Raw genomic sequence first — 116389 nt, forward strand, 5'->3', positions numbered from 1 at the left:
GATGGATCGAAAACATATTTAACCATGTTTTTCGTCTTCCATAATACTAATTTCGTCTTAGAGAATTGTTTCCCGCAGTCCCTCAATTTTCAACACACACCTTATAAAAATGTGATAAAAATGTGAAATGTCCAAATTAACCTCATGGAAACTTTAAATCTAAAACCTAGTCCTCCTTTTCTTCAGCTGTGACAATTCTTCTGGAACCCAGAGCACATCATTCCGGAACGTCCACATTCACTAATACAGTAAAGAGTTCATTTTCGAAGTCATGGTTAACTCAACTACTTCCAGATTAATCTTTCTGGAATAATATTATACTTTTCTGAAAACTATTTTTTGCCTCTTACATCTATTCCGAATCAGATCTTGGAAAGTCTGTTTCCGGATAAAATTATACGAAAAACCTATTTTTGAATCAAAATTTAATTTCGAATTCCGATTTATAAGAACCTTATCTTTAACATTTTACATGAAAGATGTTTTTCATACCTCAAACCTACAGGAAAACTTGTTGGATAACACAACATTCCATTGTCACCAACTTTCATATAAAACAATCAGAGATTGAAGAAAGGGGTGCAGGTAGTAATTGATGAGGTGCAGGAAGTAATTTCTTTTTATTATATCTTCATCGAGTTCATTCTAATCTCTAATCCAATTGCATATAATCTGTTTGCTGAAATTATTCATAAGAATGAGAACTATGATTGGTTTATGAGTTGAACAAAACCAGAATAACGCTGTTTATGGAAATGGTGCCTGTGGACAGGAAAATTTGTTTATGTCTATGTGCATTGATCTATGATTTATTGTATCTGTATAAATTTACTTATGATTGAGGCTAGTACGAAGATTTTTCATGCAAAGTGACAAATTAATTCCTTGGCTAGGAGAACTTTAATTCTTTGTTGTTGAACACATTATATGCAGAACTTCATAACAAAACAATTATTTACTTTGGATTCTTTTTTGTATTTATGTAACTTTATTTATTTTTTATTTCTGTTTTTCTTTTCTTTGGTTGCACATACTCTCCAGAGGAAATTTTAGATTGACTTTACCTAACCTGTCTCTTTAAAGTGGACTTAAGACAGATAGTACTGTACATATAAGTGTGAACAATATTGGAAAACAAGAAATTTGCCCACTTTTTTATGATATCCTTAGTGCTTAAATTAAAACATTATACCATATATTTATATATGGTAATTAAATTTTATCAAAATGGTAATAAATATTCTAGTTATAATTTTTTTAAAATTATATGTTGGTAATCAGTTAAATTATTATAGAAATGGACACGCATTTTGTAAATACAAACTTATAATTGATGATTTTGCTAATAAATTTGACATTTCTTTACAATAAATATCTTTGTGAATTTTTGTTTGCAAAACATAAAGAATTTGTATTTTACTTTTGCTTAATCCTTAATTTTTCAAACGTGAATAATGAAAGTAAAAGGTGGACAATTCAAGACGGGTCAAACTCTTAAATGAAATATGATTGTAGTAACAATAGGTGAACTAAATGAATAAATACCTATTAAATTGCTAAAACTTAATCTACACAAGATATTAATATTATTCTTAATATGAAATCTTAAGACGATGGATTTATGGGCTTTCATCTTATATGGTGCCTAACTTTCTCATTTGTACTCAATGTGAGACTTAGACTTACATTTGAATCCTTATATGGATGTTATCGAGGTATTGTCCGCTTTAGAGTGTGGAGTTCTATCATGATTTTGTTCTTAAAAGGTGTCTCACTCAAAGGATAGAGTGAAGGGAGAAAGAAGTATTTAAATTGCACTTGACCTCGACTCCTAGACGATGTGAGACTTATTAGGTGTCTCGGAACAATAATTACAATAGTAGTTTTAAGGTTAAATTATTCATTTGGTCCCAATTTTTGTATGTAAATTTAAATTTGATACCTCAATTTTTAAAAGTGTTAACTAGGTTCCTAATTTTGATAATTTGTTTCAATGAAGCCCCTTCCGTTAAAATGGTAGAAACGACGTTAAGAGCACAACGACGTGGGAATGTTAGACTGAAATGTGTCATCATGTCATTTATATTTAAATGCATTGAAAAACAGTTAAGAATTGCAATATATAAGTGATTTACTTTTTCTCCGTGATGACAGTGTGTTTGGGGACTCTCATTCCACTACAACCTTTAGGTCACTGCATTAAATTCAAACCTGCTCAATTCAATTTCAATGCAAACAAAACTTTTGAAACAAAAGATTATTGTGCATTTATATATTGAAATTAGTTAGGTTAAGAAATTAACCCGTAGAGAAAGGCATGGCTGACCTAGAAGGAGGAGGTGAGGAACCAAGTGCTTCAAGTGGTTTCTTTTGGGTAGCAGTAGACTTTTTAAGGGATGGCCTTGCAGCAATTCCAGAAGCATTTGATGGAATATGAGAGCTTAGCTGATTAATTTCAGAAGCAGACTTAAGAAATTAAACCGAGATCGCAATTCCACTAAGAACACTATTATTTCAGCTGTTCGAACGCCAACTTTCCAGCAATGTGATCCCACACCCTCACGATTCTTCTGCAAACCCCTCCTTCCTCCAATTTCGGCCACGAACACAAACCCTAGAATAAACCCCAATTTGAAGCCTAACAGAGACGCTCATTATGTTTTCTTACATATTAAATGCACACCATTTTTCGTTTTTTCGAAATTAATTATTTATTACAGTATTTAAAATTCCATGTGTACCACATTTAATGTGCCACTTCACTGTTCAGTTCCGTTTAACATCTCCACGTCACTGTGCTTTTAACGCCGTTTCTGCCATTTTAACGGAAGGGGCTTCATAAATTGGGACCAAATGAATAATTTAACCTAGTTTTAATTATACTTGTCAAAATGAGTCACTCAACCGACCTACACAAGTTGATGGATTTAACGAGTTGACTCAATTAAATTACAACTTTTTTTTTCAATCTAACATTTTTTTATATGTAACCAAAATTAAAAAAGTCCAAACCTATTTATTATTTCTCATATTAGACAATAAATAAATCATTCATCCCAAAAACTAAATCATAATTTTAAATAAAATCAAAATAATCTCAAAAGTTAATCCAACATATTCGTCTTAAAGCTTAAATTAAAAAAAAATAAAAATTAAGTGTCATGGACAAGGGTATTTCTCCCACAAAATTAAAAAAAAAGAAAAAGAAAAATGTTTGCTTATGTTTTGGGTTGGACAATTAGGTTAAGGGTAAGATACCCTTTTTTTTTTATATTATTTGTGTTGGGTTGGTGAGCCTGGTTTGATTGACCACGGGTTCAATCTAGATAAGCAGAGTTCTTAGTAGATCAGGTGTTTTCTAGTCCGTACTGCGAAAACAATTTTAACCAACCCGAGATTCTATCTCGTTGTGGGTGGAGTTGGCTCTTAGATTTTAATCCATCTTGATTGCTTTCGTTTTAATTAAATTTACCTTTTACTTTGACATATAATATTTGTATAAAAATTATTGATATATAATATTATATAAATATTTAAAATATAAATTTATCAATCTATATATTAAAAATTTTAAAATAAAATTTAATGTAAAATATAAATTTAAATAGACTTAATATTTCTAATAATATGTATTAGAAATATTACTTTTAATAAAAATATCATTATAATATTTATATCAAAGTCTAATTTAGTCATGGGTTTAAAAAATTGAAATTAAGATGAAATAAAAAAAACAAAAATATGGACTAAATATATGTCATCATACTAAATTGTATACATGTGACATAAAACTCTCACACTAACATTATATATGTAATTTTAACTTGAGACGGATATATGTTTGAGAATGGAAGAAAATACTATACTACAGAGATGATAATATAAGTAACTTAATTAAGTACTTAGGCTATGAACAAATAATCAAATTAAATATTGATTCAATAAAAATCTCTATGCATGCGAATTTATTGAAGAACTTGGCCTTGAAAGTTTAAGAAAAATCTAAAAAGTTGTCTATTAATTTGATAATTTAGTAAAATTATTGAAAAGTTATAAAAGGAAATGACCGGTGTGGAGAACGCCGCTAACGGTGGCTGGCACGGGTGCAGCGTGCACGTGTTTACATAGAATAAACAAATAGCCACCTACCCGTTGCTCGCGTCTTCAGAATTGTATTCCACTCAGACAAAGTAACTAACCGGAGAAGAGTTTCAATTTGGTGGCGTCACCATTCTCTCTTCTCTTTTCTTCTCTTCTGAATCGAATCGAATCGATCGGCGCATATGGCACTCTCGCGCCTTCGCCACCCTCTCTTCTCTCGCTCCCTTCGCATCCTCTCTTCTTCCACCAGATCCCTCTCTCGGTACGCTATTTTCTGTAATTCCGATTTCGTGTTTTTCTTTTCATCATCTTATAATGCTGCTTCTAACTTTCAATTTCGGTTTGTATTTTTCCCCATAGAACTTCTAATTCAACGATTTTTGCTGCGACAGCTCAATCGAATATAAGGTTTGCATCCATTGGCAGCTTCCCTGTTTTTCTTTTCCATTTTCAATATGTGTGAAGTTAGATTGGTTTTAATCTGCTTTGCATTTTTTCTTACGGCATTAGTTTGAACTTCTAAGATGAGGAGTGTTAGTTTAAACAAAAAGATAGAGAATATCTTATTATGTTGGAGATCCCCAATAAACTAGTGACATGGCAAAAATGTTGTATGTAAGTGGGAAAACCTTATTCTCTTGAGTTGAGCTAGATTTTGAGACTTACGCACAACAAATTCTCAAACCACAGCCTATCATAATGATCGTTATTGAGATTATTAGACTACTTGCAAATGTCTAGTCATGTTAATGTAAATTTTATGTGAGATGTAATCGATCGATGTTAGGAGTGTATGTAGGATCTCCCACATATGACCAAAGTGATATGTATAACATAAGGGTAACCCTCACCTTAACATAATAAGTATTAGTACCAAGTGGCCCATTTGAACTTCATAGGTTAGCCAGACAGTCTCTCCAGCACGTGGGTGGTGGATTGACATTCTCTTTGTTAGACATGGCATACATATAGCACATCATTCAGTCTTCTGTATTTTAATATATCATGTTGGTTTACTGATGGTGATGTTTATCAGACCCGCATCTTGCTCAGGGATTACTGGAATCAATGATAAATTTTTGAAGTCAAAGGTTAGCATTTAAATGGATGAAAATTCCAATCATTACTATGATATTCTCTGACAACTTTAAACTTTTTTTGGCAGTGGAATGATGTCAAATACTTTTCATCTTCAGGTACCCAATGTTTCATTTTCCAACTTTAGTGTTTTACTTTTTGCTTCATTCAACCTCTTGTATACTTCTCTTATATGATTATTTTTTCTACAGCTGAATATAGACGCTCCTATTTCGGAGATCTCATGTGAATTTCTGCTATGCTGTGTTAGCCTTTTAAGTTGAAAGAGTATGGCATATGTGTGTTAGATGTCTATTTGTTTTTTAGAGGTCACATAATGGTTTGCAACTTTTGGCCTTCGAATTCATACTTAAATTTCTTATAAAACTAAATATTAGAGAACCTTTAAAGATAGAAGGTTAAGAGACTATGGTAATATGTCCAGATACAGGAAGATACGGGCGGGAGAGGGCTGAGAAGAAGGATGATGCAGCGTTATTGCAAAATAGTGATCCAAGAAAATGACTGAAATGAAAGGAAAGTCTTAGATGATTATGTGATGCGAACTTGCTATACAGAGAAGAGAGATTACGAAAGTGAGTCTTCAGTATACAGTTGGCTATTCATAAAAGACCTAATAGGTTGTAGTTAGACTATCTGTAATTTCTTTCTCTGCAGTTTGAAGTGTATGCTGGCAGCGAGTCTGTTACAATAGACTTAAAAGCCCAACTTGCATTCTAAACTTAAGCGAACATTACAACAGAAGCTGAATTCTGTAATAAAACTAAGCTAACACATGCATTACAAACTTAATCATATTTTTATATATTCTAACATCCCCACGTCAAACTCATAGTGGAATTAAACACCCTGAGGTTGTCACAATAGTGAATCCTTTAGAAGATGTAGCTTTAGTGGGAATATCTACATTGTAGTCTTGACATGTGATATTATGCACCATAAGTATGTTGATTAGGACCTTCTCCCTTACAAAGAAAATATCTATTGAATATAGAGAAGATAGGATTGAGATTAATCTCCCTTGTGTAGAAAATACACATAGGGGCTGTATTTATAATAAAGAACATATGGGCTAAGCCCAAAATACATGTGAAGAATAATAACAATAGAAACAGAACATAAGATATTAAAGATATCTTAACAATATCCAACGCCATTTGTTTTGAACATGTTTGGATGTGATTATTTTTACTAACATAATCTGATTTATAGAAGAAAAGTTGTTTGTGTTAGTAGTTAAATCAAATGAGTTTAATCCAAGTATAATCTTGACAAATAAAATAGCTTTGTGCTGAAGAGCGAAATTGTATAGATTATGATTAAAGACTATTTTCTTGCTAACTTTTTCCATTTTATCCCCCACAATTGATTAATTTAAATACAAAACCTGCAACTACAAATAACTTTGTACTCTATTTTGTAATCTTACGATAATCCAAGTGAAATAGATTATCTTAAGAAACACTTTTTACCAAGCACATCCAAACATAAAACTTATTACATATTTTTTATTATAAAAATAATCTACTGTGCCCTATTTTTCACAACTAATTCAAACACAGACCTAGTTCTCAAGTGGAAACCTGGATTGCATTGCGGGGAGACAGTTCAAAGATTTTCACGCTATTCTTGTACTTTTAATTGGAAATCCAAATGCTACTCAACAAGTAAGGGCTGGACCCTTATAATTCCAGCTGCTGCCCATAAATGTTAGCTAAGTTTTGCATTTTGCTTCAGTACTAGACGTAGCAACCAGGGGTTGCTTCTTGGATTGCCAGTAAGTTAGTTGAATCCTGGGGAGATAAAGTATTCGGATGTTATTCTCATCATTTGGGTCAAACAATAGGTGAATAGAGGATTAACTGGTAATGACTGAAGAAGATGAGCATGGTTTATAGACCCTTCAGGTATCTAAGAATTCTCTCAAGTCTCAACCCCTTCCTATGCTCTTCGTGTTTATGTGAGAGAAATTGGCAGACTTTAGATGAGGCTGGGGGAGGAGGATACATCATGTGTTTGGGAGTTGAACGAACTGTTCATGTATGTTCCTTCAAGAATTTTTCTCTTAGGTGTTTGCTCATGGTTGCTAATAGGAACTGAGACCTCACTTTAAATGCAAAAGTGATTAAGCAGCCTTGCTGTATTAGTTACCAAGAAGCCAAGAGAAGCTCATAGAAAGTAAGGGAAAAGAGAGAATGGAGAGTTGAAAGCTTGTTCATGAATCTAATTGCCACCACTCCACTGAGTTTATAAATAATATATATATATATATATATATATATATATAACTGAACAGCAGCATAATTGAATGTAATTGTCACTGACACGGAGTTTAAGTCATGTCCAACCCCAGACCATTTGTGGGACCAGAGCAGAACTGTTGGGATAATTAAAATTTTGTGGGATGAGCGAATCTTTCTGAGCCCATGAACTTATGGGTCATGCTGTGCGAACAGAAAGAAAAAAGTCACTGTTGTGTATATTTTGACCTTATTTCTCTCTCTCTCTCTCATGTGTGTACATGTGTGTACTTGCGCAAGACTTTCTTATCCCATTTCTGTTTTTTCTTTTCTCTATTTTTGTTAAAGATCCTCATCATCGGTGTATTCTCTTGATCTCAATAGTTTTCTTTCATCAATTTTTTATCCTTAGTTTTGTTGCTTTAGTTATTAAAGAGGGTAGTCTGCATATTTATGTCCTAATAACTTCTCCCTTCATAGATTCTTCGCACGAGGTCCTCGGGATGCCAGCTTTATCTCCTACAATGGTATGCTTGGGAACATTTTTTTCTCTGTTTTATTTGTTCTGTTTTGGGCTTCCATGGACGACTGTTGCTGACCTCACCTTTTGGTTTTAGACGCAAGGTAATATTGCAAAATGGAGGAAGAAAGAAGGAGAAAAGGTCAGTTTGTATTTAGTTCTTATATTTTTATGGTTATAGATCACTATTCTGGTTCTGTGGTGCTTTATTTGGAGATTGAACTCTTTGAATTAATTAATCATTTTCACATTACTATTGATTAATCTAACAGATAGAAGTGGGGGACGTACTATGTGAAATTGAAACTGACAAAGCTACACTAGAATTTGAAAGTCTTGAAGAGGGGTAATTTCTTTTTCTTCCTTTAAATATTTTTCTTCCCATGTTTTGGATGACCTGTGATTTACGCTGTATGCACTTGAGTTTTTTCATCTAGAAAAGTAGTATGTTTTTTCCACTTCTTTCTGAGCGGTAATTAACAAATCCGAAGCATTGTTGGTCAATAATTTTGGAGAGACCAGCCGGAAAGGATCTCCATGTTAAAGGTCTTTAGGAAGTTATGTGAGTTGTTCTGTTTGAATTTAAATGGGGCCTGATAATGTCTTTAATAATTTTAGTATAATCCTTCACTTGAAACCTAATGGAGTATAAACACAGCGTGAGCTCTTCCCTACTTACTGTTGATCACATGCACCCTACAAGAAAATGCCAAAGATCAAAGCTTAAAAAGATTAATTGGTGCTCTGAAACTAGTTTCAGAAAACGTTGTCTTTTATTGGAGAAAGAAAAGAAGAGGTAGCTGTCAAGCACAATACTCATTTAATCCTTAACGAAAAATATGTAGAAAACCGCTCATGACTCATGAGTAGTTCTAGTTACTAATTGTTTTTCTACTTAGTCGTCTTCTGTCTTTTTGTGCATGTCTTATGCATAAATGTCTATTTTAGGCTAAGACGTATAAGAATTGATTATCTTTGTTTCTCATTTTTTTTATATATTTAATATATGAGGGTTCTATATACTTCACTGACGAGTGTAGATCATGAGAGATGCAAATTTCAGTACACCAATATAATATATCTGTTGTGATAATTGACTGATTCCTGCAGATTTCTGGCTAAGATATTGGTACCTGAAGGTTCAAAGGATGTGCCTGTTGGACAACCAATTGCTATAACAGTAAGTCATTACTAAATTCCAATTCTTGCATTATTAAGGTTATATGAAACTTTCATTTTGCTAAAGAAAGTAACTTTTACAGACAAACTAATTTATATAATTGTTTTTCCTTCAAGATTTTTTGTTCGCATTGGATATATTTCATCACTTTTCATAAAATTGGGTTTCACAGTCGTTTTCCTTGCATGTCTCAATTTGTGCTTTCTGGTTTCTAAGGTTCTCATAGAACTTGTCAATTTTTTGCCTCACATTATCTAAAACTTTTCTTTTAGCTTTTGGCACCAATTTAATAAAAAAATATCACACGCACACACACAATATTAATGGCTTAAAGAACATTGAAATTTACACGCAAATTGGAAGTTCGTAAGAAGTTAATTTCATTTTTCAGTTTCTACCATCCATTTGACAAATATGTGGTTATTTCAGATTTTGGTAAATCATAAATCTAATAACTAGTCCTTAATATATTCATCATTAATTCAGTTGATTTCAAACTAATAGTTTGTGGGGTTTAATCAATTTCTGAATTTTAAGTATCTGATTAATGTAAGCTCTAACTATGGACATTGCAAGGTTGAGGATGAAAAGGACATCCAAAATGTTCCTGCTTCTGTGGGGGGTAGGGTTGAAGAGACAAAACCAGCACAGCAGGATGTTACAGATGAGAGGAAGCCAGAATCAACTTCTACTATGATTAATGCATCAGAACTTCCTCCTCATTCCGTTCTTGGAATGCCAGCTTTGTCTCCGACAATGGTGAGAAAATTTTGATGCTATTTGTTGTAACTATGGTTTGAGGACATTAATTTTCTTTACTTCCATGGAGCCAATATTCTTCATTTTCTTTTCTTTTTGCTGTACAGAACCAAGGTAACATTGCTAAATGGAGGAAACAAGAAGGAGACAAGGTTAGTTATGTTTTAACCTAATGTTCTAGTACAGGTCCTATTTTGCATAAATTTTTTAATATTTTAAAAATTGAAAAATGTGAGTCATTAATGCCTTTTTTTGTTGTGTGGTATGCAATAACATTTAATTTATCTAACAGATTGAAGTGGGTGATATATTATGTGAGATAGAGACAGACAAAGCTACACTTGAATTTGAAACTCTTGAAGAGGGGTAATAATCTTTCCCTATACTGCAAGCTGTTCATTGTATATGTTCTGTCTGCTTGGTATGGTTGTTTACAGTCTGTACTGCAACACAATGAATTATTGTAAGATAGAGTTATTTGGCAATGATGTTTCATCCTAACCATTTTTTTATTGTGATAAAGACTTGGGTTGGGCCATATCATATGGATAGTAAGTATAATCATTATATCTCTTATGTCTAACCAAAGTGTTTACAGACAAGACTTGTACTGATTAGTTTCCATCATGCAAAAAATTAAAGTTCTGCTGAAAGTAACACCTTAGAATGGTCTCTCATTGTCTCAATTCATGGTAGATTGCAATCTCTTTTGTTCATAATCTAGCTAATTTTTTGTCTCAAATTTCTGACAATTTTTTAGCACAATGCATCCATTTTAGTTGATTATTTTACAGATGAGCTTTATTTCTACTACTCCTTCCTTCCTGGTAAAGTTTCACTTTCTAGCCAACTAATTTATATCTGCATGGTGGCGGTGGGTACTAGGTACCTGGCTAAGATACTTGCTCCAGAAGGCTCGAAAGAAGTGGCAGTTGGGCAACCTATTGCAATAACAGTAAGTGTGTGAAAGCAATTTTGTAATTTTCTTCCAGTGGAATATGAAATGAGCCTGGGTGAGGATTGAGGTCCAACAATTTTTTCATCTTTTGAAATGGAAACTAAGAAAACCTGACAATATCATAGAAATTTTTTGGTTTGTTTACCAAATTGCTGGCCCTTGGTTTTTTTATGAAGAGCAATGTAGTACACGAAAAATACTTACCCTACTTGCTCTTCTATAAGGTTGAAGAGGCAAGCGACATTGAAGCCATAAAGAATTCTGTTAACAGCAGTTCAACAAACCAACAGAAGGCCCCCCAACATGACGCTAAAAGTGAGGTCAAAGCTCAAAAAAACAAAATAGCACGCATCAGCCCAGCTGCAAAGTTGCTAATTGCAGAGTATGGATTGGATGCATCAACATTGACTGCAACTGGTCATTACAGCACCCTGCTGAAAGGGGATGTTCTTTCTGAAATTAAGTCAGGAAAATTGTCTCCTAAACCTGCTTCACCTAAAGAAAAGGTGCTGTCATCTCAAAGTCATCAACAAGTGGCAGCTTCTCGAGAATCAAAGTCTGACTTAGGGCAGTCAGATTCTTATGAAGATTTTCCTAATAGTCAAATTCGCAAGGTAGGTCCATCAAATAATTCATGCTTATGAATAATGTTCTTTAATTCTTTTAGTGCATATTACATGGTTATGAGCTATCTTGTCGAAAAAGGACTCTGAGCAGCCATTGTCTGGTGTCTGGCTGAGAGTTGATTACTGAAATACCTAATAGGGATCTGAAGATTCAACTGTTTTGTGTCCTTAGCTATTGGTATACATGTAGAGATGCAGATCTCATTTTGATGTTTTGTATTGTTTCAGGATACCCTATCTTTTCTGTTATAATCTCTCAATTACACGAATACCTGTCCCCTCAATATATGATGAGTTGCCTTAAAATACTTTTTAATGTTTTTTAGGTGATTGCCAAGAGGTTATTGGAATCAAAACAAAATACACCACACTTGTATTTGTCATCAGGTTTTGATTCCCGATGTCTTACATACTATTGCAAATTAATTTATTTGGGACTGACTAATTAATATATATTTTGATTGCCATGTGTCAGATGTCATACTGGATCCTCTTCTTTCCCTTCGGAAGGATCTTAAAGGTATATACCACTAATAAATTTTAGTGGGCATGTGAGATATTATCCTCACATAGTGAGATAAAGCTTTTGTTGTGGTTGTTATTGATGTGTCAAATGATACACACTTGGTCATGGTTTGTTTTATCAATGTCATATATTCTTTGTTTGTTCCTTGATTGCAGAGCAGTATGATGTTAAAGTTTCTGTGAATGATATTATTATCAAAGTTGTAGCTGCTGCTCTCAGAAATGTACCTGAAGCAAATGGTAAATATTTTATTGTATTACTCAATCCATTTTTTATTGTCTAATTATCTAGGGGTAGTGGGGATTACAATCACAAAATATTTATTGAATAGCTTTGAATTTGTTTTCCCTGTTTATTGTTGATCAATTCTTAAGTAATGACATTATTTTGTTTTTGCAGTATGGAAAAAATAGAAAATTTTTAATTTGTTAAAATTTGCTTTAGGGGAATGTACTTGGGGTTCTAGTTCTTGTTACAGAACGAGTCTTCGTTTTCTAGTTCTGCTATGATAATATCAATTGGGTAGAAGCTCTCATGTGAATAATGGCATTGGAAAAACAAGTGACCAGCCCAACTTCTGAAGTAACCATGTTGAACCTCTCAAACCATGCTTACAAAGGCTGTTTGAAGCTAAGTGAATTAATGTAAACTAACATATAGTGCCCGAGAAACAAAACAAGTTTCATATCATGTAGGGGTGTAAGTAGTCTGACTTGAGTCAAGTTTAAAAAATATATGATGCACAAACTCCGCTCTTATATTTAAACGAGCCAAGTTTAAAGCTTAGGTTTGGCTTGATTACTCATGTGAAGCTTTACTTTGATTGTTTGCTTGTTTATTTTACAATTATATTTCCCTTTTTATGAAATCTCTTGAAGTATTTTTGGAGTTTTTTTAATTTATTGTGCAATCGACATTTTCATGCAAGATGGAGTAAAAATAAAAACGGATAGTAAAAACATCCTAGACTATGATAATTTTCTAGATACAATTACAACTTACCTTGTATACTCCATTTCTTTTATAAAATCAACACTTTTTTATGATTATAGTTAGCAAACATAAAAAGGCTATTCTGGATTTTTAAATATCAATCCTTGACTTGAAGAAAGGAGGTGGGGAGCCTTGACCTTACCTGAAATGAGTGAGTAGACCTGCCTTGTAAAAGAAAAGGGACAGACTGTTGGACATGTCATCATGTGCCCAAAGGGTTGTTGGAGAGAGGTGGCTTGTATTAGTACATGGAGAGGCTAATTGACCTGATATGAAGTGCATGGATACACAAATTTGGGAATATTAACTTACTTTCCTTGCTTATGATATACTCCCTCCATCCGTAATTATATGACATTGTTTTGAAATTTCTTTGTCCCTTTTATAAGACTCTTTCCCCTTTGTTCCTTGCATTAATTATATTTTGACTTAAATACCCTTAATTAGTTTGTTTATAAACTTTATAATAAAAGCTGTGAATTATCTTCCTCTCTCTTATGAAGATTTGAGATTTGAAGTGTTTAGTTTTAAAAATTAAAACTTCGCTCCTACTATTCTCTCATCACACATTAGTTATATAATGATAATTATTGAAAAATATAATCTCAGACAAACTTAATGCTACATTAACAAACTTTTTAGTATCGTATATATATAAGGATGGAGGGAGTATCGTTCTATATTTGGATTCCCTTACATTCCTGGTGTATTGATCAGTGTCAACATTCCTGCCATTCCTCTTTAATTTTTGTCCATCTCTTGGATTGTATACCAAACATGCCATGCCAATTTGGAGTGGCGTGAACCTAAATTAGTAACTAAATACTTAAATACAATACTAATTTTATGTTACATTCATGGTTTGTGATATCTTTCTCGTTACGTTTTTCCCATTTGCTTACTCTATTAAAGAGTTATTGTCATGTGAGTTTCTAGTACTGAAATCCAATATTCATTATGACAGCATACTGGAATGTTGAGAAGGGCGAGGTCGTTTTAAATGATTCTGTTGATATATCAATAGCAGTTGCCACGGATAAGGTAATTGACGGTTTTTAATTGTCAATGTGATAGTATAATTATAGGAAGTACTCGAATCTTTTGTTGGACTGCAGGGCTTGATGACTCCAATAATAAAAAACGCTGATCAGAAGACTATATCTGCCATCTCCTCAGAGGTAATTCGGTCTTATATATGTAGGTTTTTGGTTTATGACTTTAGATAGAAACTAGAATATATGGAATGCTATACTGACAAATTAAGGAGCAATACTCATGGCTGAGTAAGATTCCTCCGATAACTAAATACTCAACAAAAAAAAAAGAAGAGAAAAGATGACTGTTGCTGGTGTGGTAGCCAACCCTCCAAGACCTTCACCAATAGTTTTCGTCCACTTTCTCATATATAAATTTCTTCAACTTCATATGTCTTATATATGTTTGCGTTAATTTAGGCATTCACATTTTTCCTAAGCAAATTTAAATTTTGGAAAGTCAGGAAAGTAAGGTTTTTGTTTCCATCTCAATCAACTTTGATAGTTTATTGGCATTTTAGGTCAAGGAACTAGCTGCAAAGGCACGTGATGGCAAGTTGAAGCCACAGGAATTCCAAGGCGGGACGTTTAGGTGATTTTACTAATATTATCATACAACCTTGGAGATTCCCCATTTATTAAGCAATATTTACTGCGCCAAATGTAATAATTCTGAGTTTTGCACAATGTCTTATGCAGCATTTCAAACTTAGGAATGTTTCCTGTGGATAGATTTTGTGCTATTATAAACCCTCCTCAGGTTCTGTCTCTCTCTCTCTCCCCCTCTGTGACATGCACACGTGCACTCACAATATCTAATTTACGAGTCTTGTGTATTTGCAAAATTGCTTGCCAAATCTATTTAAATTTTACTGAGTATAGGGGTGGATGTAGCCAAGTGGATAGTGAATCTAGCATGTGCGGGTCCAATCCCAGTTACCTGTAAATAGATTGATAAAGATATGTAATTACTAATGTGACTTGTGATCACAGTTAATTACTAATGTTCCTCAACTTACTCCCAGTATGTTACTTCTTTGTAAGGATGAAAAACCCATCGTATACTTTTTCTAGTATGCTATTACTATATCAACAAAGAAGCAAACTACATGGTGAACCTAACATAATTTTTCCCAAATTTGATTTTCTAGAAGAAAGAGAAAAGTAAATGAGAACTATTTCAGGTTTATACATATTCATGTTCTTAATTCTCCCTCTAGACTATGTCTGAGTTGGAGATTTAGGATGGAATGGACTGGAAGGAAAAGTTGTTCCAATATTTGGCCTTTTTCAAAATAAGAACTGAAAATGTAAGAATGGATTATGTTCCATTCCATTGTTTATTTTCAATTTTTTTTCTCCTCCAATTTAGGGTGCTCTTGATGAAACAAAGCTTCTAGTTCATAAAATGGCTGTTTTATATTTGTAAAATAATGTCTTAAGGATAATATGGGAATTAAAAGTTACAACTTGTTTCATTCTATCCTTTTTTCAATAAATAGAATGACATTTTTGTTTCATTCCATTATAAAATATACAAACAATGAGATGACATTTTTATTCTTGTCCATTTCATTTCATTTCATTCTCTAACTCCAATCCAGACATACCGATAGCAGCAGACCCTTCATAGAATTATTCCTATTCTTTGAATCCCATATTTTGCTCGTTTGGTAAAAGACAAAGAAAAATCTATTTTATGTACTCTACTTTATAGTTTATACTGTGGCAATGAAAAATCAAACCATCACAATGAAATAAATTTAAGGTTGAGCAAGCCTAGATTTCAGAACATACATTTTATGACAACATGCTATTTTGAAAGAGTTTTCAGATTGTCTGGTTTATTAGTCTGAAGACACAAGTTATCAAGACTTAAGGGAAGGACTGTAGCGTGGAAAGATTTTGTTTTTTTTTTTTGCTTATATATGTATATATATTGTCATTTACTTCAGGCCTGCATTCTTGCTGTTGGGAGAGGCAACAAAGTTGTGGAACCTGTACTTGGAGATGATGGTATAAATTTTAGGATTGTTTTCTCTGTGCCTCAATGCTAAAATGTTAAGTTTTGTTAACATTGATATTTGTTTTCTGTAGGAGTTGAGAAGCCATCGATTGCCACTAAGTTGAGCTTAACGTTGTCTGCTGATCATCGTGTTTTTGAAGGCAAGGTTGGAGGTACGTGTTACTGGAACACTTAATTACCCGAGGGAAACTAGGAAGAGATTTGATTACAGTTACATTCATGCCTTCTAGTTTGCGTAGTTGCAATGCAAATTAGGTACGAAGCAGCTAAAAATATCACAAAATCAAACCGCCTTGGTACTCTATACAAAAAACAGAGTTTTCGCATATATGATTGCATCATGCATGTTTGTTGGTGTGTGATAGTAAATCCCCTCTTTTTGGATTTTCGTGTATGGTTAAATCGTTTCTTGGTTGATAATGAAAATATGACTCAAAAAACACAGTTAACTACTGATAAAGAAGTTTCCATTTCAATTCATGTACTGACTAACCAAGTATCAAATTATTTAACCTGGAAGCTAACCAATAATATGCTTACATTATTAATTGTAGTAAGTTATTTTTTTAAATCCACTTTTTATGTGATTAATTAATCTACACGAACTGAAATGTCATTTTGCCATTAATTATTAATAATTGACTTAGATCCTAGGTGTGAAACCTATGCACCTAAGAACCATTTTTGCAGCAATCCACCGAGTTGGCTAATGTTGATGTTTTAACTCTTTCACAGGTGCATTTCTCTCTGCGTTGCAATCAAACTTCAGTGATATAAGACGACTTCTTTTATAATGACGCAAACCAATTTTCATGTTATTTATTGAACTTACGACCAATCATGTGGATTCACCACAACCTGGATCAAACTACCATACCATCCCCATTTTTGTCCTTTTCTCATTTATCCCTTCATCTGAAACAGTTTTGGACTGTTGCGCCTCATTAGTTTTTGTATAATAATATCTTGGGTCTAATTATCAAATACCCTGAGAAACGACCCACCAAGGTACCATCTAACATTAGGTTTCCAACAATCAAGATTCATGCAAGTTGGAAATTTTGCTCATTAGGCACTTTGCTGCTCTTTTATGTGAAATTTTGTATGAAGATCTCTGTATAGACAGCCATATGGATGAATAAATATTCTTTTCGTGTGCTGCATCTGTCATCCGACTTAAGTGATGGCATGATTTGGCACAATGGTACTCTGCTGACTCCTTGTCCTCAGCATTTTCATCTTTAATTTTTGTTCCAGGATTTGGCCTAGTGGTTGGTTCAATAATGGGAAATTCGGCTAAATCTCCCCGTCTAACTTAATATTTGTATTGTACATGTTGATGATGGTGGTTATGCAATTTAAGGTAACACCTTAAGTTTTATTGTTGAATAGCCACTAGTGAAGCTGAAATCTTTGAAATTTGATTCATTATTAATAGCTGCTCTGCTGCTCGAACATTGCAGATATTGTGGCCTTAGATTTTATTTCAATTTAGCTCATCCGATGCGTAAGAATAGAATAGACGGACTCTAATTTTTAGTTATTCTAAAATTAGGCCATGCACGATGAGTGAAAAATCAACCGTTTTAATTGTAGTTAATTTTATATTTTTATTCAAATTTAAATTATTAAGTACAGTCATAACAGTTACTTTTCACATGGTTATTATTCCCTTTTACTTTTAAATTACATTCTTTACACTTTAGATTCAAATTCCTTATTTTTGAAAATGGAGACGATTTTAGATGAGTTTTACACCTTTATTTCATATTCATATGAATTACACTTCGCACTTTTCTTATTTTAAGGCAAGTAATCGCGTTTTCTTTTCAAAATGAGGCTTGTGCTTCTTGCACTCCCACGATTTTTAAAATGATTATTCTGCCTTTATGTTATATTATAATGGTGACTTTCTTATTATTTATTCCAATTTTTTTCTGGAACATTACTTTTATAAGGTTTCTAGAAAACATGAATTGTTTTTAAGAACAAACTTTCAAAATATTCTTAGAATCTTGTATAAAAACATCCCTTTTTCCTCTTCGGGTCGAACAATTTGCAAACATTACAAATTAAACAATCTTTAGATTAGGCCATCTGAAAGGAAAACGAAGTACGTTTTGTTTAGATTGGTCACTTATTACACGATACAAATTACAAATATCATAATCGAAATAGAGATCCATAAACTCCTTTAAGATTACAAAGATAAAATGTGATAATAATCTCTCCATGTTAGTTTACGACCAGACGTTTCTTCTCCCCAACTCAGCAGAATGTTTTTTTGCTAGAACGCGCTATTTCATGGTGAATTTCCACCCGAACAAATCTTGAAGTAGTATTGCAAAGGTCGATACCTGCTGAATAACCAACGAGCATCCCCCACCAAGCTAGCTTGGAGGAACTCCTAATGTCAGATTAACATCATTGCTCAATTCACATAATAGCTTTCTGATCCATCATACTTTTCCCTCTTAGCTCGACCTAAATCTTAGAAGGGCACCTCGGTCCATTGTAGATCTCTTATAAAACTCGTTGTTTTATGATAAGTCTTCATTGAGTCTTGATCAAAATGACTATGTTGGGATCTATCCTTCCTTAGACAGTACAAGAAGATATCTCGTAAATCAGGGTTGTCACTCTCTCGCAAACAAGTAGATATGAACATCATGCACACCTATAAATCCATCCCAACAAATCCATCCATTTAGTAAATCGACACTCGAGAACATAGTCTAAAGGTTTTTAGTGACATCCTTACTAATGTCATCAGTCATAATGATATTTAGTAGCAAGGCTATAGTACACACAAGCAAAACCTAGAATAATAAGACATGGTGGCAATGATGATTGTAATGGCAACAATGTGGCTCAAGAAGGAAGGATATTTTAGTTTTTCTTTTGCTAACATGGAGGTTTAGTTAGTAAGCATGAAGGTGTAGGAAGAAAAGCCTAAAGAAATTCATTAAAAGATAGACGTATTCCTTTTCAAAATACTAGCGAAAACACAAGTATGACGTTATTGCGCTTGTGTGTTCGCATTTTTTTAATTTTTATAGAAATTTGAGTTGAGATGAATAAGAAATGTATAATTTTAAAAATAGTTGTTAAATGTAAAATTAGAAAAATAAAATATTTATACAAAAAGAAGTTTTTAAAATAATGGTTAAAGACAAAATATGTTTTTAGGATAATGGTTAAAGATAAATGGTTTATAAAATATTTTTTTAAAATAATAATTAAGGGTAAAATTGAAATAGCGAAATGTGGACACAAAAGAGGGTATCTCTTTATTTATGCATTGTTGTAGATGAATGGAAAATACTTTTTCTTCTTGCACTCCTATGATTTCTAACAATAGTCCCATATTTTTAAAGAACCTTCTACCCTTCCTAAAGGTACTTCAAGATTACCTATTCAACAAGATTTTTGGAACAAGTTTTATGAAATTCTAAGAACGTGATTTCCAAAAAAGGGGTTTTGGAAGAAGAATTTTGAAAAAGAATTTTTGAAACATATGAAATACATTTTGTAAAGAGCTTTCTAGACCAGAATTTTCAAAATAAGCTTTCTAGAACATATGAGATACTTTGTTAGATGAACTTTTCAGAACAAACTTTTCAAAACTTATAAGATGCATTCTGAATAGGATTCCAAGTACAAGATTTCTGAAACAAATTTTTTAGAACGAGTTTTCTTGAACAAGCTTCCGACCAAATCACCGTTTTACACTCTTTTATTGCTTCCTCTCGAAAGGACTGCAGCAACAATGGAGAATAGAGGTACAATGACAATGGCAACAGATGCAGAGGTGATGGTAGCCGCAACATGGTTCAATGAGGAAATGTATTTTTATATTTTTGCTTTTAGTATGGGAGTGCAACTAGTAATCATGGGGTGCAAAAAGAAAATGTCATAAAATTTTCCAAATTTGAAAGGCTAGCCCACTATTAAACAATACAACTAATCTCCGTGAGTGGTTAAAAGATCAAACTGCTCCTAAGGGTGTCAAAGGGAGGCCAGGTAGGGTACCCTACCCGTTGGATAAATATCTGTCTTGTATCTGTACTCATATTTGTGCAGGTATCTGTTATGCGGGTAACCGTATATTTTTTTAATATCCACGGGTACCCGCGAGTATTTACAAAAGAAAATTTTAATATTTAATAACAAATTTTAACCATAAATTCAAATAAAAATACAATACATAACATTTATAAATTTCAAACAAAGTGGAAATGAATAACATTGAATGACAATTTACAAAAAAATAGAGATTTTTTTAAAATCAATTGATAAAAAATAACCCCTTCAAAATTAATGTGTTAATATTTTAATAATTTTTTTTAATTTAAATTAGAGTATAGCAGGTACAAGTATCCACGGGTACAAATATTATGATATCCGTACTCGCTCCGTTAACTAACGGTATAAAAAATACCCGTACTCGTGACCCGCGAATATCTATTTTCAATATCTATTTCCTACCCATCACGGATTTTATCCGTAGATACCCGCAAATACAAATTTTGTTGACATCCCTAATTACTCCTCGTCATTGTCACTGTCCCTGAATTGCACATCAGAAAATTATTTTTCATAAAAAAATAATTTTAAAATTATATAATCCAAAAATGAAAAATATTTATGGATTAAAAAATCACACAATTAAAAAATAATTTTTTAAATATAAAATCAGCGAAAGGAAAATATCAGGTGCAAAAAAGAAATCCCCTACAACTAACCGAGATATCAATGAACAAGCCCATTTCGAACAAACAAATGGAACAAATTTGGGAAATAATTATGTAAGGTTTTTGGTGTTCATACCATTAATAACTCAAAACTGTGCTTTCCTATTAAAACAACCGATCAACAAAGTATCATTCCCACTCTATATATCACTCAGCAATGAACTGGATTACACGACTCAGTTCAGCAACAAAATGAGTGTAGCAACCTCTACAATATGATCTCATTTGTCTATTATTTTTCTTTAACGAAACATAAATGCTAAAATGAAGAGGTTCAGAAGAAGTTTTATTCTCCATCTGTGAAATCAAAATATGCATAAGTTGTAATCAATCTTCGAGCTCAATAATCTTCACAACTGAAGAGTCACCCAATTTCTGGCAAACAACAACTCGGTCATGTGGCTTTACGATGCCAAAAGCCTTCCCATGGTCTAAAGCAACCTTCAAAATTGATTCATTTGTCCCTGATTTAGACTCAGCCTGCACACAAACCACAAAACTCACTAACCTTAATCACTTTTAAAAGTAGTTTAAGGATTGGCGTTCCAATTCTTGGCTTAGCCTTACTGTATTTCCTATTTCAATTTGGATTTACTCAATATTTCTTATTGTACAAATGTAAAATATATAATTAATTAAATATCTTCTGAGTTTTTTGAAATATTGAATTTTGTACAATAAGAAAAAAAAAATTGAGTGGTTTTGAATAGTTCTTTGGTTACATCATTATCTTGATGGACTTTGAACAATTCTTACCGGGTGGCTTGGATCTGCAAGCATAGGGAAAAGACCTCTCACAATAAGTGATTGCCTAGCCTGCCATAGGGTCACCGAAAGGAAACAGTTAGAAAAAAGTAATTAGTCTCAATCCAAAAAGCTATTACAATAGCAAATAGTTTCTTTGAAAAGTTTGAGTTGGTCAAGTAGGATTTATTTATTTATTTATAGCATTATGTGAATTTGCCTCACATCAGTTTCAAAAGCCATGTAAAAGCATATTTAATTTGACACTTATATGGGATAAATGTCATAAAAAAGTAAATTTTTGTATTTGTAAAGAAAAAGAGAAAGTGAAAAGTGGTGAAGTTTACTGTCAAATGTATTAATTATATACCTCAAAAGCACCGGTGAAAGTCCATTTGAGTTGATTTGTCTTCAACTGGGGAATCACAACAGATATCACAGGCATGGTTGGTCTGTACTTAGCAATCAATCTACATAGATACAAAATAAACAAATAATTTATTATGTCAGCTACACATATAATTGCAAATAACTTAATCCAAAGTCTGAAAAAGAAAAATAAACAATCTCAGAAATGAGATGTCCTTTTAATAAAGGGAAATTATAAAAGGAGACAAAGTGAAACCTTGCAGCTCTTCCAGATGAAGTGAAGCAAATAATAATAGATGCCCTAACCTTGATAGCTGCTCGAACCTGCATGTTTCAGCAAAAATGAAATTTACTTGTCAATATGTATTACTGCTACACTACAAGTACATAATCCTTTGAATAAGCTAACAGAAGAACGTTGGTGAAAAAACCATAAAACAGTAATTAATGGTACCGCTGAGGAAGCAATTGATTCCAAGTGGCTCATTGGCTCTCCCACATGTTTTACAGCCTTCTTAAAATACAAATCTTGATTATGAACTTTCTCTGCCTGCACACACAGTAGCCATTATATAAGTAATGGAATTAAATTTATCATAGTGAGAAAATCATAATGTCATTCATTTAACCGGCAAAATTTCAAAGAATGGCATAAGAGGGAAACTTTCAAAGAATAACAAGAAATGAATTCAAAAGCATAAGAGGATGAGATGGTGGACACTGGAAAGATTTTAATAATTACCTCAGCACATATTTTTCCAACTGTTGTAATGGTCTCTACAGGGTATAGTCCTCGAAGGGTTTCAGCCCCAAGGAGAATTGCATCGCTTCCTGATCATGAAGAAAGAGGAAAACAAAATTAGACATCAAAGGGGCAAGGCATACTTGTGCATAATGTGATGAACACAATAAATGAAGACAAGAACATGCAAATGTACTAAATGCAGGAGTTCATACAATTCTCTGTTGCAATCTTTATAGAAAAATGAAACAGGATTCACCAGTTATGACAAAAGGAATTTACCATCCAACACTGCATTGGCAACATCGGTTGCTTCAGCACGAGTAGGTCTTAGATTATCAGTCATAGAATCCACAACACGTGTAACAACAACTGGTTTTCCAGCCATGTTACATTTGTAAATAGCAGCTTTTTGGAATAAGAAAACCTGTCATATCCAAAGATGTCATACATAGTTTTATTCTGGAGAGAGCAAGGAATGCTGTAAAAAATCACAAGTAGACACAGATCTTCGTTCATACTGAAAATTATTACCACACAAAAATGGAAATATCTCATATATATAACATTGGAATTTTCTGTCCAGAAGTAAACACTGACCTTCTCAGGTGGTAGTTCTATCCCTAAATTTCCACGGGCGAGGATGATGCCATCTGCTTCTTTCAATATCTCATCAAAATTTGTCAGTCCCTGTTATAATTTTACGGAAGAAATATGCATTTTAGAATCACATTTAAGAACTCTACAACATGGCTTTTTAGTTAACTATTCTAAAGATCTTGAAGTTTCTTACTTCTATGTTTTCAATCTTCGCAAAAATATGCGTCTGCTTAATGTCACCCAAATTAGAGAGAAATTCACGCGCCTGCAAAATGAAAAATGATGGCATTTTATTTTTTCCAAAATACTAAGGAAAACTAAACGAAAATTAATCACTGAATCAGAAACGATACAAAAACAAAGCAAATTCAGAAGTTGAAAATAGAGTCAAGAAGAATGTTAGGGAAAATAGAAAGAGATATGATAAAATTGATAGGATAAAAATTTATCAGGAATATTCCTTACATGGGAAATATCTTGAGCGTGCCTGGTATATAATGAAAGGATGTCTACATTGTTTCGAGCACCCCATGTACTTATCACCTGGATTAGTACGTAAAATGAAAAGGGAACATTTAGATTAACAAAGATAATAAGAAAAAAAGTATTTCCTTCATGAATGTAAAAGGGGGGGAAAATCAAGGATTTGTATTTTCTGCTGAGTTTTTCTGTATTGTTCATCTGCTGTGTCTTCAAAATATATTGATGACCACTGATGTTGAAGTTTTAAAATATATTAAAAAGACTTTTAAAATACTAATATAATGTATTTTTAATACACAGTAAAGGGCAACATTAAAATTCAGTAGAGAATCTGGACTCGAAAATCAAACCAGATATACTCTCTTGTCAGTACAGATAAATTATGGATTTTTCATTGACAAAATAACAGAAACATAAGCCATTGTACAACAGCATTAAGTAATTTCTGCCATTGATCAACTAAAGCTAATATTTCAACCACAAAATACAGTTTAGTCCTCTCCCTAAACAAGATAAAAAGTGAAGCATTCATTCTCAAAAATCTAAAGCATATTTGCTACTCAACTAAATTATATCAGCCTCAGTAATTTTACTCAAGATTCTAGTTACGTACCTCCTTATCCTTATCAGTAAGACTAGGAAGATCAATATGAATCTGAGAGACATGGACAGTAAACAATGGTCCCGAGAGTGTGGCACTGTTTTTTACGAGACAGGAGATCTCATCACCGTTTACCTCACTGACCTGCATTTTAAAACCAGGACTACTTGATTGACAGTAATAAAACACAATAATTCTGACTCTGTATAGCAATATTCTACTTTCTGCACTCTTTAATATAATGCTACCTACAAAGCTAACTGCACAAAACCAGCATACATGTGGCAAGTTTGTTGTTAATGGATGATGAAAAAACCTTCTATTTTACTGCATTATTATGGACTAATAGAACAGATAAAGATAGAAAAACGAAAAAAAGAGGTTAGACAAGAAATGAGGAAGATGGAAAGAAATATATGTCTGCTTGAAATGATAAATCATTTCAAAATATATACCAAATGCTTTTACATATATTAAGAATGTAACAATAAAACCTAGATTGCATTACCTCCAGCCATACTGAAGCTGTTTCACTTCCAGTGAAGAGGTATTTTCCAATAAAAATTGGATGACCCTTCTTAACAGCCTGCGAAATTATGAACATGTTAGTTAAGGAGACACAACACAATATTTGCGAATCTTTACATGATCCTTGCCAATCAATGCAAAGTGGTTTACACGAGTCAAGAAACGCAGGAACTCGAGTGTTTGAACAATTTCAAAGTGCAATGATGAAAATGTAGAATTAACAATTATGGAATAAAAATTCATTATCCATTCTGAACGATATTAAATGTGGACTGAAACAAAACACATGAATGAAAAAATATTCTAGAAAATGATTAGACCAGACCAGTAATTCCTCAAACCACCGTTAAGAATCACAAAATCTATCAGAGTTAAGAATCACAAAATCTAGATTTAAGAATCACAAAATCTATCATAGAGTTAAGAATCTCAAAATCTAGATTTAAGAATCACAAAAATCTATCATCGAGTACATATAGGATGGTATACAAAGATGCAACAAGAAAACAACTCACACGATCAGGAACAATCTCAAAAGTTCAAGATGATTACATAACATGCATGTAGCAATATCAGAAGATTATATGCAAAAAATTGGCAGAACCAGCGGCTATACAACAGAATAATATTGCAAAGTGCAAACCCCGAAAACTACATAGTATATGGAAATGACACACTGACCTTCGACAACCCACTAAAATTTATTGGCAATAGTTTTGAACTAGCTTCTTTCTTTAGATCTGGAGTAATGACAACTAATGTGTCTGCTTCAAGGGTGATTGGCTGTTCAGTCTTATTCAGAATCTGTAATTCTGGACCCATAGTATCTAGCATAACCTGCATTGAACCAAAATGCACACGTAAATTTTTTACATCAATAACCCTCCAGAAGATATTTGCATATAGGGTGATAGACGCCATTGTTTTGTAAATAAATAAAATAGTAAACACATGACAAGTATACCGCACAGAGTTTCTTGGTTTTTCTGATAGCAGCTCTCAAATTTTCCAATGTCTCCTGATGGTATTCTGGATCACCCCATGAGAAATCTAACCTCGCCACTAGCACATGGGAAGAAAAGAAGAATGAGATAACAAAACAGAAAACTCAAGAAGATTATAGACACGAACAAAATATATTTTTTTAATTTATTCGCAATGTGTATTTTCCCAAAGGTGAGAATGAAAACTGCTACAAGCTAGATTGCAATAGTTTTTGTTGTATTTCTTGCACTTTTGGGAAACTACAAGGGCCATCCAACACAGATAATTCTTGACAGAACTGTTCTGTTTTTCTGACAACATAGCAAGAAACAAAAAATCAAATGTCACATCTTATTATCCACTGCTGAAAGAGGACAAAAGATGAGATCCATGTGGACAAAATGTAACGCATTCAGTTTTAAAACAAGGACCACAAGTAATAAAAACTGTGACAGGAGAATACCAGACATTCCTGCATCAAGGCAACGGGCAATTATTTCAACTGATCGTGACCTTGGACCAAGTGTGCCAACAATTTTTGTCATCGCTGGAAAGAAAGACTGCATGATGGCATTAAAAAAAAACTTCAATCAAAATCCAAATTGACAACACTGAAATTCCTCATTGAATATGACTAAAAATTTTTCAGGAAATTGCATGCAATCCATGACCCTTTTAAGATCTCAAAACTTTGTACTTAAAATCCATAGCTTAAAAGACTAGCATATTTTTCTTTTGTTTTCTTGGAATGGATTTGGTAGATGATGCTACATTCCATAAATAAATAAATTAGTTATCCATTTAGCATGAGTTTTCAAGTTCCTTTTCTCAAAATTTGAAAAAACAGCACCGTATCCTTGCCACAGAAACAAGCATGCATAATTAATATATCAAACCACACGATCGCTTTAACTCTAAATCAATATGACTGGCTAGTTCAAACTCAATGTCATTGTCAGAGCGACTTTCAATTCATCAATGACAGTCATTTTGCATCTCGATCTGTTAAATTCCTTAGCAACGATCTTAAAGCTCATTAGTTTCTCATAATCACAGTGGTTAAAAGAGGGTAACTTCAGAGAAATCAGCACAACCCTTATCAACAGAAACATAGTCAGAGTAGAAATGTCATTCATTTCATCAATTATTCAACTTGATCCGCCAAACCCTCAGCATTTAGCAGTCAAAAGCAACATCACCAATCCCACACATATCAAAAGCATCATCACCAGAGCCACACACACATTCACTCCAAATATCAACACCACAAATGGGTCACCAAAAGTTTATAGCTTTTAACACAGTCCTTGCATGTTACAACAAGAGCATGGTGATTAGCACAAAATGGAAATCAAAATGAGAGAGGAAGAACGGAAAATGCTAACCGGCTTGGATGGCTCAAGCACGGATACCATCCGAATTGGTTCCTCGAGAAGTAAAGGACTTGAATGCATTTTGGATCAGCAAACAACACCTTACCACTGATCACTGAATCAAATCGATCAAAGCAGAAAGCAATTGGGGAATAGAGAGAGAATGAACAAGAATTATAGAAAGTGTGTGTGTAGCATGTATTTCTGTTCTTCAAATCTCAAAGAGAACGATTAAAGCGCCAGGTGCAGCAATCATGCAACACGCGTCCTTCAATTGCATTTACCAAAGTCTTCACGTGGGGACAGAAAGCCACAGGTATAAGAACAGAACAACTACTATCAATTATCAAACAGACAAATGTTAAATGGTATTCTAAGTTGAACACTAAGAATAGTGATTTACCATTGTTTTAACATTCAACTGTTTTAAGAAACTTGTGGTGGGTTTCACTTTAATTGTTTACTATACTTAGATTGTTACAACTTGATGATTTTGAGGTCAATTCATGAAATCTAAGGTGCATAATGATTTTCTTTAATTAAAGTAATTACACTTTTAAGTTTAAAACCCCTTGTTACATTAAATATGGAGAGAGAGAAAAAGTTTTGTTATTATTGTACTCTTATATAATTGTTTTCTATTTCCAATATATATGGTCTAGGAAATTCTAGATTAAAAAATTAAAAATGTTCATCATATTACAAATGGAGTTGTATCATATAGCATAAAAAACCAAGGGTTGAAGGGTTGAAACCATCAAATCAATATTTAGAGTGGTATTGTGTACTTTGTTTTTTAGGTAACTTATGAAAGGTGGAGAAAGAAAAAAATGGTTACTAAGAGCAATAGAAAAAGATTCCAGAGTGAAGTCAGATTGTATAATAAAAGATAAAAAATAATGTATTTAGAAAAATATTAAAGTAAATTTACATTCAAAATGATATATAATTAAATATTAAAAAGTATTATTTATAAAATAATCTCTGATTATATCATTCATATTAGAAATTCTAATTTTGTAAAATATTTTAACATGTAAAAATATTATAAATATAAATAAAAAATAGTTATTATAAATTTGTAATAAAAAATATTTTTTACAATAAAAAAATAAAATTATTTCACAAAAATACCAAAATTAAATTATATTATTAATTTAATATTTTAATTATTTATTTTATTATAATACATTAGTAAAATATTAAAAAATTATAAAGTATGCATGTTGATTTCAAAACAATGGCTGCATTGCCGATTGTATTTCTCAGATATTTTTAAATAGAGATTAATAAAAATGATAACTAATTAAAGTACATGATCATTAAAACTTCTAATTAAAACATTTAATATTGAATGAGTTTGTTTATAAAGTATATTGTTTTAATCTTATTTTAGTGATATAAAAGGAATATTAAAAGCATGTTGGATATAACTTCAGCCGTGCTCAAGTAAGAAAAAAAGTTATTTTTACTTAATTTGAATATAAATAATTTCAATCACCTCCCTCCTATTTAATCTCATGATTTTAGTGATATTTTTGCTTTAAAAAATTCTCAATAAATATAACTTAGAGTAATTTATAAAAATAAAAACATTAAACATAGTTTTGTAGTAGTACTAGTTTATATAATTTATAAACAAATGTGACAGTGAAGCTTGGTTTCATGTTTGACTCATTCCACTAAACAACGGCTGCCTCTGAAAAAACCAGTAGCCACTTCTTGCTTACACAGGAAAAGGCTGCTAAACTCTCTTTTTTTGTTCCTTTCTTTTCTTTTCTTTTTTAATCTAACTTTTTGCATACTTTTTGTTAGGTCAGACCAGAGAAAAAAAAAAAAACCAACATGCGACCCGATTCAAAAGAAATTCAAGGTAAATTTGAATATATGGTTGGATCGAGTCATATAAATAAATTATATTAGATAAATACATTTAAGTAAATTAATTAGATAATTATATTTGGATGAATTAGAATTTTTAGGTGTTAAATTTATATTTTAATATTTATAAATTTATATTTTAAATTTATTTCAAGATATATTTTATTAAAATTTAATAGTAAATAATATAAAATTATAGTTTACTATAACAATTATTGTTAAAATCACAAGTGTAATTTTTTGGATTAGAAATTTATTATATTTATTTTATATATTTAATAAAAATATAACTTCATTTTAATTTCCAATTTGAATAATTCATCCAAATCAGTTTGTAATATGAATAATTTGTATCCGACTAATTTAGTAAATTAAATGATAGGATATAAATTTAAAAGTGTTAGTTTTGAGTTATACTGAATCGATCAGATTCGAATTTGATCCAACCGTATAGACCTGGTTTTTGTATCATTCAAATTATACTCTTTTGAAGTTAAAATATCTATCTAGAGTATTTTGAATAATTATTTTATTTTCTTATTATTCTTAATTCATACAAATTTATATATATATATATATATATATATATATATATATATATATATATGTATACGATATAGACAAGTTATTATAAATTGATATAAGAGTTAAATACAATTTTGGTACCTATTTTTAGTTTGTTCAATTTAGTTTTTTTTGTTATTTTCGCGTTTAATTAAGTCTATTTTTTTAAATTTTGTTCAGTTTGGTTATTTTTCATGACTTCGATTAAATTGATGACGATAGAGTGTACAGGGTGTCACTGTCATGAACTGTCTTAATTGTTATGGACTATCTTAATTATGATTGTTTATGTTTTGTTCAAATAAGTACTTATTTTAATTAAATATTATCAATTTAGTTTTATTCTTCTCTTCATTACTTTCAACCTCAACTTGTCGTCAAACTCCATTTCATCATATCTCTCACCATCCATTTCATTATCCTCAAACACCTTTGTTATTTTTGTTATTGTTACATACTTATAAAGTCAATCCATAATTGGTATGTGCCCTAATGATAACACATTATTCGATGTGTTAACCACCTCACTAGTCATAACTGGAGTTGTTAGTCTTCTTGTATCCTGAAAAAAAAAATCTTAAATAATAATCAATCTTAGAGAAAAAAAATAGTTAATCGTAACCAATTTAAATATCAATTTATAAACTAAAAACTATTGATTTTTAAAATAATTTATTATAAATAAAAAATTATAATTAGTTTGTAAATTGATTATTAAATTAATTTTTTAACATTAAGTATGTAACATCCCATTTAATAGTTTTTATGCTACTAAATAAAATATTCACATCATGATCCAACAAAGCAGGTAGTATGGATAAATAGTTAAAAAGTGATGATACAATCATCCAAAATAATCATATAATTCCCTAAGGAAGTGATACGGTCTATACAAAGTAGAGTCAGTTCATACAATTAAAAACTCCAAGGATCTAACTCAAAAAGGTTACTACTAAAAGTTCCAAGCCAAGATCAGCTCCTGTCTAGGAGAAGGGTTTCTTCATCTGGATTCGGCTTTGCTCACACCAACAGTAAGTGATCATTGCAAAGGAGAACACATAAGGAAATAAACATAAAACAAGAAAGGTAAGCTAACTGAAATGAAAGAAAATCATATAGTCTACAGTATAAAATCATTCATAACACATAACTCAATTATATAATTCTAGACTTGATATCCGGATTGTGTAGGTGACATTGGAGCTCTCGGTGGCTTGCGCCTGTGAAGGTTCCCAAACTCTGCAGAGTTTGAGCACAAGGGGTTATCACCCAACCACTCACAGGGTAAGTCCCCTTCGCATCTAAGACTTAATCAAGTCCAGAGACTAGGACCTCCTGCTACTCCTCACGACATAATTCATTCTACTCTATCTGAGCGTGAATGATTATTGGAGTTTCAGGATACCAACCAATACGGATTCCTCATGTCCTTACACACACTAACATTCTCTTCTGAATTTCCCTTGAAATTCTATCTCAACCACATCTCACAGTTCATATTCATCAAGTTTCACCATACATAGCATTGGCAACACATTCCATTCACAAGGGAGACTAATTGCACAAAATCACTTTCAAACATATAATTTCACCCTTTAAAACAGAACATCAAGTGTCCCACTGCAGTAGCTTTCGCTCAAGCTAAACAATCTAGCCTAGGCGAGAGGTCGTCTCGCTTAGGCGAGTCAATCTCGCCTGAGCGAGGCTCTAACAGTGGCAAAATTAAAAAAACTTGGGCGAACTCTCGCTCAGGCTAAGCTAGTTCGCTTAGACGATGATGTCTCTCGCTTAAGCGACCTCAGCTCGCCTAGGCGAGGCTTCGCGCATGAACATTGGTGGGTTTCCTGGTATTTTCACTCAGGCGAGAGCCACTCGCCCAAGCAAAAATACCAGGTTACGAACATGTTCCTACGTGCAGAAGCCCATATTTTTCCACACAATCTAACACACATTCAATTATACGGTTCAAACATCAATTCATCACTTAAACATGCAATCTAAAGTCATCAGAACAGATTTCTCTACGAATTATAAGATAATGGTTAGTTTCCCTTACCTTTTTATGATGTTTGAGCTTGGTAAGATACCTCCTAAACAATGAGGGCTTAGGATTTCAGTTCAACCTAGAGAATTTAGTCATTACAACACAGGAAGAGGAGGACGCCTGATTAATTCCAGAATAGAGGCAGAATTTCGAATTCAGAGTAAAACAGGATCAGACTTTGAAGAATTGACTTACTGTGAGGGAGGGAGTTGGAAGCAAGGTCAACTGGGAGCTCTGTAAAGATTTCTCTTCCAGGAACTGAATTTGCAGAAGAAGAATTAGAATTGTGAAGAGTATGGAGTTAAGAGGAAAAGAATTTGAGAGAACGATGGAGAGTATTTCTGTTCGGTGTGGGTGAGTTGGTGCACTTAAGTTTAGTAAGAAAGAGATAATTCAGAGAAATAAAAAAGTAAGGGGCTTCACAAAGTACCAAACGAATTATTATTTAAATTGATTTGTAATTAATGATAAATTTGCATAGTACTCGTATCGATAAACACATAATAAATTTTGGACAGAAGCAAATTCACATCATGCGGGTTATGCGAGTCAACCCGTTATCATTGGCTCACACACACTATGTCGCGTAACTGTCTCACATTACCGTCTCTGATCAAATAGTATTCCTCTCGGTTTTTCTTCACCTCTTATTTATTATAGTGGTATATCATTTAATTTCCAACATTTCTAGATTACTCATTCCAATGTATCTGGATTGATCAATTCATTATACAATTTTTAATTGTTCAATTTATAATACTACATCAAATAAACCAAATTGAAAATGCATTTTATATTACCTAATTCACAATACTACCCAGAAAAAATAATCAGCTTGGAAAAAAGACTACTTTAAAATATGTGTAGGAATTACCAAATTTGTTAGACATTTTTTAATAGTTTTATGCATAACCTTTCATCTTTATTTTTACCCTGTAAACATTACTCATTCATATATATATATATATATATATAGAATAATTTCAGAGAACCCTTTTAAAACTTAAATTTATCCTTAAAAAACATTTAGAGTATGTTCTCATGCGAAGAAAGACTGTAGAAGCAAAATGGAGAGCGATGAATAAGAAGAGAAACAGTTGTTCTTTTTTGGGAAAAGACAGCGATGAAAAGACGAATAATTACGGGATTATTACATAAATCGATCTCTCTTTTTTGAAGAGATTTGAGTGATAAATATGACAAAATACCGCAATATCCTTGTTGTTCATGTTATTATATGTGAACAAAATCACGTCACTGTTGCACTCATAGCCATGGGCTCGAGGTCTGCGAACAAGATTCCTGATGCACACATTTGTATCCGGTTCCAGCTTTTCACTTACCACATTTGTATTTAATTACAAATGGTTCAGGATCCGGATACATGTTACTTGTATCCGATTCCACACTACATTTGTATTCAATGTTTATTTATTTTTTAATTAAATATTAAATTTTATAAATCAAATATATTTTAATAATATTTTTTTTCAATTCATAAATATTTATAATATTTTTATTTATGATAATAATATATGAACAACTAATTACAAATTATCTAAATATCATTTAATCATACTTTTTTAACACCAAGGACAATTAAGTCATTCTACATTTTTATCTATTAAATTTAAATTTTTTTAGTTACATCAGTCAAATCCTTCACATACTTTCACAAAAATTACTCTTAAATCCACTTCACTATCACTCCGAAATCCATAAAAAAGAACAACATAAATATCACATTCTAATAAACCTAAATCAATCATCTTCCTCTCCCTCAAATCATCACTCCATAAGAACACACCCTTAGACTGTGTTTTTTTGGGGTGAATCCACTATTCAAGAGGATTGAAAAACAAGTATTAGATGGTGATTGCCTTATTTTTTTTCAGGGTGATAGAAAGAGATAGGAATGGAGGATTAGAATGATTCATAGTAAATACCATTTCTTTGATATGTGACATTAGAGGATGATGAATGATAAATAACTAATTTATCTTCTTTATATTTATTTTTTCTCATGTTACCCTCCTCGTAATACTTACTTATTTTTTACCTTACATATTAAATTTATTTTCATACAAAAATATTGTAATATTAATTTGTTTCTTAAATATTTATTTGTAATTTCAATCATTGAATAAAATTTATAAAAACAATTCTAAATCATGTATATATAATTTTATATGATCTATAACAATAAAAAATTTTGTTAATTTAACTATTTTATCTATTATTTTTTTTAATATGTCACACTAGTCAATTTAATCACAAATTTCACTTTATAATCTATTTTAAAATTATCTTTAAATCTCTTTAAAAAAATAACACTAATTTAACTCTCTTATCCTTTCTATCTATTTTTCTCTCTCTTAAATTCTCTCCAAAAGAAGATAACTTCAAATTACCGGAAATGTGCAAGTAGCGGTTAGTGAAGCAGGTAGACAGCACAAAGACTTGTCAGAGGGAAAGTGTGGAGTTGTCATTGCACAATTTTAAATGATGAATGAGAATAAAACTTGTTTCCTAAATATCCCTTAAAAATATTTTAGTCATTAAATAGGATACGTGGGTGTATATAAAAACTATGAGGTACAAATAGATTTTAGGAGTATGGTTTGTTGAAGATTCATTAATCTATTAATTTATATTTTGGAGTTTTAGTTTACAAATAGACTCTTTAAAATATATTTTTTTAATTAAAAATAATAAATCATTATATTTTCCAGAATTCAAACACGTTTAATCGATTGAAAACACACAGTAACACAAGTCATACTTAAACAGAGATTTAATAACATTGAAATTCTATGATAATTTTCAAGAAATATAAAATTATAGCGGGTCATTTACACCATGACTTGAAAAGAAGACTGATTATAAGTTGTTTACGAAGTGAATTGGTTTGTAAATGGAAGTCAATGTTTTCTAATGAGATTAAAAAAATAAAAATGGAATGGATAATATAAAATTTTGTTGGCTCAATAAATCAAAGCAAAGTAAGCAGAAAAAGAGAAATCAAAGCAAAATGATTGATTAAAAATATATTTTAATGCAACCATTGTGGGTCCATTTTTTAATATGTGGGCCCCTCCGAGGACTACGTGGAGGCCATATTGGTAAAAGGTCACAATTCCGCGTAATTGCCACTCATGGCTGATTGTGATCGATTCATATTCATTACTCTTACCTTCCAATTTTATCACTTCACTTCCAAATTTTTATATATAGATTTATGTGCTTTCATATTCAATTTTAGTAACACATTTTTTTTCTCTAAAATTTATCTAATAGGTATTCACTATAAATATGAAAAATAAATTTCTCAAAATATTTCATTGAATTTTAAATTTATTGTAAAAGTATTACTTAATTAATTATGTAATATAAAGATAAAGAGTCTATATATTGCAACCTCTACTTTTAAAAATCTCAAAATTAGCTTCACCAATGAAATATCGTTCTAGCTATAATTTATAGGTATTAAAATCATGTTCAATATTTATTTACAAAATTTAAAACAATTCAGATTTTAAATTATTAATTAAATAAATATTTAGAGACAAAATACTTTAAATTAACTTAATATAAAATAAAAACACATCCCACGATAAAAACGGCGAGTGGCTGCATAAATATAATACTATAGACAAACATTATCTTATTTTTACACATAAAAGATCTATATTATTTGTATAAAAGCCATTTTTCACGTTAGACATTATTATATATATATATATATATATATATATATATATATATATATATATACTTTTATAACCCACTTAATCAACATTTATTTATATAATTTTATTTATTATTTTTTTCTTTTTAAGTACATGACGAATGTTTCTAATAGTGTTATCGAGATGAACTAACATGGTTCATATAAATTAGTTTATGTTGAGCTAAAAAATATCAGTTTAATCTGACTAATTTCTTAATGAGTTATAAATTTTACAATACGGTTTGATTTATTATGGATTGGTGAGTTAGTGGATTGACTCACCTACGAATGATTTTCTTTTCAATTATTTGATATATTTATTACATTACAATGAGAATGATTGACTTAATTTATATTTTATAATAATGAAATCAAAATATTCACCTGAATACGTTATTGTAAAAATAATAATTAAAGAAGAAAATATTAATGTATATAACTTGATAAATAAATTAATTAAACATTTAAATTATTTAAATATTATTAAAATATATTCTATTATCAAATTGTAAATTTATATAATTAAAAGTAGAAAATAATTATAAAATAATTATAAAATAATGTCGATGGATTAATTAATCTAGGTTTAGTTTAATCTACTATTGAATAAAATTAATTTTTTTTCAATCAACTTGACTCGAACATTTAATAAACCAGGTTAACTCATAAATAAACCAGGTTAACTCATAGTTTAAAACTTATTTTCACATATCTAAATTTTAGATTATGTTGGATATCCATTTATATTTATTCGTAAAACCAAAAACATTATGTTATGATAAAAGAAATTATCTAAAATTATGTCAGCTTTCACTCGTATATGGCGAGCAGAAAGTTCAAACTATCTTTCTAAAAGAATGATATGCGCTAATTTGTTTTTAGTTTTTATTTGCTCTATTTACTTGCTGTCGCTGAGTTAGATCGTGTGATGATGAGATATTAATTAATTAAGTTAATTTTTCTATCTTCATCTTAATATTAAAATTTTGTCTGATTAATTAAATTAATTTGTCTACCTTTCAGACACTTACACTATATTTTCTTTTAGTTTTATTTACATGATCAATACTTTTTATATGAATTAATTTATATTTATGTGTGTATATTGTTCTCATATATATATATATATATATATATATATATATATATATATATATATATATATATGTGTGTGTGTGTGTGTGACCATTCCAATCTCCAGATAGAGATATAATTGATATGTTATTGACCAACTAAAACAATTTCTTAACTCGTGCATTACGTCTTCTGTTTTTTTTTTTCACTCTTTAAGATTAACTATTTATTTTTTTATAAACAATTTGCTTTGATAGTTATTTGTAATAAAACTATAATATATAACAGAGCTAAATAATACATTAAAACTTTAAAATATTTCTTATAAAAACAAGAACATTAACTATTTCCAACATACAAATTAAAAAAAGTTAGACGCAACAACACGAGAAATTAAGTTACTTATCATAACTATTAAACTAAAATTAATTATTTATATTAGTGAAAATACACGCATTACGTTGTGTGTTTATTTTTTTTCCGATAACAAAATATAATAAAATTGTAATTATTAAAAAATATAAATATTTTGTATAATTTTATTGCAGATAATTTTGTTTGTAATGTTTTATCATAAATAGTTATTTTAGTTTAAAAATGATTAAATTTTAAACAACAACCATTTAAAAAGTGAAATTGATAAATGATTACTTAACAAATATTAGACTTGAAAAAAAATGTACACAATAAAATGAGGAATCATCTTTATACAATAGTATACATATCATATGTTTAATTACAATTTTTATTAATAATTAACACAAAGTTTAAAATTAATTAGACATTATTCATAGTTGGTTTTAATTTAAAAATATAATTATGTTTTTATTTTTTAATATAACTTAAAGTTTTCACTCAATAAACTATATAGAGAAAACATTTAACTTCCATAGTTAGTAAGATCAAACTGTCTACACTGTTGTCTTAAATACATCATTTAAGATAGTTTTACAAAAATCAGTAAAATTAATTGAATAATAATATAAACATTATTAATGTATTATAACTCATTATTGAAATTCCAATTTTTTGACATAAATACCATTTTCTACATATTTTTAATTTGAAAAAGAATTGTAAAAATCTGAGTAAAACAATAATGAATATTTATAACATTAAATAAATAAATAACTAAAAATGTAATTTTACACAATAAATTATTTAAACAGTATATATATCAATATAGCGTGTTAAATGTTATTGCTGTAATAAATAAATTTAAATAAGAATAACGCTCTGATTTTAATGTAAAAATTTAGATTCATAATAGTATACACGTAAATGTAGGAACAAGCGTGCGCGCTAGATTCCAATTAATGAATTAACAAATAGTAGACCAAAGTTTACTAGTCAAAGTCAAAATTGCAAAAATAGGACTCGGTATCCTAAAGTATAAAATTGTAATTTACAAGTAGTTAAAAAAGAGCTTAAGAAAAGAAATCCAATAAATACAATTTAACAATTTTTTGAATAAAAATAAACATCAATAAAATTTTAAAGGTATTTAAATAATTTTATATAATAAAAAGGTATTTAAATATTTTAATTTCACATTCAAGTAATCTTCTTAAACTCAAACCACTTTAAGGTTAAGTGGCATTTTAATTACTGCTTTAATTTTAAAGAAGATTTCAACCAAGACAAAAAGTTTCAATAGCATGTCAAGTGTTTTTTAAACTACTTTCTGCATATGAGTTGGGGTAAATAATTACTGTGGAGGGTGTGAAGGGGGAATAGAAAAATAACCGAGAAAATGTGTCTTTAATTCCATTCATTCATACACATACATACACTCGCTTTCTCTGCAATTTCGTCTTATTTTCCTTTCACTGCACAACTTCCATATACTTCCATTTCTCTCTCTTTCTTCCTCTCTCTCTCTCTCAGCTCAACTATTTCTCTCCAAGCCCAAGTCTTCCTTTTTTTTGATCGGTGAGTTTCTGGGTCTCCCACTGTCACTTTTAATTTCTGTGTATATTAGATGCTTTAGAACTTGCAAACTCATTATTAATTGTGATTTTTATCTTCTTTTATTTCATGGTTTCTGCGGTTTTCCTTTGTAGTTGCAGTGAGGATTGTTGTGGAACCATTTCCACCCTAAAGTATATTCTTTTCAGCTTGTGATTCTAGTACTCTTTGTAAATAAAAAGCAAGTAAACAGAAAAGGAGGGGTGGGGATAGATAAACAATAGAATCTCCAGATTTTGGTTTATATTCTCCTCCTTTACAAAAAAAAAAAAGGTAGTAAATATTCTTGAGCAGTAATTGCTAGAATGAAACTATGGAGTTGATTTCAGAGCTTATTTCCCCCTTATAATTATACGCTTGGGCAAAATCATGTAAATGAAAGAATCTTCTTTTTCTCTCTTTGGTTGGGGCCTATTTCCTCTTTTTATTTATTTTCCTTCTTTTTGTTGAAAATTCATGCAATCTCGCTTTTTTTTTTTTTTTTTTTTTTTTTCTATCGCTGTGGGTTACACTAAGGTTGTATCTATACAAGATTGTGACTGATGTCTGGTCAACTTGAACATTTTTTGCTACAATTTGAAGTCAAAATTAAGAACTTACCGAGACTTATACCCATTTTGTTTAAACCACAGTATAATTGCTGTTTTTATACATCAATTTAATCTGCACAAGATATAGATATCCATTTCACATGCTTCGTAGTTTGTGTCTGCTAGATTTTGCCATATATTCCAAGACATTGGAAAATTGGTAATTATATCATGAAGCTATAATATGATGAATTGATTTATCTTAGGCCCATCTATTTGCATCAAAATACTATATATGACCGGATAAAGGTAAAGAGGATCATCCAATAGGTTGTTTCATGAGTTAGGTAAAATTCTAATAAAGCAGTCGGCAAAGATAGCTTGGTTTCCAAGGGAAAAAGATGCCTTTTAATTCACAAATAATCCATTGTTGTACTTGAAACACGTAGAATTTTCACAGTTGCAGAAGATGATATAATAAACTATAAAATCTAAGCACTTGGAATAGTTTGCCATGGTTGAAAGATGTTAGGATAGTCCACTTCATGCCGCATGCAGTAAGTAATAGGGAAAAACCATTTTTCATTTGGCCAAATTTAATAACCTCAAGCATAATCTTCCGTGCCCCTTCCTTACCCTGCCATGGGCCAGAATAGCAAAAAGAGCCTTTTAGAAAGACCAAGTTCGTATTTTGTTATATTGTGCTGAGCATCATAAAGTATTTGATTCAGATTGAAATTTATCTGGATACTTAAAACCCATTTTGACAATCTTATTTTGTGTTATTTATGGAGTACTACAGAGCTATGACCAAGGACTTGTCTTAAAGAGCATTTTTTTACAATTCATAGGTAAGCAATGGTTGGTGCATCATGGTTTCGAACTCTATGGAAGAATCAACGGAAGGACGATGCTCATTCTGAGAAGGCCGTGCTTGGAGTATTAGCATTTGAAGTCGCAAGCTTAATGTCCAAGCTTGTTAACTTGTGGCAGTCTTTGAGTGATAAACAGGTTGCTAAGTTGAGAGAAGAGATAACAAATTCAGTGGGTATCAGAAAGCTTGTTTCGGAAGATGAGAATTTCATTGTACGTTTAATCAGTCTGGAGATGCTTGAGAATATGGCACATGTAGCTGAATCTGTGGCTAGGCTAGGGAGAAAGTGTAGTGATCAAAGTTTGAAAGGTTTTGAGAATGCCTTTGATGAATTTATCACTTTTGGTTTTGATCCATATCGGTGGGAGTTCAGTTCCAAAAAAATGGAAAAAAAGGTAAGAAGGATGGAAAAGTTCATATCAACTAATGCAACTTTGTACCAAGAGATGGAACTGCTAGCTGATCTCGAGCAAACTCTTGGAAGAATGAAGGCTTACACCGAGTCAGATGGACCAAATTTAATTGACTATCAAAAGAAGGTTGCCTGGAAGAGGCTCGAGGTGAAGAACTTAAAGGCTAGTTCTCTGTGGAACAGAACATATGATTACACGGTGAACATTTTAGCAAGATCTTTATTTACAATATTCAGAAGGATCAACAATGTATTTGGCATTCAAGAGATAATAGATGTTGGTAAAATCAAGAATCGAAGTGCTTTGAATTCTGATCACGCTGATGGTAGTCGATCAGTGTCTGAATTATTGCAACCTTCAGTCCAACCCTCTAGCAAAGCTCGGGCCACATTTGCTTCAGGACCTCTTGGTGCTTTTGCTGCTACATCTCGTCCAAATGTTCGAACAAATAAAGCTAGCATGTTTCCTTTAGATGCTGGAGACTCGTCCACAAAGCCAGGCCTAAGTTCAGTAAAGAATAGAAGTGTCAGATTTTTCTCAGGTCCTCTTGGAAAAAATTCAAAAAAGCCCGTCCCAGATAATGGAACAAATAAAAGCAGCAAGATTTGGAACTTAAATGGCCACTCATCTGCTGTAAGTGGGAAGGAAATTAATGCAAGACATAGTCGATTGACTCAAGTAGAACCTTTCAAAGGATCTATACTGACCAACAGTTCTTTGGTCACTGATAGCCGCTCAAGCCCAAATGATGTTCATTTAGCATCACAGAATCCCAATGACCCTAAGGCAAACCTTGTTACTCCTAGAAAAGAGGTTCATAGCCCTCAATCAACTTTCCATTACCTGTGCAGGTTAAAGCCTCCATCTGAATCCCTTGGTGCTGCTTCTTTAGCCCTGCACTATGCAAATGTAATCATCATGATTGAGAAGCTGGCAACATCTCCTTACTTGATTGGTCTTGATGCAAGAGATGATCTGTACAACATGTTACCGAGACGTGTAAGAGTTTCTATTAGCATCAAACTGAAGCCATATTCCAAGGCCATGGCTTCAGCAGTGTATGATGCAGGTCTAGCAGAAGAATGGACCGAAGCAATGACGGGTATATTAGAATGGTTAGCCCCGCTTGCCCACAACATGCTAAGATGGCAATCTGAGAGAAGTTATGAGCAACATTGCTTTGTTTCCCGAACAAATGTGCTGCTGGTACAAACCCTTTACTTTGCAAATCAAGAAAAAACAGAAGCAATAATTACTGAGCTTCTTGTGGGTCTGAATTATGTGTGGAGATATGCAAGGGAGCTAAATAAAAAAGCTCTGCTAGACTGTGGCCATGGTGGGGTAGATAATGGATATTCCCAACTGAATGTATAAGCACTTTTAAGTCAAGTTCATGGCAGGATTCATTTTTCAACAAAAGTGCAGTCCCTGCAATTGATTTGGATGAATCTTTTCAGGGAGACAAATCTTCTGGCTTCTTAGATCTCAGTGAATGTGAAATAGGTGCCCTGGAGCATGAGAGAAATACCCACATACACTGGTTTATTGTGTCAGAAATGCATTCTTGGTGAGAAATGTTCATTTTAAATATTCAGTATTATTTTTCTTGAGGAGATCTTGCTGATTTAACTTGGATCGCATATCTCATCTTTGAATAGTAGTCCTATGGGTGCATATTTATGAGCTTTATATGTATTAAATGTATAGTTTTTATCAGCCGGGATATTTCTATATTGATATCTGTTGAATTCTATAAATTTCTACGTCGGTATCTTTTGAATGGTGAGACACAAAGATTTCAAATGCTTTATATTTATGGTATGTAAAGATATTTTCTGTTTTTTTTTAATTAGTATTTAAACAATTTAATAATGTTTTCATTTTATTTCTTGTTTTTTAGACTGTTTGTTACTGACAGTAATTAAAATGATATTTTTATGATCAGTGACAGATCCAAGGGGCAAGGAGGGGCCCCTTGCTCCCGCTATAGTTCAATCAACATTAAATTGTTAGAAATATTGCGATTACTTGAAACATAGATTTTGAACTTACTATTTGATTTTTATGTGGAGAGAATTATCGAAGTATCATACTCATTCTATTCTTGATTTAAAACAATCACACCCAGAACTTATCTTTTGCCTTCATATTTTTTCTCTCCCTGTGATGCATTATTTAAGTCATGGTGGTGGGTATCACTTCATAATCTTCTGCCATATCATTCCACAAATCTAATATTACAAAACTCACAGTTCTTCCCAACAAACTCAGTAGGAGTAAATTGCAAGAAACTTTTTATTCAATATCCATTTCACAGTTCCTTCAACAGCAAAACTTGGATACCAATGGTTAGTTTTAAATCATAAAAAAAATAAAAAATAAAGAGAAAGATGCAGTGTAAATATTTGTCTTACTTAAGAAATGTTGAACCATTTATTCTGTTGAGTCTATCAATATCTTTAAACAGAATACTACTGACAGATGAAAGATTTTGTTCCTTGATACTGGGAGTTGTTAATGGAGAAAAAGAAGAAGAAGAAACAGCCTTAAAAACCAAAATATCATTTGACCAGTTCAAACTAAATTATAACTGGTCTAACAACAAATAAGACTTTTTCGCAGTGAACATAGACACATTTTTTACTTTCGAACAAAACATCGATCAATATATTTAACCACTCAATTGTTGAAACTTAGAACACCAAAGGGAGATTTATACCGTGTGAGTTATGTATTTCGAAGCGCACGTCATACGTTGATAGCGCACGATTTGGTTTAGATACTTCATATTCCCCTTTAATTATTTTTTAAACGAGTCTATTTACCTCGATCTAAAATTAGTTAATATTTAAAGTAAATTTTTAATTTAAAAGGACAACATAATACAAAACAGTTTATATTAATTTTAGCACGTTATCTAATAAAAAATATTATACTTTTTTCATACTTTCAAGTAACATTTTATTTTATTGTAATGATGATGCCATTATAATAGTTTTTTGAATTTTTTTTGTTAAATTTTATAATCTAAAAAAAATTCTTTAGAATAACTTTTTTTTTGTAAAATAGACTATGTTTTTAATATTTAAATAATCAAATAATTTAATAAAATAAAATAACGAACTATATTCAATAATAATATTAGTATATTATTAATTTTAATATTATTTAATAATTTTAATAAGGTTAAATTTGAGGCTCACCGTAAAGAACCTATCACCTAATCTACAAGAAACTAAGTTAAATTGGATGGAATTGAATTTGATACAATTAAGAAAACAGCATACTTAAAAAAAAATAAAAATCAAACACTCCTAATTTAATTCTATGACTATTCACATTTTTTTTTCCAACATTTAAGACTAAATCTCTCATCATAAACTTTATTTAACAATTAATGAGAGTATATCAAATGCGTGTCATGACATTGATTATATGGATTGATAACGAGGAAAATGTATAAGATATTTTAACAGGAAATAGAAATAAAACATTGTTAAGTTGTATTTTAATTCAAATATCTTACACGTCATTCATTGCCAATGAATGCATTGAAAGCGATGTCACCTTATTAATACGTTAAATTTCTATTAATTGTCGAATATTTTTCTTTTCCGACAAAAGGAAAGAAAACGAATGAAACTTGGAACGTGAATCTAAATTTTAAAAGTTTAGATACTATAAAAGCTAATAAGAGCAAAATATTTATATACGTGCGTACTAAAGTATGGTACCATAATCTAATTATGCACTAAAGTTTTTATTTGAGTCCATTAAAAGTAAATAATTTATTTATTTTAAAAAGATGCATAAACAAAAAAGCTTTCTTGTTCAAACACAAATAATTATCTTATATTAATTGCCAAATTCGTTTAAAATGTAAAGACTTAAATATTGGTTTTAATTTTCGTTCAGATATTTTTATTTGGTTTAATATATATTTTTTTAATTTCGTTTTAATATTCATTAATTTTGTTTAATCTGATTTTGTTTTCTAACATTGATTAAATAATTAATGTATGGTGAGCAACATGTTATCACATAGTTTTTTTTTGTTTATAATTTTTTAAAAATAAAAAAAAATAAACGGTTAAGTTAATATCGTGTCATGTGTTTGATAAATTTTTTATATTAAATTTGGTTATATATTTTTTTTCAATTTAATTATAATTTCTTTATTTTTAAATTATGCAATTTTGTCTCTTGATTAAATTATAAAATCTTAGAAAATGAGATTTTAGAAGTGTTAATAATTTAAAAATAATGAGATTTAATTATTTTAATGTTAAAATTTTTTAGTATAAATAAAATTGTTGAAACGAGTTTTATTATTTTTTTAGAATTTCCAAACTTTTTTTAACAGGAACGTAATTTTTTTTTTTAAATAAAAAAGTTATAAAAAACTAATGATTTAAATATTGTTACTAAACATGATTAAATTGAACAAAATAAATAAATTAAAAAAATGGAGGAAATGAAAAAAAATCAGAAAGCAAACCGATGTTTAAGCAAAAAAAGAAATCGTGGACGGTGAAGAAACCGAATCAGTTTGTTTAAAATGAAAACAGAAAAAGTTTTTTTTTTTAAAAAAGGAGAAGTTGATTCAAGTTTTTTTACAACAAAAAAATATATTTTTGAAAAGTATTTGATTTGAAGAGAAACTGTTCTGAACAAACCCAACATCTAATTAGATTTTTAATTATTTTGAAAATTCGTAAAAAATGCACAGAAAAGAAAACAATATTTTAAAGAGAATTATTTGATAAAAAAATTAGAAAAAACAGGGTTGTAAAACTAATAGTGGAGATGGAAATATTAAAGGATGTTTACGAAGAGAAAGATAACGATAGCTTGGCTTGGAACACCGGGACGGTAGAAGCATCACTACAAACAAACACCTACAAGTTTTGTTTGGCACAATATAACTTAATAATGTGACGCGGGAGCACGAAACTTACCATACCGTACCATAACCCGCTTGAACGTTTGGTACTCTTCGATTTGACGCAACCCTTTCTCTCTCTTCTCCTCTTACATCACTCGCCGGAGTCCAACCTCCTCCGCCGTTTCCGGCATGGATGTGCCCAAGCACCGTGCCACTCGAACAACCTCTCTCCGGGATGTCTCCGACTTCTCCAAGATGGAAGTAACCGGAAGCTGGGACGCCCTCGAATGGACCAAAATTGAGGTTTCTTTATTCTTTCTTTCTTTTCTTTTTCTTTTATTCAACCTTCTTCATTTCTCGATTCAATCTGTTATTCACCTCTCTACGTAATTTATATGCAGCCAATTACGCACTTCGTTTCGAATGCGAATTTCGATTTCTTGATCGAGGCGGAGCAAGTTGTCGCCGAAGTACGCAACAATTCCTTAAACTCTCTCTCTCTGTTGTTTCATTTGTTTCCAAGATTTTTGAGAAATCGCCGTTTGTCTTTTTTGTTTTGGTAATCTAGGTTGTTTCTAGTGTTATTTGCGGAGAGGTTGTGGTTTTGTTGTTTAGAAGTTTTGTTTTGGAATGAATTAGCCTGGTTTTGATCGTGTGTGTTTAGTCTGCGAAATTGTACAGAATGTGGGGAATGAAGATAGGACTGAGAATGGTAAGGGTGATTGGGGATTTGCCAGAAGTACATGCAGGTTTGGTAGCTCATCAAAGATTCGTTTCAGAAACTTAAGTTGTATTGAACTCATCACGTTCCTTACCCAACTATATAGCTTATAGAATTTCTTGAAAACTTTATTGGGTCAGTGGCTCTGTTGTCTTGGTTACCGTTGTATGAATACCAACGAAATAGCTTGCAGAATTTCTTGAAAACTTTATCAGGTTTAGTAGTCCTGTTGTTTTTGTTACCTCCGTGTGAATGTGCACAATACATTGTGGAATCACTGCATACTGAGTTTGACGCATGTGACCTGCAAACAATCATCCAATTTAATATCCATATAAAAATTCTTTCCTGCAACTGATTGGCTCTGAATCATTACTGTCATACACTCAAACAACATGATGGTGTAGATATTGATTGTTATGTTGTGTGATACATCCGGTTTCTGTTTTGATTGGAAAATGTGCATTGTAGTCTCCTCTGTTTACGTTTTTGATTATCATTGGTGCACAACACTCAGCAACTTGAGCATCAACTTCTTCTTTATAGCCTTTTTTTATCATTTGATTTTATAGTCACTTTAACTCCCCCCTACTACAACCAACTCTTTCTTTTCCTCTAAAAGAAACCATACTTTGTCTTTCTTCAACCTCCATACTTTTTTCACGGTCTTTATCAATTATATTCAACCTTTTCTTTAGTGAAGCTTCCTTCGCTTCTGCAACAACTTCTATAATATGAAAATAAAATTCAGTGGTTGAAACTTGATTTTCAAGTATGTGTTTTTGTTGTGTTGTGGTAGTCTATAGAACCCAATATTGTGGGTTCTATTAGAACTTTAAGACTTGTTCTTTTCAAAAGATGGCCAGGAGTATTTTGGCTAACGTCTATACGATGCAGTAGTTGAAGATGTTTCTTGAAGCTGATTCATTGGTAGGAATGAAGTAAAAGCACGATCAGTTGAATGTTATTTTTATTCTATGGGCTATGAATACATACTTCTCTGTGTCTGGCCATGAGATGCCTTCAATGGAAATTTTAGTTACATGTCTTCTCCATGTCTCTACTCTTAAAAAGAGCGAAAAATTGCATGTGGAGGCAGAAATGGTTTACCTCAGTGTTCTTATTGTAAGAAGATGGGACACACTCAAGAAACATGTTATTCCTTGCGTGGTTTTCATGTGAAAACAACCAATGCATCCAAGTCAGAAAAAATTGAGCATAACCTTTCTTAGTACCAAGAATATCTTGGACTTATATCCAATAGCCAAGCTCCATGACTAATTGATTTAGGTGCTTTTGATCACATTTTTAGTAATGGCTCCATATACATCTCAATATCTTTTCCAAAATTTCCCCATCTAATTGATCTAGCAAATGATTCTAAGGTTCCTCCCCTATTCTATATTGTAGCCCTCTTTTTTGTCAATTTACTCATTGCTGCTTTTATTGACCCATACTTGCACATATAATACACACACACACACATAATATACAGCTGAGTGCCAAAGTGAGCAACTCAGTCTTTTCTTCTCAATATTTCAAGTCATTATGGAGCCAAACAGGGTGGAGGATAGTTCCCGGGGGGAGTGGGGAGTGGGGACTGGTGGATAGGACTTTGTGTGCAGAGTGTGGGTCAGTGTTCTGTTCCTTACTTCACATTATCTCACTGCAAGCTCAATTTGGTAGATGACATTGCTTCCGAAAACAAACATATAGTCAGAGTTGAAGATATTTGACCTAGATATGACATGTTAAACACTGGAGTAGAGGGTTGATTTTTTTTTTTTTTTTTTTTAATGTAAATATGAACTAATATATATAAACATCTTATAAATGGGTTCCAGCTATTGGACTGTCTAATTATGACTTTTGCAGTGATATAATAAAAGTTAAATATTTAGTTTAGTATATGCATTTTCCTGTTACTTTCCCTTGAATTTATTTTGAGTTCATCTCTCTTGGTTTAATTTAGTGGCAATTTTTTTGCTTTGAAATCATGTTTAGCTTGAGATGCAAAAATAATGCTCGACATATTAACTAGAATTACAAAGGATTTTTGAAAATATGTGATGCATAGAAAATGGTGCAATACTTGGAAAAGAAAAAGAGGAAGAGAGAATCAAAGCATTTGTGAACTGATAACTAAAATATACTAGAATGTGAACCTGGCTATTGGATTTTAAAATAAGCATTTGTTTTTAGAAATCCTGGCTTGCATGTACTAGAACAAAGTATACCCAAGAAAGCAACTGATTTCTCTTCAATGTGAACCTTCAACAATGAAAGAGGACGATTTTTTTTTTTTTGGATGGGGGAAAGAGGATGATAATATACCTGGAAAGCAAATGTTCCTAGAAATTTGTCTTTAGTGTGAACCTTTTGCTAACTTTTAATACAGGCTTTAATATTTTAAATTCACATTTATCATGATTGAATATATCGAATGAAACTAAGTTGGTGTTGGTGTTTATTTTCAGGGACATGGTGTTGTTCTTGTTAATACAGATGATGCTGGCACATTGATGGTAACAAATTTCCGTCTTATTTTTCTGGTAAGTTCAGTTTTGTAGTACTTTCTACATAACTCCTGGATAATTCTTTACGAGGTAGTATGATGCCATAGAAGTCTTGAATTTATGATTTGGGAATGCCTGCAACCTAGAAAGGCAATTAATACCCATAGAAAAGATAATATTAAATATATATTGGTGTGATAATTAAGAATTTTGGTTGACAAAATAATGGCATGCTGCTGCTGTAGAATTTTTGAATTTTTATTCGGCCAGACCACTTGATAAGGAGGAAGTTTTGGAGACACTATTACCTCTTTAGAAAAAAGTTGCATTTTAATTTCCACGTTACCCAAACCTATTGCTTTGCTGTCATAAAAAATGCACCTTACCATTGTTTTTCTGTTGATAAATTCTTCTTTCTTCCCAATCTTTCGAGCTTCAAATATGTATGTTGTTGGTACTCTTCATAGCACCCGACCTGACCCGATCATCATGCTTGAAACTATTTAATGATTAACTCTTTAGATATATTAGAAAAAGGTGCATTTTAATTTCCACGTTACTCAAACCTGTTGTTTTGTTGTATCAAACATTCACCTTACCATGGTTTTTTGTTGTTCAATTCTTCCTTTTCCAAATCTTTCGAGCCTTAAATTTCTATGCTGTTGGTACTGTTCATAGCACCTGACCTGACCATCAAGCTTGAAACTGTAGCTAATGCATGTGTGTGAGCCTAGACATAATTCGTGATTTACCTTTCTAGCCATGGTTGATTCCAATCTTCAGTACACCAACTTCAATTTTTACTGGTGTTAGGCTTAGATATGTTCTGACAAGGTCAGTGAGTGCCTGCTAAATCAAATTTTAAAAGGGAAAAAGTGTGGTTTGAGTCCTTGCACTTTTGGACAAATCTGATTTTGGACCCAAATTAAATTTGACCAAAAGTACAGTGACCAAAAACATTTTTTCCACAAAAAGAACTATAAAATACAATATAAATTGGGTGAAAATATGTAAAATGATTAGAAAAAGAAGACTGAAGAGGGGCAGTGGAATTGGAAGCATGCTGAGTTCAGTAGGGTAAGGGAGGGGAGATTTGACAAAAGAAAGGATCCTGGTTTTTTGGGGTATTGGCGCTAAAGGCGGATGAAAAAAATGAGAAACTGCCACTAAAAAACTGCTCTATCTAAAAGAAACTGGTTTGGAGTGTTGCATTTAATGGAGAGAGGAGAAAAAAATAAAGTCACCGACTGAAAGAGGAAGAGTTTATTTTTTATTGTGTGCTGGTTGATGTCCCTTGATTGCTTAGGTGTTTATCTTCTTTTGTAAGTCACTTATGTATTACACTTGCAGAGTCTAACTTTTGATTCATATGCTGAACATTAGCATCTGTTGTATGGAATGTGAATTATATAATTAGTTTATGGAACATTATTTTCTTATGCCAAATTCTGTTTCTTTTATTGGATACAGTTGGTGGCAATTATTTGCCTCACCTTCATCCAATGTCAGGCTTATTAAGCTCCTGAGTTCTGTTGCGGATTGGTGTGCCTTTTTTGTTACCTGCCTAGTTATTTGTAAATAACCTGTATTGACTTTATTCTTTGATTTCCTTGCATTTTCTAGAGTGAGGGAACTAGAAAAGTCATTTCCCTTGGAACGATACCACTGGCAACCATTGAGAAGTTTAACAAGATAGTAAGTTCATGCAATATTTTCTGCCAACTATTTTCTTTTGTGTGTATATTGTTATCTACTTTAGTTATGCTGCATTAGATTGATCCAAACTTTCTCTTTGTCTGCTTCACATATATGTTGACATACTAGTATATACTATAATCGGACATGTGAAATGAAATTTGAATAATAATTTTGATTGACCATGCATATCCCTTTTGCATGCATTTTTCAGCCTCCATTTTAGTCCCATCTATTTCTTCACTTATTTTTGTTTTATTCTTTTCTTCGCCTTTCAGTGTACAAATGTTCACGTGGACACACTTTCATATTATTTTACATTAGAATTTAGCAATTGGTTGTAGAATACATGAAGTCTTGAATTTATTACTAATTGTTTTATGTACCACAAATACCCAAAGTATACTTAGACTGATTCATTAATGGAAATTAGAACTTTGATATTTTAAATGGTTAGTTCTATAAAACAATTTTTTTGAATGATTCTGGACTTTTTTATTTGATTGACTTGTCAATGAGATGGATTTGTGTCATTAGGTGATATGCTCATATGAGCTCAGCAACAGGAACTATTATCTGTACTCTTTCTCATTCTATTAATGTTGTGAAAATAATTATATTTATGTGGTGTTATGACTTATGAACATATGAGTGTACTTTTTGTGGCTTGATTCTGGTACCTTCTTTTGTTGCAATTATCTGGAATCTCATACAATGCTCTCTTATAAATCCAGGTTGTAAAGGTTCAGTCAAATAATCGTTATGTAGACAAGACACCAGCTCAGAGACTGCTCCAGGTGATTGGTATGCAAAAGCTTCTCTAAGTCAATATTTTCTTTTAAATATGTAATTAATGAAATAACTATACAAGATTTGTACATAAATTATTAATTATTAAATAGGAGATAAATCTTGCAATTGATTGGAAACCTAAGTTCCCTTCACGGTTGACTCTTTACATTCAATAATAGGTCAAATGAAACAATGTGTTAACGTAGCCTAAAACGCATTTACAATATTGGTTATAGACCTCTGTATCATACCCCCTTACTCAAGATTCCTTCAGCCTTAAAGCATGGACAGTAGACATGCTTGTTCTTCTTTTTCTTAAATTCAACATATTTTAGAAGAATGGGGTTGACAAAGATTGCAATCATGTCGTGCCCCACTTAACCATATATGCTTTGATACCATGTCAAACACCAACTTTCCTAGAAATTTTAGTTGTTAGGGAAGGCACACAGAGTCGGTTTTATATTTCTGAGAACTATTAATATGTTGCAAATTTATGGGCACCTTAAATTGCTTGCTCTTTTGGTATATTCATTAAGTGTACTATGGTTTTAAACGTTCTATTGTAATCTGTGATGACAACTTTTATTTGGAACAATGTTATTTTGAGTTTGGGCTAAAACTGGGTAGAACTTTAAATTTTGATGTCTTGATGGCTAGCTAGTTAGTTCTTTCTGTCTGTGTATTTATTTTTTAATTAATATTAATAAATACTAGCATACATTGTGTGCTGCTTCTGTTGGGTGTAAAGTGCATGGCGTAAAGGATTTACTTTATGATATAAATTGAGCAGCTTTCTGCAATAATATTTTTTGCGTTACTTTTTTCCTTTTTTATTAAGGGGGGATTCTTTATACTCCACATTTGTAGTGTGTTAAATCTAAATAGCCCTTTTTTAATAGAGGAATAATAATATTCTTGATTTACTTATGCAGGAAAAGATATGAGAATTTTGGTCTTCAGTTTCAGACCACGTACAAAACAGGTAATTCTACCAAGAAAGTAGCTGTGTGACCTTGTAAAAGGGTGTAAGTTTCACTTTTATCGTGGTTTTATTTACACTTTTGAAGTTCATCTTTATAAATGGTCAAAATGTCATTAACATCTTTCAAATGAAAGGCTGTTGTGAATACTTCTAATGTATCAATTTAGTTCCCCTTTTTCCCTTCATTCCTTCACCGGGAACTGCAACCAAACCCAGAAAAGTTTTTCACATGGATCCTATGTGATCACCATGAACGACTCTAAGACACATGTAATTGCAGCGAACAGGGGTACAATGAAATACAAACCTGTGTTTTCTTTTCAGCAGGCCTTTGTAGATGATCCTTGGACAGGATAGATGTGGCTTGATTTTTTTTGCAAGTTCTCTTCAAGATATATGCTTCTACTAATGAATTAATTGATTTTTTCATTAATATGCTTTTAACCTTATAAATTTTGGGGGCCCCAACATTTAAGGTTAGTTTTTGGTTTACGTATGTGATTATGGGATTGTTTTAAAATACATAATCCTAGTTTTAATATACACTTGTAATAAAGATTAAAAATATAGAATGTATCAAATAAAAAACTTCCTAAAATACATAATGAGCAGCATGGTTTTGACAAATATAGAGCAAGTTTATCTTCTTACTGACTGTATTCGGGTTTCTATAACCTCTCATTGAGTTTTTTTACAAAAGTCGAGGAGGTGCTTAAGTTGTTTCACAACGAAGGTAAAGTGCACAACAATTAGGGGATGCCTACTGATAGCGGATCATTAGCAAGAATCAGATCCAAGACCTTTACATTGGTTCAGCTTAAATCATGACCGTCCCAATTGAGCCAACTTTCATTGGCAGGAAAAAGCAAGAAATTTAAGTGAAAATGCGGAAATTTAATTATATTATATACTAGTTGGAATTCTTGGTGCTCTATTAATCATTTTATTATACTTGATGACATAGAAAATATCTGAAGTAGTTGTTGGTACACTTAACTTTAAAAGTGTTGTAGGCCAGTGAGGATGTCAGTGGTTGCTTTTTATTTTCTTATAACATGTTTGGGATCTAATGATAATTGTGAAAATTTTACAGAGACGTGTGGTGTTTGATGCGCTACTGAGGTGTACAAAGCCAACAAGATTGTGGGATCTTTATGCTTTTGCTTCAGGACCTTCCAGGTTTAAGAACGCTACTCCACTGGTCCGTTTACTAGATGAATATTGTCGGCTTCTTTGCCTTGGTTCTTATCATGCATCAATGGATATAATTGAAAATGGGTCGTTCACCTGGTCAAATGAACTATGGAGAATAAGTAGCGTGAATTCCAATTATACAATGTGCCAGAGTTATCCATTTGCTTTGGTTGTTCCAAAGATCATTAGGTAATTTATTGAGGCCAAACTTTCTACTTTTTCACTAGTTGTGATTTTTGTCTATATTGACAAGCTTGAGACCCCTGAACCACTATTTGTTTACCACGAATTGTCTCAATGCTAGTGATGATGAAGTGCTCCAGGCATCCAGCTTCCGTGCAAGAGGTCGGCTACCTGTAGTTTCATGGTGCCATCCACGTAAGTGCAGAATCTAGGTTTCATTTATGTTTCTTATTTTTCCATTCTTTTCTTCTTTGTACTTTTGCCATTTGTTATTGTAATTAGAGGATGGCCTTCTAACTCTATGGAATTACTGATGACAGTGACTGGAGCAGTTGTTGCACGATCTTCTCAACCCTTAGTTGGTATTATGATGAACATGAGGAGGTAATGCTTTCTATTTTATCAAATATGCCCTCTTAAAGGCAAAAGAAACATATTGTTTGTTCCAGGTGCATTGTCAAATGGCATTCTGGTGTAATGCTGTTGTAAATTTTGTGTAAACATCATGATTAGTGCGGTATTGTGTTCGTTTAATGTGGTATATTGTGAATGGAGTGAACTGTGATTTCTTTACATCTTATGGTGTAGTGATTTCATTTATTTGTTTTATGGGGGAGAGGGGACTGTTTAGATCTTTTCTTTTCTTTTTTTCTGAATGATGCTTTCTTTAAATAAGTTCTTTTATAATAAATGAAATGAACAGAACACTGACAAGCTTTTTCATGTTTTTTCCTCCAGCAACATGGATGAAAAACTTGTGGCCGCACTCTGTGGCAAGCTAGATAGTGGCTCAAGGAGGTAAGATGTATATTAATATCATACTCTTTCACCGTGTTATGCAGGCAATGTACATCCCCATTTTACCTTGTTGAATCTTCATTATAAAGAATGACGGTGAGCATAGTTATCAAAATTGTGACTCAACTTGTAAACTCGAGTTTACGTTTCCACTAGCTTAAACTTGTTTAACTCGCTAGAATCGTTTTTAAGTAGGCTCATGGAAACTTGAACAAACTTGGTTAAACTCGTGTGAAATTGTGAGTTTAGAGGCAACTTACTGAGCTCAGTTGGACACTAGAAATTAGCCAAAAATGACACTAGCTTTGTTTGTTTCTAGGTCAAGATATATGCAAAATGCACCTAGGAAATGATTTCATGGGTTCATTGGTTCTCTTGCAATAATCTGGCTATTTTGGGTGTTGATGTTGCAATCGCCTATTGCACCAGTAGATCTCTCTTGGTGTCTTTTCTGCTCCGCTCTGTTTTTGTGTTTTTGATTCTCCTCCACACTTTGCCATCTCACTACTCCCATTTATTTTCTCCACCTCAGTTTTAGGGTTGCAGGCTCACCATATTAGGGTTTTATCTCTTTCGATTTCAATCCGCTCTAACAATGCTGGACCACTGGGCCTCCTTCTTACTATGTTGAACTGTTGGGCCAACATTTAAGTTCAATATTTTTTCTAAGTATAATATATCATATAATCAATTAGAATAATGATAGAAGAAGAATAATATTAGAAAAAGATATTTAAAAATATATATATAATACGACAAACTAATAATAATAATAGATATAAAAATTGTTATGTTATTATGTTATTTATTGTATTTTAAAATAGTCTCTCTCTCTCTCTCTCTCTCTCTATATATATATATATATATATATATACACACACACTCAATTGAGTCCCAATATTTGTTAAATAGAGTCAATTTGGTACCTTTGGTTAATTTGGTGTTAACACCGTTGGAAAGTATCATGTGTCAAAATTTGGTTTGTTTTCTACTTTAGAACCCCTTTGTTTTTTTTCTACTTTTTCTACAGGTCAAGATTTTTTAACTGCTTGGCTATGGCTGACCAGCCTGCTCTGCACTGTTTTTTTGTGGGCGAACAATGACCTTTGCCACCCCTAGGGTCAGTAGGTGATAGACGCCCCACTCCGGGGTATTGTATTCTTGTTGAAGGTATTTAATATCATGAAGTAAGAAACAAAAATGTTGTGGCAAAGTTAGGGGCAGAAGCAAAATATAGGGCAATGACATTAGTTACTCGTGAGTTCATACGGCTGAAAACTCCTCAAAGGACTTAAATTCGGAGAAACTTCTCAAATGTATCTTATATGTGACAACTGGGCATCGTTACTCATTACCTCTAATCCTGTCTTTCATTAGAGGATCAAACATATTGATGTGGATTCTCATTTAATAAGAGAAAAATTGGAGCATGGAGACATCACCATTACATTTGTCAATTCTAACAAACAACTGATTGACACATTCACTAATCTCTAAGAAGAGGACTGATGGTTTATTATATTTGCATCAAACTAGGTACATAAGACCATATGATCTAGCTTGAGGAGAAGTTCTGTAATTGTAGGAATAAGTAGTAGATCTTATAATCACAGTAATAAATAAGGAGCTGATCCAGTATAGTGAGGAATATCTAAATTATACATGTATTATTAGGAACCTTTTTTATTTCTTCCCATATTATATCTTTTTTGCAATTAGAGAGGATATCAAATCCCTCTATTTATTGCCTTGGTTTCTTTTTCTCCATATAAAGAAGGTATACACCCTGTCTTAGAAACACAGTTCCATATTAGTGTTTCTCTCTTCCCTATAGTTTAACACTATAAAAGGGGTTTAATGGGATACTGTAGGGGGACATCTTTGAATTATAAACTTGTGAAGAGTTTCTCAGACCTCTTGAAATATCTAGCGCTTGTGTCATTCTCATAGGGAGATATTCTCTATTAGTCAATTAAAAATTACATTTCCTTTTATCTCTGTAAGAGTTCTATCAATTTCCTTCCCCATCCTTGTTGGAAAAAACCATCTGAACTTTTTGGCCTTAACTGATTTCCATAAGTAATTATAACTGACATTTAAATATTCTATTGACAGAGTATGTGATTATATCTTCAGGTAGTTATGTGTCTTCTTTGTGTTTGTGAGGGAGTGTGGTGGTTGTGGTGTGATTTGGTCCAATTTTCTGCATTTTTTGAAACTTCTGTCCAAATTATATTTCAGAAAGTTATATATTGTTGATGCACGGCCAAGAAAAAATGCATTGGCTAATGGAGCCATGGGAGGTGGTTCAGAATCATCATCAAACTATTTTCAATCTGAGGTTGTGATAGGCTTGAACTGACCAATTGTGATTTTTTGTTTTATCCGGTCAGAATTATAAATTTCAGTTTACTTCCGAAGTACCTGAATTCTTATTTTATGTTACCAGGTAGTCTTCTTGGGGATAGACAACATCCATGCGATGAGAGACAGCTTTGTTCGGCTCCGAGAATACATGGATACCCATGGCAGAGCGTCATCAGATGGAATGTCCTCTTTCTTGGTTAGTCTGTGAATGTTTGAACATTTTACCTGTTGCGGCATTAGATGAATTGACTGGGCTATTGGAATAACACACTTTGGAGCTGTTAGAGTAAACTGTTTTTAAAATTTTTGCTTTGATGAAAACTTTAGATGCATGCACAAAAGTATTTCTCTTATACCTCTTCAAATAATCCAGTATGGTTAAACAATTTAAGAATTCATACTGATGGCATGACATTTCTCATACTTTTCTACTGAACTGTTTTATGTATGGTTCATAAAAACCAGTGCAAAAAACTGAAAAAAAAAAACTATCTTTTGTATTGAAGTTTGGATTTGATTTCAAAAATCAATCTAATCCAAACCAAACTTATAAGTATGCTGATGATTTTATTTATAAATTTACGAGATCTCTTGTATATTACCTTTATTATATAAAAGTATATAAACATAATTATCATTTTTCAAGTTGTGAATTTAATAGTATAGATTTGAAAAGTTATACAGCTATTAGCTCTATAATGACTTGTAGATTAGATACTTCATGTTTTTAAAAAAAAAAATTAGATTAATTACATATCTTGGTAATTTTTTTAATACTCCAAAGAAAAATGAAAGACTGAAATTGAAAACTGATCCAATCCCAAATGCTTTTAACTCAAGTCAATTGAATTGGATTTAAATTTTAAACTAAACTATTTTTATGGTGAATTAATGATTGATTGGGTCTGATGATTTTTCTTTTCCAAACTGATTTAATCTAATATTAAATATCCTCAGTTTATGATTGGCTGGGTTAACTATGCTGGGGATCAATTAACAGTCTGTTTCTATTTTTTTCCGAATTTTATTCTCGAATTTTATTCTCACTGTTTACGAGTTTATTTAGAGACAAGGTGGGTCAACGTGGGGTGGTGGCAATCTAAGTAGTATGTCTGCTTCGGTATCAACCCTTGGGGACAGTGGATGGTTACTGCATGTTCAGAATGTGTTGGCCGGAGCAGCTTGGATTGCTGCTCGTGTTGCAATGGAAAACTCTTCTGTTCTTGTGCATTGCAGGTGCTAGTTTAAAACTGTGAAATCTAGATTGAGAATTAACAATCTATTCCTTCTGATGATATTTAACTTTGTTTGGTATCTAGCAGCCTTTCACCCCCCCTCTACTCCCTTTTTTTTAATGCAGTGATGGATGGGATAGGACAAGCCAGTTGGTTTCACTAGCTAATTTGTTGCTTGATCCGTATTATCGCACATTCACAGGGTTTCAGGTAAGGCTGGCATTACTCAACTGTTGAATATAATTCTATTTCAATGTCACCATAGGAAGATTAACAAGTTTAACTATTTGACATTCCATAGTCAAACTATCACATTTTTTTAACATTTTGGAAAATGAATCAATACATGTGCTATTTAATTTTTCTTCACATTTTTCTTCCTTATGCAGGCACTTGTTGAAAAAGACTGGCTTGCTTTTGGTCATCCATTTTCTGATCGGGTGGGAATGCCAGGAACTGGCAACATGCCTTTCGAGTTATCTAGGCAGCCTTCAACTGGAAATTTCGCACCGTCACCCGTGCGCCAGTCAACAGGAACATTTTCATCACAACCTCCAGCTTCATCCCACTCACATAACTCCAACAACTATTCTCCTATTTTTTTGCAGGTTGGTTTCTTATTTTAGATATGGATTAAATGGTTTAGGCATTAGCCCACCACACCCAGTGTGGGAAGAAGGGTTCTGTTGTCTGTGGGCTTCATTTAATCAACTATGTAGTTTATAATAATTAGCTGGGTTATGTTTTCTCGATTTTTCCATAGAAATTTCATTCAAATAAAGACTGCAGTAAATGCTTCATTTTCCTTCTTTTATGGCTTAAGCTAATCCTTTCAAGGTTGATATCACTACGAAGTACATACATTTGCCTTGCTTCAAGAATTGATTTGTGGGACCTGTGTCCTACACCTATTCCTGTATCTGTATGACACGTGCTGGACAATCTTTACTAAACTTTATTTTGGTTTTCCATGTTTTTAAAATTGTATTTAACACCAAGGGTGCTCTTCATTTTTAAATCATTTTAAGGATGATTTTGTATTATTCTCTTGAAATGATGGTTGGATAATTTGCTTATAGTGTTACACTGGTGAGTTAGCTTGTACACAAATTCACTTAATGGCATTATTGTTATACTAGCATAAAATATAATTTTCTACCAGTTTCAGCTTGGCTTTAATTATGAGCAGAGTTGCATGTTTAGATTTGGAGTTTGGATGGCTATTTTGTTCTTTCTTTGCCTTTTATATTTGGTGCTTTACTTCGATTTGAATCTACGTTTTGTATAACAGTTATCTTCAGTGTTTTTCTATTATGAGCTTACTTTCTTGTATTTGTTTCAGTGGGTTGATTGTGTTTCACAATTATTGCGGATGTATCCTTTTGCTTTTCAATTCTCTGCGGTATGCACCCTTGAATGTTTACCTATTTGTTTTCGTTGCATGGTTTTCTTTCTAGTATCTTTTCTTTTAGTAACTTGTATTTTATTTTCAATGACCCAGGCTTTCCTGGTGGACTTCATAGACTGCATGCTTTCTTGTCGTTTTGGAAACTTCTTATGTAACAGGTACTTTGTTTGCAACTTGTCTTCTCCATGGAATGGTTGTGGTCATTGACACCCTTTTTTCTAACTCTAATGCAGTGAAAGGTAACAACGTAGTGAGTAGGTTTCACTAGCAAGACATAGTATAGGATTTAAGAATTATAATTTCGTAGCAATATGGACTTTTTGCTCATAGGCTGACATATAGTAAACAATTGTGAAATGTTACGCTTTATTTTTTGCAGCAGTTATGTTTCATTTATCCCTCAAATTTTGTTATTTTTACTTGGACAAAAGTATTTCCCTCAAACTTATGGTTCACTCTAATTTTAAATTTATAAATTCTTTAATTTTTTTACAATTTTAATATGTAATTTTCCTACTTTTTATTTGTTTTTTAGTAAAGGTTATATTTAAATAAAATAAGGCAAGTGTCACTTTATTAAAAAAACATAAGGGTGATGAATGTCATTTAATTTATTAAAACTATAAGGGAGGTGGATGTCTATTTTGTTATTTTGTTAAAAACCTTAGTAGTTGTATGTTTATTTTAAAACTAGAGGACGTAAATGTCATGATGCAGTATTGGACAAATTGCAGTTGTCCTGATGCTGGTTATTGTATTTGTTCTGATTACAATTCTTTTAGTGAGAAGGAGAGGCAGAAATGCAATGTTTTTGAGGCATGTGGATGTCTGTGGGCTTATTTAGCTGATTTAAGGACATCAGAAGGAGGTTCTCATGTGCATTACAATCCCTTCTATGATTCACTCAAGCATAATGGTCCTCTTCTGCCCCCAGCAGCAGCATTGGCCCCTACGTTGTGGCCTCAATTCCACCTTCGTTGGGCATGCCCAGAAGAAGCACAAGCCGGGGAGATTGAAGCACAATGCAGGAAGATAGTTATGAAATGCTCTGAGATGCAGAAGGTTGTTATTTTCCTCTATTTTCTTATTTTGGTTATGATCCATTTAAAAGCAATCGTCTTCCATCTTTCTGGGAAGTCACTACTGATTAATACATGGTTGTAGCTCCTTAGAATGCCCTTTGTGGAACTAATGATCTTGTTGGGATTGTAACAGGCTAAAGAAATGGCAGAAAGAAAAGTTAAAGAAGTTACAAATTCCATGGAGTCACTGAATGCTGAATTACGACGTGAGAAGCAGCTAAACAGCTCAGCTATGAACATGGCAAAGAGTGTGAGCAAAGAAAATATGGCTATAAAGCGTGCAATTCAGTCAATGGGGTGCAAGGTTCATGTGTCTGGTAGTGGTGAATGCACTGTTGACATTGAAAGCAACCCAGACATTGTGTGTTGTTCCTCAAGAAAAGAATCAAATAGTAATGTGCGTGATGAGAAAACGGAGGCACCTGTTTCAGTACTAGTCACAACAGAAGATGATGATGGAAACAATGGGATTGTTCGGGTATGTGAAACTCTATGCCCATTTGGCTCTGCAGCTGGAGGCTGTAGGTGGCCGAAGGGTGGTTGTGCTCAACTAGGTAGTCAGTATGTTGGCCTCAAGGCAAACTTTGATGCATTTGACCAGCTGTCAATTGATGATACTTATTTCAAGTCTGAGTAACCAATTTTGGTTTCTTTAAACATTCAGAATGGTCGTTGATTCTTTTTAGCACTCCTCAAGTAGAGGACCCTCTCATTTTTATAGGGTCTCCCAAATTGTACAGGTTATCGGAGTTGGCTGGAGATCATCATCATGGTGGTCCACATTCATATCTAGAATAGTCGCTCAATCATTGTTCTTCAATAAGATCAATTTTGTACAGATGATCATTTTATATCTAGAGGGATCAATGTATATAGCAACTATAATTCGCAGCTCATTCTTGCAGAACACGGTGACTTGGTATTTATTATATTTCACTAAAATAAGACAGGAAAAGGTTTTAGAGGTTCAATAGGTTAGTTATGACAAATAATTTTAAGTGTGTGGATATAACTGTCAACCATATCAGTACAATAGTGAAGCGAGTTAAGTCATACGTACGTTGGAGTTCCAATACACGGATAGTGTAGGATTTTGAAAAAGACAAGGATACGTGTGTGAAAATTAATATATTAAGATTGGTCAAAAGTACAAAAATTTCAATAATTAATCTGAATATAACCACCATTCCTTTCTAAAAGCACCTAACGATGGAAGGAAGCAGTTGAATTGAATCAAATCATCCCTCAACAACCAACGTCCAAAGCACCTTGCGGTCAATATTTTTTAGTTAATTTTTATGTACACACCTTTTTCGTAATTATATTATAGTTTTGATAACTATTAATTATCACGCTAAATGCTATATAGTTTGGATACGTTCTAAATGTAAGTTTATTGTGATAACATTCCTTTATAATGTAGATGCGGATACACAAACGTGTTATTTATATCGTTATATACTTTTCTAAAATTTCTGTGCTGCACTATTTTTTCAACAATAATAAAAGTCTTACTTTCTAATAATAATAATGATATAATTATTATGTTCGTGTAGGATCTACTACCTTCAAAATTACTCCAATCAAATGATGTATCGACAAAAGTATTTTCATTAAACTTTAATTTCAAAACAAAATTTCAATATTTCTAGTGCTACCACAAACAAATCACTCCTCCAAACACCTATCCATATTCATTTAATTTGATACACATTACCCATCTATAGATGTCTGTTATTGTTAATAATATAAGACTAGAATTAATATAAGTATTGAATTTTAATTCAACAAAAGAAGATAATAAGGTTAAAATGACTAATATTTCAGTAAGATAAAGTAATAAAATCCGGAAGGACATTTAAAGGGAAAGGGAGCAATTTAGTATTTGTTTTGCGTATTTCATTATTACTAAAGCTTATTTTGAAAATAAATTACAAGATTGAGAGTATGAATAAAAGGATCTTATACACCAACGATTAAACACATGTCAATTTCAGAAATGGAATTTTATAAAACCAAATTATGTCTGATTGGACAAATTTAAAAATTTAGTAGCAAAGTATGTTACAATAATATATATACCTTAGTTAAGTTTCCTTTAAACTTTTCTGGATGAATTTTAAATATAAAATAAATTTAAATTCTATTTTATTTTATTTTAATTCAAAAATAAAAATTTGCGGGAGATCGCACATACTACCTACTAAGTTTTATCCGCGTATCGGAATTAAAAAACCCACATGGATTTTGAGAACAGAAACGAGGAAGAATGGATGCTATTATTTGAAATGAAAGAAAATATATACTAATTCAGAAAGTAATGAACGGAATCTAATGCGAATTTCTGTTCATCGCTTGAACAAAGCTCAGTGATTACCATCATCAGAATGCCTTCTCTCATCATTGGGAGACCCTCCTCGACCCTTCCTCTCATTCCACCTCGCCCACACCCATGTTGAAATCGCGATCGTTCCTAATGCGTAAATCTACCAATCAAATCAACTAAACTTGTCAGAAAACGCAAATGGACTTAACATCATACTCAACAAATACAACATTACACAAACTCTTCCAGAATCATATTCAGATTCAACAAACCTCAGGAATGAGAAGTATAAGAATAATATAAGAAAATGAGAAAAAAAAGAGCTAACAAAATAGACAAGACGCGTAGAGAATGCCACTTGAGCAATTCTGGCTTGAGGGAGCAGGGAAAACTGTCGTCAAACCATTTGCAGAGACTTCTTTCTTTCAAACTTCACCATAACACCACACTGTCAAAGGGAAAGGTCTCAATCTGATAAGTCTAACCCGATAACCCTTTCCCATGGGGTACATGCTACATCTCTCTAGACTTAGAAACCGATGGCCTCTTATTCCAACACTTTTTGGCTGCCTGTCAGTCTTCTGGGAAATATCTAAGTGAGTTTATCTAAGCTGTAACAGGTACATATACACACAAGTGACCACAGATGTGAAGATCCTAGAATCAAAGGATATTTAAAATACATAGATCAGTTGCGATATGATGATCCAATACTAGATGATTTTTTATTACAATATTACCAAGTACAACGGGACTATTTGATCGGACATCAGAACAGAATGTCAGCCTCTTAACAGAAGCTTGTGCGACCATTCCTTAACTATGCTGGAAGTTAAACCTAATTGGGTGGAAAGGGATAGGTCGAGATTTCCAGATTTAGTCAGAACATAACTAACATAACCACCTTAATATTGCCAGGTTTTATTGTTTTTAGATAATAACAGCCCTCGCAACAGATTTCTCAAAAACAAATCCTTAAATATTTAAAATAACTAGCTAAGTCCTATAGAAACAAACCTAAAAAAAATTATGAACCTTGCAATAATTATAATATATCTTTTATAAGAGTGTGTATGAAGTATTTAGCCAAGAATTATCATGCCCAAAAAGTGTAAGCCACATTAGTCTAAGAAATTCACTGAACTATATTTTGGTTATACAACCATGAGATTTCCTAATTCCAAGGTTTCGCTTATAGTTGACCTTATGATTGCCGACCTTAAAAGAAGGTATCCATCCTTTGTGGTTAGTTAAGGAGCAGAAACAAAAGACAAATAAAATCCAATGCCAGAAGAATATTTCAGTCATCCAAATCCAAAACAAGCACGTGGAAGCATAAAATCAAGAAGAAGAAAAAAATCCTCGGATATAAAATACACTCGAGGTAAAGTACAATGACGATTGAGGGACTAGCGAAGTAATTTCCACCATTAATCCGACTATTAACTAAATTTCAGAAACAAAGAGATAATATTCGTGAAATCAAAAAATAACAGTCGCAGGCTCCAAGAGAATCCTCAAACCCTAATATAACAAACATGATTGGAATTTCAGGCTTAGAAAGAGAAACAACGATTTACCTGCCAGAGTAAAAACGGATTGGTCGTCCTGGCGGCGGGAGAGTTGGCGGCGTCGATTTCAGCCTGCAGAGGAGTGGTAGAAACCACAGTAGCTTGGGTTTTGGGGAAAGTAACAACGTTGCGCGTGAGTTTGGGAGGTTCATCCTGAGAGTTGGATTGTGGAGATGGAGGTGAAGGTGTAGGTTGAGGTTGCAACAGGTGCGGAAGAAAAGGAAACTGAAAATGGATTTTAGGAATCAAAGAGAAGAGATTTGGTGGAGACTGTTTGGGTTCCTCGGTGTCTGTGCTCATTGTTGAAGCGACGGAGATAGCAATGGGAATAAGAAGAAAACCCTAACAGAGATAGTAATGGAAGGAGATGAGAAACCTGACGTGTTTATATAGAGAGAAAACGAGGTTTGGATGGTTGAGAAAGTGTAAGGAGGTAGTTGGATGGTTACGACGTCATTCCTTACCACCTTACCTTCTTCATTACATCTCCACTGTTACTTAACACTGTTACGCTCTTCATATCCCTCTCATTAATTTAAATTAAGTTAAATTAATCATACTTATTTTAAAATTATATTTTTAATTCTTGATAATTAGTGAATTTTTGGTTTATTATATATATAAATTTATATTTTATGAAATTTGGAATTATTGTTTTTTTCTTTACAAAATGTGTAAATTATAATTTTTATCTTACAAAAAATTCCCTAGTCTCCTTTTAATTAAATATGTTTTTTATAAATAATTATAATTATGTTATAATGTTACAAATAATATATTAAAAACAAAAACATATAAATGAGTCGTATATATTATAAACTTGTGATTTTTTATAAAATCAATTTGGATTGAATGAAGTAGTAAAATTTACTAATCCAATAAAATATGTCAGTTTTAAAAATTATTATTCAGTTACATAAGTTACATAATTGTTTCTTATATATAGGTGTGAGAAATGCGTGAATCTTGTGAATTTCATTGTAGAATTAGATAAAATGTTTGGCGCTTATGAGATGCATTGAAATATTTGTATCGTAGTAGAATATTCTTGATGTTTGGCTCTGTGGATCAACTATTCAGTGTGAAGATATTAGGTCAACACAATCATTTGATTCATTATTTTGGGTATAAGAGTATACGTGTATTAATTCCCCATAATCATAATGCTAACAAAATCGACAGGGTTGAAAGAATTGCTTGATTTTGAGATAAATGGTAGACTTGGAAAGAAACTAAACACCGGTGTTTGTATGTATTGCTATAAACTCTTTACATATCTGAAAACAAATTATATGTTTTGGCATCAAGAACAATTTGTCTAATAGATGCTATTCCTCCAATTACAACTAAAATTGACGATGCTCCTGCGATCAACGTGTTCACCCAAAACATAATGGTGTATTTTGAGGGCTTGAAAGTCATATTATAAAAAATCATAGGCAAAATGAAATCAAGAGGAATGCATCCAAATGCCCCGAACAATGCCATTATATCTGGAAAGAATGGCAACATTGCTGCTAAAGCCGTGGCTGCTGCCACTGCCACTGACCGAAGTACCACCCTTGGCACAACATTGCGCATCGAGAATTGTCCCATTTTAGGGTCTCCAAAAGTTGCTTCAAATATTTCATTAGTTGGTTGCAGATAAACCTGTAACATAACATAACCAATCTATGGTTATTCATCATGCGAATTGAAAAATTGACAAATGTAAACAAGAGGCTTTTCTTACCGCAGTCAGTGCCATCACTTGTAGCAGAATGAAAATATTAGTCATCAAGAAAAACCATTTGGGAAGCAAAGGCTTTTTTGTCTCACTAAGGAAATTGGAAAGAACTGAAGCACCAGATTCATTACCAAATGCCCAATAACCTGATATGGCCACACTAAAATAGGTGGTAGCTATTACAGAATAACAGACACACAGTCCCTTCAGCATTTTTCCCTTCACAGGAGGCGCTAAAGTTGCCTGCACATTTCAAAAAAATTCTACTTAGTGACCTCAAATGATGCATTGCTGTCTAATTGGTGTTTATTCTGTTAGAACTGAACACAAGTTTTAAGTGAAGTTTTCATACTAAATTTGCTTTTTTGATTGCATATCTAACATTTGTTTCTCTGAAAAATGAGTACCAAGATGCTACACAAACCTGTATTTCAGGAATGATTCCACTAGCATATGCGGTTGCAATGATAGAGATACCATTGAAGACACCAAAGAGTTGATCAGCATCAGAACCTCTAACAGAATAATGCCTAGGTCGCGCGTATTTTGAGTGACCTGTGGTGGATACAAGCAACACATCAAGTTGATTACAAATTTGCCAGCAACCGCAATTGTGTTTTCCATATCAATTTTCCTTACCTATGTATATAGAACCGACCGTGACACATGTGGCATACAAAACACTAAGAATCAGAGAAATCATATTAACGTGCCTCAGGGAGTGAAAAGATGGAAGTTGAGCCAAAATCAGTGTTATGGCTCCACATATAATAATAAACTGATAGAGCTTCATTGATCCCTCTGGGTAGTAGAGCTGGTAAATGAACTGCAAAAAGGAAAAAAAATGTAGCTTCTCAATAAACAAAGTAACATGAGAATGGGAAATTAAGATACTGTAATAGCTCAATGACACCAGTGATTAATTACTTTGAGGCTCTTTCCTCCCACTAGAGGACCACCAATCACCGTGCCAAAGCATATGGCAAATTGAAGCGGGCCTACATAGTATTTTGCCCATCCAGGTCCTGCCACAACATTCAAATTATACCATTAGCTTTGAATGCCACAAACCCATTTAAAGGGGAAAACAGTAACTACCAACTACTGTCTATAAAGGGGAAAAGAAAAATCAGACTAAATTAGTGGATAACACCAGAAATAAGAAAGCTTCTGTTATATAATCAAGAGGCTGAAGTGCTTTTCTTCTGAACAGTGAAAGTATATAGCATGCTGATCTCATGCCGCATAGAAGAACAAGATAGTTGAGTGAAAAAATGTGAGGTTTGTGATTCATGGAATGAAGCAAAAGAGGGTGAAGAATGACCTAAAATATCTCTAGCCATGTCCCTGAAGCGAAGCTGGCGACGCCCGAGTTGAGCATGATGTTCTAAGACAACAGATAAAAGGTTGTAAGAATAGAATGTGATGACGGCTGCAAGGGTCAACCAAAGCACTCCTCCGACCCAACCCAACAGAGTGAAGGAGAAAGGAAGAGTAAGAAGCACCGGAGCCACAATAGATGTAGTCAAATGATACCCACAGTGCAACCATGATCCTGCACACATCACCGTAAGGTGGACAATTCATCAAACACCCTTCTCTCATCTTCATCGAAAAGTCAAAATCAAAAGCTTTTTTTTTATATATATAGCAAGAACAAGGAAAAGCACTCTCACCTCGAGATACAAGAACGAACTTTGCCCCTGCATCTAGCTCTGGCGGAGTAGAGTGGTTGATCGCAAACCCCTTTTCACTGTCACTTGTATAAACTTCAGAGGAGCTGCGAGTAGCATTTCCCATCTTTGTTCCCAGTTTCTCTCTCCCTCTCTCTCTCTCTCTCTGTTGTTGTATCAATCAGTTCTTGAATGGTTTTTTGTTTTGTTTTGTTTTGTTTTTCCGCTGCAGCTAATATTTAATTTGAATGTATATATGTACCTTGAGCTAGAAATAATGATAAGAATCACAGTGTATGATCTCACACGGAGAGCGAGATAAATAAGAAGCGATGATGCAAGTTGACATGAATGTTGAAAAAGACGAAAAATAGTTTAGGTGCAGAAACATGATTGAGTGAGGGTGGTCAAAGAAACATAACCACAGTGAGTTGGAAAATGATAATTTAGAATGGTTTATGGGACATTGACACACAGATGTAACAACTTGGTCGATGATTAGTTTATTATGAATGCTTAGGGTGCCAATAAAGCATTAAGGTGGCTCATCCAACATCAATATTCAAGTCAATTTAATCAGCTGTACTCAATTATATTATATTATATTATTTTTTTTTTTTCAGATGGCACATTCTATGTATTTTTGCAACAATGGTTGACCAGATCCACCCTGGCACCATACAAACATTTTCATTTCACACATGCAGGAACCTGCCACGCCTCAATTCTCTCATTTCTTTCATGTTTCCAGTATTTCAGAATTTTTATGAAGTTCAATCAACTCTTTCTGTACTTCTATAATCTATTAGATGATTGTAACACTAATATTTACAAGAGTTAAATATATTTTTTTACTGAGTGAAAATTAGAATTAGTCTCACTTTAAAATTTTGACACAATTTAGTCTCTTAATTTTAGAACTGCATAAATTTAGTCCTTTCAACAACTTTTTTTTTAAGTTGATTTAACGTTTTGAATACGTTTTACGATAGTTTATTAACTAACATAGAAGTAAAAATGTGTCAAACGGTAAAAATAACTCAAATCCTATCATTAAGTACGTTCGAAACATCAAATAAACTTAAGAAAATTGAGTTAAAAAGACTAAACCCACACAATTGTAAAAGTTGAGAGACTAATCAAAAGTTTCGAAGAGGAACTAATTTCAATTTTCACTTAAAATTAAGAAACTAAAAACATATTTAATCCTATTTATAATAATTATCTTACGGGTTAGGTTAATGATTAGTTGTATTTTTTAAAAAGTTAAATATATTTTAGGTCTTTTAATTTAAAATCTTTTGATATATTTTAATTTTTACAACTTATATAATTATTTTAATTTAATTATATTAAATTTTATTCATGCAACAAACATGTTAGTTTGAGATTTAAGTAGTTTAAATTATTTGATATGTTCTTATCTAAATTCTAGTATGAAACAGTTTATTAAGTAAAAAATTTTAATATCTTTAAATTAAAAATACTATATTTATTTATTTTTAATATTTAAAAATCAAAAGGTTAATTTAGAACTAACAAAAAAATATAAAATATTTTTATATTTCAACTTTTAATTTCTTTACTTTACAAAAACACAGACAAAGAAGCCTTAACGGTATTATCACAACAACAAAAGAAAACCTTAACGGTATTAAATATTTTATGCGGAGTCAGGTGTTGTATCCAGTCAAAGCAAAATCTGAATAGATTAGAACATCTATAAATTTTATTTCAAATTATAATGGATCAAATAAAAAAGTTATTAATTTATTTTAATTTTATTTAATTTAATCTGTTTTAATAAAATTTGGAGTGGGTTTTGCAGAAAGATGCGGGCAATGTATTGACTTATAAGATTTTGAAACCAAGAACATAGACTAATTGAGTCAGAGATATTTTGTAGAATTGTAAGAAAAGAGAAGATATTATGTGGAATTCAAACCATAAATGAGTGGATAGAATAATGTTTTCTTAGATCGTTGTTAGATTCTTATTCATTATAGTGACACTAATATAACAGACACAATTTTACCTTGTTAGATTCTTATGCTTTCACTGACATGTGTATTTGAAAATTTACTTTTTTGGCATGTGTTACATTGTATCTGGGTACAGTTAGGAGATGATGGAGAGAGAATAATTTTCTAGTTCGGAAACAAATTTCTTTATGTAATGATTAAAAATAAAATGTTTTTTTTTTCTTTTTAGCACAGAAAGTTATGATTATTTAATAAGTAAATTAATAAATTGAAATATTTTATTTATTTAAATTTGACTGTTAAGAAATAGTTTATAGCGTTATTTTAATTTGACTTGAATTTGGTAATAAATAAATAAAAAGGTCCCTGTTGATCTTGATTCAAACTTTGTCTTTCTAGAAATAAGATAAACTTTAAAATTAAACGTAGACTTGATTTTGGTAACTAAGATTAGGTGGTAAAAATTGTCTATTTATGTTTATCCTTTTCAGATATCGAGAAAGCAAGTAACAAATATAGAATCTCGTATATCAAAAAATAAGATAAAAATTACTTTTGGAATTAGGTTTAATTTAATTTACTTTAATTACATTGGGATATATTTTATTTTAGATTTATATTTACAATTTAAAAACTAACATCACACTCACCCCGAATATCTTGGTAAAAAAAATAAGATTTTGATAAATGAAATTTGAGACAGCATATCTATATATATCAATAGTATATTTTTATTTTTTTTCTTAATTTTAAATAAGCTACAGCTTATTTATATGATAACATTAAGAAAGTGTGATTTATGAGATTATGTTTGATTTGGAATAGTTTTAGAATGACTTGAATGCAGTACTTGTGTACTTGATAGAATTAAAAACATTTTTAATCATTTAGAGTTGAATTAGAATTATAGAAAAACAGAGACACTAATTTATTACCACTCATCGAATTAAGGTTTAAATATATGTTAATAAACATTTGATTACATAATTGTTTTCGCAATACGATACTTGTTAACAAAAAGTATCAGCATCTTCAAAATTTATCCAACCCTTTATAAAGAAATTTTATTGAGAAATTTTAAATATTTAATGTATAAAAAATTACATCACATATGGAAAACAATTAAAAGTGTAACAAACAATCTCATTTTTCATGTGTTACATATCAAGGTTTACAAGGTGAATTACGTACGGGCAACAATATATGTGAAATTCGTGCCCTATTCTTTATATAAATATCTAAAACTCCAATAAAAAATATAAATGTCACAAATCAAAATAAAAATAACTTGAATAGACGAACAAACGCATATATTCTTACAAATGTTATTTTTTGGATCTTAAATAGGCACATTAGGGAATAAAAAAAAGTATTTAAATTGTTATAACTTTTTCATTCTTATCTATCTTAATGTTTAAAGTTTTTTGAGATAATATCATTATAATTATAATCAACTAGTGCATATAAGATATTTTTCAATTTAAAATTCAGAATTATCTCACGGTTTTATCATTAGAAGGGTTATTAAAAGGTTACAGAAAAAAATATGTATTTAAATTTTGTCGTTATTTTTTGAAGGTATGAAACATAGTGTAATTATTATTATTTTTTAGATATTTTATAGATATAATTATTGATGATTAGTCATCATAAAAAAAAAAAACTTAATTGACCATATTTTTAGATGTATCTTTTTTATAATTTCGTGTTTTCTACTAATTTATTATATTCAAGTTAAAAAATTAATCGATGGTGACTCAACAAACAAAATTTACTCTAAAATTAATAGATGTTCTTCAAAAGACCACATGGAGAAAAAACTTAACTCCTCTATTAAAATGCTATTCAAGCTGAATTCATAACTTTATTTAAATCCAATTACACTCATATCATTTGTCTTCAAATAAAAATAAATAAGAAAGTTGACTTTTAAAAAAAATAATAAAACAATTAAATTTATGTTATATTCTAAAATATTTTTTCTTATTTAGTTTCAAGTTAATAGGATAAAAGAAAATTGAGTATATTTTGTCCCCCAGCTTTAATGCAACAAGCTATAGCCAGCGTTCAAAGTAAGGATCCATTGAAGTTTGAATTTTCCTTCTCCGTCGGCTCATAACTCTTTCCAATTAAACCTTTGAAAATGACACTAATACTAATAATAATCAACAATCACTTATTCATGCATGCACGTTTAGTTTATCCCCATCAACAATATCTTAAGCCAAAAACAACATCAATGAATAAATGAGTTTGAAAAGTCTGAACTCTGCTCATTGGACACTCTACTTTGATTTCATTAACACAAATAAGAGTGATCCTCTCATTCACCAAAAATATCTTCAATGCTTTTCGTGAATGTTTCGGTCTGAAACTTAGACCAAAAATACACCTAATTTTACACTTTTTGCGTAACATTTTTAAACAATATCCATTTTATTCGGTTTGCTAACGGATCCAAAAGCTACAAACACAGTAAATAAATTCATCAAGAATTTCAATTTTTTTTTCCTCAACCTACCTAACTTTATTTGATTTCTCCCTTCTTTAGGATTTGTTTATACTTTCTTTTAAATGTCTCCTTTTTCTTTTTTACTTATCAAATATTTGCGCGTATGCATAATTGCATTTGTCTGGGGTGTGCCCCGTTAAAGTAAGATGCTCTGCACTTTTTCATTGAAAGTGAAACGGCGACAAGGCATTTTGGTAGAAAATCGAAGAAACTGTGTTCACTTAACAACCTTCTCCTTAACGACCAGTCTTATGTTTTTATTCTTAACCTCGGTAAGACATAATGTTTGATGACATTTTGGGGGCAAAAGCACTATTCTGCTGCAACTTTTTTGAAAATTTATTGAAATGGTTAAATTAAAAAAAATTACGAATATGAATAAATTGTATTTTTCACACGATTTTAATGAAAAAATAATAATGTTAGGGTGAGTTAAAATCATATTAAGGGGACATGACTTTAATTTTTGGTATATTTTTTGGACAGATGAAAATACTGTCTTGAAAAATTTCACATCGTCTAGGATAATTTAGAGATAAGTGTTAGCGATTATATAATGAGCTTTAAATTTATGATAATTCTCGTCCCAGTTAAATACACTTTAAGCTTGTATTTAACTTTTCTTATACTATTGTAATAGAGTAGTAGAATGTTGTGAGGTTTGAGTTTAATTTTTGCTTTTGAGAGTATGGATGTACTTGGGTTAAAGGACATGAGATAGTAGTTTATATGTTGTACAAATTTTTACATAGTGTTATTCTTTAGTGTTCGTGATTTTTTTTCGATTTTGGAGATTTCTATCTTATATCCTTATATTCCTTGTTTTTATCTTATTTGTCAGTTAATATGATGATTTTTGGAAGAATATTCTTTATTGATAATGCATTTTTTCAAACATATTTTATATTTATTAAAGTTGTATCAGAATAACACGACTTTCATTTGATGTTGATAAAAGTCATGTAAATGGAAGGGTTGAGAAAGATATGTTCTGTTTTGCTGAGGATGAGATTGCAGTGAAATACAAATGTTCTTTCTATCTGGAATAGACAACAGGACAATACAACTCCTCTAATGCATGAATGGAATTGGGCGACAAAAAGCATATGCAGGCATGAGGGACAATAAGCAAGGGTAGACAACCACTAGAAAAATAGCATTATGCTCATTACGTCAGCATAACATCATATTGGGAGCATAATTCCATGTGACTTTATAACCTCTACATTAACCTAAAGTGATCAAGGTCTGAAAAATTATTCTATTACTAGATATGTCTGTCAATCTATAACATCTGTGCAATTATAGATTGTTATAATATTAGACTAACATATTAGTCTCGTTCTCGACACTTTATTAGCATAAATACCTAAAATGTGTAAACTTTATGTGAAAGTACCTTATAACTCTTTTTGTAGAAGAATTAGAATATCTTAAGTACTCTATTTTATTTATTTTATTCTTTCTGATAAAAAAATAAAACAACTTATCCATTTTAGTAAAAAAATTCAAATCTATCCATTTTAGTAATTTTTCTAAATGGGGCTTTAGCCACATTTTGCACAGGTGTCTTGCTCTTGCCAGGTATTGTGGTTTATCCAATTTGTCTTGTAATGACAAAGGGTAGATGGAATGGAAGGTTCTCTGGAAATGTGTGATAACGGTCCACAAAGAAGTATAGTGCTTTTTGTTGTGGACGATCAACAAACCAAAAAAGTGCTTATGTGGCCATTGGAAGGTTGTTGACCATTGCCTTGCATGGAGGAGATTTCCAAAAAACGAAATTTAGTGGATTCACATTTTTATATGTAAGTTCCATACGAAGGAAAACAAATCCAAGTCTCAAAGATGAAAAAGATGGTAGGAATTATACACTACATCAAACACATTCCAACTCCAAAAAAATTATTAATTGCTTAATTCTTACGCAAAACATGTAGACGCCGCTTTAATAAAAGGCAAAAATACGTGTTATTCAAGTCGACAAAAAAGAAACCAGGAATAAAGTGAGAATATTCAAAATCCCAAACCCTCAAGCCATACAAGTTTCTATGCTTTAACATTTTTATTACACTTTTAACTCGCTATAAATCCAAATACAAATATTTATTCTTCTTATTATTATATTGCAATAACACAACGCTTATTTCATACAAAACGTTACAAGGTATTGTAAAATTAAATAAATAATTAAATCCTATATATTCTTCTTTCTTCCGTCGTTATAAACATTGTTGTAAAAATGGACTTTGACAATAGGTTGGCGAAATTTAGAACATCTCATTCCATTTGTTCAGAGTTTTTTCTTTCTTGACTGCATGATTATTATGTTTACGCATGTTAAAAATTAAAGGAACTAAATTTTCCTTCTTCATTTCAATATGTTATCATTATTATTACTCGGTTCATACAGGTTGATTCATCATTATAGGTTAAACTAAAAAATACTAGTTTAACTCGACTCACTTTTCGATGAACCATAAATTTTGCAATCCGGTCCGACTCACTAAAGGTTTGTAGGTTAGTGCATTGACTCACTTACGAATTATTATTTTTTTGTAATTTCTTTTATATATTTATTGTTTTATAATGATAGTGAATTGACTTAATTTATATTTTATAATAATGAAATTAAAGTGTTCACCTATATGAATGTGTGAACCTATATAATTAGATAATTAGGAGTAGTAAATAATTATAACAAAAGAATTTTAAAAAAATCATCAAAAAATGTTGATGAGTAAAGTTGGTCAACCCAGTTTCAACCCGATTTGAACTCGTGGATTAAGTGAATCGGGTTCAATTCAACCCATTTTTGAAAAACTAAATTTTTTTCAATTCAATCCGAATTTGTAGTGAACTAAGTTGATCTACCGATTAAAATTTATTTTGACATCTCTAATCGTGGTTGCACTTATGTCTTTTATCATAGTGTTGTACTCTTTTAAAAACAGAAGAGATAGTAAACTGTTTGGAAACAAACTTGTTCCAGAGAATTCATTCTAAAAGATACTAGATATGTTTGAAAAAAAAACAAAACTCATTCTAAAAATCTAATTTTTGAAATATCGCCAGGTATCTCGTATGTTTTGAAAACTTTGTTTTCGAATATGTTCTGAAATGTTTACTCCAAAAATCCTATGTTAGAAAGCACATTGCGTTTCATATGTTATGAAAAGCGTGTTCCTAAAACCATGTTCTGAAATTATGTTCCAAGAATTATGAAAAACTTGAGTCGAAAGATTCGTAGAATAAATAAGTTGGAAATCAGCTTTATAAAATAAAATAGCCATTCTAAAATTATGGGGGTGTAGTTAGAAATTGTGTGAGTGGAGGAAGAAAAAGCCTGGTTGAGATGAAGAATTAGGGTTAGTTTATGAATATATTTTAATGGGACTAACTAACCCTAATCCAGTAGCTTGAACGCTTTTGGTTGAAGTGTTGCCTCTTGTTTCAGAAGCCAAACTGTAGACACACTGATCACAGTTTTTCAAAAGCAGTTCTTTCATATCATAAAGCACATAATGTGGATTAAACCAAATTCTTTGCTTTTTTAAGATAATGCATTATAATTATCACAATTTGGAATCTCTTTGCCAAGAGTTTCAACAGTTACAATGAAACAAGCAATTACCGCTATACAATATCAATAAACTTTGACCTAACACGTCAGCATCATTGCAAATTTTTATGTACTACTACTAGGGACGCATAACTACTCAGAATTGGAACAAAAAACCAGATCACATTAATGAAGTTTTGGGGCTTTTAGAGTAATCGTAACCTACACAAATGATGAAGGTTTAAGTAATTTTAATTACTTATTTCAATAATATTATTCAAATATGTTCCTTTCAGACTTTAGTATCTTACTTTAGAATTTTCTCATATATATTTGTATAATAAGATTGTTATTTTTAGATATTTTTAAAAATATGATTATCACTTCTTCTTTTTTTGTATTCATTGGAATTCTTTTAAATTTAAAATATTTTTTAAAAATAAAATAAAATCTATATTGAATTAGGAAAATAACTTCTCTCATTTTTTGTATGAAATATTGTATTGTCCTTTTTGAATTGAAAATAAAAATTGTTCAACTAAAGGTACGTAATCATAGGTGATTTAAGGATTTGGAAAGTTTAAAATAATTTTAAAAATATGTCTTTTATTTAAAATTTATTTTTTTATATAAAATTACTTATTAAATTATTATAATTAATTTAATTTAACTCCTTTTTTTCTCAATTCCAACTCGTATTATTAGAGATTTTATTTTGATTATATACCAAAAGGTTAAACTCTAATATAATTAAAAGTTTTCCAATTCAAAGCAAAAATGTTAATTCCTCGTTAAAATATTTGTAAAAAAACTTTCAAAATTTATAAATTAAAAAAAAATTAAAAAAGAAGAAGCATATTTATAATCCTAATACAAATAAAATAAAAAAAATATTAACATAAATAGAAAGAAAAACAAACTAATGAGCTTAAAATTCAATGAATGAAATATGTTAAAATCCTGGAAAGAATAACTTTAAAATAGAGAAAAGCAAAAGAAAAATCAAGTGAAATCACAATATAAGCCAACAGATAAAGAAAGAAAATAAAAATAAAAATTGAATATATGAGAATATAATAACTATTCACTATTCTTTTCTTAAATAGAATTATAATATATCGAAAGAAATAAAGTTTTAATTCATTAAAATATAATTTTTAATACCAATAAAAATTAACAGATAGTATAAACATTATAATAATTTAATTAAATTTTGTTTTCAAATATAAAAATATAATTAATTTAATAGAAATATATTAATATTAAAATAAAATTTGATTTTTTTTTCTTAAACATAATTTTATAATTGATTTAATAGAAGTATATTAGTTCTAAAAAAATTTGTTGAAGATTTTTTCTCTTAAATAATTTTATAATTAATTTATTAGAGGAATATTAATATTAAGAAGAAAAAAATTGAGGTCTTTATTTGTTGGAGACCTAAAATACTTTACTTGTTACACCATTACCAAAAATTAGTATTCTTACCATTTTCTAATAAAACATATTACAAAATTTGTAAAAAAGAATATTATGTGAACCGAATGATCCATAATAAATAGAGATGACAATGTGGACTATACTAGTTCATTTAGGCTCGGTCCGCATTTGACTTGCAAATGTGAACTAGACTAGTTCATTTAATTCATTTTTAATGTAGCTCGTCCCACATTAAAAATGTAGGCTAAAAATAATGGCTCACCCTATATTGATAGCCTGCTTTTCTTGATAGTAAATAATATTGCATAAATTTGTTGCCAAAACTTAATTGTCAATTTCATACATGCAACATCATATATGAAGTGTTAACAAATTACATGTGTAGCTAAAAAATAAATGCAAAAAACATATACCAAATTATATGTGTAAAAAATTATGCAGATCAACGCATTAGCTTGTCCCATCTCATCCTAGGCCCGCATACTGCAAATTAAGAATGTCAAATTTATGCGAGCCAAAAGACTCAAAATGCTAGCCCATCTTGCTTTTTTAATCATGAGTCAATTAGTTCCGCATTATCTTTCTTACTTAAAATATATATATATATATATATATATATATATATATATAAAATTATTATTATTATTATCGAAGGAAGTCACTAATTAAAATAAACAAAAAAATAACTTTTTAACTGTTCATCTTTTATATATATATATATATATATATATATATATATAAACTATTGTATTATAATTTTAAATTTGTAGTTGATACTTAAATATTTAAAATTAAAAGAAAAATGTAAATTATTTGTTTAAATAGGTCCCGTTATTTTTTTTTTATTTTAATTAGTGACTTCCCTCGATAATAATATATATATATATATATATATATATATAAACTATTGTATTATAATTTTAAATTTGTAGTTGATACTTAAATATTTAAAATTAAAAGAAAAATGTAAATTATTTGTTTAAATAGGTCCCGTTAATTAGTGTCGAGCATTATTTAAAGTGTAATTAATAAATATTGATTTTTTTAAAAAATTCATAATTAATTGAGATATTAAATGAATTATTATCTTAATTATTAATAAATTTTACTTTATTTAGATGACAAATTTGTCATAACTATTATATTATAATTGATCATTTATTTGTTACACACAAAAAAAAGTTAAAATATAGTTAAATAATAAAATAAATATATTTTAATATTATTAAAAATTAAAATATAATTAAATGAAAAAAAAACTTAAATTAACATAAAATAAAATATTGTTTATTTTTTTAATAAAGAAAACAAACAATATTTTATTGTTTATTTTATGTTGAAATACTTAAGAAAATGAAGTTTTAAAAGTGATAGTGATTTAAAAATAGTGAGACTCAATTATTTTAATATTAAAATATTTTAGTATGAATAAAATTCTTATAAACAAGTTTCATCGTTCTAAAAATATTATCTCTATAAATCACTTTACAAAGTTCTTTGACCTTCTCTCTAAGAGTTCTCCCTCTTTGTTAGTCTGTTTGAAGATTGAAGACCGTTAAAATGATCCTCTTGGCGAACTCTTCTTTTCTGTTCGACCAATTTTTTCATTCGTTTAGGTTAAACTTTTGCTTGTTTTCCTGTGAGTCTTCTCTGATTTGGCTTGCATCCAGTCTGTTGTACACTAGCTTATCCTGTTGTGTGTTTTGTGTCTTCTTGTGTTGTTGGTCCCTTCTCTTATGATAATCATCTATTTGGTGAGAGCAGAAGACCTATTTGGTGGGAGCAGAAGATGTTGCAGATTTAAAGATACCCCTGAAAGATAAGGAGCCATTAGTTAGAGTTTTAAAAGGTTTCAGAGAGTTTTTGTAAGTGAATAGTTTATGTATAGAGCTTGTTAGTTTCAATTTAAGTGTATAAATGATATATTTTTATAGTCATATCTTTTGTAAGACTGTATGAATATATTCTGTACATTGAATTATTTGTTTTCAATACTATGATGAAACATTCTATTTTATTAGTGTTAAAATGTTATAATTGGGATGGATGATACATATGTTAATTAATATTTTTATGTTTAATTATATTTTAATATTTAGTAACATTAAAATATAGTTTTTTATGTTTAATTATTTTTTAACTTTTTTTTCACCAAATAAATTATCAATTATAAATATATAACACTTATAGATGTTTTTATTCTTTAAATAAAGTAAAATTGCACTAACAATTATTAAGATCATGATTCATTCAATATTACCGTTATCTATCAACTTTTACAAAATTCAATATTCATTAATTACACTTTAACTAATACTCTCAGGACACTAGTTAGTATTCTCCCTTTAAATATATATACCTCCATTGATTCATCTGGAATCTTGATAGCTATTATTTATTTGGATTAAAATATCTTATAAGTACGATAATTTTTTCTTCAAATTGGTTACCTTGATTATTAATGAATAAATATAAGTAAATTTTTAAGTTCTCATTTCGTACGTTTTTCTGATCTTAATTAAGAGAATTAAAGCACGGTATTAATGTATATTTATGATGATATCAAGTGGCCTTTCAATGTTCATAATCCGTCAAGTTCAATTAAATTTATTTGGAGAAAATAGATGGCATATATTAATTATAATTTATCACACAATTTGATTATTATGCTTATAAAGTGCCAAAAAATTATACATGTCAATTTTCAATGTGTACTTTTTCAGCATCAAACTTGTCGATACAAAATTAAGGTGAATAGAACTTGGGACCTATAAAATACATGGACATGTCAACCACCCAAGTACATGGTTTTTGTTGGCTGTTCTTTGTCTAATTTAACAACATCTTCTAATCATTCTATTTGGACACATGTAAAAGGAACCAAAATCAAATTACAAATTCCCAAGCTTCTTTCCAAAAACACAAAAACTAAAGAGTAAAATAAATACTTCTTTTACTCCATGTACTTAAAATACTCTTTTTAGTATATATTTTTCAATATTATATATATAAAAAATTATAATTACATATATCTTAAATAAAAATATGAAATATTAATTAAGTAAAAGTCAAACAATTGTTACAAAGAGTAACGTATTTTATAGATAAGTTACAAAATTAAAGAACAATGTAATTTTTTTAAATTATCTAAAATAAAGATGAGTAGGAGAACGATGATAAATATGAAAGAACGATGATAAACAAATTTAGTTACTACTTAACACAACAAAATAATTTTTTAAAATGTTTAATTTATTTTTGTATCAACACAATTTTATGACGAAAATGAAGTTCCCTCAAAAAAATTTCATAGACAAAATCTCAACCTTGGTGTTAGGAAATAATGAGTAGCTTTGTAGAAAGCACTGCTCCATACATGTCTGCAAACGCCACTGGATTGTGACACTCTTTTCTGGTTTCAACTCTGAAGCAAGCTGTGTCCATAATCCATTCATCTCATCATAATGGTTTTGCAATTTTTTTCTCCTTCCCTTTCATACAAACTCTGCAATTTATCAAATATAAATAACACTTCACACTTTGTTCTATCATTGCTCAAGACATTCAAATAAATACCCTTCTTCTCTATCTCTCTCCCATTTTTCATAAGAAAATAGAGAGAGAGAGAGCTTGAGAAACACTGCACCATACGTTAGGTTGGTGTCACAAAATGTTGCACATGGAGCTCAGTGTAAATGCATTGTTACTTTGTTTGTTGTTTGTTAGTACTGTGCTATAATAGTGCCTTCTGACTCTACTCTCTTGCTCTTCCTTGTTGCCTTAACGTAACTCCTAAGCAACAATCACTGAGTGAGTGGCCAAAAGTGAAAAAAACTACAAACAATTCGTGTTCTTTTCGCAAAGCCAACAAGCCACCAAGACCAAGCACAAACAGTTAGTGAGTGAGTGATCTCACTTTGTTCTATATAGTCACACCATTCCATCAGTGCAATTTGTCTCTCCACAGAAAGCCACCAGATGGATCGGCTTTCATCAGCAGCTACGTTTGAAAACCTGCATTATGATGGCAGTGCAAGCCAAATGGGTTTGATTTGGCAGCAAACCAGAGCACCCCTTGTGGTTCCATTGCTGAAATTGCTTGTGGCTTTGTGCCTAGCCATGTCAATTATGTTGTTTGTGGAGAGAGTTTATATGGGTGTAGTCATAATCTTTGTGAAGTTGTTTAGGTACAAACCAGATAACAAGTATAAATGGGAACCTCTCAGAGATGACCTTGAGATTGGAAACTCTGCATACCCAATGGTCTTGGTACAAATTCCTATGTACAATGAGAAAGAGGTACAGTGTTACTGAAAAGTTATCACATTTAGCATATATTGCTCTCACATGCATTGTTTCTTGGAGTAGAATTTTTCTTTTACTGAATTTTTTTACTGTTTCATTGCTTGCAGGTGTATCAGTTATCAATTGGAGCTGCATGTGGGATATCATGGCCGTCTGATAGGATTATAATTCAAGTTCTTGATGATTCCACTGACCCAATCATTAAGGTTGACATTATCCATCCCTAACTGAAAATTTGCTCCTTTATCTTTCATTAACTAAAGCATGTTAAATATTTTTAGATTTTTTTTTCTTAGTCATCAAAAGCCTATTTTGAGATACTTTCTACTCTATAAGGGCTACTAAAAAGCAAGTTTACTCATTAGTCATGTGTAAGGTCAATATTTGATAACAAAATTACTTTCTGTCAGAAAATCCAAGGCTTCTTCTATGTTCTCTCTGATCATAGTTTGTGCTCACATGACCTTTTTCTGTTTCTTTTAACCAAAAATACTCAGAAAATGGTGGAAGTGGAATGCCAGAGATGGGCCAGCAAAGGCATAAACATAAAGTATGAGATCAGACAGAACAGAAATGGATACAAAGCTGGAGCTCTTAAAGAAGGCATGAAGCATAGCTATGTGAACTTGTGTGATTATGTGGCCATCTTTGATGCTGATTTCCAACCTGAGCCTAACTTCCTTCGCCGCACAATACCATTTCTGGCTCACAACCCAGAAGTTGCACTAGTCCAAGCTCGATGGAAATTTGGTGAGTTTTTTCTCATTAAACCTTCATGAAAAAGGTGTTCTGCAGCAAAGATCAAAACTTCCTTAAGTTGCATCTGGTTTATCTAGTTGTGTTTCATTTTTAAGATACCTTGTGTGTGGCAGTTAATGCTGATGAATGCTTAATGACAAGAATGCAAGAGATGTCACTGGACTATCATTTCCTTGTGGAGCAGGAAGTTGGGTCCTCAACCTATGCCTTCTTTGGTTTCAATGGTAAATCATTTCCCTAATAAACAGTACAAATATTGTCATTGGGTAGTAGAAGCAGTCATGTGAATAATGCAGATGATATGTTGCAGGCACTGCTGGTGTGTGGAGAATTTCAGCATTAAATGAAGCTGGTGGATGGAAGGACCGCACAACAGTGGAGGATATGGATCTGGCTGTCCGAGCTGGCCTCAAAGGAGGGAAATTTGTGTATCTTAGCGATCTTAAGGTATGATGAATCTTTGAAGGGTGAAATATGTTTTTAGTCCTGAACTTTGTTATTCTTTGAAACTTTGATACATTTTAATTTCAACTTTAAAAGTGAATGAATATAATCATTTTAATCTAATTAAGTATTTTTTATGTAATTTCAGTAACACATCTACTTTCCGATGAGTCTTCTCTCCTGTACTGAATTATTTGTTTTCTGTAATCTAAACAAATTTAGGTGAAAAGTGAACTGCCAAGTACCTTCAAAGCCTTTCGTTATCAGCAGCATCGGTGGTCATGTGGCCCAGCTAATCTTTTCAAGAAAATGGCAATGGAAATCATGAGAAACAAGGTATCAGTTTCCTTGTAAAACTCAATTTCTATAGTTTGTTTGAAGAGGTCAAATTGTATTATCTTCCATCTTCTCTTGTAATTTCTTTTTTACCATGCCATGCAGAAAGTCTCCACTTGGAAGAAGTTTTATGTGATTTATAGTTTCTTCTTTGTCCGGAAAATCGTAGCTCATGTGGTCACATTTGTATTCTACTGTGTGGTTATGCCAGCCACTGTTCTAGTTCCAGAAGTGGAAGTTCCTAAGTGGGGTGCTGTGTATATACCTTCTATCATCACACTCCTCAATGCAGTTGGAACTCCAAGGTAAGCATTATAAGTTAGCAATTTTCTGCAGGCAAGGTTTTCTTGTGTTGATTTGTGAGTAACTTTTCATCTATATCTTGTTCAGGTCAATCCACTTACTCGTATTCTGGATACTCTTTGAAAATGTTATGTCAATGCATAGGACCAAGGCAACACTCACAGGTTTGCTAGAGGCAGGGAGAGTAAATGAATGGGTAGTTACTGAGAAATTGGGAGATGCCCTTAAGACAAAGTCAGGTGGCAAAGCAGCAAGGAAGCCTCGTATCAAGATTAGTGAAAGGTACACCAACACAAGGAAAATACTCTACTTTTATTAACCTCGTACCAACATAAGGTTATGATTTGTTGAAAGTCTTACATCGACGAGAGATAAAACTAATTTATAATATATAAGTGGATGCAAACCTCATTTTATAAGTCAGTTTTGTAAAATTGAATTATATTTCCTCCGGTTGGGTATTTGGTGTCTGAATTTGGTTGATGGAAAGAATTGTACAAGCAACTTAGTATGTGATTTCATAACTAGCATTCACTATTTCACCTTCATTACTTGTTTTTTGATGATTGACAGGCTTCATTTCTTGGAACTTCTAGTGGGGGCTTACCTCTTTTTCTGTGGATGCTATGACCTTACCTATGGGAGGAACCACTACTTCATATATCTTTTCCTGCAATCTATTGCCTTCTTTGTTGTAGGGGTTGGCTATGTTGGCACCTTTGTTCCTAATTCATAAAGGAGCTTCTTTTCTCAGAATTATTCGACGTGGCTGTCATTCACTTCAAGGAACACAATGCAGTTTCTTCTGCTCATAGCTACAATTCAATTTGTTTTAGTACCATACATTACTTTACAACCATTATTTGTCATGTTTTGTATTGTTTTTATATGGACATAGACAAAGAACATAGATAAACAAAACAGAAAAAGTTTGTGTATTATTTGAAATCCCTTGGAAAGAATTATCAATAAATTCTATAAATTGGAAATCAGGAACACAGAAGCAAGTTGACAGTTTCTGCTTCCCACCTTCCCTTCTCTAACCTGGAAGTTAAGCTGTGTGACAATCTTGATCTTCACTTTCAAAGATGGCCTTATTTTAATCTAAATTCAATAATTTATTAATAATTTTATCTTAAAAGAAGAAATGAAATTTAAGTCTAATTCAACCTTACAAATCAAACTTTGAAAGTAAAATTTGCATTCACTTATACACTGTAAATTTATTTTATCTTTAATCATTGTAGATCTCTAACACGTCTTCTCGTGTTGAGATATATACATCTTGAGTTTGAGACTGGATATTTATGAGTAACCAGATAGCGACTCGATAGTTGGTAAAAACAAACAAAAGAGACTTTTAAATAATATGATATCATCTTAATAATAAAAAAACCTTAAACCTAATTTAATCCAACAAAAAATTGTAAATTTGTTTATCTGTAGAAAATCTGTGATCTCCAACGGTTTAAAAAGTAAAAAAAGAAAGAGCCCTCAAATTTGAATCTTGATTGATTAAAGAAACAAAATTAGGATTTGCTTTAAAGTTGATGTTATTCAGAAATAAAATTACCACAAAACCTAAACTGGAAATAAAATGGAAGTACAGATATTCCAGCATCTCAAAGGCTGCAAATTACAACTTTTGGAGACTTGTGATGGAGGGTACCGTGTTGTTCAGAGGGACCATCAGTTGATACTTGATGATGTCTTCACACTTTTAGATTAGGATTTCAAGTGAAATTCATCATATCAAGTAGCGACATGGTTCTTTTTTAAGCTATATGCATGTTATTGTTTCAAGCCAATGCATTCTCTGTGGAAGTGGAATCTTTGAGGTTTGGCTTACCATGAAACCTCTTCACATGGGACAAATGTACCTAAAGACATCATCAAATGAAGATTTTCATTGCTCAAAACATTTTACAGTATCTGAATCCATATACCACCTCTGTCAAATTCTGATTTTACAGAATACCTTTTAGTGCATGCCAAAAAGGAGTGAGAATTCTTAATCCCGAGTAATCATACCATGGTAATAGTCTTAGTAAGAATATAAAACATGAAATAAAATTCATCTTTGTATTTATAAGGTTACAATAACTTTTTTGTTCTAATTGGAATGCCTAATTAGAAAACCAGGTTTCATATCTGAATTCAGTACCATATTTGCCTTTTGGTTAAAATCATATAACGTCTAACAGTTGCGTTTATTAATTATATGCTTTTGTGTATACAATTTGTCCATTTAGAATTATTAATTAGAATAAATTTTGTCAACCAAATCCAGCAACAACTTACGCCATTAGAAGGAAATGAACGAAAGATTTTTATGTAAAATAATTAAATTGTTATTTGGTTACAAGGTATTACCATTTATTTGACCAGTAGAAGCAATATACAAATTGTAATATAACCAAATTAGAATGTAGGTTTTACAATTTATTAAAAACCGATAATGTAGAACTTTTAACAAGTGTAAAGGAGATTCACAATGAGAAAAAAGGGGATGAGTAGGTATGGCTTTTCCTGTACAATAGAAACCACAAATATTGAGAAAAAAAACATAATATCTATATTGTGATTTTATCTATAATTATCTATAATCTAGGTCATAAATCAAGAGTAATCTACATTAGAATTCCATATACAAATATCTATATTGAGCTCTCCTGAAGAAACAAGAAAACTGAAAGGAATCAAAATAAAATCTAGTGGGGGGAAATCCTTCATTCGACCAGGAAAATTCTCAGCTACAGACTTCAATCTGAGAGAACTTTTTCCCCTACATGAAACAATCTCATAAACAAACCTCTCTTTTGATGAGGTTGGACCAATACAGGTTATCATCACTGTATTCCCATTAGTTTCTGTGCCCTTGTTGAGGAGAAAGAGAACCCCATCTTCTTCTGCCTGCAGAATAAGAAATTGTTCATCCATCTGTAAAGAGATAGCCAATGGATAATTATATTTGAATCGTCTTCCAGAATCCCAGTGTTTACTGCTGAAATGCAATGCCAACTGTTCAAATGGCCCAACATAGTTACAGTCTTGAAGTGGACAGGTACACGGAGAATAGATGCAGGTTACTTCATGGTTATTACTGGTCATGCAATCCACAGTTTTTCATTGCAACCATATTCTCTGTTTCGACAAGGGGCTTTGACTGATTCGACTATAACATCTACATCTCCACTCAACATAGTTCTGCTCCTTGGAAAATCTAGGATGGCTTCCTGTAGAAAAAACTTGTTTTTGAGAGCTCAATCTGCAGATTTCAAAATAAAAAAAATGCATGTGCACCAACACACACTCGTCTTAGGAGAGTATAGAAATAGAGCTTCCACTAATAACTCGTTGATAACTTTGGCATTCGTTAAGGAATAAATTAAAGTAGCTATTACAGTTATGAAAAACTATAAAATTCAAGCCCCAATGCATTCTCACTGATTACTTCTCCCTTGAATAAGATTAGTAACACGAGTACTGCTTTAAAATTGACCAGTTAATAATCAAAAACAGAAATCTGAGGAAAAGCTCAACCCAAAATCACCATCGAAAAATACAGAACAAAACGAATATCTCAAACTTAATTAGCGGCATGGGAAAGCCATTTTTCTTTAAAGTCATATCAAGACCCTGTCACTCTTATATATTCATGTGAACCCAGTATAGAAACATGAGCAAGCTATTATCATGAATTTAAGTTACAACAGTGCCCTTGAAGGAAGTCCAGAAAAGAAAAATAAGAAGTTTTTGTATAAGCAGCTTCCAATGCAAAGATAAAAAATCTGTTCGTTGTATAACATGTTCAACAACCCTTTGGTTTATCATCATCGTTATGACCTCATCATCGTTATGACTGCCTGCCAATGATCCAATAATTAACTAGACAGCAAAACAAAGAGACTAAAGACCCAAAGTAACTAGTTTATAACCCAACCTCACCAAAGAGACTAAAGACCATTGGGCTTGATTTTTGCAAAGTACGGGTCATGTTAATAAGTTCTTTCACGTAATGCACCTTCTTACCATCTTAAAAACGTTTCACCAAAATCTATAGCCATCCCATATAAAAGAAAACACATCTCATGGTCACTCAATCATTTTTCAATCAAACTTTTAAATTGTCTTACTATCTTGTTTCTTCTTCACTGTAAGGTCAGAAGGAAACTCAACTATGCATTGGCCTTTTTTACTTCACAAAAAGAAAAGTAAAAATTTTGGGTTCATAACTACAAAAGATATAGGCATAAAACAGTGCCTTTTGACATGATTTTATGGACATGCTAAGACGCTAAGAAGCTAGTAATGAATGTCAATGGCATCATCACCTCATTTAATACTGTTCTAAGAGGACCATGCCCAATCCCAGTGTTTTCTGTGATGATTGGTGGCCCATCTGAATGATCTTTACACTCTGGGAACACCATATAGTGACGTTTCTTCTTGCTTGCTAGCTGCAAAGTAAAAGCATACCTCAGTAGACACCTAAATCCACTAGTTTAAAAGAAAATATCCAATGTGTATTGTTTCACATAAAAGCAGCCCAGTCAGTTGAATTACTTTTAACACTTTAAATGATACATTCTCCTAATACAGTTTTGATTGGTTGTAGGACATGATATCCTTTATGACTCGTGGTGGGGAGCTGAGATCTTTCCACAATTTACTCTCATTGCAACAAAATGTGTATTATTTAAATGCAGTGTTGAAGCATACGAAAATATTTTGAAAAATAATAGAAAGCAAGTCTTAAAGAAGATGTCAAAGGGTGTTTTCAGAAATAAATCCACCACTATAAAATTGTAAGATGAAATATCATTTTCAGAGAAAATGCAATCAAATTAGAAATATCATACTTTCCAATGACTTGCATTCAATTGAAAAAGGCTTTCAAGAGACTGTTTAACATTGAACTTTTTTCACCATGAGAACATCTCATGAAACAAATGGTTGGCAGAAGCCTGCTTTAAGTCCTTTTCATCTCCTTGAGGGTTTTTCTGATTTCTACAATTAAATAAACTATTTTGACCTAAAAATAGGAAAATAAATACCACATTTTCCCCAATACAAGTGTAGCATTATAGTAAATAATTTGAATGCCATTATCTACCTCCCCAGAACCATAGCCACCAAGTTCCTTTTCTCGTTTTTCTCTCTCAGAAATCTCCTCCTCTCCCCAAGAAAACAGATATGGAACTGTTGTTGAAACTGGGGCAGAAGACCCTTCAAGAGTTATGCTCTCATAGTAGAAAAGCTGAAAAGAAAGAGTTTAAAAACATATATATTGCTTAATAAGTTAAATAGAAATTGATGCAAAAAATAATTTTACCTGCAAAAATAAGAGACAACCACCAACAGCTCTTTGCTTTCCTTTATGGAAGCGCGATACTTCTCGAACTAGCCTATCAAGCACAAATTTACTCCAGTTATACTGATGTACAAGATCCGTATTTGTCAAAATGTGGAGGAATGACGGACTAACATCCAGCCTAGCTGTTGGGGACAGAAGAGTTCCCAACACATAGAGAACAAAAGACCTCTTAAAATCATCTCCAGCCTCTGCAGTAGCCAACCTGTCCTCTAAAAGTCTCACTGAAATTCCATGATTTATCGCATTGTAACTGCTCCGCAAATCTGAAATCAAGTCTTCTGGACCAGAGTTCACCACTTCTTTGCCACTGGCTGATAATCCCAATACTGTCTCCACATCTTTTGGAGTTAATGGCAAGTGCGCACTGCTGATCTCTAAGCTGCAATTAGTAGCATCAAATCTCTCCAATAACCAAAGACACAAACTGCGTCGAAGAGTTCGACATCTAAGTCCAAGGAGGCTCCCGAAGCCCATGCTCTTTACTGACTCCTTCTGTTCAGGTGTGAGGCGCTGTAACACATTGAATAAGCGACCTGGGAAGCATCTTGTTACCAGTTTAGTCTGCATTATTTAATCTTTAACATTAAGATTCATCAACTATTGAAATGAATTAACGAATCAACCCATGTGCTTAGAATTACCTGTTTCCTTGGCTTGGGTTCAGGGGCAGCAGCACCAGAACTCAAGTAGCCATCCCACACTTTTCGTGCATGCCTAGCATACTTTTCCTTCTCTTCAAGACTCATTGTTTTCCATGCATTTGAGGCAGCCTTTGTTGCCTACCAAAAGAAAAAAAAAATACTAAAATTAACAACTCCATATTCAGTTCAGCTACAAATGACGAACAACAAAAAACCCAGAAATTCAAAAAGTAAAAAGGATGCTCACAGCTTTAAGGCCTGGTGACTCAGGATGGGAAGCAATGTACTCTTTGATAAATTCCTTACTGCAACAATTCAAGACTTAGTAAACAACTAAAAAAACTAGCAATTGTAATTTAATATCTACGCACTGTCAGTTTACAGTCAATGTAATCACATATTTAAGAAATTAAAAGAAATCACCTAAAATACACCCAGGAACATGCAGGACGAGGAATCAAAACTTCCTTCTTCCTCTTCATCTTTTTCCTTTGCCCTTCTTCAATTATAACATGTTCTTCAACCCTTTGGTTCACCATCATCGTCATGACCTCCACATTCTGAAAAAAAAGTTCAAACTTAAATAAAATAAAAAAATAGTTCTGACACCAAGATGTCAATCCATACTAAAGATTCTCGGACTGTGGGTATAAATATAACAGCAATCCATCTCATATTATATAAAGCAAATACAAACTATACAAAAGGCAATTCAAATATTTACTAGAAGGAAAGAAAAACCAATAATCATGGGTCACAACACATGGCTGATATAAATAATTTTAAGAAAAAGTTCCTACGATTTTTTTTTTCTAAAAAAAAGGCATAAGCATGGTGAAAATGCAAAAATAATACTGAAGTTAGAATGGCAGTGCTCATACTCACATAAGAACAACCAATGGTAGAAGGAAAGGGAATCGACGAAAGCGTAAGTGGTTCTGCTCTCTCTCTGGTGAATGGTGAGTGAGTGAGTTCGTTGACTTGTTTCTTCTCTCCTGGTAGAAGTGACACGAAACTCACCGTTTCAATTGGCTCCTTACGTCACAGATTCAATGGTTTAATTGGACCCGGTCCGACCGGAATGGGTAATTCAACCGTGTCTCATCGGCTAAATCTCGCGCTCCGGTTTTTGAGTTCATACAAAAAGGTTTGAGAAGAAATATAAATTATTTTCCAATTTTATGAACTAAAAAAAGTTATAAACGTTAGGAGTTTGATATCTAAACATTGTAAGAAATTAGATGAAAATTTTAATAGAACATACTCAAAATAGAAAATTTCAAGCATAATTGTTTTTACAAATTAAAAATTCTGTAAGCTTTAATTTATTAAAAGTATTTATTTTTATCTAAAAATATTTTTAGTGAAGTTTTTTCCAAGCGAAGATGGAAGTGTATGTTAGGCATTAGAGAGGTTCTTTGTTTTTCTTTTCTCTTGAAGATTCTAAAAAAGCTACGACTTCAGTTAAAAACAAAAGGCCACTATCAAGGGTATGTATGAGTAGTTTCTTTACAAATATTTTTAAGTGTTGAAATTAAGTTGTGAAAATATTATTTCATAATCTTTTTTACTTGTAAAAGTGCCTACGAATTTTATCCATATAAATTGTTAATGTAAAAAACATTTTAAGAAAATTTATTCATATAAATCCGAAAAAGTTTGCAATGAAGTAAATTCGAAGATTGCATTTACATATTCATCATTGTTGTCTGTTTATTTACTGACATCAAAGAGAGAAGAGAAAACTATAAATAGACCATATAAATTGATTTAAGATTAACATATAATCAAATTGGACGTAATAAAACTTAATGATTTTTGTAATAATTATCTTAATATTTATATTTGGATGAAATTTTTTTAAGAGACTATTATTTTGTAGTAGATGTTTTTTGGATGTAATATTTGTGAAGAATTTTAAATTTTATATTTAATGAAAACATCTATCTTAATTAAAATACTGTAATTTTATTTTAAAAAAACAAAATTGGGTAATTCCGCTTCATCTCTGTGTCTTTTAATTTTATTTTTCTTCTCTTTCAAAATATTGTGTCTGATTTCTATATTGTTTAGTTTCACAACAGATTTGTCCGAAAGTTACTTAAATTTATAAATTGTACCTTAAAAGAATATTTCCTGTTTGCGATGAAGTAATAAAAGAAATTGCATCCTCGAATTCAAAACACAAATTATGTAAAATTAAGTAACTTTTGATAATGAATTAAACTCGAATGTAAAGTTGATTTTGAGTTAAAATAATTTTAGATAAATAAACTTTCTATAAGATAAAAAATCACATTAACTTTTGTCGTTAGTTTTAAAAATAAAATAATCTAAATATCGATATTATCCCTTTCAAATTAGTTTAATAATAATTAAGCATACATTCTCTGATCATTGATTTAATTATTTAATCTATTTTATCATTTTTAATATTGACAGTAGTACAGTTATATTAAATATGCATAAAAATTCAATATTTATTAATGATCTTGAAACTAGAAAGATCATGGCATGAATAAAAATGAATTCAATAGTTGTATCATGAACTATAAGCTTGAAAATGAACCTGTAATTTGTTTTAGTAAGTTCTAAATATAAAGTTTAGTATTAAAAAAATCAATTCAAGCAAAAACACTATTACTTACTGTTCCTCTTCAACGATAAACGACGTCGTTCACCTCTGTCTCAGGCAAAATTATCCTTTACGAAACTCGCCTTGAATTTCTATTTTTTCCCGTTTCCAAGTGACCGTTTTGCAAATTTTCAACTCTCCTTGCTCCTCCGTCCGCCGGAGAAATCAATGCCAATCCACTAAACCCCCAAACCCATCGCCGCAATGCGAGTCTCGTCCCCCTCCGCGGGAGCGTCGTCGCCTCATGGCGACGACCACCGCATCTCCAACATCGGCAGCCGCGATGCCGAGTCCCTGTTCCGCACCAAGCCTATTGCTGAGATCCGGAAGACTGAGGCGGCGACGCGGAGGCAGATCGAGGACAAGAAGGAGGAGCTCAGGCAACTTGTCGGCAATAGGTACCGCGACCTGATCGACTCCGCCGACTCCATCGTCCGCATGAAGGCCTCCTGCAACGGCATCTCCAGCAACATCGCCGCCGTGCACGGTCGCATCCGCTCTCTCTCCCTTTCCCAATCGCAGTCCCAAGCCAAGCTCCATTCCCAGTCCCGAGCCTGGACCTACGGCGCGGCGTGCCGCGTAAAGTACCTCGCCGACACGCCCGAGAATATCTGGGGCTGCCTCGACGAAGGAATGTTTCTGGAGGCTGCGTCGCGCTATGTGCGTGCCAAGAACGTGCACCATCACTTGTTCGTCGATTCTGATGACCAGAAGAAGAAGTTCCTCTCCAATTTCGCCATGCTTCAGCATCAGTGGCAGATCGTTGAGAGCTTCAGGGCGCAGATCTCCCAGCGCAGCCGCGATCGGTTGCTCGATCGCGGCCTCGCCATTGCCGCTTACTCCGACGCGCTTGCCGCCGTCGCCGTCATCGACGAGCTCGAGCCTAAGCAGGTATTTAGTTTCTTCGCATTGAATTATGGATTTGTGCCTTGATTTGTGGTTGTGAACTGTGGAGTGATTAGTCGACGAAAGAAAGATTTGTAATGGACTTAATTAGTTTAAGATTTGGACAGTTGCTGGATTCGATTTAAACGGATTTTTTTGTAAAACAGGTATTGGGATTGTTTTTGGAATCAAGGAAGTCGTGGATAGTACAAGTTTTGGGGAATGCTGGTCCTGGTGATGCTTCCTCCTTGGTGGTTACGGTCTTGTGTGATGTGTTGGGTATAATTCAGGTTACTGTGGGTCAAGTGGGTGAGTTGTTTTTGCAGGTTTTGAATGATATGCCCCTTTTTTACAAAGTCATACTGGGATCTCCTCCGGCATCTCAGTTGTTTGGTGGGATTCCCAATCCTGACGAGGAAGTTAGGCTCTGGAAGTCATTCAGAGATAGACTGGAATCGATCATGGTGATGCTTGATAAGCGTTACATTGCTGATACCTGTTTTGCTTGGTTGAGAGAGTGCGTGAGCAAGATAAGTGGAAGAAATTTGATTGATGCCATTGGCACTGGCCAGGATTTGGCTTCTGCTGAGAAATCAGTAAGGGAGACGATGGAGAGCAAGCAAGTTCTTCAGGGGAGTCTAGAATGGCTGAAGAGTGTTTTTGGCTCGGAGATTGAGTTGCCTTGGAGTAGGATTCGTGAACTTGTTTTGGAAGATGATTCAGATCTTTGGGATGAGATATTTGAGTCTGCTTTTCTTGGCAGGATGAAAGCAATTATTGACTTGAGATTTAGGGAGCTAACTGGTGCTGTTGACGTGGTAAACTCAATTTCTGCTGTAGGTGAGCTGTTTACCAAGCTGGATGATGTTCAGGTGTACTTCAGCAGACCTTCTACGGCTGGTGGTGTTTGGTTTTTAGAATCGAATGCCAGAAAAACTGGAGTTGCTTCTGGGTTAAAAGTTCATCCTGAAGAGAGTGAATTTCACTCTTGTCTTAATGCTTACTTTGGTCCTGAAGTCAGTCGAATCAGGGATGCAGTTGATGTTTCTTGTCAGAGCATCCTTGAGGATCTTTTAAGTTTCATAGAATCTCCAAAGGCATCTCAAAGACTGAAGGATCTGGCACCATACCTGCAAAGTAAATGTTATGAATGTGTATCTTCAGTATTGATGACACTGAAAAAAGAGCTGGATAGTTTATATGCCCCAGGACAAAATAGTGAATCGCCAAGTGCTGTTACTGTTGAAAAGTCTCTTTTCATTGGACGAATATTGTTTGCATTCCAAAATCATTCTAAACATATGCCCCTGATACTTGGTTCTCCCAGATATTGGGCTGGTGGAAATGCATCTGCAGTTGCAAAATTACCTTCTTTGGTGAAACAATCTCGATTTGGATCTGATTCTACTATCTGTGATAGTCCAGGAAAACCAGCAAGCCTTGGCTCTAAAAGACAAAATTCATCTTCCATAGCTGCTTTGCTTGGCGTGAGAGAAGGTGCAAGCCCTGAATTGGAAGAATTGAATAAGACAATAGGAGACCTTATCATTAGAGCTTACAACTTGTGGATATTATGGCTCTCAGATGAACTTTCTGCCACTTTATCTCGGGATCTTAAACAAGATGATGCTTTATCTTTGAGTACACCCTGGAGGGTAAGTGATATTCACCTCTCCCTTGACGTGTTTTCTTTGTTTGTATGTGATGGTTTAATCTTGTTTTCCTTTTTCATAAGATCATGATTTGCCAATATTTCATTTGCGAATGTATAGTTTTTTATGAACCTTTATGTCGAACTATAATACTTATTTATTCCTTTTGGAGACCCCTGTTGTTAAAGTTGTTAGGTGTGAAAAAATGAAGTAAAACATGACAAGGAGGATAAGAAGTTCTTTACGAATATAGAGTAAAATGAAAACAGAGAATACAGGAAGTCAGCAAGTTTAAGCTCTTCATTCTATTTGTATGTACATCACCAGAAGGGAAAACCACTTAACAAATTGACATTGGGCAAAACCTTGATTCGTTCTTCAGCATTTGTAGCTTAGCATATCACGTGATTCTAGTCTGACATGATAAATTGTCTATCAAAACACATCATTATGATCTTTTACTTTGCAACTGTTGTATTAACGAATCTTGTGGGTATTGGTGATATACCTAATGAAAAGTTGTGGCCCTTAAATATAAAATCAGATTAACGTCTGTTTACCTTCTTGAAAGGATAATGGGTGTCATCAAACTCACATTTTCTTGTTCTAATGTTGTTTTTTCTTAGTAGGACCTTGTGTTGGCGATATGTTGGCCAAGTTATAGCTTTTCATCTTGGAGTTTTTTATTTTTGCTTATTTGGACAGGGATGGGAGGACATCGTTATCAAGCAAGATCAATCTGATGAGAACCAATCGGAGATGAAAATTTCTCTTCCATCTATGCCTTCTCTGTACATCATCTCATTTCTCTTTAGAGCTTGTGATGAAGTTCATAGAGTTGGAGGTCATGTACTTGACAAGAAGATTTTGCATAAACTTGCATCAAGGCTACTGGAAAAGGTAGGTTTTCTTGTGGATGTTTTAGTCTGCTTGATCTTAATTTTCACCATCGTGACTTTCTCACTAATTTGTTGACTGTCTTTCCTCTTTGTTATTTATAGAAAATGAAATTTCATTGAAAATAAAAGAATAAGGATGGTATGGATGTATTTTCAAAATAGCATAGAACAGAAGACATTAGACAATAAGAAGTGAACTAAGAATTCATTAAGGAATCTCTCTGCAGTATTTCAATACCATGTTAATAATAAACTGAAGTTTAAATTAGTTGTATTAACTGTGGCTGCGTTCCAATTTCTGTGTCAGCTTACGTAAAATGGGGTAAGCAGTGTAGTCTTTCTTAGATCTATCTCAGTGCAACCTTTTATCTAGAATAGTCAAAGGCCTGGTACATAGCCAGCCTGCATGAGTATTGGAGCTGCAGAGTGTGGTGGCACGTTTGAATTCAATCTTATTTGTAGAGAACTAAAGGCTCCTGGGTAACTCTATTATTGACAAGTAATTATTTCTTCATTTATCGATATATATTATACATATACTTGCATGCATTTTCGGTGTTTTAATAACATTAATTATAAAACTCTGATTAAATTAAAAAAATTGTAGTGCTTCAAGTCTCATTTACGAGATATCTTTGTGTGTAGAGTGTGTTGAAAGTCAATACACTCATTTTATGGATATTTTCAAACAACTCACGTCAATTTGCCTTTGCCTGAGGCATTAGAGCAGATGCCTTTGTGTGTGTGTTGAAAAACAATACACTCGTTATATGGATATTTTCAAACAACTCACATCAACAATATGCCCTTGTCAGAAGCCTTAGAGCAGTTACCTATCATTTCAAAATTCATGAAAGAGTAACTAAAAGAATAAAAAAGAATTAACGAGAAGGACACAATAGAACTTATGGAGTTCATTTACGGAAAATAATATTTTGACACCTTTTTAAAAATATACATCCAGTTTATAACCCCTTTTAATAATATAATAATGTATATTAAATTTTTAAGTTAAAAAATACAGTTTATAATGATGTCAGCGTATCATCACTCAGTCCAGAAACAAATACATGCATATCACTTAGACAAACATTAATTAATAATAACGATAAAGGTTGGCCATAAAGATTTCCACTCTTTCTAGGAAAAGAGTGAAAATCTACTGTTGAAACGGATGAGGTAAGGCTTGTCTCTAAAAAATTGTTTGGTTAAAATCTCTGCAAATGGATCATACTAGATCATACCTGTAGCCAGTGTTATCTCGGTTAGATATATGGTTTTTTTACATTAAATGCCGAAATATGATATGATTTGATGGAAATATTTCACCAAATATTTTCATCATTAGATATGAATTTGTTCCTTATTATTTTATTTCTTCTTTATTTTAAATGAGAATATTTATGTGTGTACACAGCAAATTATATTCCATCTCCATATCTCTGTTCTGAATATGGTGCTAGAGTGGTACCATCTTGTTTTGTCATTTCCTCTCCGCTTTGGTATCAAGAGCCTGACAACGGAACGGAATCCATGCTTTTCCTTTCGGCTCAGTACCCATAGGAATAAATTATTTACAAACCTTGTGTTTTTAGGTTTCTTCTTTTTTTCTTGGCATCGCCATTCATCGCTGACAACTTTTCAACAAACCATTTCTGGCCAACATTACTATTCACAGCTGATGACTTTTGGGCAAGATTTTTTCCGGCCAGTGTTACTATGTATTGCTGTTGTCTTTTTGGTGAGTGTTGTTTACCATCTACGTATTTCCAGCCAGTATTGTTCATTGCCAATATTTTTCCAGCAAGTGCTGTTTGCAGTCAACTTTTCTGGCAAGTTTCTTTTTCCGTCGAGCTTTTTCCAGCTGACATTAATGTTACCAACTTTTTTTCCTGCTTACTTTCCACTGCCAACATTTTCCGGATTAGGGTCTTTTTTTTTTCCTTTTCTTTAGTTGAGCATTTTTCGGCCGATAACCGCCACAGTTGGCATCGCCTTGCAGTTTTATAACCATTTTTCCTCTCTGCCAGTTGTCGTGCTCTTTGAGCATTTTGCTTCCTAGCAGCAATTGTGTCTGAGAACATTTTTGCTTTATAGTAGCCACCGTGTCCTTTGAGCATTTTTTCATTCCGACAGAGGTCACCTCCTCTTACCATTTTTTTCTTTCTGACATGGTACCTTGGCACTACCATCATCAATGACCTGTTTTGTCACTAATTCTTTCAACATTATCTAAATAAGACCGATCATTGATTTAGTTACGGTACCATCATCTGTGACCTGTTTTGTCACTAATCCTTTCAACATTATCTAAATGAGGCTGATCATTTATTTAGTCAGGGTACTGGTTAGTGGTTGAAGTAGTGTGTCAATGATAACTGCAGGAACTAGTATTGTATGGAAATATTAAATTGTTAATATTATATTTAAAATGATTTGTAGCACAGTAGTTAAAGTATGCTTTACTAGCCCAAGGTTGTGAGTGTTTGATTCAAAATGCCAGTGTTCACATTCATATTGTAAAACTGATTCCATCAATATTTCCATTTACCCAAACCTTGCACTGTGCACAGTTCCCGTCAACGTCTTAACCCTGCCCAATAAGCTTACTACAGGTCTAATCAATTTTCCTCCGTTTTTCAAACAAAAACCATGTCTCGTACCTTTTGGGTGAAGCAGCACTCTGAGTTCTCGTTCATTTCTTGAATTCAATATTTTCTTCCTTTCACAAAGCTCAACCATCTAATTTTTTTGGGTGAAGGAGCACCGTGCTCCAATTTATTCCTCAAATTCATTGGATTATTTTTCTGGGTGAATGAATTAAGGAACCATCGTTCCCTTCTTTACACAGTTTCATTCTGTTTCCTTTTCTCTACTTCTATATGTGTACTGCAATAACCTTCTTCAAGCTTCAGCAGCTCTCTTTCTGCAAACTGAGCATGTTCCGTCTATTTCTTTTTAAAATCATTTTAAATGCATACGACTCGGCCAGTTAGATGTGAGCTCAAGTCTAAGCCAGCCAAGTCATACTGTCCGTATCAAGTTGAGTGCATAACCTATCCATAGAGGTTCCCAGACTGGCCATATGACCAGTTTCCAAATCTAGTGATCACTCGTGTTAAGTTTTACAACATTGCTTATAGTGCCTTGTTGTTTATATTTTACCGTGAACACAAGTACCTAGCAAATATTGCTCATATGAAAGTGCCATTGGTGACTCTTTCTTTCTGTAATCCCGCTTAATTAAAGTACTAAAGGAACCCTATTTTATTTTGAGATCCCTAAGCAACAGATTGAGACTGAATTCCAGTTCCATTTTAATAATTTTTTTTCACTCTATTGTTTAATGTTTGCATTTAATTTTCTAGGCAGTGAGTTATCAAGTTATTGTGCAAAGTGTGCTCTCTTTCTATAATCCAGCTTAATTAAAGTGTAAAATTTATTTTGAGATTTTTACTCCACAGATTAAGACTGAATTCCAGTTCCATTTTAATAGTTTTGTCTAGTCAATTGTTTAACGTTTGCTTTTAATTTTCTAGGTTATCTAGTTATCATGCGTTACTGTTCCAATGATGTTCTGCTATTTTCTTGACGGCATGGACATCTACAATGTTTGTATCTTATTATACAGGTAATTGGAATCTTTGAGGAATTCCTCTCCACTGAAGAGAGTGGTGTTCACCAAGTTTCAGAAAAAGGAGTTTTGCAGGTTTTGTTAGATGTCAAATTTGCTACTGACATTCTCTCTGGTGGTGATTTAAATGCGGTTGGAGTACCATCTAGTCAGACAAAAGCAAAGCTACCTGTCAGAAGGAAACAAGACCAGAGTTCTGCTATCTCTGTCATTAAAGAACGTTTAGATCAATTGTTAACTCGTCTTTCTCAGAAGCTGGATCCCATAGACTGGCTTACGTTAGTATCTTATGCTCCCGATAAAGTTTTTCCTTTCTTTGTTTTGGTATGTTGAAGGGACATGAGATGTGCAATCCATGAATAAGATGGCTTATATAACGATTGCATATGCAAGGAAGTTGCAAAATTAGATAAGTTTATAATTAGAAAATAGAATGATAGAGCACAAAAATTTCCAAATGGTGCGAGTGAAATATTACTAAAAGAAATCTGGGATTTCAAAGAGGTCGTAATTCATTTCAAGCAACAGTGTGGAATCTGGGAGTAGTAGATCCATCCATAGCATATGCATGGTCCATTGTCTCAATCTGAAAGTTGAAACATTTTTTCTTTCTTTTCTTTGCTGTAAACCCATGGTTAGGGAAAATTCGTAGCATGCAGTTCTTGCACGGGGTTAAATTGGTAGTGTGTAATGATTTGAAGAACTTATATTTATTTCTGCAATGTCATCTGAAATCTTCTTTCTTTATCTTAAAGGTATGAACCATATCTCTGGGAGAATGAGAGACAATCATACCTACGACATGCTGTCCTCTTTGGTTTCTTTGTGCAACTTAACCGCATGTACACAGATACTGTTCAGAAACTGCCTACTAATTCAGAATCTAATATTCTGAGGTGTTCTACAGTTCCCCGGTTTAAATACCTCCCCATCAGGTTAGTCTGATCTTGTATTTCATTTCTGTTTTGTCTGTCATTTCACAAGGCATAGTTACGAACTGGTCTCCAATATCATCATTTTATTTATTTAATTTAAATTAGCTTGAAATGTAATGGTTATTCACCGACTACTTTTGTGGGTAGTTTTTTGCTATCAAACCTACTGATGTACATTACGAAGCAAGTGATTAATGCTCGTATTTACAAACCTACATCTTGGTAAATTCAGTGCACCAGCATTGTCCTCTAGAGGGACAAAGAAGACATTTACTCCTTCGTCAAATGAAATCTCTTCAAGGAGCTCATGGAATTCAATTACAAATGGAGAACTTTCTCAGAAGATAAACTTGGATGACAGTTCAAGTCTGGGGGTGGCAGCACCATTACTGAAGTCTTTTATGCAGGTAAGCCCTTTTCAAATATCGGTGCTATTTCTTGCCTTAGTTGCAGTTTAATTTTGTACATTTATCCTTTAATTAAGATATTATGAGATGTTGATACTCCATAACTACATTCATTTGCATATCACATTCATACACATCTATGACACTCCTACTGCAGTGAACTCCATCCATTTATGCAGCCACACTAATGCATCTTTAAAACGAGTTATTTTTATTCACTGTAGATAACTGTTAAACACGAAATTACAATCCAGTTTATTTTATTTTTCTAGGTTGGAAGCAGGTTCGGCGAGAGTACTTTTAAACTGGGATCCATACTAACTGATGGACAAGTTGGCATTTTTAAGGATAGATCTGCAGCTGCCATGTCCTCTTTTGGAGATATTTTACCTGCTCATGCAGCTGGTCTTCTTTCATCTTTTACTGCTCCCAGATCAGATTCATGATGCCCCAACCCAATGATTCAAATGCACCCTAAAGTGTGATATATGATATATCTTGAAACCTTCCCAGCCCTCCACCTTTTATACGCGGCACCACTCTATCAGAGCAACTCTAAAATCATTTTTGGAAGCTCCATCTCCAAACATCCTAAACATCTCTGGAGGAAATGGATCAATAAACTATGGGATGAAGATCTTAATGTTGATTGCCGCGGTTAACTTCATTTTATATCATTTTGTCTTGGAAACGCTTGTGAATATAAATACCCAAATTGTAAGCATGAGGAAACTTGACAGGCAAAATTAGAGTAGATGGCAGATTCTAGTTCGCGTGTCATTTAGCCCAAGGAAATTGGAATGGGGTCTTGCTATTGTCAGAGTTGAGAGCTGCTATAATTCATGGCTACTGTATTTCGTGGTTCTACATTTTTGGTGTATGTCTATAGTTGCATAAATTCAATCAAATTATCTTGTTAGATTTATTTTAATGTAACACTGTATTTCAAGACGCATATTCAATGAATTGAATTCATATAAATAAGCAGGAGTTTATTTATTTTGTATTATTCATTTTGGTAAGTGTATCTAACGCGAAACACAGCTCAGAATCAACCAATATAATTGAACTTTTATAGTTGTTGAGTAAAACGAAATAGAAATAGCAACTTAATAGACACTTATCACATGCGAACGTGAACGATTCTTTTTCTATTTTCTGAGAATCCAGCACTTCCCTTTTTATTTATGGATGGAGTTTTTCAATTTTAGATTTGGATTCTAATTGCAGTCCACTTTTTGGCGGTGCCTTTTTCTTATTCTCTTACAAAAGACTTATTATTCAAAACTAATTTTGAGAACTATTTCTGGAATGTTATGATACATTATTAGACAAACTTTTCATAATATAACTATCTTTTAACTTGTACGTCACATAAATTTGTTTTTGTATTATATAAAAAATAGCTAAATGGCAGGGAGTTTTACAATATAAAGTTTTTCTTCCTTTATTTAAATTTTTGTAAGAGTTTGATAGGTTCACTCTACTAGTTTCATGTAGTTATGTTTCTATTCATTCCAAAAACATCCAATGAAATTTTGTTTCCTGTTTCTATTTATGGTTGGTGTGCTTCTAATTTTTTTTTTCTATTTATGGTTGTGTTAACAAATTCAACGGAACTGTAAAAAATATAAATGGTAATGACAGGTGCAGTAGATAATTTAATTCAAATAGTTTTTCTTTAAACTTGTTCTATCTTATATTCTCGATGGGATTTTCTTTCTCCACTCTTTCCCTAACATTTAAAGTTTTACAATATTTTGTATTTGTTGTTTTTATCGGTAGATGACGTGGTATGGTGGAGGATGATAGTAACAGAGATAAGAACAACCATAAAAGAAATTATAATTAGAACGAAAGTGCCTATGAAAGAGAAATTTTCAGTGAATAGTTGTCAAAAAGAAAGAAAAAACAGAGTAAAGCATGCTGAAAATATAGAGGAAACAAATATCATACCTTTCACAAGAATCGTGAAGACCGTGATTTTTTATATGAAGTTGATAAGTTACAAAATTCTAAAAGCACTAATACCATGCCATTTGTTTGGTCAAAATTTTATCAGTGAAAAAGTAGCAAATTTCTTTTTTAAGAGATATACGTTTCAACTTGGATTCTCAAATTGAAAAGGTAGATTTTTTTTCCCACCCAGAAGGTAGAATAAAAAGCTATATAATTTCCAAAAGAACATTCTCAAAATGTGAATTTAAAGCTACTTGCAAATCTCATCGCATATTATCTTATGAGCGGGTATTCTAAGAAGTTGGGTGTTAAACATAATTATCATATTACTTTTCTTAAATAAATTTATATTAAATATTAGGGTTAAATATGTTTTTCTCCTTTAACTTTTAGTGAATTTTGAAATTAGTTCATTTTGAAACTTTGAATCAATTTAATCTTTCATCTTTCGAGATGCGTGAATTTAGTCTTTTTAATCAAATTTTGTTAAGTTTATTTGATGTTTCGTACGCATCTCAGAATTGTATTTGAGTTGTTTCTAATGTTTGACACATTTTTGCTTTAATGTTAAGTCAAATACTATTATGAAATGCGCTTGAAATGTCAAATAAATTTAATAAAATTTGATTAAAATGACTAAATCCAGGTCTTTTGAAAGATGAAGGACTAAATTGGTCCAAAGTTTCGAAATTGACTAATTCTAAAATTCACTGAAAGTTAAGGGACCAAAAACACATTTAACCCTAAATATTATTATGAACTTTTATGTCGATACTTCAAAGTCTATATATTATTTGTTATTAAATATATTAGGATTAAATATGTTTTTGGTTTCTTTACCTGACAATTAAAATTAGTTCCTCTTAGAAATACTTAGATGTAGTCATTTGAATCAAATATTGATAAGTTTATTTGATATTTTAAACGTTTTTCATGATATTATTTGAATTATTTACACACAAAAATATGATAAATGGTATAAACAATTCAAATAATTTCATGAAAAAACATTTAGTAAACTTAACAAAATTTAATTAAAAGATTAAATTTATGTATTTTTAAAATTAAAATTAAATTGAATCAAAATTTCAAAAAAAAACTAATTTTAATTTTTATATCAAAATTAAATAACCAAAATATATTTAATCCAATATATTACTCTGAGTCACCGGTCATTATCTTTCTCTTTTCTGCCTAAGAATAACATATTATAATCGTAAAAGACAATTTTGTTTCTCACATTTGATTTTGACATGTAACTTGTTCTACTAGGGCATGAAGTAGCTATTCCTAGAGACCAGAATCGTGCAAGAAACATCAATTACAAATTCAATTTAAATGGTTTCCACATGCAGCCATATATATAATATAGATCTAATAAACTAATTTCAAGAAAAAATAATAAAAAAAAACGAGTTTGAATTCTCTTGCTCATCGTTATGATTATCCCAATGAAGAAAGTAAGTCTTCTTTACACAAAACAAGTTACGATGATTAATTATGGTAACTTTTTTTTTTTAAACTTTGAGACACATAATTAAGAATGTGAGTTCTACTAATTTAAAAATTTAATTTAAATACAATACCAACAGTGTGAAAAGTTTATGTAAAGTCATTTAGTTACAAATTGGTTAATTTTTATAATAACTGTTTCAAAAATCAATCTTTTTAAGTGGCGTTTGACTCGGTTATCTTTTTAAAGTTTTTTTTTTATCCTTAAGCAAAAAAATCTTTGTCAAACGTCTTTTCTGGCAAACTCTTGAAAGAAAAAAAAAACTTTTTTTTATTTTTTTTATTTATTAAAATAATTTTGTATATATTACATTATTTTTATAATGTTAACTATTTTCTAAATACATTTATGAGACAAGATAACTGGTTTTAAACAAAACTATAATACTCTAAAAAAAATTCTCTTTCAATTTCATGTTTTTAACTAATTGAACGTGTGAATCAATACAGAATTATTGCAACATAAACATTCAAAAGAAATATATAAAAACGATATTTAAACACAACTAAAGTATTATGTTTTAACCATGTTAGTACATACTTCTCCAATTATACTATTAAGTGTTGTCACATATTAAGTATACCACTTTTAAAAAAATTTATTGGAATAACCTCGTTTCTTCAATAAACACATTACTTCAAATGAGAGAGTAACTTAATAAGTAAATATTTAAATTGGCATAAAAAATCAGTGAGTAACCTAATTTTTTCAATAAACACGCTGCTTTAAATGATAGAGAGAATAACTAATTAAGTAAATATCCAAATTGGGCATAAAGAATGAGTGTGTTCACATTATTGATTGATTTTTTCTTATAAATGAATCTTTGAGTAATAATTTTGTTTCCATGGTTGTTTCTTGATGGTTAGTATTATATAAGTTAAATGATGGATCATGGGACACCACCTTCTTCATGATTTTATCTTTTTATGTGGTAATACATGATTTTTAATTTGATTTAGTTAAAATTTGTTATTTTTTAACTATTTTAAATTATAAATGTGATTATTTTTTTGTTTAGACGATCATGAGACAAAAAGATAATCATTATGGAAGAATAATATTATTTTTACATGAAAGATATCATTATTATAAAAGAAGAGATTTGAACGAGGACTTTGAATTCTTTATTGGTTTTTTTTTTCTGTTGTTCATCTACTCTACTGTGTACTTCCAAAATACACCAATGATCATTAATTTTAAAATTTTTTAAATATATTAAAATTATCTTTAAAATACCAAAGTAATGTGTTTTTAATGTTCAGTACAGGACAACACAAAAAAAAACTCAGTAGAAAATTTGGACTGTTTGAATAAGATACAACGAAGTGTCATAATCATGGTTAGTGTAACTCATATTTATTTCTTTGTATACATCTTTCTTTTCTTTTCTTTTCTTTTTCTAGTGAAACTCATTTATTTTTGTATTGATGAAACTAAGACATGCATTTATGTGTATACACTTATTGGTGGGTTATTTTGTTGTTTATAGTTATTTATGAGTGGCATTATTTATGAATTGTTACTTCATTTATCCAAATTCAGATCATGGTGCAATATTTAAACTTTATACATATGATCCACAAATTTATGAATTTGTTGAAGATGGTTGGTGAAGGAAATAAAGAAGTTTCTTTGCACAATTTAGTCATGATTTAAATTAGTGAAAATCAATTAGAAGTTAATATGTAGTTCCCAAAGATAAGATAGTTGATTTCAAAAATATACTTTCATATGTTACACAATTTAGGAGATGAAATGTATGAAGCATGACTTGACTAGAGTGATGGCAAAAGTTATACCTTAATACTCATATTTGTACATGTAGATTCAAGCATTTCACATGTGCAAACTTTTATCAATGTTAGAGTTTAGTTTTAAGTATCTATATTCTTTATCACTAACTTATTTTCCTAACATGCGTACCATATGAACATGCATATATTGCTTTTCACTCCAAAAATATAGAAGCAAATAAATTTTGTGATGTCTCATTTACAATACCAGAATATAATTACAAAATCTATGAATATTTCATTCAATCCATACACAACCAACAATATTGATAGGGAAAAAGATATACCAATCTAAATCCTCCACCATATAAAAAGAAGGTTAAGTTACAATCAAAGTGCAGTAGGAGTCTTCCCAAATCGAAAAGCAAACTACTTCTATAACCAATCTTAATGTATTAGGTACACATCAGTGTGCGAATGCATAATGCAAAAGTAGTCATATAAGTTAAAGAAGTAGACTTAGATGATATCTTATAAATAAATGCTTACTACCCTGTGTTTAGAATGAGTACTTAAATGTATAAAACCTAGATCGAATGGTTTTAGATAAAAATATTTTAATCTTATATGTACAAGTCCAAACAATGAATTATATGGACTTTATAATACAAAACTTTATGCATATTTATTTTTATAGAGGTTGAAATATCTCAAAGTACTTAATAAATATATATATATATATATATATATATATATATATACTTTACCGATAAAAAATATAAAAAAGTAAAAAGTCTAAACTAAAAGAATAAAAGATAATGCTAAGTCTATTATGATTAATAATATCAAAAGAAAATATAAATTTTGCTAAATTTTTAAACGTGATTTGTTAGGACATTACTTAATATCATATAAGAATGATGAGCATGCACTAAATCATCATAAAAAAATTAACTTCTTTATTAAATTTTCTATCAGAATCAAAATTTTCAACTTTTTTTATCTTTTCCTTTTCCTCCTTTTCATTAACCTTTGGATTTTTCTCTTTCACTTTGCTCTAATTTATGATATCTCGTGATTTGTCACCATTTGTAATACTTGGGTAATTGTGTAATATAAAATTAAATTTAAATCCAAAACATTCAAGCAAGTAATGGAAAATTCAATTTTCAGAAATATAAAAAAAATACAAAATCAAATACTTCTACTACGGAACATGGAACATGTGCAAAATAGTTTCACAATTTTTTTATGTTACTGATACCCTCACCACTAGGCTATTATCACGCTACCATATGCAACCATTAAGTTAATTAATGTCATCCAATCTTATATCTTTGAGATTAATTAAACACATAATACTTACCTACAATACTCTCACACATCCTTATTTCAAACTTTGAGTCTTATTACAATGAACAACTTTTGTTAAATAAGAGAACTCGAAGCTCTAAAAAATTGAAAAAAAAAAATTATTCTGTATATATGCATGACACTTTGTTATTAAGGTAATTTTGTTAAGAGTGTAATTGATGAAAAAAAAAAAAACTTACACAGCCCATTTACTTTAAAATTTTAATGAGAAACCTATGTGTCATCACATCCATCTTTTTAGTACCAATTTCTATATTTACTCAAAGGTAGTTTGAGAATAAATTGACACTTAATTAAAAAGCAATATATTCATTCAATTTGGAACTTTTTACTTATTTAAAATTGTGACATTATAACTATGAAATTATTATTCATCAGTTTTTATCAATGATTAATTTTATTAAAAAAAGTTATAAAGTCAAATTCTATATAGTGCATACAATTCATGACAATTGGATTTTAATTTACTTACCAAATCAAGTTACAATACAAACATCATTACAGCAGAAAAGTTTTACCATAAAAGAAAACTCAACTTTACAAATAAAGAAAATGAAATATTGAAAAAGTAATGTTAGTTTTATAAAATCCTTAAGGCATGCATTTAAGCCCCAAGATATAGCCACACACTTCGAACATATATTAATGAAGAATGTGTTTATATAACACTTGATTATTCAGGAGAAGTTTTATTAAGAATAAGTTAGATGAAAGAATTTATATACAAAATAATTATTTATTCAATGATCCATTTACAGTAAAATTTTAATGAGACCTCATTTATCTGTCTCAAACCAACTTCAGCATAAATATTACTTCTATATATATTCTGAATATCACATTGAGTTTTGACGATGTTTGTTAAAAAATTAATTATATTAACAATACTTAATAAGTAAAAATATTTAAAAATTTAAATACATTATTTATAGTAATTAATTATATATTAACAATATTAGAAAAAAATTAATAATAAAAGAGATAAAAGAAAATGGAAAAAAGAATGATCTTCAATCATCATCACAATAACTAATTGCACCGGAAATGTTAGCATAGGAGTAAATGTTAGCATATGAGTACTTTCTATTTTGAAGTATACATCAGTACATATTATTCACAACACAAATAGAAATATAAGTATATAGATATTTATTCATCAACGGTTAGGAAATTTATTAGGAAAAGAAATAAAGAAATAATTAAATGGAATTTTAAAAAAAATCATTAATTTGGAACAGTTTTTAAGGAGTTAAAATTGTAATTATATCATATTATATATTATCTATCAGTTTCATTCAGGAATAATTTATTTATTCATTTTGAAAAGTTTACTGTAGCAATCATATTTTTGCATAAAAAAAATACTTGATAAAACATAGTTATTATTTTTGAATTAAAATTTATGAATGAGATTTGAAGGTAACCTAGGGAATTTGGTGCAAAGGAGAGGAATATTCTGATGGTAAATGAGAAGAATTAAGAAAAGAAAAAAAGAAAAAAAGAAAATTGTTGGAAGGGAAGGAAGGGTGAGAGTGAGAGCCACGCGTGCGTGCGAGATTGTACGAAAAGCGAAGGGAAAGAAAGATTGAAGAGAGTGTTGTTTAAATTTGATGATTCCAATAGTGGTGTGGTGTGAGTCGTTGTAGTTGTCTTCCAAAAACAACCCCATGCCGTCACACATGGAAACTACGTGTGCGGGTGGTGCGTAGGATAACAACAAACACAGCGCACGATAGCCTTCACCCATGCTTGGAGTTCTCTGCGCCACTCGTCCAAAGCCCTGGCTCTTCTCCCTCGTCCATGCCGCGCCGCCTCGCCTAGCGCACGCTTCCGTCTCCCTCTCCGCCTCGCCGCCTCGCCGCCACCATTCCAGCGCCTGCAAACTCTTCGGTTCGGCTGGCGGCGCTGGCTCCATATGGCACGCTATAATGCCCCGCAGCGGTGACGGCTTCCGCCGCGGCGTGGTGGCCGTGCATGACCTCAAGGGAGAGGGATCGTGGAATGTTGCATGGGACACGCGGCCGGCGCGGTGGCTCCATCGTCCCGATTCCGCGTGGCTCCTCTTCGGAGTCTGTGCTTGCCTCGCGCCGCCGGGTTGCGTGGACGCCGTTACCGATTCCGACGCCGACGCTGTGGACGAGAGTTGCGGAGTTCTCGATAAGGAACTGAAAGTCGAGGTTTCTGCTGATTACAGAGTCACTGGTTTGTTCTTCTTCTTTTTTTTATTGTTTTATTAATTTAAAATGTTTACATTGTTTGATCGGATGAAATGAAATATAGTTCATATTTTTGGGTTTATGGATAGCATTGGGCTGGATGTGACTTATGTAAAGCGAAAGATGCTTTTGCTTTTGCTTTGGGTGGAGAGACACTTTTTAACTACTTTATGAGAAATGAAATTGGTGGAACTTTTGTTTTCAATGAGCAGGAATTGGTCTATTTTGTTTGGTTTCAAGTTTGATCGCTAATTTTGTTTTGATAGCATAAGCCTTTTTGCTTTATGGATTAAACATTGTTTTTATCATTGATGGTCTGTCGGTAGACGATTGAACAGGATGAAGCATTTTATGTTTGTGGGAGTTATCATAAGAAACTCAATACTGAGGTTTTTTAAGTTGGTACTGTTGAGTTACATTCTTTTGGAGCAATTTTTGTGTTGTTGGTGATATTCTGCTTAGCATAGAGATAAAGAAATTGTGTGAGTTTAAATTCATTTTTGAGTTATCTCACCTCGCTGAATGGTGCAGGGGTACCTGCTGATGGTCGTTGTCTGTTTAGAGCAATAGCTCATGGGGCTTGCTTAAGAAATGGGGAAAAAGCACCTGATGAGAATCGTCAAAGGGAACTGGCTGATGAATTGAGAGCTAAGGTATGATTTCCTGAGCTTAGAGAAAAAAGAAAACAAGTTTTTGTTCATTTCATTTTCATTAGTTTCTTAACCATCTTTGTGTCCCACTTTAGGTAGTAGATGAGTTGCTGAGAAGGCGGGAGGAAACAGAATGGTAAGTTTTGTAATTTGAAGATGTATGATTCTTTTGGATTGTGTTTTTCTTGGCTTGGTTATCTGTTATGTTTGATGTATGTGTAGGTTTATAGAAGGGGATTTCGATACATATGTGAAGAGGATTCAACAGCCTTATGTGTGGGGTGGAGAACCAGAGCTGTTGATGGCTTCTCATGTTTTGAAGTAAGTTCTAGAATTGAAATTGTTCTACTGAAAAAGGAGAATTGAAATTTGTACTGCTTTTAGTTGCTACTTTCATTTAATGAAATGAGAATTGAGAGGCATAAGATACTTGTCCATCCATATATATATATATATATATATATATATATATATATATATATATATATATATCAATTGCTACTTTTTGCTCACTGGAATGGTTGTCATCACAGCGTCTATTAATTGGCTTAGTGTATATAATGTTGAGTAGACAAAATCCAATTATCATTCACAATTTACACACTAAAATTATCACAACAAAAGTTGATTAATCTTTTCAACAATTTACATATTAGCAAGGTGGTGAATGGTGTAATATAAGTTTAAAAGGTATGACTTGTTTGGAGGTTGTTGTTCTTTATCTAACACAGCTGCATACTTTTTCAGGACACCAATATCTGTTTTCATGAGAGACACAGGCTCGGTGGATTTGGTAAACATAGCAAAATATGGTGAAGAGTATAGGAATGATAAAGAGGAGAATTCCATAAATGTGCTATTTCATGGATATGGTCACTATGACATATTAGAGTCTGCGTGACAGACCAAGCTGCCACCTGCCTTAAAATAAAGACATATCTCGACTTGGTCGTGCAGTACATTCAGAGTTTTTTGGGTTCGTTTTAGTTTCTTTAAATTTAGTTACTTTTAGCAGTTTTAGTTCGGCAGCAGAAACTTTATTAAATTCAAGCGAACCATACTGGTAGAATTTTTGTAGTTCTTTTTTTGGTTTACATCAGATATCAAGAATTCAATATAGAAGAAGACAATAATAAATTGCTGCAGTAATAATTTGGGATTGTGATTAGCATTTGCAAGTACACATTTTATGGTATACTTTTATTAGACTGTATATTTAACGCAGAAAAAAGAAAGGAATGGTTTTGTAATCATTTTAATACAGTGGAGTTATTAGGAATTATCATAACATTCTCATTTCTTTTTTACGAATATTTTAAAATTGTCCAGACTTTCAAGGTTTTCTTTTGTATCAAAACAAAATTGAATTAAATTTCTTAGTTATGTTTTTTGATTGTTTATTCGGTAACTCTTTGTATTCAAATAGACAACATTTTTTATTAGTAACCTATTTATATTTGAATGTCAGAATATATATATATATATATATATATATATATATATATATATATATATATATATATATATGACAACATTTTTTAATTTTTTTCTAATTGAAAGATAAGTGTATATAGATGACAATTTTCTTTATCTCGTAAATTATGACTTATTTCAATATTTAAGCTTTATAATGGAATAATAAAAGAAATTCTTTAATCCTTTTCATAAACTTCAACTCATGATTTGAAATTTAACAAATCAAAATTAATATTAAATTGCTATGAATCATGAAACTCAAAATGAAACTAAATTATTTCTTAATACAAAAATAATTAAACAACTATAACAAATATAGTTGAGTGAACCTAACCCAACCAAACTTTATAGGGACTTTTAACGAAATTCCTACTTATAAAAGATGCATAATTAATGAATTGATATATAAATTATAATATAAACTTATATTTTAATGTGTATATATATATATATATATATATATATATATATATTTATATGTATGTATATGTGTGTGTGTGATTTTATAGAATGGATCAATAAATTATTAGGTCAACAAGTTAAATAGATTGATAAAATATGACCTAATTCAATTTAAACTACAATTATTTTAACTTACTTTGATCCATTGTGTTGTGTAGATTTTTAAAATTAGTCTTTCACCACTAATATTATCTTTAATGAAATGCAATAGGTCTATTTTCCTTGGAAAAAAAATGGAAAAATTGGTACACAAAATGCAAATACAACAATGGAAATCATGAGGCACATGTGAGACCAATGATATTAAGTGGAATTATAGAACAAAAAATCATACTTATAGCCAGTAATGTAGAAGCTAAACGGGAATTACATTTTCTTGGACAATAAATTGTTAAAATGTAACTTATCAATTTATTGTTTTTTATAGGAGGAAACTATTATTATTATTATTTTTACTGTTAAAATTGGTAAGAGTATTATCAATGTTTAATATTTATTTGTGTTCTGTCAGGGTGATGGTATTGTAATGATACATTTTGGGCCTATTCATATGCATTGATAATATTATATGGTAGCTTATAAAAAAAAAACAATTAAATGAGTGAATCTAATTTTTAAATTTGAGTGAATCTAATTTTTAAATCTCAGTGAATCCAATTTTTAAATTTAAGTTTTTAGATTGATGTTATATCACATTAATATAGAAAATGTTATTCCTATTGCTAGTAGTAATATAATTGATGCACATGTGTGAGAACAGAACCCAAAAACATCCTCCAGTTGGGGAAAAATGATTGTAGTGAAGACAAAGGGACACCAAAAGAATAAAGACCCAAAAAGGTTTCAATTCCCAGAAGCATCTCTAATTTATGTTCTTATAAGACATAAAATCAAGCTTAAAATCTGTAACAAATTTGAGTATTTTTCTAATTAAGTTTCTATTTTTAAGGATTCAAAAATTTTATATTTCTTAATTAAGCTATTGTTATTTAATTTTTTATTAAATTGAGAGATATACTTGTTATTTTATTCCATTTTTTTTATCTCATGTAAAATTTTGTAGTTAATATAAAAAAAATATTATAGTCTGTGTAAAACAGGCATAAGGCATTTATTGTTTTAGATGAAGAGGTGTTTGACAATAAATTGTCCCACCAATATGGATAGGAAGTTGAATAGTACCAAGTTGTCGCAGGCAGTTATATAAAATTGTAAATGGTGGAACTGTAATATCAATAATAGATTTTACTTTATTTCTTAATAAAAATGAAAATTTATTACAATAAAATTAATTTCTCTGATAACATTTTATAAAACTTAAGTTTATAAAATTAATCATTTTGTCAATCATTAAATTTAAGTATCGCATTTTTTACTTTGGATTTTTTAAGAAGAGGTAAGGAAAATTTTCAAAATTAGTTTAATTACATTAAATTTTAATTAGGTTTAGATTTTATTTAAATGAAGTAATTTGATTAAAAGGGTTAATAGGTGATGTAAAAAAAACTAGCGCATTTTATTTTGTTTAATGATCTTATTATATTACAATTTAAATATCAATTTTAACTATTATGGTTATAAGATAATAATGTGGAAGTTTTTGAGAAAATATAATGATCTCGTTATTCAATATATTTTAAATTAATATAACTAAAATTAATGACATATATCATATTAAAAAATATAAAAATAAATAAATATTTAATAAAAAAAGTTAATTAAAATTATTAATTTTTATTAAGAAATTAAAATTTAATTAATTTTTAATTTTATAAATAATTTCTTTTTCGGTTTACAAATTTTAACATAATAAATAACTATACATTTTCTTTAGTAACTATTATGTGTTATAGCTGATAATAATCTTACACTTTTCTGTCAAAATAATTATACCTATTTAAAAATTACATAATTATTCATAAGAAGTACATTTAATTAAATTTAATTTAACAACTAAAAATGCACCCCAAATCTTGGACATTCCGTTTTCTACACATAAATAATATTTTTTTTCTTGAAAGGTACATCATGAAGCCCAAACAAGAAAAAAAAAGATGGGCCTACCTTTAAATTTGTTTTACTTGTTGGGCGCTTCTTCCGCATTTCCAACGCTTCTTCTTCATTCTCAAAATTTACTATTATACCCTTCATTACTATACAGGTGAAAAGTGGATAATTGGGTAAAATGCAGTAAATTTCATTTACTCCGTACCAATTCCTCTACACCTCATTCATACTATTTCTTCTCCCGTTTCTTCTCCGTCTCATTACCTCATTATTGTGCATTCATTAAAATTTGAAATATTTGTGAAACGGAATACGAATTCCGTTTCAGAAAAATGTGAAACGGATTTTGTAATCCGTTTCACAAAATTTTCAATTTTTTTTTTGTGAAACGGATTACAGAATCCGTTTCACATTTTTTCTGAAATGGAATTCGTATTCCGTTTCACGAAAAATTTGAAATATTTGTGGAACGGAATACGAATTCCGTTTCATAAAAATGTGAAACGAATTCTGTAATCCGTTTCACAAAAAAATTTTCCTTTTTTTGAAACCAAAGATGCTTCCAACCTGAATATTATATGTTACAACCAATTTTGAATGGCTAAAAACACCGCTGTTTCAGAATAATTTTGTCAACTTGTACGACTTGCCTGTTGGAAGGCACCGTTTCTAATTAATGAAGAAATATCTTTTGTTTGTTGAGATTATTAATTAAAAGTTAACAGGGAGAGAATGTACACTCATTTTCCTCCCTGTTCATATTTCCTTCATCCTCACCTACAAACAAAAAAAAAAACCCTTCAAAGATGATGAACCCAAACACCCAATTTTTTATCCTGAAACCCTTATATTTTCTCATCACCAATTCCTACATCATCATCTTCTACCTCCTTGCCCAAATCACTTTCTCTCAAGTCGACCCTAAATTCACTGCATGTGCACCCAAAACCTGCTCCAACAACAACCAATCTATAAGTTTTCCCTTTTACATCCAAGGAACGCAACAACCTTACTGTGGGAGCCCTGGTTTTGAAATCTCGTGTGCCGCAGATGGCTCCCCTACCCTCAATCTTTCTCACACCCAATACCTCCTTCGTTTCGGTGAAAAAGCAAAAAAAAACACCAAAACGGATTCCAGGTTCTGTTTCAGCCTCCTCCGAGACGGATTCCAGAATCCGTTGTAGTGAAAAAAAAAGGAAACGAATTTTGTATTCCGTTTCAGCTTTTTGCGAAACGAATTTCACAATCCGTTTCGGTAAAAAAAAAATTTAAAACGGAATGTGTGTTCCGTTTTAGCATTTTGCGAAACGGATTTCACAATCCGTTTCGGTAAAAAAAAAACGGAGAAGAGCGAAAGATGGGGCCTGCGGAGTTGCGCGAAAGAAAGGAAAAAGGAGAAAAGGAGCCTGCGGAAGCTCTATGGGAGAATGGGAGAAGAACAGAATGTGGGAGAAGAGAGGTGAAGAGTGTGTGGAGGCAGTGTGGGAGAAGAGTTGTGGGAGAAGAGACGCGCAGCACAACACCTAGGTCAAAGATTCTTCTGGGGGTGCATGGAATCTGATTCTTAGTGCTTTATTGGGGTGCGTTTTGGGGTGCAGATGCGATAAAAGAGATAGTAACTCTTAATTTTTACCATGGGCAAACATGGAAATAAATTTGGTTTTGGGGTACAGGAGAGATTATTGGAGGTGTAGGGAGAAACCCCTTACTTGTTCAAACATTTATGAATTAGGACCAAAAAATATGACTTATCCGATTCCAAAATTAAAGATGAGATTGCCTCGTGTATGTTTAAGGATTTACTTTTTTTTTTCCTCAAAATGTGATTTATTTTTCACTAAAATAATAAAAATACATAAATAATATCTTGATTATTGATATCATAGTATGTGATATGTTTTATTTAGAAGGGAAGAATTATATATTGATCAATCCATAACATGTGAATGTATTTCAGATAGGAATCTCAAACCATTCACTCATTTGATTTTATTTTCTTTTATTGTATTCAAAACTTTTTATGAAATGAGTTATACTAAGGGTAAGGGTGTTGTCCCATTGTTTATTCTATTCCCCAACCACAAGCCACCATTACACAAAATTTAGTCTAATTCTTATCATGTGCCGTTCGAGTTATGCAACAAATCACTTGTTCTATAAAACGTAGTTAGCCACATAATTTTTCTTTTAATGAAAACAAAAAATAATTTATTATATTTTTATGAAAAATCTTTATACTTTTCTTTTATAAACTACATATAATGTACACTTTTTTAGAAAAGTAAAGTAGAAAAATTATTCTCTCCTTTTATAACTTTTTGTGTTCGCTTTTTCTTCTTTAAATTCAAGTGATAATATATACTTATATCAACCAATGCACTTATATACAATATATACTTATATATACTTAATAAATTTTAAATTTTTATGATTAGATTTAAAATTTTCAATTAAATCCTACCTAACTTTTTCTATTAACTCAATGACGTGGCTGTTATGGGCCTATTATCTTGCTATCTGTCACCACATGATATATTCTCTGAACATGCATGAGTAGGATTGAGGTTATTGGCGTGACTTTGTTTGGTATTCGTATCTCATTGTTAGACTTCAACATGTGACAGCAACTTAATAAGGGTTGGCAAGGTAATAACGATTAAAAGTCATGTATTATAACAGTAACAATTAGAAAGAGTTAACGACGTATATTCAATTGAAATTTTAAATTTATTAAATACTTAATAAACTATACAAAATTATTAAAAACTTAATTAAAAATTCCTAAATTTTCGGCCACTACAGTTATTCAATAAA

General features: G+C 31.6%; 9 protein-coding genes and 1 pseudogene across 13 annotated transcripts; 6 read left to right on the plus strand and 4 right to left on the minus strand.

The window, feature by feature from the left end:
* Positions 1-4082: 4082 nt before the first annotated feature.
* On the plus strand, positions 4083-17471 carry LOC114191691 (dihydrolipoyllysine-residue acetyltransferase component 1 of pyruvate dehydrogenase complex, mitochondrial). Of its 2 annotated transcripts, none has more exons than XM_028081038.1 (23): positions 4083-4363; positions 4462-4509; positions 5138-5192; positions 5267-5297; positions 7920-7966; positions 8057-8101; positions 8232-8305; positions 9070-9139; positions 9716-9898; positions 10006-10050; positions 10191-10264; positions 10784-10853; positions 11081-11470; positions 11809-11869; positions 11958-12002; positions 12164-12247; positions 13966-14042; positions 14117-14179; positions 14557-14627; positions 14735-14795; positions 15991-16051; positions 16133-16213; positions 16797-17471. In XM_028081038.1, the coding sequence occupies exons 1-23, from the start codon at positions 4284-4286 to the stop codon at positions 16853-16855; spliced, it is 1875 nt and encodes a 624-aa protein (XP_027936839.1). In that variant the 5' UTR covers positions 4083-4283; the 3' UTR covers positions 16856-17471. The 2 variants fall into 2 exon arrangements, with proteins under 2 accessions (XP_027936839.1, XP_027936840.1); XM_028081039.1 differs by lacking the exon at positions 4083-4363 and adding an exon at positions 5624-5774 and having other exon boundaries at positions 4456-4509.
* Positions 17472-20865: 3394 nt separating this feature from the next.
* LOC114189621 (pyruvate kinase 1, cytosolic-like) lies at positions 20866-27586 on the minus strand. Its single transcript, XM_028078242.1, has 16 exons — positions 27252-27586; positions 26330-26426; positions 25847-25944; positions 25564-25719; positions 24863-24940; positions 24367-24498; positions 23736-23813; positions 23464-23535; positions 23271-23360; positions 22953-23097; positions 22671-22759; positions 22383-22478; positions 22185-22252; positions 21930-22029; positions 21572-21631; positions 20866-21295 (listed from the first exon to the last, which is right to left on the minus strand). Exons 1-16 carry the CDS (start codon positions 27318-27320, stop codon positions 21143-21145), a joined length of 1581 nt encoding a protein of 526 aa, XP_027934043.1. The 5' UTR covers positions 27321-27586; the 3' UTR covers positions 20866-21142.
* Positions 27587-38294: 10708 nt separating this feature from the next.
* On the plus strand, positions 38295-42148 carry LOC114191039. Of its 2 annotated transcripts, none has more exons than XM_028080187.1 (2): positions 38295-38464; positions 39882-42148. In XM_028080187.1, exon 2 carries the CDS (start codon positions 39889-39891, stop codon positions 41689-41691), a length of 1803 nt encoding a protein of 600 aa, XP_027935988.1. In that variant the 5' UTR covers positions 38295-38464; positions 39882-39888; the 3' UTR covers positions 41692-42148. The 2 variants fall into 2 exon arrangements, with proteins under 2 accessions (XP_027935988.1, XP_027935987.1); XM_028080186.1 differs by having other exon boundaries at positions 38306-38464; positions 39833-42148.
* A 3009-nt stretch (positions 42149-45157) lies between these two features.
* On the plus strand, positions 45158-61127 carry LOC114190185 (phosphatidylinositol-3-phosphatase myotubularin-1-like). The gene is made up of 19 exons (XM_028078981.1): positions 45158-45505; positions 45604-45672; positions 48401-48475; positions 50063-50134; positions 50869-50938; positions 51862-51911; positions 53005-53294; positions 53410-53483; positions 53609-53672; positions 54027-54086; positions 56328-56427; positions 56536-56649; positions 57520-57689; positions 57814-57898; positions 58078-58296; positions 59031-59090; positions 59190-59254; positions 59879-60158; positions 60312-61127. The coding sequence occupies exons 1-19, from the start codon at positions 45392-45394 to the stop codon at positions 60813-60815; spliced, it is 2535 nt and encodes an 844-aa protein (XP_027934782.1). The 5' UTR covers positions 45158-45391; the 3' UTR covers positions 60816-61127.
* Positions 61128-62423: 1296 nt separating this feature from the next.
* Positions 62424-64535, minus strand: LOC114190186. 3 transcript variants are annotated; one of them, XM_028078983.1, is made up of 2 exons: positions 64085-64535; positions 62424-62664 (listed from the first exon to the last, which is right to left on the minus strand). In XM_028078983.1, the coding sequence occupies exons 1-2, from the start codon at positions 64373-64375 to the stop codon at positions 62545-62547; spliced, it is 411 nt and encodes a 136-aa protein (XP_027934784.1). In that variant the 5' UTR covers positions 64376-64535; the 3' UTR covers positions 62424-62544. The 3 variants fall into 3 exon arrangements, with proteins under 3 accessions (XP_027934784.1, XP_027934783.1, XP_027934785.1); XM_028078982.1 differs by lacking the exon at positions 62424-62664 and adding an exon at positions 62675-63082 and having other exon boundaries at positions 64085-64527; XM_028078984.1 differs by lacking the exon at positions 62424-62664 and adding an exon at positions 62675-63115 and having other exon boundaries at positions 64085-64517.
* A 761-nt stretch (positions 64536-65296) lies between these two features.
* On the minus strand, positions 65297-67909 carry LOC114189805 (GABA transporter 1-like). The gene is made up of 7 exons (XM_028078503.1): positions 67478-67909; positions 67126-67356; positions 66729-66826; positions 66441-66627; positions 66226-66356; positions 65808-66044; positions 65297-65725 (listed from the first exon to the last, which is right to left on the minus strand). Exons 1-7 carry the CDS (start codon positions 67599-67601, stop codon positions 65345-65347), a joined length of 1389 nt encoding a protein of 462 aa, XP_027934304.1. The 5' UTR covers positions 67602-67909; the 3' UTR covers positions 65297-65344.
* A 12827-nt stretch (positions 67910-80736) lies between these two features.
* On the plus strand, positions 80737-84071 carry LOC114190899 (glucomannan 4-beta-mannosyltransferase 9-like). The gene is made up of 9 exons (XM_028079967.1): positions 80737-81269; positions 81383-81481; positions 81773-82025; positions 82148-82258; positions 82345-82481; positions 82701-82814; positions 82920-83119; positions 83205-83399; positions 83691-84071. The coding sequence occupies exons 1-9, from the start codon at positions 80949-80951 to the stop codon at positions 83851-83853; spliced, it is 1593 nt and encodes a 530-aa protein (XP_027935768.1). The 5' UTR covers positions 80737-80948; the 3' UTR covers positions 83854-84071.
* A 1614-nt stretch (positions 84072-85685) lies between these two features.
* LOC114192649 lies at positions 85686-90181 on the minus strand (annotated as a pseudogene).
* Positions 90182-91837: 1656 nt separating this feature from the next.
* On the plus strand, positions 91838-101181 carry LOC114189520 (conserved oligomeric Golgi complex subunit 1). Its single transcript, XM_028078108.1, has 7 exons — positions 91838-92661; positions 92823-94310; positions 95013-95207; positions 98838-99118; positions 99596-99775; positions 100008-100182; positions 100455-101181. The coding sequence occupies exons 1-7, from the start codon at positions 91975-91977 to the stop codon at positions 100626-100628; spliced, it is 3180 nt and encodes a 1059-aa protein (XP_027933909.1). The 5' UTR covers positions 91838-91974; the 3' UTR covers positions 100629-101181.
* Positions 101182-108369: 7188 nt separating this feature from the next.
* Positions 108370-110801, plus strand: LOC114189819 (OTU domain-containing protein At3g57810-like). Its single transcript, XM_028078520.1, has 5 exons — positions 108370-108966; positions 109512-109633; positions 109726-109766; positions 109853-109951; positions 110378-110801. Exons 1-5 carry the CDS (start codon positions 108510-108512, stop codon positions 110529-110531), a joined length of 873 nt encoding a protein of 290 aa, XP_027934321.1. The 5' UTR covers positions 108370-108509; the 3' UTR covers positions 110532-110801.
* The last annotated feature ends 5588 nt before the right edge of the window (positions 110802-116389 follow it).

The sequence above is a fragment of the Vigna unguiculata genome, chromosome 7 (genome assembly GCF_004118075.2).
Source record: "Vigna unguiculata cultivar IT97K-499-35 chromosome 7, ASM411807v1, whole genome shotgun sequence".
Taxonomy (NCBI): domain Eukaryota; kingdom Viridiplantae; phylum Streptophyta; class Magnoliopsida; order Fabales; family Fabaceae; genus Vigna; species Vigna unguiculata.

Bases quoted from the DNA above. Each gene is read 5' to 3' on its own strand.
- LOC114191691 (XM_028081038.1), top strand. From the start codon at position 4,284: ATGGCACTCTCGCGCCTTCGCCACCCTCTCTTCTCTCGCTCCCTTCGC. The intron at 9,140-9,715 runs GTAAGTCATTAC...GGACATTGCAAG, and splicing joins GACAACCAATTGCTATAACA to GTTGAGGATGAAAAGGACAT. The intron at 11,870-11,957 runs GTTTTGATTCCC...GCCATGTGTCAG, and splicing joins ACACTTGTATTTGTCATCAG to ATGTCATACTGGATCCTCTT.
- LOC114189621 (XM_028078242.1), bottom strand. From the start codon at position 27,320: ATGCATTCAAGTCCTTTACTTCTCGAGGAACCAATTCGGATGGTATCC. The intron at 25,945-26,329 runs GTATTCTCCTGT...CCCATGTGCTAG, and splicing joins CCTTGATGCAGGAATGTCTG to TGGCGAGGTTAGATTTCTCA. The intron at 21,296-21,571 runs GTAAGAATTGTT...GTTTGTGTGCAG, and splicing joins TTGCAGATCCAAGCCACCCG to GCTGAGTCTAAATCAGGGAC.
- LOC114191039 (XM_028080187.1), top strand. From the start codon at position 39,889: ATGGTTGGTGCATCATGGTTTCGAACTCTATGGAAGAATCAACGGAAG.
- LOC114190185 (XM_028078981.1), top strand. From the start codon at position 45,392: ATGGATGTGCCCAAGCACCGTGCCACTCGAACAACCTCTCTCCGGGAT. The intron at 45,506-45,603 runs GTTTCTTTATTC...ATTTATATGCAG, and splicing joins TCGAATGGACCAAAATTGAG to CCAATTACGCACTTCGTTTC. The intron at 57,690-57,813 runs GTGCTAGTTTAA...TTTTTAATGCAG, and splicing joins TCTGTTCTTGTGCATTGCAG to TGATGGATGGGATAGGACAA.
- LOC114190186 (XM_028078982.1), bottom strand. From the start codon at position 64,375: ATGAGCACAGACACCGAGGAACCCAAACAGTCTCCACCAAATCTCTTC. The intron at 63,083-64,084 runs GTAAATCGTTGT...ATTTCCCAGAAG, and splicing joins ATCCGTTTTTACTCTGGCAG to ACTGACAGGCAGCCAAAAAG.
- LOC114189805 (XM_028078503.1), bottom strand. From the start codon at position 67,601: ATGGGAAATGCTACTCGCAGCTCCTCTGAAGTTTATACAAGTGACAGT. The intron at 67,357-67,477 runs GTGAGAGTGCTT...TGATGTGTGCAG, and splicing joins GTTCGTTCTTGTATCTCGAG to GATCATGGTTGCACTGTGGG. The intron at 65,726-65,807 runs GTAAGAAAAGCC...GTTATGTTACAG, and splicing joins AAGTGATGGCACTGACTGCG to GTTTATCTGCAACCAACTAA.
- LOC114190899 (XM_028079967.1), top strand. From the start codon at position 80,949: ATGGATCGGCTTTCATCAGCAGCTACGTTTGAAAACCTGCATTATGAT. The intron at 82,482-82,700 runs GTATGATGAATC...AAACAAATTTAG, and splicing joins TGTATCTTAGCGATCTTAAG to GTGAAAAGTGAACTGCCAAG. The intron at 83,120-83,204 runs GTAAGCATTATA...TATCTTGTTCAG, and splicing joins AATGCAGTTGGAACTCCAAG to GTCAATCCACTTACTCGTAT.
- LOC114189520 (XM_028078108.1), top strand. From the start codon at position 91,975: ATGCGAGTCTCGTCCCCCTCCGCGGGAGCGTCGTCGCCTCATGGCGAC. The intron at 94,311-95,012 runs GTAAGTGATATT...TTATTTGGACAG, and splicing joins CTTTGAGTACACCCTGGAGG to GGATGGGAGGACATCGTTAT. The intron at 99,776-100,007 runs GTTAGTCTGATC...TGGTAAATTCAG, and splicing joins TTTAAATACCTCCCCATCAG to TGCACCAGCATTGTCCTCTA.
- LOC114189819 (XM_028078520.1), top strand. From the start codon at position 108,510: ATGCTTGGAGTTCTCTGCGCCACTCGTCCAAAGCCCTGGCTCTTCTCC. The intron at 109,634-109,725 runs GTATGATTTCCT...GTCCCACTTTAG, and splicing joins CTGATGAATTGAGAGCTAAG to GTAGTAGATGAGTTGCTGAG. The intron at 109,952-110,377 runs GTAAGTTCTAGA...ATACTTTTTCAG, and splicing joins ATGGCTTCTCATGTTTTGAA to GACACCAATATCTGTTTTCA.